Consider the following 107,528-nt stretch of genomic DNA (forward strand, 5'->3'; position numbering starts at 1 on the left):
TGAGGGAGGGAGGGAGGGAGGGAGGGAGGAGAGAGAGACAGAGAGAGAGAAAACAAAGAAAATATGGTATTCGGGGGCTATGTGTTTGCATGGAAAAGATTTTAGGCTTTTAATCAAGTGGAAAGGGGCTCTGTGGCTGGTATCTCAGCCTGTTGATGCTTTGTTGAGTTGCTTGGAACATGCAAGGAAGGAGACCTGAAGCACTCCCGACCAGGTTGCATGTCTCCAAGTTACTGAAATCCCACAGACCTCCTCCCTGTGCCACAAAGTTCTGGGCACTGAGCTCTGCAGTTGTTTCCCACAGGTCGCCAAGTGCCCCAGATTTACTTTCTCATAGTTGCTAGTTACTGCTACCCCACCTCGACCACTATATTTTCCCCAGATACTTGCTACTGTGGAGTAAGCAGGGCTAAGAGAGAGGGAGAGGGGGTGTGCCTATGCAAATCATCTGCCAGTATGCTTCCTGGGAGGTCATTCCATCTCACAAGCTGACACCTGGGCAGTGGCAGGTAATTTGGAGAACAGACATATTCGGACAGGCCACAGAGCAAAGGCTGGGCCGTTGATTGAGGATCCATTTAGCCATGTCTCCCTAAGTTACCGAGGTCCAGAAAAATTCCACCCTCAGCTCTTATAGAGAGGTCCTTGGCCGATCGTGGCCGATCAGGGCAGTGAAGGGTCAGGGGTGACTGCACACTGCCTCACTTTTTCACTGCTTTCTACAGCGGTAATGCCTTTGCAGAAGGGGCCTGTACAAGTGATGTTGTCCTGCGCTATGGGAAAGTGACATTTATCCACTGACATTAACCAAATTACTTGCGCTGTTCAACGCACATACATGCAGAGAAATAATTTTATATTTTTTGGGGAAGGTGTAGAGGGTTCTGCTGATGATTCTTTTAAGCTGTCTGCTACTCTTGTTTTTACATAGAGTCTTTCCTCCCCAGGAATGTTTTACGGCCTACTGTATGTCCCTCCCTTACAACGAAAAATCTGTTGAAAGCACAGAGGTACATAGGAATGGATCTGTTAAGAAATGAAACAAAAAGCCTGGAAAAATGTGGAAACGGGTAGGATTTGGACTTACAATTAACTAACAGTTAGATGTGCTATCCCTTGACCCACTGACCCCCTTTCCTTTTGTGTAATCCTTTTTTTCTCAGTAGGGTTTTCCAAAGTGGATTTCATATAAAAGATCCTAGACCTGCATTCTGTGGCACACATGCCTCATATCCCGTTGCCCTTGATAAACTCACTTCATCTCTCACCAATATAAGCTGTAAAAGATTTTCAGGGCTTAGCCAAGCAAACTAGACGCGGGTCGAAGGTTGAGCAATCCTTTAATCAGCAGCAAAGTTAACATTGAAATCAGCCTCAGAATCTCTTAAAGGATGGTCCAATATCTGTTGCTGGCAGCGCGCAATGGGGCAGCCTGGGTGCTGACACCTTAAGCCATCTCCTGTTCTTGCCTTGTCCTTGATCCAGCCATGGGCCCACATACACTCAGAGGTACAGAGTGTTTCTCATGTCTATGGGTCTTCTGTGATGCTCTTACGCTTGCATCACACAGCCATCGTGATGGGGAGGGGGTGTCGATTTGCAAGCACCCTTGAGCATGAATCTTTTTATCTTTAAATATAATTGGCATTAAACCAAACCCTTTAGGACCAGATCAATACAGCAGCAAAGAATGCTGATGAATTGCTGTTTGCCGCTTAATCCCATAACATCCGACTTCTAAATGGGGTTTGGTCAAATGTTTGCCATAACAAATGTCCTTATGTCAAAGAGCAGAAAGTCCAGAGGTCCTAATCAATGGTTTGGTTGGCTCTCCCTTTGCGCTTGCCTTAAGGCGTCAGCACCAGAGGCTGCCCGATTGCGCCCTGCAAGCAACCAGTGTTGGCCCATCCTTTAAGAGATTCTGAGGCTGATTTCAATGTTATTTTTGCTGCTGATTTAAGGATTGCTCAACCTTCAGCCCACGTTTAGTTTCCTTGGCTATGCCCTTGACATCTTTTACAGCTTGTATTGGTGGGAGATGATGTGAGTTTATCAAGAGCAACGGGATATGAGGCATGTGGGCCATAAAAAACAGGTCTAGGATCATTTTTATAAGAAAGTCTCTTTAAGTAGGGAACTTTGGACAACCCTGCTGAGAGCGAAAGGATTACACAAAAGGTAGGGGTGTCAGTGGGTCAAGGGATAGCACATCTGACTGTGAATCAGTTTATTGTAAGTCCAAATCCTACCTGTTTCAACATGTTTCCAGGCTTTTTGTTTCATTTCTTAACTGAACTTAACTTCCTATGTACCTCAGCAAAACATGTACTAATATTGGAATGAAAATGGGAAAATTGAATTGGCCCCTGCTTCAAAGGATGACACGCACATTCGTAAAGCATTCACTATTTTTGGCACACGACAGGACAGAAACTTTCTTAATCTGCAAGTCTTTATTTTTTAATACATCTTTTTTAATGAAGATTGAAATTGTATGTTCATACATATTACACGACAACACAATACATTTTGCGCCAAATTCAACACTAATGCCTCGGGAGCCGTTTACTTGTGAGTCCTATTGACTGAATGAACAGCCCCACCACCTTCAATTTCTTGACTTGTACTTTTAGAAGTGGCACGCTGCTTTTGTTTTTTTATCCCATTCTACCAAACTCGGTATTATCACTTTTCCCCCTTGTTGTGCACTCCAGCGTAAACTGCTTTAAGGTGCTATTTGCAAACATCGCTCTGAACTACAGCTTTACTTGCTTCTAGGCCTTAATCTTTAATTGTGGCTGAGCAGTGTACTCCGGATTTGGCTGCTTTTAGTTGGTTGATTCTTTTTTGATTTCTGTAACTTTCAAACAGTCCCATTGTGAATTACCATTGTCGCAATGTGCTGCAGTGCAGGGAAACTTAAAAGTAATGGTAGGGAGAGGACGAGGGAGAGGGAGGGGGGTTGTGGGTGGTGGAAAGGAGGGAGGGAGGGAGGGAGAGAGGGAGGGAGGGAGGGAGGGAGGGAGGGAGGAGAGAGAGACAGAGAGAGAGAAAACAAAGAAAATATGGTATTCGGGGGCTATGTGTTTGCATGGAAAAGATTTTAGGCTTTTAATCAAGTGGAAAGGGGCTCTGTGGCTGGTATCTCAGCCTGTTGATGCTTTGTTGAGTTGCTTGGAACATGCAAGGAAGGAGACCTGAAGCACTCCCGACCAGGTTGCATGTCTCCAAGTTACTGAAATCCCACAGACCTCCTCCCTGTGCCACAAAGTTCTGGGCACTGAGCTCTGCAGTTGTTTCCCACAGGTCGCCAAGTGCCCCAGATTTACTTTCTCATAGTTGCTAGTTACTGCTACCCCACCTCGACCACTATATTTTCCCCAGATACTTGCTACTGTGGAGTAAGCAGGGCTAAGAGAGAGGGAGAGGGGGTGTGCCTATGCAAATCATCTGCCAGTATGCTTCCTGGGAGGTCATTCCATCTCACAAGCTGACACCTGGGCAGTGGCAGGTAATTTGGAGAACAGACATATTCGGACAGGCCACAGAGCAAAGGCTGGGCCGTTGATTGAGGATCCATTTAGCCATGTCTCCCTAAGTTACCGAGGTCCAGAAAAATTCCACCCTCAGCTCTTATAGAGAGGTCCTTGGCCGATCGTGGCCGATCAGGGCAGTGAAGGGTCAGGGGTGACTGCACACTGCCTCACTTTTTCACTGCTTTCTACAGCGGTAATGCCTTTGCAGAAGGGGCCTGTACAAGTGATGTTGTCCTGCGCTATGGGAAAGTGACATTTATCCACTGACATTAACCAAATTACTTGCGCTGTTCAACGCACATACATGCAGAGAAATAATTTTATATTTTTTGGGGAAGGTGTAGAGGGTTCTGCTGATGATTCTTTTAAGCTGTCTGCTACTCTTGTTTTTACATAGAGTCTTTCCTCCCCAGGAATGTTTTACGGCCTACTGTATGTCCCTCCCTTACAACGAAAAATCTGTTGAAAGCACAGAGGTACATAGGAATGGATCTGTTAAGAAATGAAACAAAAAGCCTGGAAAAATGTGGAAACGGGTAGGATTTGGACTTACAATTAACTAACAGTTAGATGTGCTATCCCTTGACCCACTGACCCCCTTTCCTTTTGTGTAATCCTTTTTTTCTCAGTAGGGTTTTCCAAAGTGGATTTCATATAAAAGATCCTAGACCTGCATTCTGTGGCACACATGCCTCATATCCCGTTGCCCTTGATAAACTCACTTCATCTCTCACCAATATAAGCTGTAAAAGATTTTCAGGGCTTAGCCAAGCAAACTAGACGCGGGTCGAAGGTTGAGCAATCCTTTAATCAGCAGCAAAGTTAACATTGAAATCAGCCTCAGAATCTCTTAAAGGATGGTCCAATATCTGTTGCTGGCAGCGCGCAATGGGGCAGCCTGGGTGCTGACACCTTAAGCCATCTCCTGTTCTTGCCTTGTCCTTGATCCAGCCATGGGCCCACATACACTCAGAGGTACAGAGTGTTTCTCATGTCTATGGGTCTTCTGTGATGCTCTTACGCTTGCATCACACAGCCATCGTGATGGGGAGGGGGTGTCGATTTGCAAGCACCCTTGAGCATGAATCTTTTTATCTTTAAATATAATTGGCATTAAACCAAACCCTTTAGGACCAGATCAATACAGCAGCAAAGAATGCTGATGAATTGCTGTTTGCCGCTTAATCCCATAACATCCGACTTCTAAATGGGGTTTGGTCAAATGTTTGCCATAACAAATGTCCTTATGTCAAAGAGCAGAAAGTCCAGAGGTCCTAATCAATGGTTTGGTTGGCTCTCCCTTTGCGCTTGCCTTAAGGCGTCAGCACCAGAGGCTGCCCGATTGCGCCCTGCAAGCAACCAGTGTTGGCCCATCCTTTAAGAGATTCTGAGGCTGATTTCAATGTTATTTTTGCTGCTGATTTAAGGATTGCTCAACCTTCAGCCCACGTTTAGTTTCCTTGGCTATGCCCTTGACATCTTTTACAGCTTGTATTGGTGGGAGATGATGTGAGTTTATCAAGAGCAACGGGATATGAGGCATGTGGGCCATAAAAAACAGGTCTAGGATCATTTTTATAAGAAAGTCTCTTTAAGTAGGGAACTTTGGACAACCCTGCTGAGAGCGAAAGGATTACACAAAAGGTAGGGGTGTCAGTGGGTCAAGGGATAGCACATCTGACTGTGAATCAGTTTATTGTAAGTCCAAATCCTACCTGTTTCAACATGTTTCCAGGCTTTTTGTTTCATTTCTTAACTGAACTTAACTTCCTATGTACCTCAGCAAAACATGTACTAATATTGGAATGAAAATGGGAAAATTGAATTGGCCCCTGCTTCAAAGGATGACACGCACATTCGTAAAGCATTCACTATTTTTGGCACACGACAGGACAGAAACTTTCTTAATCTGCAAGTCTTTATTTTTTAATACATCTTTTTTAATGAAGATTGAAATTGTATGTTCATACATATTACACGACAACACAATACATTTTGCGCCAAATTCAACACTAATGCCTCGGGAGCCGTTTACTTGTGAGTCCTATTGACTGAATGAACAGCCCCACCACCTTCAATTTCTTGACTTGTACTTTTAGAAGTGGCACGCTGCTTTTGTTTTTTTATCCCATTCTACCAAACTCGGTATTATCACTTTTCCCCCTTGTTGTGCACTCCAGCGTAAACTGCTTTAAGGTGCTATTTGCAAACATCGCTCTGAACTACAGCTTTACTTGCTTCTAGGCCTTAATCTTTAATTGTGGCTGAGCAGTGTACTCCGGATTTGGCTGCTTTTAGTTGGTTGATTCTTTTTTGATTTCTGTAACTTTCAAACAGTCCCATTGTGAATTACCATTGTCGCAATGTGCTGCAGTGCAGGGAAACTTAAAAGTAATGGTAGGGAGAGGACGAGGGAGAGGGAGGGGGGTTGTGGGTGGTGGAAAGGAGGGAGGGAGGGAGGGAGAGAGGGAGGGAGGGAGGGAGGGAGGGAGGAGAGAGAGACAGAGAGAGAGAAAACAAAGAAAATATGGTATTCGGGGGCTATGTGTTTGCATGGAAAAGATTTTAGGCTTTTAATCAAGTGGAAAGGGGCTCTGTGGCTGGTATCTCAGCCTGTTGATGCTTTGTTGAGTTGCTTGGAACATGCAAGGAAGGAGACCTGAAGCACTCCCGACCAGGTTGCATGTCTCCAAGTTACTGAAATCCCACAGACCTCCTCCCTGTGCCACAAAGTTCTGGGCACTGAGCTCTGCAGTTGTTTCCCACAGGTCGCCAAGTGCCCCAGATTTACTTTCTCATAGTTGCTAGTTACTGCTACCCCACCTCGACCACTATATTTTCCCCAGATACTTGCTACTGTGGAGTAAGCAGGGCTAAGAGAGAGGGAGAGGGGGTGTGCCTATGCAAATCATCTGCCAGTATGCTTCCTGGGAGGTCATTCCATCTCACAAGCTGACACCTGGGCAGTGGCAGGTAATTTGGAGAACAGACATATTCGGACAGGCCACAGAGCAAAGGCTGGGCCGTTGATTGAGGATCCATTTAGCCATGTCTCCCTAAGTTACCGAGGTCCAGAAAAATTCCACCCTCAGCTCTTATAGAGAGGTCCTTGGCCGATCGTGGCCGATCAGGGCAGTGAAGGGTCAGGGGTGACTGCACACTGCCTCACTTTTTCACTGCTTTCTACAGCGGTAATGCCTTTGTAGAAGGGGCCTGTACAAGTGATGTTGTCCTGCGCTATGGGAAAGTGACATTTATCCACTGACATTAACCAAATTACTTGCGCTGTTCAACGCACATACATGCAGAGAAATAATTTTATATTTTTTGGGGAAGGTGTAGAGGGTTCTGCTGATGATTCTTTTAAGCTGTCTGCTACTCTTGCTTTTACATAGTCTTTCCTGCCCAGGAATGTTTTACGGCCTACTGTATGTCCCTCCCTTACAACGAAAAATCTGTTGAAAGCACAGAGGTACATAGGAATGGATCTGTTAAAAAATGAAACAGAAAGCCAGGAACATGTCGAAACTGGTAGTGTTTGGATTTAGCACATTTGACTGTGAGTCAGTTTATTGTATCAGTTGACCCACTGACCCCCTTACCTCCTGTGTAATACTTTTGCTCTCGGTAGGGTTGTCCAAAGTTCCCTTCTTAAGTGGCTTTCTTATAAAAAATACTAGACCTGCTTTTTGTGGCACACAAGCCTCATATCCCGTTGCAGTTGATAAACTCACATCATCTCCCACCAGTACAAGCTGTAAAGGAATTCCAGGGCTTATCCAAACAAACTAGACGTGGGTCAAGGTTGAGCAATCCTTAAATCAGCAGCAAAGTTAAAATTGAAATCAGCCTCAGAATCTTTTAAAGGACGGTCCAACATCTGTTGCTTACAGGGCTCAATCGGACACCCTCTGGTGCTGACGCCTTACCCACCTCCTGTTCTTGCCTTGTCCTTGATACAGCCATGGGCCCACATACACTCAGAGGTACAGAGTTTTTCTCATGTCTATGGGTCTATTGTGATGCTCTCAGGCTTGCATCACCCAGCCATTGTGATGGGGAGGGGGTGTCATTTTGCAAGCACCCTGGAGCATTAATCTTTCTATCTTTAAATATAATTGGCATTAAACTAAAACCCTTAAGGACCAGATCAATACAGCAGCAACGAATGCTTATTCATTGTTGTTTGCCTCTTCATTTCATACCACCCGATATCTAAATGGTGTTTGGACTTTCTGCCCTCTGACATAAGGACATTTGGAATGGCAAACCTTTGACCTGAGATCCTAATGAATGGTTTGATTGACTCTCCCTTTGCGCTTGCTTCTGCAACACATGTACTAATATTGGAATGATAATGGGAAAATTAAATTGGCCCCTGCTCTAAAGGATGACACGCACATTCGTAAAGCATTCACTATTTTTGGCACATGACAGGACAGAAACTTTCTTAATTTGCAAGTCTTTATTTTTTAATAGATCTTTTTTAATGAAGATTGAAATTGTATGTTCATTCATATTACACGACAACACAATACATTTTGCGCCAAATTCAACACTAATGCCTCAGGAGCCTTTTACTTGTGAATCCTCTTGACTGAATGAACAGCCACGTCCCCTTGAATTTCTTGACTTGTACTTTTAGAAGTGGCATGCTTCTTTTGTTTTTTTTATTCCATTCTACCAAACTCAGTATTATCACTTTCCCCCTTGTTCTGCACTCCAGCGTAAACTGCTTTGAGGTGATATTTGCAAAGATCGCTCTGAACTACAGCTTTACTTGCTTCTGGGCCTTAATCTTTAATTGGAGCTGAGCAGTGTACTCCGGACGTGGCTGCTTATAGTTGGTTGATTTCTTTTTTGATTTCTGTAACTTTCAAACAGTCCCATTGTGAAATACCATTGTCACAATGTGCTGCAGTGCATGAAAACTTAAAATTAATGGGAGGATTGAGGGAGAGGGAGAGGGGGGAAGAGAGAGGGCGGGAGGGTGGGAAGGAGTGAGGGAGGGAGGGAGGGAGGGAGGGAGGAGAGAGAGACAGAGAGAGAGAAAACAAAGAAAATATGGTATTCGGGGGCTATGTGTTTGCATGGAAAAGATTTTAGGCTTTTAATCAAGTGGAAAGGGGCTCTGTGGCTGGTATCTCAGCCTGTTGATGCTTTGTTGAGTTGCTTGGAACATGCAAGGAAGGAGACCTGAAGCACTCCCGACCAGGTTGCATGTCTCCAAGTTACTGAAATCCCACAGACCTCCTCCCTGTGCCACAAAGTTCTGGGCACTGAGCTCTGCAGTTGTTTCCCACAGGTCGCCAAGTGCCCCAGATTTACTTTCTCATAGTTGCTAGTTACTGCTACCCCACCTCGACCACTATATTTTCCCCAGATACTTGCTACTGTGGAGTAAGCAGGGCTAAGAGAGAGGGAGAGGGGGTGTGCCTATGCAAATCATCTGCCAGTATGCTTCCTGGGAGGTCATTCCATCTCACAAGCTGACACCTGGGCAGTGGCAGGTAATTTGGAGAACAGACATATTCGGACAGGCCACAGAGCAAAGGCTGGGCCGTTGATTGAGGATCCATTTAGCCATGTCTCCCTAAGTTACCGAGGTCCAGAAAAATTCCACCCTCAGCTCTTATAGAGAGGTCCTTGGCCGATCGTGGCCGATCAGGGCAGTGAAGGGTCAGGGGTGACTGCACACTGCCTCACTTTTTCACTGCTTTCTACAGCGGTAATGCCTTTGCAGAAGGGGCCTGTACAAGTGATGTTGTCCTGCGCTATGGGAAAGTGACATTTATCCACTGACATTAACCAAATTACTTGCGCTGTTCAACGCACATACATGCAGAGAAATAATTTTATATTTTTTGGGGAAGGTGTAGAGGGTTCTGCTGATGATTCTTTTAAGCTGTCTGCTACTCTTGTTTTTACATAGAGTCTTTCCTCCCCAGGAATGTTTTACGGCCTACTGTATGTCCCTCCCTTACAACGAAAAATCTGTTGAAAGCACAGAGGTACATAGGAATGGATCTGTTAAGAAATGAAACAAAAAGCCTGGAAAAATGTGGAAACGGGTAGGATTTGGACTTACAATTAACTAACAGTTAGATGTGCTATCCCTTGACCCACTGACCCCCTTTCCTTTTGTGTAATCCTTTTTTTCTCAGTAGGGTTTTCCAAAGTGGATTTCATATAAAAGATCCTAGACCTGCATTCTGTGGCACACATGCCTCATATCCCGTTGCCCTTGATAAACTCACTTCATCTCTCACCAATATAAGCTGTAAAAGATTTTCAGGGCTTAGCCAAGCAAACTAGACGCGGGTCGAAGGTTGAGCAATCCTTTAATCAGCAGCAAAGTTAACATTGAAATCAGCCTCAGAATCTCTTAAAGGATGGTCCAATATCTGTTGCTGGCAGCGCGCAATGGGGCAGCCTGGGTGCTGACACCTTAAGCCATCTCCTGTTCTTGCCTTGTCCTTGATCCAGCCATGGGCCCACATACACTCAGAGGTACAGAGTGTTTCTCATGTCTATGGGTCTTCTGTGATGCTCTTACGCTTGCATCACACAGCCATCGTGATGGGGAGGGGGTGTCGATTTGCAAGCACCCTTGAGCATGAATCTTTTTATCTTTAAATATAATTGGCATTAAACCAAACCCTTTAGGACCAGATCAATACAGCAGCAAAGAATGCTGATGAATTGCTGTTTGCCGCTTAATCCCATAACATCCGACTTCTAAATGGGGTTTGGTCAAATGTTTGCCATAACAAATGTCCTTATGTCAAAGAGCAGAAAGTCCAGAGGTCCTAATCAATGGTTTGGTTGGCTCTCCCTTTGCGCTTGCCTTAAGGCGTCAGCACCAGAGGCTGCCCGATTGCGCCCTGCAAGCAACCAGTGTTGGCCCATCCTTTAAGAGATTCTGAGGCTGATTTCAATGTTATTTTTGCTGCTGATTTAAGGATTGCTCAACCTTCAGCCCACGTTTAGTTTCCTTGGCTATGCCCTTGACATCTTTTACAGCTTGTATTGGTGGGAGATGATGTGAGTTTATCAAGAGCAACGGGATATGAGGCATGTGGGCCATAAAAAACAGGTCTAGGATCATTTTTATAAGAAAGTCTCTTTAAGTAGGGAACTTTGGACAACCCTGCTGAGAGCGAAAGGATTACACAAAAGGTAGGGGTGTCAGTGGGTCAAGGGATAGCACATCTGACTGTGAATCAGTTTATTGTAAGTCCAAATCCTACCTGTTTCAACATGTTTCCAGGCTTTTTGTTTCATTTCTTAACTGAACTTAACTTCCTATGTACCTCAGCAAAACATGTACTAATATTGGAATGAAAATGGCAAAATTGAATTGGCCCCTGCTTCAAAGGATGACACGCACATTCGTAAAGCATTCACTATTTTTGGCACACGACAGGACAGAAACTTTCTTAATCTGCAAGTCTTTATTTTTTAATACATCTTTTTTAATGAAGATTGAAATTGTATGTTCATACATATTACACGACAACACAATACATTTTGCGCCAAATTCAACACTAATGCCTCGGGAGCCGTTTACTTGTGAGTCCTATTGACTGAATGAACAGCCCCACCACCTTCAATTTCTTGACTTGTACTTTTAGAAGTGGCACGCTGCTTTTGTTTTTTTATCCCATTCTACCAAACTCGGTATTATCACTTTTCCCCCTTGTTGTGCACTCCAGCGTAAACTGCTTTAAGGTGCTATTTGCAAACATCGCTCTGAACTACAGCTTTACTTGCTTCTAGGCCTTAATCTTTAATTGTGGCTGAGCAGTGTACTCCGGATTTGGCTGCTTTTAGTTGGTTGATTCTTTTTTGATTTCTGTAACTTTCAAACAGTCCCATTGTGAATTACCATTGTCGCAATGTGCTGCAGTGCAGGGAAACTTAAAAGTAATGGTAGGGAGAGGACGAGGGAGAGGGAGGGGGGTTGTGGGTGGTGGAAAGGAGGGAGGGAGGGAGGGAGAGAGGGAGGGAGGGAGGGAGGGAGGGAGGAGAGAGAGACAGAGAGAGAGAAAACAAAGAAAATATGGTATTCGGGGGCTATGTGTTTGCATGGAAAAGATTTTAGGCTTTTAATCAAGTGGAAAGGGGCTCTGTGGCTGGTATCTCAGCCTGTTGATGCTTTGTTGAGTTGCTTGGAACATGCAAGGAAGGAGACCTGAAGCACTCCCGACCAGGTTGCATGTCTCCAAGTTACTGAAATCCCACAGACCTCCTCCCTGTGCCACAAAGTTCTGGGCACTGAGCTCTGCAGTTGTTTCCCACAGGTCGCCAAGTGCCCCAGATTTACTTTCTCATAGTTGCTAGTTACTGCTACCCCACCTCGACCACTATATTTTCCCCAGATACTTGCTACTGTGGAGTAAGCAGGGCTAAGAGAGAGGGAGAGGGGGTGTGCCTATGCAAATCATCTGCCAGTATGCTTCCTGGGAGGTCATTCCATCTCACAAGCTGACACCTGGGCAGTGGCAGGTAATTTGGAGAACAGACATATTCGGACAGGCCACAGAGCAAAGGCTGGGCCGTTGATTGAGGATCCATTTAGCCATGTCTCCCTAAGTTACCGAGGTCCAGAAAAATTCCACCCTCAGCTCTTATAGAGAGGTCCTTGGCCGATCGTGGCCGATCAGGGCAGTGAAGGGTCAGGGGTGACTGCACACTGCCTCACTTTTTCACTGCTTTCTACAGCGGTAATGCCTTTGCAGAAGGGGCCTGTACAAGTGATGTTGTCCTGCGCTATGGGAAAGTGACATTTATCCACTGACATTAACCAAATTACTTGCGCTGTTCAACGCACATACATGCAGAGAAATAATTTTATATTTTTTGGGGAAGGTGTAGAGGGTTCTGCTGATGATTCTTTTAAGCTGTCTGCTACTCTTGTTTTTACATAGAGTCTTTCCTCCCCAGGAATGTTTTACGGCCTACTGTATGTCCCTCCCTTACAACGAAAAATCTGTTGAAAGCACAGAGGTACATAGGAATGGATCTGTTAAGAAATGAAACAAAAAGCCTGGAAAAATGTGGAAACGGGTAGGATTTGGACTTACAATTAACTAACAGTTAGATGTGCTATCCCTTGACCCACTGACCCCCTTTCCTTTTGTGTAATCCTTTTTTTCTCAGTAGGGTTTTCCAAAGTGGATTTCATATAAAAGATCCTAGACCTGCATTCTGTGGCACACATGCCTCATATCCCGTTGCCCTTGATAAACTCACTTCATCTCTCACCAATATAAGCTGTAAAAGATTTTCAGGGCTTAGCCAAGCAAACTAGACGCGGGTCGAAGGTTGAGCAATCCTTTAATCAGCAGCAAAGTTAACATTGAAATCAGCCTCAGAATCTCTTAAAGGATGGTCCAATATCTGTTGCTGGCAGCGCGCAATGGGGCAGCCTGGGTGCTGACACCTTAAGCCATCTCCTGTTCTTGCCTTGTCCTTGATCCAGCCATGGGCCCACATACACTCAGAGGTACAGAGTGTTTCTCATGTCTATGGGTCTTCTGTGATGCTCTTACGCTTGCATCACACAGCCATCGTGATGGGGAGGGGGTGTCGATTTGCAAGCACCCTTGAGCATGAATCTTTTTATCTTTAAATATAATTGGCATTAAACCAAACCCTTTAGGACCAGATCAATACAGCAGCAAAGAATGCTGATGAATTGCTGTTTGCCGCTTAATCCCATAACATCCGACTTCTAAATGGGGTTTGGTCAAATGTTTGCCATAACAAATGTCCTTATGTCAAAGAGCAGAAAGTCCAGAGGTCCTAATCAATGGTTTGGTTGGCTCTCCCTTTGCGCTTGCCTTAAGGCGTCAGCACCAGAGGCTGCCCGATTGCGCCCTGCAAGCAACCAGTGTTGGCCCATCCTTTAAGAGATTCTGAGGCTGATTTCAATGTTATTTTTGCTGCTGATTTAAGGATTGCTCAACCTTCAGCCCACGTTTAGTTTCCTTGGCTATGCCCTTGACATCTTTTACAGCTTGTATTGGTGGGAGATGATGTGAGTTTATCAAGAGCAACGGGATATGAGGCATGTGGGCCATAAAAAACAGGTCTAGGATCATTTTTATAAGAAAGTCTCTTTAAGTAGGGAACTTTGGACAACCCTGCTGAGAGCGAAAGGATTACACAAAAGGTAGGGGTGTCAGTGGGTCAAGGGATAGCACATCTGACTGTGAATCAGTTTATTGTAAGTCCAAATCCTACCTGTTTCAACATGTTTCCAGGCTTTTTGTTTCATTTCTTAACTGAACTTAACTTCCTATGTACCTCAGCAAAACATGTACTAATATTGGAATGAAAATGGGAAAATTGAATTGGCCCCTGCTTCAAAGGATGACACGCACATTCGTAAAGCATTCACTATTTTTGGCACACGACAGGACAGAAACTTTCTTAATCTGCAAGTCTTTATTTTTTAATACATCTTTTTTAATGAAGATTGAAATTGTATGTTCATACATATTACACGACAACACAATACATTTTGCGCCAAATTCAACACTAATGCCTCGGGAGCCGTTTACTTGTGAGTCCTATTGACTGAATGAACAGCCCCACCACCTTCAATTTCTTGACTTGTACTTTTAGAAGTGGCACGCTGCTTTTGTTTTTTTATCCCATTCTACCAAACTCGGTATTATCACTTTTCCCCCTTGTTGTGCACTCCAGCGTAAACTGCTTTAAGGTGCTATTTGCAAACATCGCTCTGAACTACAGCTTTACTTGCTTCTAGGCCTTAATCTTTAATTGTGGCTGAGCAGTGTACTCCGGATTTGGCTGCTTTTAGTTGGTTGATTCTTTTTTGATTTCTGTAACTTTCAAACAGTCCCATTGTGAATTACCATTGTCGCAATGTGCTGCAGTGCAGGGAAACTTAAAAGTAATGGTAGGGAGAGGACGAGGGAGAGGGAGGGGGGTTGTGGGTGGTGGAAAGGAGGGAGGGAGGGAGGGAGAGAGGGAGGGAGGGAGGGAGGGAGGGAGGGAGGAGAGAGAGACAGAGAGAGAGAAAACAAAGAAAATATGGTATTCGGGGGCTATGTGTTTGCATGGAAAAGATTTTAGGCTTTTAATCAAGTGGAAAGGGGCTCTGTGGCTGGTATCTCAGCCTGTTGATGCTTTGTTGAGTTGCTTGGAACATGCAAGGAAGGAGACCTGAAGCACTCCCGACCAGGTTGCATGTCTCCAAGTTACTGAAATCCCACAGACCTCCTCCCTGTGCCACAAAGTTCTGGGCACTGAGCTCTGCAGTTGTTTCCCACAGGTCGCCAAGTGCCCCAGATTTACTTTCTCATAGTTGCTAGTTACTGCTACCCCACCTCGACCACTATATTTTCCCCAGATACTTGCTACTGTGGAGTAAGCAGGGCTAAGAGAGAGGGAGAGGGGGTGTGCCTATGCAAATCATCTGCCAGTATGCTTCCTGGGAGGTCATTCCATCTCACAAGCTGACACCTGGGCAGTGGCAGGTAATTTGGAGAACAGACATATTCGGACAGGCCACAGAGCAAAGGCTGGGCCGTTGATTGAGGATCCATTTAGCCATGTCTCCCTAAGTTACCGAGGTCCAGAAAAATTCCACCCTCAGCTCTTATAGAGAGGTCCTTGGCCGATCGTGGCCGATCAGGGCAGTGAAGGGTCAGGGGTGACTGCACACTGCCTCACTTTTTCACTGCTTTCTACAGCGGTAATGCCTTTGCAGAAGGGGCCTGTACAAGTGATGTTGTCCTGCGCTATGGGAAAGTGACATTTATCCACTGACATTAACCAAATTACTTGCGCTGTTCAACGCACATACATGCAGAGAAATAATTTTATATTTTTTGGGGAAGGTGTAGAGGGTTCTGCTGATGATTCTTTTAAGCTGTCTGCTACTCTTGTTTTTACATAGAGTCTTTCCTCCCCAGGAATGTTTTACGGCCTACTGTATGTCCCTCCCTTACAACGAAAAATCTGTTGAAAGCACAGAGGTACATAGGAATGGATCTGTTAAGAAATGAAACAAAAAGCCTGGAAAAATGTGGAAACGGGTAGGATTTGGACTTACAATTAACTAACAGTTAGATGTGCTATCCCTTGACCCACTGACCCCCTTTCCTTTTGTGTAATCCTTTTTTTCTCAGTAGGGTTTTCCAAAGTGGATTTCATATAAAAGATCCTAGACCTGCATTCTGTGGCACACATGCCTCATATCCCGTTGCCCTTGATAAACTCACTTCATCTCTCACCAATATAAGCTGTAAAAGATTTTCAGGGCTTAGCCAAGCAAACTAGACGCGGGTCGAAGGTTGAGCAATCCTTTAATCAGCAGCAAAGTTAACATTGAAATCAGCCTCAGAATCTCTTAAAGGATGGTCCAATATCTGTTGCTGGCAGCGCGCAATGGGGCAGCCTGGGTGCTGACACCTTAAGCCATCTCCTGTTCTTGCCTTGTCCTTGATCCAGCCATGGGCCCACATACACTCAGAGGTACAGAGTGTTTCTCATGTCTATGGGTCTTCTGTGATGCTCTTACGCTTGCATCACACAGCCATCGTGATGGGGAGGGGGTGTCGATTTGCAAGCACCCTTGAGCATGAATCTTTTTATCTTTAAATATAATTGGCATTAAACCAAACCCTTTAGGACCAGATCAATACAGCAGCAAAGAATGCTGATGAATTGCTGTTTGCCGCTTAATCCCATAACATCCGACTTCTAAATGGGGTTTGGTCAAATGTTTGCCATAACAAATGTCCTTATGTCAAAGAGCAGAAAGTCCAGAGGTCCTAATCAATGGTTTGGTTGGCTCTCCCTTTGCGCTTGCCTTAAGGCGTCAGCACCAGAGGCTGCCCGATTGCGCCCTGCAAGCAACCAGTGTTGGCCCATCCTTTAAGAGATTCTGAGGCTGATTTCAATGTTATTTTTGCTGCTGATTTAAGGATTGCTCAACCTTCAGCCCACGTTTAGTTTCCTTGGCTATGCCCTTGACATCTTTTACAGCTTGTATTGGTGGGAGATGATGTGAGTTTATCAAGAGCAACGGGATATGAGGCATGTGGGCCATAAAAAACAGGTCTAGGATCATTTTTATAAGAAAGTCTCTTTAAGTAGGGAACTTTGGACAACCCTGCTGAGAGCGAAAGGATTACACAAAAGGTAGGGGTGTCAGTGGGTCAAGGGATAGCACATCTGACTGTGAATCAGTTTATTGTAAGTCCAAATCCTACCTGTTTCAACATGTTTCCAGGCTTTTTGTTTCATTTCTTAACTGAACTTAACTTCCTATGTACCTCAGCAAAACATGTACTAATATTGGAATGAAAATGGGAAAATTGAATTGGCCCCTGCTTCAAAGGATGACACGCACATTCGTAAAGCATTCACTATTTTTGGCACACGACAGGACAGAAACTTTCTTAATCTGCAAGTCTTTATTTTTTAATACATCTTTTTTAATGAAGATTGAAATTGTATGTTCATACATATTACACGACAACACAATACATTTTGCGCCAAATTCAACACTAATGCCTCGGGAGCCGTTTACTTGTGAGTCCTATTGACTGAATGAACAGCCCCACCACCTTCAATTTCTTGACTTGTACTTTTAGAAGTGGCACGCTGCTTTTGTTTTTTTATCCCATTCTACCAAACTCGGTATTATCACTTTTCCCCCTTGTTGTGCACTCCAGCGTAAACTGCTTTAAGGTGCTATTTGCAAACATCGCTCTGAACTACAGCTTTACTTGCTTCTAGGCCTTAATCTTTAATTGTGGCTGAGCAGTGTACTCCGGATTTGGCTGCTTTTAGTTGGTTGATTCTTTTTTGATTTCTGTAACTTTCAAACAGTCCCATTGTGAATTACCATTGTCGCAATGTGCTGCAGTGCAGGGAAACTTAAAAGTAATGGTAGGGAGAGGACGAGGGAGAGGGAGGGGGGTTGTGGGTGGTGGAAAGGAGGGAGGGAGGGAGGGAGAGAGGGAGGGAGGGAGGGAGGGAGGGAGGGAGGAGAGAGAGACAGAGAGAGAGAAAACAAAGAAAATATGGTATTCGGGGGCTATGTGTTTGCATGGAAAAGATTTTAGGCTTTTAATCAAGTGGAAAGGGGCTCTGTGGCTGGTATCTCAGCCTGTTGATGCTTTGTTGAGTTGCTTGGAACATGCAAGGAAGGAGACCTGAAGCACTCCCGACCAGGTTGCATGTCTCCAAGTTACTGAAATCCCACAGACCTCCTCCCTGTGCCACAAAGTTCTGGGCACTGAGCTCTGCAGTTGTTTCCCACAGGTCGCCAAGTGCCCCAGATTTACTTTCTCATAGTTGCTAGTTACTGCTACCCCACCTCGACCACTATATTTTCCCCAGATACTTGCTACTGTGGAGTAAGCAGGGCTAAGAGAGAGGGAGAGGGGGTGTGCCTATGCAAATCATCTGCCAGTATGCTTCCTGGGAGGTCATTCCATCTCACAAGCTGACACCTGGGCAGTGGCAGGTAATTTGGAGAACAGACATATTCGGACAGGCCACAGAGCAAAGGCTGGGCCGTTGATTGAGGATCCATTTAGCCATGTCTCCCTAAGTTACCGAGGTCCAGAAAAATTCCACCCTCAGCTCTTATAGAGAGGTCCTTGGCCGATCGTGGCCGATCAGGGCAGTGAAGGGTCAGGGGTGACTGCACACTGCCTCACTTTTTCACTGCTTTCTACAGCGGTAATGCCTTTGCAGAAGGGGCCTGTACAAGTGATGTTGTCCTGCGCTATGGGAAAGTGACATTTATCCACTGACATTAACCAAATTACTTGCGCTGTTCAACGCACATACATGCAGAGAAATAATTTTATATTTTTTGGGGAAGGTGTAGAGGGTTCTGCTGATGATTCTTTTAAGCTGTCTGCTACTCTTGCTTTTACATAGTCTTTCCTGCCCAGGAATGTTTTACGGCCTACTGTATGTCCCTCCCTTACAACGAAAAATCTGTTGAAAGCACAGAGGTACATAGGAATGGATCTGTTAAAAAATGAAACAGAAAGCCAGGAACATGTCGAAACTGGTAGTGTTTGGATTTAGCACATTTGACTGTGAGTCAGTTTATTGTATCAGTTGACCCACTGACCCCCTTACCTCCTGTGTAATACTTTTGCTCTCGGTAGGGTTGTCCAAAGTTCCCTTCTTAAGTGGCTTTCTTATAAAAAATACTAGACCTGCTTTTTGTGGCACACAAGCCTCATATCCCGTTGCAGTTGATAAACTCACATCATCTCCCACCAGTACAAGCTGTAAAGGAATTCCAGGGCTTATCCAAACAAACTAGACGTGGGTCAAGGTTGAGCAATCCTTAAATCAGCAGCAAAGTTAAAATTGAAATCAGCCTCAGAATCTTTTAAAGGACGGTCCAACATCTGTTGCTTACAGGGCTCAATCGGACACCCTCTGGTGCTGACGCCTTACCCACCTCCTGTTCTTGCCTTGTCCTTGATACAGCCATGGGCCCACATACACTCAGAGGTACAGAGTTTTTCTCATGTCTATGGGTCTATTGTGATGCTCTCAGGCTTGCATCACCCAGCCATTGTGATGGGGAGGGGGTGTCATTTTGCAAGCACCCTGGAGCATTAATCTTTCTATCTTTAAATATAATTGGCATTAAACTAAAACCCTTAAGGACCAGATCAATACAGCAGCAACGAATGCTTATTCATTGTTGTTTGCCTCTTCATTTCATACCACCCGATATCTAAATGGTGTTTGGACTTTCTGCCCTCTGACATAAGGACATTTGGAATGGCAAACCTTTGACCTGAGATCCTAATGAATGGTTTGATTGACTCTCCCTTTGCGCTTGCTTCTGCAACACATGTACTAATATTGGAATGATAATGGGAAAATTAAATTGGCCCCTGCTCTAAAGGATGACACGCACATTCGTAAAGCATTCACTATTTTTGGCACATGACAGGACAGAAACTTTCTTAATTTGCAAGTCTTTATTTTTTAATAGATCTTTTTTAATGAAGATTGAAATTGTATGTTCATTCATATTACACGACAACACAATACATTTTGCGCCAAATTCAACACTAATGCCTCAGGAGCCTTTTACTTGTGAATCCTCTTGACTGAATGAACAGCCACGTCCCCTTGAATTTCTTGACTTGTACTTTTAGAAGTGGCATGCTTCTTTTGTTTTTTTTATTCCATTCTACCAAACTCAGTATTATCACTTTCCCCCTTGTTCTGCACTCCAGCGTAAACTGCTTTGAGGTGATATTTGCAAAGATCGCTCTGAACTACAGCTTTACTTGCTTCTGGGCCTTAATCTTTAATTGGAGCTGAGCAGTGTACTCCGGACGTGGCTGCTTATAGTTGGTTGATTTCTTTTTTGATTTCTGTAACTTTCAAACAGTCCCATTGTGAAATACCATTGTCACAATGTGCTGCAGTGCATGAAAACTTAAAATTAATGGGAGGATTGAGGGAGAGGGAGAGGGGGGAAGAGAGAGGGCGGGAGGGTGGGAAGGAGTGAGGGAGGGAGGGAGGGAGGGAGGGAGGAGAGAGAGACAGAGAGAGAGAAAACAAAGAAAATATGGTATTCGGGGGCTATGTGTTTGCATGGAAAAGATTTTAGGCTTTTAATCAAGTGGAAAGGGGCTCTGTGGCTGGTATCTCAGCCTGTTGATGCTTTGTTGAGTTGCTTGGAACATGCAAGGAAGGAGACCTGAAGCACTCCCGACCAGGTTGCATGTCTCCAAGTTACTGAAATCCCACAGACCTCCTCCCTGTGCCACAAAGTTCTGGGCACTGAGCTCTGCAGTTGTTTCCCACAGGTCGCCAAGTGCCCCAGATTTACTTTCTCATAGTTGCTAGTTACTGCTACCCCACCTCGACCACTATATTTTCCCCAGATACTTGCTACTGTGGAGTAAGCAGGGCTAAGAGAGAGGGAGAGGGGGTGTGCCTATGCAAATCATCTGCCAGTATGCTTCCTGGGAGGTCATTCCATCTCACAAGCTGACACCTGGGCAGTGGCAGGTAATTTGGAGAACAGACATATTCGGACAGGCCACAGAGCAAAGGCTGGGCCGTTGATTGAGGATCCATTTAGCCATGTCTCCCTAAGTTACCGAGGTCCAGAAAAATTCCACCCTCAGCTCTTATAGAGAGGTCCTTGGCCGATCGTGGCCGATCAGGGCAGTGAAGGGTCAGGGGTGACTGCACACTGCCTCACTTTTTCACTGCTTTCTACAGCGGTAATGCCTTTGCAGAAGGGGCCTGTACAAGTGATGTTGTCCTGCGCTATGGGAAAGTGACATTTATCCACTGACATTAACCAAATTACTTGCGCTGTTCAACGCACATACATGCAGAGAAATAATTTTATATTTTTTGGGGAAGGTGTAGAGGGTTCTGCTGATGATTCTTTTAAGCTGTCTGCTACTCTTGTTTTTACATAGAGTCTTTCCTCCCCAGGAATGTTTTACGGCCTACTGTATGTCCCTCCCTTACAACGAAAAATCTGTTGAAAGCACAGAGGTACATAGGAATGGATCTGTTAAGAAATGAAACAAAAAGCCTGGAAAAATGTGGAAACGGGTAGGATTTGGACTTACAATTAACTAACAGTTAGATGTGCTATCCCTTGACCCACTGACCCCCTTTCCTTTTGTGTAATCCTTTTTTTCTCAGTAGGGTTTTCCAAAGTGGATTTCATATAAAAGATCCTAGACCTGCATTCTGTGGCACACATGCCTCATATCCCGTTGCCCTTGATAAACTCACTTCATCTCTCACCAATATAAGCTGTAAAAGATTTTCAGGGCTTAGCCAAGCAAACTAGACGCGGGTCGAAGGTTGAGCAATCCTTTAATCAGCAGCAAAGTTAACATTGAAATCAGCCTCAGAATCTCTTAAAGGATGGTCCAATATCTGTTGCTGGCAGCGCGCAATGGGGCAGCCTGGGTGCTGACACCTTAAGCCATCTCCTGTTCTTGCCTTGTCCTTGATCCAGCCATGGGCCCACATACACTCAGAGGTACAGAGTGTTTCTCATGTCTATGGGTCTTCTGTGATGCTCTTACGCTTGCATCACACAGCCATCGTGATGGGGAGGGGGTGTCGATTTGCAAGCACCCTTGAGCATGAATCTTTTTATCTTTAAATATAATTGGCATTAAACCAAACCCTTTAGGACCAGATCAATACAGCAGCAAAGAATGCTGATGAATTGCTGTTTGCCGCTTAATCCCATAACATCCGACTTCTAAATGGGGTTTGGTCAAATGTTTGCCATAACAAATGTCCTTATGTCAAAGAGCAGAAAGTCCAGAGGTCCTAATCAATGGTTTGGTTGGCTCTCCCTTTGCGCTTGCCTTAAGGCGTCAGCACCAGAGGCTGCCCGATTGCGCCCTGCAAGCAACCAGTGTTGGCCCATCCTTTAAGAGATTCTGAGGCTGATTTCAATGTTATTTTTGCTGCTGATTTAAGGATTGCTCAACCTTCAGCCCACGTTTAGTTTCCTTGGCTATGCCCTTGACATCTTTTACAGCTTGTATTGGTGGGAGATGATGTGAGTTTATCAAGAGCAACGGGATATGAGGCATGTGGGCCATAAAAAACAGGTCTAGGATCATTTTTATAAGAAAGTCTCTTTAAGTAGGGAACTTTGGACAACCCTGCTGAGAGCGAAAGGATTACACAAAAGGTAGGGGTGTCAGTGGGTCAAGGGATAGCACATCTGACTGTGAATCAGTTTATTGTAAGTCCAAATCCTACCTGTTTCAACATGTTTCCAGGCTTTTTGTTTCATTTCTTAACTGAACTTAACTTCCTATGTACCTCAGCAAAACATGTACTAATATTGGAATGAAAATGGGAAAATTGAATTGGCCCCTGCTTCAAAGGATGACACGCACATTCGTAAAGCATTCACTATTTTTGGCACACGACAGGACAGAAACTTTCTTAATCTGCAAGTCTTTATTTTTTAATACATCTTTTTTAATGAAGATTGAAATTGTATGTTCATACATATTACACGACAACACAATACATTTTGCGCCAAATTCAACACTAATGCCTCGGGAGCCGTTTACTTGTGAGTCCTATTGACTGAATGAACAGCCCCACCACCTTCAATTTCTTGACTTGTACTTTTAGAAGTGGCACGCTGCTTTTGTTTTTTTATCCCATTCTACCAAACTCGGTATTATCACTTTTCCCCCTTGTTGTGCACTCCAGCGTAAACTGCTTTAAGGTGCTATTTGCAAACATCGCTCTGAACTACAGCTTTACTTGCTTCTAGGCCTTAATCTTTAATTGTGGCTGAGCAGTGTACTCCGGATTTGGCTGCTTTTAGTTGGTTGATTCTTTTTTGATTTCTGTAACTTTCAAACAGTCCCATTGTGAATTACCATTGTCGCAATGTGCTGCAGTGCAGGGAAACTTAAAAGTAATGGTAGGGAGAGGACGAGGGAGAGGGAGGGGGGTTGTGGGTGGTGGAAAGGAGGGAGGGAGGGAGGGAGAGAGGGAGGGAGGGAGGGAGGGAGGGAGGAGAGAGAGACAGAGAGAGAGAAAACAAAGAAAATATGGTATTCGGGGGCTATGTGTTTGCATGGAAAAGATTTTAGGCTTTTAATCAAGTGGAAAGGGGCTCTGTGGCTGGTATCTCAGCCTGTTGATGCTTTGTTGAGTTGCTTGGAACATGCAAGGAAGGAGACCTGAAGCACTCCCGACCAGGTTGCATGTCTCCAAGTTACTGAAATCCCACAGACCTCCTCCCTGTGCCACAAAGTTCTGGGCACTGAGCTCTGCAGTTGTTTCCCACAGGTCGCCAAGTGCCCCAGATTTACTTTCTCATAGTTGCTAGTTACTGCTACCCCACCTCGACCACTATATTTTCCCCAGATACTTGCTACTGTGGAGTAAGCAGGCCTAAGAGAGAGGGAGAGGGGGTGTGCCTATGCAAATCATCTGCCAGTATGCTTCCTGGGAGGTCATTCCATCTCACAAGCTGACACCTGGGCAGTGGCAGGTAATTTGGAGAACAGACATATTCGGACAGGCCACAGAGCAAAGGCTGGGCCGTTGATTGAGGATCCATTTAGCCATGTCTCCCTAAGTTACCGAGGTCCAGAAAAATTCCACCCTCAGCTCTTATAGAGAGGTCCTTGGCCGATCGTGGCCGATCAGGGCAGTGAAGGGTCAGGGGTGACTGCACACTGCCTCACTTTTTCACTGCTTTCTACAGCGGTAATGCCTTTGCAGAAGGGGCCTGTACAAGTGATGTTGTCCTGCGCTATGGGAAAGTGACATTTATCCACTGACATTAACCAAATTACTTGCGCTGTTCAACGCACATACATGCAGAGAAATAATTTTATATTTTTTGGGGAAGGTGTAGAGGGTTCTGCTGATGATTCTTTTAAGCTGTCTGCTACTCTTGCTTTTACATAGTCTTTCCTGCCCAGGAATGTTTTACGGCCTACTGTATGTCCCTCCCTTACAACGAAAAATCTGTTGAAAGCACAGAGGTACATAGGAATGGATCTGTTAAAAAATGAAACAGAAAGCCAGGAACATGTCGAAACTGGTAGTGTTTGGATTTAGCACATTTGACTGTGAGTCAGTTTATTGTATCAGTTGACCCACTGACCCCCTTACCTCCTGTGTAATACTTTTGCTCTCGGTAGGGTTGTCCAAAGTTCCCTTCTTAAGTGGCTTTCTTATAAAAAATACTAGACCTGCTTTTTGTGGCACACAAGCCTCATATCCCGTTGCAGTTGATAAACTCACATCATCTCCCACCAGTACAAGCTGTAAAGGAATTCCAGGGCTTATCCAAACAAACTAGACGTGGGTCAAGGTTGAGCAATCCTTAAATCAGCAGCAAAGTTAAAATTGAAATCAGCCTCAGAATCTTTTAAAGGACGGTCCAACATCTGTTGCTTACAGGGCTCAATCGGACACCCTCTGGTGCTGACGCCTTACCCACCTCCTGTTCTTGCCTTGTCCTTGATACAGCCATGGGCCCACATACACTCAGAGGTACAGAGTTTTTCTCATGTCTATGGGTCTATTGTGATGCTCTCAGGCTTGCATCACCCAGCCATTGTGATGGGGAGGGGGTGTCATTTTGCAAGCACCCTGGAGCATTAATCTTTCTATCTTTAAATATAATTGGCATTAAACTAAAACCCTTAAGGACCAGATCAATACAGCAGCAACGAATGCTTATTCATTGTTGTTTGCCTCTTCATTTCATACCACCCGATATCTAAATGGTGTTTGGACTTTCTGCCCTCTGACATAAGGACATTTGGAATGGCAAACCTTTGACCTGAGATCCTAATGAATGGTTTGATTGACTCTCCCTTTGCGCTTGCTTCTGCAACACATGTACTAATATTGGAATGATAATGGGAAAATTAAATTGGCCCCTGCTCTAAAGGATGACACGCACATTCGTAAAGCATTCACTATTTTTGGCACATGACAGGACAGAAACTTTCTTAATTTGCAAGTCTTTATTTTTTAATAGATCTTTTTTAATGAAGATTGAAATTGTATGTTCATTCATATTACACGACAACACAATACATTTTGCGCCAAATTCAACACTAATGCCTCAGGAGCCTTTTACTTGTGAATCCTCTTGACTGAATGAACAGCCACGTCCCCTTGAATTTCTTGACTTGTACTTTTAGAAGTGGCATGCTTCTTTTGTTTTTTTTATTCCATTCTACCAAACTCAGTATTATCACTTTCCCCCTTGTTCTGCACTCCAGCGTAAACTGCTTTGAGGTGATATTTGCAAAGATCGCTCTGAACTACAGCTTTACTTGCTTCTGGGCCTTAATCTTTAATTGGAGCTGAGCAGTGTACTCCGGACGTGGCTGCTTATAGTTGGTTGATTTCTTTTTTGATTTCTGTAACTTTCAAACAGTCCCATTGTGAAATACCATTGTCACAATGTGCTGCAGTGCATGAAAACTTAAAATTAATGGGAGGATTGAGGGAGAGGGAGAGGGGGGAAGAGAGAGGGCGGGAGGGTGGGAAGGAGTGAGGGAGGGAGGGAGGGAGGGAGGGAGGAGAGAGAGACAGAGAGAGAGAAAACAAAGAAAATATGGTATTCGGGGGCTATGTGTTTGCATGGAAAAGATTTTAGGCTTTTAATCAAGTGGAAAGGGGCTCTGTGGCTGGTATCTCAGCCTGTTGATGCTTTGTTGAGTTGCTTGGAACATGCAAGGAAGGAGACCTGAAGCACTCCCGACCAGGTTGCATGTCTCCAAGTTACTGAAATCCCACAGACCTCCTCCCTGTGCCACAAAGTTCTGGGCACTGAGCTCTGCAGTTGTTTCCCACAGGTCGCCAAGTGCCCCAGATTTACTTTCTCATAGTTGCTAGTTACTGCTACCCCACCTCGACCACTATATTTTCCCCAGATACTTGCTACTGTGGAGTAAGCAGGGCTAAGAGAGAGGGAGAGGGGGTGTGCCTATGCAAATCATCTGCCAGTATGCTTCCTGGGAGGTCATTCCATCTCACAAGCTGACACCTGGGCAGTGGCAGGTAATTTGGAGAACAGACATATTCGGACAGGCCACAGAGCAAAGGCTGGGCCGTTGATTGAGGATCCATTTAGCCATGTCTCCCTAAGTTACCGAGGTCCAGAAAAATTCCACCCTCAGCTCTTATAGAGAGGTCCTTGGCCGATCGTGGCCGATCAGGGCAGTGAAGGGTCAGGGGTGACTGCACACTGCCTCACTTTTTCACTGCTTTCTACAGCGGTAATGCCTTTGCAGAAGGGGCCTGTACAAGTGATGTTGTCCTGCGCTATGGGAAAGTGACATTTATCCACTGACATTAACCAAATTACTTGCGCTGTTCAACGCACATACATGCAGAGAAATAATTTTATATTTTTTGGGGAAGGTGTAGAGGGTTCTGCTGATGATTCTTTTAAGCTGTCTGCTACTCTTGCTTTTACATAGTCTTTCCTGCCCAGGAATGTTTTACGGCCTACTGTATGTCCCTCCCTTACAACGAAAAATCTGTTGAAAGCACAGAGGTACATAGGAATGGATCTGTTAAAAAATGAAACAGAAAGCCAGGAACATGTCGAAACTGGTAGTGTTTGGATTTAGCACATTTGACTGTGAGTCAGTTTATTGTATCAGTTGACCCACTGACCCCCTTACCTCCTGTGTAATACTTTTGCTCTCGGTAGGGTTGTCCAAAGTTCCCTTCTTAAGTGGCTTTCTTATAAAAAATACTAGACCTGCTTTTTGTGGCACACAAGCCTCATATCCCGTTGCAGTTGATAAACTCACATCATCTCCCACCAGTACAAGCTGTAAAGGAATTCCAGGGCTTATCCAAACAAACTAGACGTGGGTCAAGGTTGAGCAATCCTTAAATCAGCAGCAAAGTTAAAATTGAAATCAGCCTCAGAATCTTTTAAAGGACGGTCCAACATCTGTTGCTTACAGGGCTCAATCGGACACCCTCTGGTGCTGACGCCTTACCCACCTCCTGTTCTTGCCTTGTCCTTGATACAGCCATGGGCCCACATACACTCAGAGGTACAGAGTTTTTCTCATGTCTATGGGTCTATTGTGATGCTCTCAGGCTTGCATCACCCAGCCATTGTGATGGGGAGGGGGTGTCATTTTGCAAGCACCCTGGAGCATTAATCTTTCTATCTTTAAATATAATTGGCATTAAACTAAAACCCTTAAGGACCAGATCAATACAGCAGCAACGAATGCTTATTCATTGTTGTTTGCCTCTTCATTTCATACCACCCGATATCTAAATGGTGTTTGGACTTTCTGCCCTCTGACATAAGGACATTTGGAATGGCAAACCTTTGACCTGAGATCCTAATGAATGGTTTGATTGACTCTCCCTTTGCGCTTGCTTCTGCAACACATGTACTAATATTGGAATGATAATGGGAAAATTAAATTGGCCCCTGCTCTAAAGGATGACACGCACATTCGTAAAGCATTCACTATTTTTGGCACATGACAGGACAGAAACTTTCTTAATTTGCAAGTCTTTATTTTTTAATAGATCTTTTTTAATGAAGATTGAAATTGTATGTTCATTCATATTACACGACAACACAATACATTTTGCGCCAAATTCAACACTAATGCCTCAGGAGCCTTTTACTTGTGAATCCTCTTGACTGAATGAACAGCCACGTCCCCTTGAATTTCTTGACTTGTACTTTTAGAAGTGGCATGCTTCTTTTGTTTTTTTTATTCCATTCTACCAAACTCAGTATTATCACTTTCCCCCTTGTTCTGCACTCCAGCGTAAACTGCTTTGAGGTGATATTTGCAAAGATCGCTCTGAACTACAGCTTTACTTGCTTCTGGGCCTTAATCTTTAATTGGAGCTGAGCAGTGTACTCCGGACGTGGCTGCTTATAGTTGGTTGATTTCTTTTTTGATTTCTGTAACTTTCAAACAGTCCCATTGTGAAATACCATTGTCACAATGTGCTGCAGTGCATGAAAACTTAAAATTAATGGGAGGATTGAGGGAGAGGGAGAGGGGGGAAGAGAGAGGGCGGGAGGGTGGGAAGGAGTGAGGGAGGGAGGGAGGGAGGGAGGGAGGAGAGAGAGACAGAGAGAGAGAAAACAAAGAAAATATGGTATTCGGGGGCTATGTGTTTGCATGGAAAAGATTTTAGGCTTTTAATCAAGTGGAAAGGGGCTCTGTGGCTGGTATCTCAGCCTGTTGATGCTTTGTTGAGTTGCTTGGAACATGCAAGGAAGGAGACCTGAAGCACTCCCGACCAGGTTGCATGTCTCCAAGTTACTGAAATCCCACAGACCTCCTCCCTGTGCCACAAAGTTCTGGGCACTGAGCTCTGCAGTTGTTTCCCACAGGTCGCCAAGTGCCCCAGATTTACTTTCTCATAGTTGCTAGTTACTGCTACCCCACCTCGACCACTATATTTTCCCCAGATACTTGCTACTGTGGAGTAAGCAGGGCTAAGAGAGAGGGAGAGGGGGTGTGCCTATGCAAATCATCTGCCAGTATGCTTCCTGGGAGGTCATTCCATCTCACAAGCTGACACCTGGGCAGTGGCAGGTAATTTGGAGAACAGACATATTCGGACAGGCCACAGAGCAAAGGCTGGGCCGTTGATTGAGGATCCATTTAGCCATGTCTCCCTAAGTTACCGAGGTCCAGAAAAATTCCACCCTCAGCTCTTATAGAGAGGTCCTTGGCCGATCGTGGCCGATCAGGGCAGTGAAGGGTCAGGGGTGACTGCACACTGCCTCACTTTTTCACTGCTTTCTACAGCGGTAATGCCTTTGCAGAAGGGGCCTGTACAAGTGATGTTGTCCTGCGCTATGGGAAAGTGACATTTATCCACTGACATTAACCAAATTACTTGCGCTGTTCAACGCACATACATGCAGAGAAATAATTTTATATTTTTTGGGGAAGGTGTAGAGGGTTCTGCTGATGATTCTTTTAAGCTGTCTGCTACTCTTGTTTTTACATAGAGTCTTTCCTCCCCAGGAATGTTTTACGGCCTACTGTATGTCCCTCCCTTACAACGAAAAATCTGTTGAAAGCACAGAGGTACATAGGAATGGATCTGTTAAGAAATGAAACAAAAAGCCTGGAAAAATGTGGAAACGGGTAGGATTTGGACTTACAATTAACTAACAGTTAGATGTGCTATCCCTTGACCCACTGACCCCCTTTCCTTTTGTGTAATCCTTTTTTTCTCAGTAGGGTTTTCCAAAGTGGATTTCATATAAAAGATCCTAGACCTGCATTCTGTGGCACACATGCCTCATATCCCGTTGCCCTTGATAAACTCACTTCATCTCTCACCAATATAAGCTGTAAAAGATTTTCAGGGCTTAGCCAAGCAAACTAGACGCGGGTCGAAGGTTGAGCAATCCTTTAATCAGCAGCAAAGTTAACATTGAAATCAGCCTCAGAATCTCTTAAAGGATGGTCCAATATCTGTTGCTGGCAGCGCGCAATGGGGCAGCCTGGGTGCTGACACCTTAAGCCATCTCCTGTTCTTGCCTTGTCCTTGATCCAGCCATGGGCCCACATACACTCAGAGGTACAGAGTGTTTCTCATGTCTATGGGTCTTCTGTGATGCTCTTACGCTTGCATCACACAGCCATCGTGATGGGGAGGGGGTGTCGATTTGCAAGCACCCTTGAGCATGAATCTTTTTATCTTTAAATATAATTGGCATTAAACCAAACCCTTTAGGACCAGATCAATACAGCAGCAAAGAATGCTGATGAATTGCTGTTTGCCGCTTAATCCCATAACATCCGACTTCTAAATGGGGTTTGGTCAAATGTTTGCCATAACAAATGTCCTTATGTCAAAGAGCAGAAAGTCCAGAGGTCCTAATCAATGGTTTGGTTGGCTCTCCCTTTGCGCTTGCCTTAAGGCGTCAGCACCAGAGGCTGCCCGATTGCGCCCTGCAAGCAACCAGTGTTGGCCCATCCTTTAAGAGATTCTGAGGCTGATTTCAATGTTATTTTTGCTGCTGATTTAAGGATTGCTCAACCTTCAGCCCACGTTTAGTTTCCTTGGCTATGCCCTTGACATCTTTTACAGCTTGTATTGGTGGGAGATGATGTGAGTTTATCAAGAGCAACGGGATATGAGGCATGTGGGCCATAAAAAACAGGTCTAGGATCATTTTTATAAGAAAGTCTCTTTAAGTAGGGAACTTTGGACAACCCTGCTGAGAGCGAAAGGATTACACAAAAGGTAGGGGTGTCAGTGGGTCAAGGGATAGCACATCTGACTGTGAATCAGTTTATTGTAAGTCCAAATCCTACCTGTTTCAACATGTTTCCAGGCTTTTTGTTTCATTTCTTAACTGAACTTAACTTCCTATGTACCTCAGCAAAACATGTACTAATATTGGAATGAAAATGGGAAAATTGAATTGGCCCCTGCTTCAAAGGATGACACGCACATTCGTAAAGCATTCACTATTTTTGGCACACGACAGGACAGAAACTTTCTTAATCTGCAAGTCTTTATTTTTTAATACATCTTTTTTAATGAAGATTGAAATTGTATGTTCATACATATTACACGACAACACAATACATTTTGCGCCAAATTCAACACTAATGCCTCGGGAGCCGTTTACTTGTGAGTCCTATTGACTGAATGAACAGCCCCACCACCTTCAATTTCTTGACTTGTACTTTTAGAAGTGGCACGCTGCTTTTGTTTTTTTATCCCATTCTACCAAACTCGGTATTATCACTTTTCCCCCTTGTTGTGCACTCCAGCGTAAACTGCTTTAAGGTGCTATTTGCAAACATCGCTCTGAACTACAGCTTTACTTGCTTCTAGGCCTTAATCTTTAATTGTGGCTGAGCAGTGTACTCCGGATTTGGCTGCTTTTAGTTGGTTGATTCTTTTTTGATTTCTGTAACTTTCAAACAGTCCCATTGTGAATTACCATTGTCGCAATGTGCTGCAGTGCAGGGAAACTTAAAAGTAATGGTAGGGAGAGGACGAGGGAGAGGGAGGGGGGTTGTGGGTGGTGGAAAGGAGGGAGGGAGGGAGGGAGAGAGGGAGGGAGGGAGGGAGGGAGGGAGGAGAGAGAGACAGAGAGAGAGAAAACAAAGAAAATATGGTATTCGGGGGCTATGTGTTTGCATGGAAAAGATTTTAGGCTTTTAATCAAGTGGAAAGGGGCTCTGTGGCTGGTATCTCAGCCTGTTGATGCTTTGTTGAGTTGCTTGGAACATGCAAGGAAGGAGACCTGAAGCACTCCCGACCAGGTTGCATGTCTCCAAGTTACTGAAATCCCACAGACCTCCTCCCTGTGCCACAAAGTTCTGGGCACTGAGCTCTGCAGTTGTTTCCCACAGGTCGCCAAGTGCCCCAGATTTACTTTGTCATAGTTGCTAGTTACTGCTACCCCACCTCGACCACTATATTTTCCCCAGATACTTGCTACTGTGGAGTAAGCAGGCCTAAGAGAGAGGGAGAGGGGGTGTGCCTATGCAAATCATCTGCCAGTATGCTTCCTGGGAGGTCATTCCATCTCACAAGCTGACACCTGGGCAGTGGCAGGTAATTTGGAGAACAGACATATTCGGACAGGCCACAGAGCAAAGGCTGGGCCGTTGATTGAGGATCCATTTAGCCATGTCTCCCTAAGTTACCGAGGTCCAGAAAAATTCCACCCTCAGCTCTTATAGAGAGGTCCTTGGCCGATCGTGGCCGATCAGGGCAGTGAAGGGTCAGGGGTGACTGCACACTGCCTCACTTTTTCACTGCTTTCTACAGCGGTAATGCCTTTGCAGAAGGGGCCTGTACAAGTGATGTTGTCCTGCGCTATGGGAAAGTGACATTTATCCACTGACATTAACCAAATTACTTGCGCTGTTCAACGCACATACATGCAGAGAAATAATTTTATATTTTTTGGGGAAGGTGTAGAGGGTTCTGCTGATGATTCTTTTAAGCTGTCTGCTACTCTTGCTTTTACATAGTCTTTCCTGCCCAGGAATGTTTTACGGCCTACTGTATGTCCCTCCCTTACAACGAAAAATCTGTTGAAAGCACAGAGGTACATAGGAATGGATCTGTTAAAAAATGAAACAGAAAGCCAGGAACATGTCGAAACTGGTAGTGTTTGGATTTAGCACATTTGACTGTGAGTCAGTTTATTGTATCAGTTGACCCACTGACCCCCTTACCTCCTGTGTAATACTTTTGCTCTCGGTAGGGTTGTCCAAAGTTCCCTTCTTAAGTGGCTTTCTTATAAAAAATACTAGACCTGCTTTTTGTGGCACACAAGCCTCATATCCCGTTGCAGTTGATAAACTCACATCATCTCCCACCAGTACAAGCTGTAAAGGAATTCCAGGGCTTATCCAAACAAACTAGACGTGGGTCAAGGTTGAGCAATCCTTAAATCAGCAGCAAAGTTAAAATTGAAATCAGCCTCAGAATCTTTTAAAGGACGGTCCAACATCTGTTGCTTACAGGGCTCAATCGGACACCCTCTGGTGCTGACGCCTTACCCACCTCCTGTTCTTGCCTTGTCCTTGATACAGCCATGGGCCCACATACACTCAGAGGTACAGAGTTTTTCTCATGTCTATGGGTCTATTGTGATGCTCTCAGGCTTGCATCACCCAGCCATTGTGATGGGGAGGGGGTGTCATTTTGCAAGCACCCTGGAGCATTAATCTTTCTATCTTTAAATATAATTGGCATTAAACTAAAACCCTTAAGGACCAGATCAATACAGCAGCAACGAATGCTTATTCATTGTTGTTTGCCTCTTCATTTCATACCACCCGATATCTAAATGGTGTTTGGACTTTCTGCCCTCTGACATAAGGACATTTGGAATGGCAAACCTTTGACCTGAGATCCTAATGAATGGTTTGATTGACTCTCCCTTTGCGCTTGCTTCTGCAACACATGTACTAATATTGGAATGATAATGGGAAAATTAAATTGGCCCCTGCTCTAAAGGATGACACGCACATTCGTAAAGCATTCACTATTTTTGGCACATGACAGGACAGAAACTTTCTTAATTTGCAAGTCTTTATTTTTTAATAGATCTTTTTTAATGAAGATTGAAATTGTATGTTCATTCATATTACACGACAACACAATACATTTTGCGCCAAATTCAACACTAATGCCTCAGGAGCCTTTTACTTGTGAATCCTCTTGACTGAATGAACAGCCACGTCCCCTTGAATTTCTTGACTTGTACTTTTAGAAGTGGCATGCTTCTTTTGTTTTTTTTATTCCATTCTACCAAACTCAGTATTATCACTTTCCCCCTTGTTCTGCACTCCAGCGTAAACTGCTTTGAGGTGATATTTGCAAAGATCGCTCTGAACTACAGCTTTACTTGCTTCTGGGCCTTAATCTTTAATTGGAGCTGAGCAGTGTACTCCGGACGTGGCTGCTTATAGTTGGTTGATTTCTTTTTTGATTTCTGTAACTTTCAAACAGTCCCATTGTGAAATACCATTGTCACAATGTGCTGCAGTGCATGAAAACTTAAAATTAATGGGAGGATTGAGGGAGAGGGAGAGGGGGGAAGAGAGAGGGCGGGAGGGTGGGAAGGAGTGAGGGAGGGAGGGAGGGAGGGAGGGAGGAGAGAGAGACAGAGAGAGAGAAAACAAAGAAAATATGGTATTCGGGGGCTATGTGTTTGCATGGAAAAGATTTTAGGCTTTTAATCAAGTGGAAAGGGGCTCTGTGGCTGGTATCTCAGCCTGTTGATGCTTTGTTGAGTTGCTTGGAACATGCAAGGAAGGAGACCTGAAGCACTCCCGACCAGGTTGCATGTCTCCAAGTTACTGAAATCCCACAGACCTCCTCCCTGTGCCACAAAGTTCTGGGCACTGAGCTCTGCAGTTGTTTCCCACAGGTCGCCAAGTGCCCCAGATTTACTTTCTCATAGTTGCTAGTTACTGCTACCCCACCTCGACCACTATATTTTCCCCAGATACTTGCTACTGTGGAGTAAGCAGGGCTAAGAGAGAGGGAGAGGGGGTGTGCCTATGCAAATCATCTGCCAGTATGCTTCCTGGGAGGTCATTCCATCTCACAAGCTGACACCTGGGCAGTGGCAGGTAATTTGGAGAACAGACATATTCGGACAGGCCACAGAGCAAAGGCTGGGCCGTTGATTGAGGATCCATTTAGCCATGTCTCCCTAAGTTACCGAGGTCCAGAAAAATTCCACCCTCAGCTCTTATAGAGAGGTCCTTGGCCGATCGTGGCCGATCAGGGCAGTGAAGGGTCAGGGGTGACTGCACACTGCCTCACTTTTTCACTGCTTTCTACAGCGGTAATGCCTTTGCAGAAGGGGCCTGTACAAGTGATGTTGTCCTGCGCTATGGGAAAGTGACATTTATCCACTGACATTAACCAAATTACTTGCGCTGTTCAACGCACATACATGCAGAGAAATAATTTTATATTTTTTGGGGAAGGTGTAGAGGGTTCTGCTGATGATTCTTTTAAGCTGTCTGCTACTCTTGTTTTTACATAGAGTCTTTCCTCCCCAGGAATGTTTTACGGCCTACTGTATGTCCCTCCCTTACAACGAAAAATCTGTTGAAAGCACAGAGGTACATAGGAATGGATCTGTTAAGAAATGAAACAAAAAGCCTGGAAAAATGTGGAAACGGGTAGGATTTGGACTTACAATTAACTAACAGTTAGATGTGCTATCCCTTGACCCACTGACCCCCTTTCCTTTTGTGTAATCCTTTTTTTCTCAGTAGGGTTTTCCAAAGTGGATTTCATATAAAAGATCCTAGACCTGCATTCTGTGGCACACATGCCTCATATCCCGTTGCCCTTGATAAACTCACTTCATCTCTCACCAATATAAGCTGTAAAAGATTTTCAGGGCTTAGCCAAGCAAACTAGACGCGGGTCGAAGGTTGAGCAATCCTTTAATCAGCAGCAAAGTTAACATTGAAATCAGCCTCAGAATCTCTTAAAGGATGGTCCAATATCTGTTGCTGGCAGCGCGCAATGGGGCAGCCTGGGTGCTGACACCTTAAGCCATCTCCTGTTCTTGCCTTGTCCTTGATCCAGCCATGGGCCCACATACACTCAGAGGTACAGAGTGTTTCTCATGTCTATGGGTCTTCTGTGATGCTCTTACGCTTGCATCACACAGCCATCGTGATGGGGAGGGGGTGTCGATTTGCAAGCACCCTTGAGCATGAATCTTTTTATCTTTAAATATAATTGGCATTAAACCAAACCCTTTAGGACCAGATCAATACAGCAGCAAAGAATGCTGATGAATTGCTGTTTGCCGCTTAATCCCATAACATCCGACTTCTAAATGGGGTTTGGTCAAATGTTTGCCATAACAAATGTCCTTATGTCAAAGAGCAGAAAGTCCAGAGGTCCTAATCAATGGTTTGGTTGGCTCTCCCTTTGCGCTTGCCTTAAGGCGTCAGCACCAGAGGCTGCCCGATTGCGCCCTGCAAGCAACCAGTGTTGGCCCATCCTTTAAGAGATTCTGAGGCTGATTTCAATGTTATTTTTGCTGCTGATTTAAGGATTGCTCAACCTTCAGCCCACGTTTAGTTTCCTTGGCTATGCCCTTGACATCTTTTACAGCTTGTATTGGTGGGAGATGATGTGAGTTTATCAAGAGCAACGGGATATGAGGCATGTGGGCCATAAAAAACAGGTCTAGGATCATTTTTATAAGAAAGTCTCTTTAAGTAGGGAACTTTGGACAACCCTGCTGAGAGCGAAAGGATTACACAAAAGGTAGGGGTGTCAGTGGGTCAAGGGATAGCACATCTGACTGTGAATCAGTTTATTGTAAGTCCAAATCCTACCTGTTTCAACATGTTTCCAGGCTTTTTGTTTCATTTCTTAACTGAACTTAACTTCCTATGTACCTCAGCAAAACATGTACTAATATTGGAATGAAAATGGGAAAATTGAATTGGCCCCTGCTTCAAAGGATGACACGCACATTCGTAAAGCATTCACTATTTTTGGCACACGACAGGACAGAAACTTTCTTAATCTGCAAGTCTTTATTTTTTAATACATCTTTTTTAATGAAGATTGAAATTGTATGTTCATACATATTACACGACAACACAATACATTTTGCGCCAAATTCAACACTAATGCCTCGGGAGCCGTTTACTTGTGAGTCCTATTGACTGAATGAACAGCCCCACCACCTTCAATTTCTTGACTTGTACTTTTAGAAGTGGCACGCTGCTTTTGTTTTTTTATCCCATTCTACCAAACTCGGTATTATCACTTTTCCCCCTTGTTGTGCACTCCAGCGTAAACTGCTTTAAGGTGCTATTTGCAAACATCGCTCTGAACTACAGCTTTACTTGCTTCTAGGCCTTAATCTTTAATTGTGGCTGAGCAGTGTACTCCGGATTTGGCTGCTTTTAGTTGGTTGATTCTTTTTTGATTTCTGTAACTTTCAAACAGTCCCATTGTGAATTACCATTGTCGCAATGTGCTGCAGTGCAGGGAAACTTAAAAGTAATGGTAGGGAGAGGACGAGGGAGAGGGAGGGGGGTTGTGGGTGGTGGAAAGGAGGGAGGGAGGGAGGGAGAGAGGGAGGGAGGGAGGGAGGGAGGGAGGAGAGAGAGACAGAGAGAGAGAAAACAAAGAAAATATGGTATTCGGGGGCTATGTGTTTGCATGGAAAAGATTTTAGGCTTTTAATCAAGTGGAAAGGGGCTCTGTGGCTGGTATCTCAGCCTGTTGATGCTTTGTTGAGTTGCTTGGAACATGCAAGGAAGGAGACCTGAAGCACTCCCGACCAGGTTGCATGTCTCCAAGTTACTGAAATCCCACAGACCTCCTCCCTGTGCCACAAAGTTCTGGGCACTGAGCTCTGCAGTTGTTTCCCACAGGTCGCCAAGTGCCCCAGATTTACTTTCTCATAGTTGCTAGTTACTGCTACCCCACCTCGACCACTATATTTTCCCCAGATACTTGCTACTGTGGAGTAAGCAGGCCTAAGAGAGAGGGAGAGGGGGTGTGCCTATGCAAATCATCTGCCAGTATGCTTCCTGGGAGGTCATTCCATCTCACAAGCTGACACCTGGGCAGTGGCAGGTAATTTGGAGAACAGACATATTCGGACAGGCCACAGAGCAAAGGCTGGGCCGTTGATTGAGGATCCATTTAGCCATGTCTCCCTAAGTTACCGAGGTCCAGAAAAATTCCACCCTCAGCTCTTATAGAGAGGTCCTTGGCCGATCGTGGCCGATCAGGGCAGTGAAGGGTCAGGGGTGACTGCACACTGCCTCACTTTTTCACTGCTTTCTACAGCGGTAATGCCTTTGCAGAAGGGGCCTGTACAAGTGATGTTGTCCTGCGCTATGGGAAAGTGACATTTATCCACTGACATTAACCAAATTACTTGCGCTGTTCAACGCACATACATGCAGAGAAATAATTTTATATTTTTTGGGGAAGGTGTAGAGGGTTCTGCTGATGATTCTTTTAAGCTGTCTGCTACTCTTGCTTTTACATAGTCTTTCCTGCCCAGGAATGTTTTACGGCCTACTGTATGTCCCTCCCTTACAACGAAAAATCTGTTGAAAGCACAGAGGTACATAGGAATGGATCTGTTAAAAAATGAAACAGAAAGCCAGGAACATGTCGAAACTGGTAGTGTTTGGATTTAGCACATTTGACTGTGAGTCAGTTTATTGTATCAGTTGACCCACTGACCCCCTTACCTCCTGTGTAATACTTTTGCTCTCGGTAGGGTTGTCCAAAGTTCCCTTCTTAAGTGGCTTTCTTATAAAAAATACTAGACCTGCTTTTTGTGGCACACAAGCCTCATATCCCGTTGCAGTTGATAAACTCACATCATCTCCCACCAGTACAAGCTGTAAAGGAATTCCAGGGCTTATCCAAACAAACTAGACGTGGGTCAAGGTTGAGCAATCCTTAAATCAGCAGCAAAGTTAAAATTGAAATCAGCCTCAGAATCTTTTAAAGGACGGTCCAACATCTGTTGCTTACAGGGCTCAATCGGACACCCTCTGGTGCTGACGCCTTACCCACCTCCTGTTCTTGCCTTGTCCTTGATACAGCCATGGGCCCACATACACTCAGAGGTACAGAGTTTTTCTCATGTCTATGGGTCTATTGTGATGCTCTCAGGCTTGCATCACCCAGCCATTGTGATGGGGAGGGGGTGTCATTTTGCAAGCACCCTGGAGCATTAATCTTTCTATCTTTAAATATAATTGGCATTAAACTAAAACCCTTAAGGACCAGATCAATACAGCAGCAACGAATGCTTATTCATTGTTGTTTGCCTCTTCATTTCATACCACCCGATATCTAAATGGTGTTTGGACTTTCTGCCCTCTGACATAAGGACATTTGGAATGGCAAACCTTTGACCTGAGATCCTAATGAATGGTTTGATTGACTCTCCCTTTGCGCTTGCTTCTGCAACACATGTACTAATATTGGAATGATAATGGGAAAATTAAATTGGCCCCTGCTCTAAAGGATGACACGCACATTCGTAAAGCATTCACTATTTTTGGCACATGACAGGACAGAAACTTTCTTAATTTGCAAGTCTTTATTTTTTAATAGATCTTTTTTAATGAAGATTGAAATTGTATGTTCATTCATATTACACGACAACACAATACATTTTGCGCCAAATTCAACACTAATGCCTCAGGAGCCTTTTACTTGTGAATCCTCTTGACTGAATGAACAGCCACGTCCCCTTGAATTTCTTGACTTGTACTTTTAGAAGTGGCATGCTTCTTTTGTTTTTTTTATTCCATTCTACCAAACTCAGTATTATCACTTTCCCCCTTGTTCTGCACTCCAGCGTAAACTGCTTTGAGGTGATATTTGCAAAGATCGCTCTGAACTACAGCTTTACTTGCTTCTGGGCCTTAATCTTTAATTGGAGCTGAGCAGTGTACTCCGGACGTGGCTGCTTATAGTTGGTTGATTTCTTTTTTGATTTCTGTAACTTTCAAACAGTCCCATTGTGAAATACCATTGTCACAATGTGCTGCAGTGCATGAAAACTTAAAATTAATGGGAGGATTGAGGGAGAGGGAGAGGGGGGAAGAGAGAGGGCGGGAGGGTGGGAAGGAGTGAGGGAGGGAGGGAGGGAGGGAGGGAGGAGAGAGAGACAGAGAGAGAGAAAACAAAGAAAATATGGTATTCGGGGGCTATGTGTTTGCATGGAAAAGATTTTAGGCTTTTAATCAAGTGGAAAGGGGCTCTGTGGCTGGTATCTCAGCCTGTTGATGCTTTGTTGAGTTGCTTGGAACATGCAAGGAAGGAGACCTGAAGCACTCCCGACCAGGTTGCATGTCTCCAAGTTACTGAAATCCCACAGACCTCCTCCCTGTGCCACAAAGTTCTGGGCACTGAGCTCTGCAGTTGTTTCCCACAGGTCGCCAAGTGCCCCAGATTTACTTTCTCATAGTTGCTAGTTACTGCTACCCCACCTCGACCACTATATTTTCCCCAGATACTTGCTACTGTGGAGTAAGCAGGGCTAAGAGAGAGGGAGAGGGGGTGTGCCTATGCAAATCATCTGCCAGTATGCTTCCTGGGAGGTCATTCCATCTCACAAGCTGACACCTGGGCAGTGGCAGGTAATTTGGAGAACAGACATATTCGGACAGGCCACAGAGCAAAGGCTGGGCCGTTGATTGAGGATCCATTTAGCCATGTCTCCCTAAGTTACCGAGGTCCAGAAAAATTCCACCCTCAGCTCTTATAGAGAGGTCCTTGGCCGATCGTGGCCGATCAGGGCAGTGAAGGGTCAGGGGTGACTGCACACTGCCTCACTTTTTCACTGCTTTCTACAGCGGTAATGCCTTTGCAGAAGGGGCCTGTACAAGTGATGTTGTCCTGCGCTATGGGAAAGTGACATTTATCCACTGACATTAACCAAATTACTTGCGCTGTTCAACGCACATACATGCAGAGAAATAATTTTATATTTTTTGGGGAAGGTGTAGAGGGTTCTGCTGATGATTCTTTTAAGCTGTCTGCTACTCTTGCTTTTACATAGTCTTTCCTGCCCAGGAATGTTTTACGGCCTACTGTATGTCCCTCCCTTACAACGAAAAATCTGTTGAAAGCACAGAGGTACATAGGAATGGATCTGTTAAAAAATGAAACAGAAAGCCAGGAACATGTCGAAACTGGTAGTGTTTGGATTTAGCACATTTGACTGTGAGTCAGTTTATTGTATCAGTTGACCCACTGACCCCCTTACCTCCTGTGTAATACTTTTGCTCTCGGTAGGGTTGTCCAAAGTTCCCTTCTTAAGTGGCTTTCTTATAAAAAATACTAGACCTGCTTTTTGTGGCACACAAGCCTCATATCCCGTTGCAGTTGATAAACTCACATCATCTCCCACCAGTACAAGCTGTAAAGGAATTCCAGGGCTTATCCAAACAAACTAGACGTGGGTCAAGGTTGAGCAATCCTTAAATCAGCAGCAAAGTTAAAATTGAAATCAGCCTCAGAATCTTTTAAAGGACGGTCCAACATCTGTTGCTTACAGGGCTCAATCGGACACCCTCTGGTGCTGACGCCTTACCCACCTCCTGTTCTTGCCTTGTCCTTGATACAGCCATGGGCCCACATACACTCAGAGGTACAGAGTTTTTCTCATGTCTATGGGTCTATTGTGATGCTCTCAGGCTTGCATCACCCAGCCATTGTGATGGGGAGGGGGTGTCATTTTGCAAGCACCCTGGAGCATTAATCTTTCTATCTTTAAATATAATTGGCATTAAACTAAAACCCTTAAGGACCAGATCAATACAGCAGCAACGAATGCTTATTCATTGTTGTTTGCCTCTTCATTTCATACCACCCGATATCTAAATGGTGTTTGGACTTTCTGCCCTCTGACATAAGGACATTTGGAATGGCAAACCTTTGACCTGAGATCCTAATGAATGGTTTGATTGACTCTCCCTTTGCGCTTGCTTCTGCAACACATGTACTAATATTGGAATGATAATGGGAAAATTAAATTGGCCCCTGCTCTAAAGGATGACACGCACATTCGTAAAGCATTCACTATTTTTGGCACATGACAGGACAGAAACTTTCTTAATTTGCAAGTCTTTATTTTTTAATAGATCTTTTTTAATGAAGATTGAAATTGTATGTTCATTCATATTACACGACAACACAATACATTTTGCGCCAAATTCAACACTAATGCCTCAGGAGCCTTTTACTTGTGAATCCTCTTGACTGAATGAACAGCCACGTCCCCTTGAATTTCTTGACTTGTACTTTTAGAAGTGGCATGCTTCTTTTGTTTTTTTTATTCCATTCTACCAAACTCAGTATTATCACTTTCCCCCTTGTTCTGCACTCCAGCGTAAACTGCTTTGAGGTGATATTTGCAAAGATCGCTCTGAACTACAGCTTTACTTGCTTCTGGGCCTTAATCTTTAATTGGAGCTGAGCAGTGTACTCCGGACGTGGCTGCTTATAGTTGGTTGATTTCTTTTTTGATTTCTGTAACTTTCAAACAGTCCCATTGTGAAATACCATTGTCACAATGTGCTGCAGTGCATGAAAACTTAAAATTAATGGGAGGATTGAGGGAGAGGGAGAGGGGGGAAGAGAGAGGGCGGGAGGGTGGGAAGGAGTGAGGGAGGGAGGGAGGGAGGGAGGGAGGAGAGAGAGACAGAGAGAGAGAAAACAAAGAAAATATGGTATTCGGGGGCTATGTGTTTGCATGGAAAAGATTTTAGGCTTTTAATCAAGTGGAAAGGGGCTCTGTGGCTGGTATCTCAGCCTGTTGATGCTTTGTTGAGTTGCTTGGAACATGCAAGGAAGGAGACCTGAAGCACTCCCGACCAGGTTGCATGTCTCCAAGTTACTGAAATCCCACAGACCTCCTCCCTGTGCCACAAAGTTCTGGGCACTGAGCTCTGCAGTTGTTTCCCACAGGTCGCCAAGTGCCCCAGATTTACTTTCTCATAGTTGCTAGTTACTGCTACCCCACCTCGACCACTATATTTTCCCCAGATACTTGCTACTGTGGAGTAAGCAGGGCTAAGAGAGAGGGAGAGGGGGTGTGCCTATGCAAATCATCTGCCAGTATGCTTCCTGGGAGGTCATTCCATCTCACAAGCTGACACCTGGGCAGTGGCAGGTAATTTGGAGAACAGACATATTCGGACAGGCCACAGAGCAAAGGCTGGGCCGTTGATTGAGGATCCATTTAGCCATGTCTCCCTAAGTTACCGAGGTCCAGAAAAATTCCACCCTCAGCTCTTATAGAGAGGTCCTTGGCCGATCGTGGCCGATCAGGGCAGTGAAGGGTCAGGGGTGACTGCACACTGCCTCACTTTTTCACTGCTTTCTACAGCGGTAATGCCTTTGCAGAAGGGGCCTGTACAAGTGATGTTGTCCTGCGCTATGGGAAAGTGACATTTATCCACTGACATTAACCAAATTACTTGCGCTGTTCAACGCACATACATGCAGAGAAATAATTTTATATTTTTTGGGGAAGGTGTAGAGGGTTCTGCTGATGATTCTTTTAAGCTGTCTGCTACTCTTGTTTTTACATAGAGTCTTTCCTCCCCAGGAATGTTTTACGGCCTACTGTATGTCCCTCCCTTACAACGAAAAATCTGTTGAAAGCACAGAGGTACATAGGAATGGATCTGTTAAGAAATGAAACAAAAAGCCTGGAAAAATGTGGAAACGGGTAGGATTTGGACTTACAATTAACTAACAGTTAGATGTGCTATCCCTTGACCCACTGACCCCCTTTCCTTTTGTGTAATCCTTTTTTTCTCAGTAGGGTTTTCCAAAGTGGATTTCATATAAAAGATCCTAGACCTGCATTCTGTGGCACACATGCCTCATATCCCGTTGCCCTTGATAAACTCACTTCATCTCTCACCAATATAAGCTGTAAAAGATTTTCAGGGCTTAGCCAAGCAAACTAGACGCGGGTCGAAGGTTGAGCAATCCTTTAATCAGCAGCAAAGTTAACATTGAAATCAGCCTCAGAATCTCTTAAAGGATGGTCCAATATCTGTTGCTGGCAGCGCGCAATGGGGCAGCCTGGGTGCTGACACCTTAAGCCATCTCCTGTTCTTGCCTTGTCCTTGATCCAGCCATGGGCCCACATACACTCAGAGGTACAGAGTGTTTCTCATGTCTATGGGTCTTCTGTGATGCTCTTACGCTTGCATCACACAGCCATCGTGATGGGGAGGGGGTGTCGATTTGCAAGCACCCTTGAGCATGAATCTTTTTATCTTTAAATATAATTGGCATTAAACCAAACCCTTTAGGACCAGATCAATACAGCAGCAAAGAATGCTGATGAATTGCTGTTTGCCGCTTAATCCCATAACATCCGACTTCTAAATGGGGTTTGGTCAAATGTTTGCCATAACAAATGTCCTTATGTCAAAGAGCAGAAAGTCCAGAGGTCCTAATCAATGGTTTGGTTGGCTCTCCCTTTGCGCTTGCCTTAAGGCGTCAGCACCAGAGGCTGCCCGATTGCGCCCTGCAAGCAACCAGTGTTGGCCCATCCTTTAAGAGATTCTGAGGCTGATTTCAATGTTATTTTTGCTGCTGATTTAAGGATTGCTCAACCTTCAGCCCACGTTTAGTTTCCTTGGCTATGCCCTTGACATCTTTTACAGCTTGTATTGGTGGGAGATGATGTGAGTTTATCAAGAGCAACGGGATATGAGGCATGTGGGCCATAAAAAACAGGTCTAGGATCATTTTTATAAGAAAGTCTCTTTAAGTAGGGAACTTTGGACAACCCTGCTGAGAGCGAAAGGATTACACAAAAGGTAGGGGTGTCAGTGGGTCAAGGGATAGCACATCTGACTGTGAATCAGTTTATTGTAAGTCCAAATCCTACCTGTTTCAACATGTTTCCAGGCTTTTTGTTTCATTTCTTAACTGAACTTAACTTCCTATGTACCTCAGCAAAACATGTACTAATATTGGAATGAAAATGGGAAAATTGAATTGGCCCCTGCTTCAAAGGATGACACGCACATTCGTAAAGCATTCACTATTTTTGGCACACGACAGGACAGAAACTTTCTTAATCTGCAAGTCTTTATTTTTTAATACATCTTTTTTAATGAAGATTGAAATTGTATGTTCATACATATTACACGACAACACAATACATTTTGCGCCAAATTCAACACTAATGCCTCGGGAGCCGTTTACTTGTGAGTCCTATTGACTGAATGAACAGCCCCACCACCTTCAATTTCTTGACTTGTACTTTTAGAAGTGGCACGCTGCTTTTGTTTTTTTATCCCATTCTACCAAACTCGGTATTATCACTTTTCCCCCTTGTTGTGCACTCCAGCGTAAACTGCTTTAAGGTGCTATTTGCAAACATCGCTCTGAACTACAGCTTTACTTGCTTCTAGGCCTTAATCTTTAATTGTGGCTGAGCAGTGTACTCCGGATTTGGCTGCTTTTAGTTGGTTGATTCTTTTTTGATTTCTGTAACTTTCAAACAGTCCCATTGTGAATTACCATTGTCGCAATGTGCTGCAGTGCAGGGAAACTTAAAAGTAATGGTAGGGAGAGGACGAGGGAGAGGGAGGGGGGTTGTGGGTGGTGGAAAGGAGGGAGGGAGGGAGGGAGAGAGGGAGGGAGGGAGGGAGGGAGGGAGGAGAGAGAGACAGAGAGAGAGAAAACAAAGAAAATATGGTATTCGGGGGCTATGTGTTTGCATGGAAAAGATTTTAGGCTTTTAATCAAGTGGAAAGGGGCTCTGTGGCTGGTATCTCAGCCTGTTGATGCTTTGTTGAGTTGCTTGGAACATGCAAGGAAGGAGACCTGAAGCACTCCCGACCAGGTTGCATGTCTCCAAGTTACTGAAATCCCACAGACCTCCTCCCTGTGCCACAAAGTTCTGGGCACTGAGCTCTGCAGTTGTTTCCCACAGGTCGCCAAGTGCCCCAGATTTACTTTCTCATAGTTGCTAGTTACTGCTACCCCACCTCGACCACTATATTTTCCCCAGATACTTGCTACTGTGGAGTAAGCAGGCCTAAGAGAGAGGGAGAGGGGGTGTGCCTATGCAAATCATCTGCCAGTATGCTTCCTGGGAGGTCATTCCATCTCACAAGCTGACACCTGGGCAGTGGCAGGTAATTTGGAGAACAGACATATTCGGACAGGCCACAGAGCAAAGGCTGGGCCGTTGATTGAGGATCCATTTAGCCATGTCTCCCTAAGTTACCGAGGTCCAGAAAAATTCCACCCTCAGCTCTTATAGAGAGGTCCTTGGCCGATCGTGGCCGATCAGGGCAGTGAAGGGTCAGGGGTGACTGCACACTGCCTCACTTTTTCACTGCTTTCTACAGCGGTAATGCCTTTGCAGAAGGGGCCTGTACAAGTGATGTTGTCCTGCGCTATGGGAAAGTGACATTTATCCACTGACATTAACCAAATTACTTGCGCTGTTCAACGCACATACATGCAGAGAAATAATTTTATATTTTTTGGGGAAGGTGTAGAGGGTTCTGCTGATGATTCTTTTAAGCTGTCTGCTACTCTTGCTTTTACATAGTCTTTCCTGCCCAGGAATGTTTTACGGCCTACTGTATGTCCCTCCCTTACAACGAAAAATCTGTTGAAAGCACAGAGGTACATAGGAATGGATCTGTTAAAAAATGAAACAGAAAGCCAGGAACATGTCGAAACTGGTAGTGTTTGGATTTAGCACATTTGACTGTGAGTCAGTTTATTGTATCAGTTGACCCACTGACCCCCTTACCTCCTGTGTAATACTTTTGCTCTCGGTAGGGTTGTCCAAAGTTCCCTTCTTAAGTGGCTTTCTTATAAAAAATACTAGACCTGCTTTTTGTGGCACACAAGCCTCATATCCCGTTGCAGTTGATAAACTCACATCATCTCCCACCAGTACAAGCTGTAAAGGAATTCCAGGGCTTATCCAAACAAACTAGACGTGGGTCAAGGTTGAGCAATCCTTAAATCAGCAGCAAAGTTAAAATTGAAATCAGCCTCAGAATCTTTTAAAGGACGGTCCAACATCTGTTGCTTACAGGGCTCAATCGGACACCCTCTGGTGCTGACGCCTTACCCACCTCCTGTTCTTGCCTTGTCCTTGATACAGCCATGGGCCCACATACACTCAGAGGTACAGAGTTTTTCTCATGTCTATGGGTCTATTGTGATGCTCTCAGGCTTGCATCACCCAGCCATTGTGATGGGGAGGGGGTGTCATTTTGCAAGCACCCTGGAGCATTAATCTTTCTATCTTTAAATATAATTGGCATTAAACTAAAACCCTTAAGGACCAGATCAATACAGCAGCAACGAATGCTTATTCATTGTTGTTTGCCTCTTCATTTCATACCACCCGATATCTAAATGGTGTTTGGACTTTCTGCCCTCTGACATAAGGACATTTGGAATGGCAAACCTTTGACCTGAGATCCTAATGAATGGTTTGATTGACTCTCCCTTTGCGCTTGCTTCTGCAACACATGTACTAATATTGGAATGATAATGGGAAAATTAAATTGGCCCCTGCTCTAAAGGATGACACGCACATTCGTAAAGCATTCACTATTTTTGGCACATGACAGGACAGAAACTTTCTTAATTTGCAAGTCTTTATTTTTTAATAGATCTTTTTTAATGAAGATTGAAATTGTATGTTCATTCATATTACACGACAACACAATACATTTTGCGCCAAATTCAACACTAATGCCTCAGGAGCCTTTTACTTGTGAATCCTCTTGACTGAATGAACAGCCACGTCCCCTTGAATTTCTTGACTTGTACTTTTAGAAGTGGCATGCTTCTTTTGTTTTTTTTATTCCATTCTACCAAACTCAGTATTATCACTTTCCCCCTTGTTCTGCACTCCAGCGTAAACTGCTTTGAGGTGATATTTGCAAAGATCGCTCTGAACTACAGCTTTACTTGCTTCTGGGCCTTAATCTTTAATTGGAGCTGAGCAGTGTACTCCGGACGTGGCTGCTTATAGTTGGTTGATTTCTTTTTTGATTTCTGTAACTTTCAAACAGTCCCATTGTGAAATACCATTGTCACAATGTGCTGCAGTGCATGAAAACTTAAAATTAATGGGAGGATTGAGGGAGAGGGAGAGGGGGGAAGAGAGAGGGCGGGAGGGTGGGAAGGAGTGAGGGAGGGAGGGAGGGAGGGAGGGAGGAGAGAGAGACAGAGAGAGAGAAAACAAAGAAAATATGGTATTCGGGGGCTATGTGTTTGCATGGAAAAGATTTTAGGCTTTTAATCAAGTGGAAAGGGGCTCTGTGGCTGGTATCTCAGCCTGTTGATGCTTTGTTGAGTTGCTTGGAACATGCAAGGAAGGAGACCTGAAGCACTCCCGACCAGGTTGCATGTCTCCAAGTTACTGAAATCCCACAGACCTCCTCCCTGTGCCACAAAGTTCTGGGCACTGAGCTCTGCAGTTGTTTCCCACAGGTCGCCAAGTGCCCCAGATTTACTTTCTCATAGTTGCTAGTTACTGCTACCCCACCTCGACCACTATATTTTCCCCAGATACTTGCTACTGTGGAGTAAGCAGGGCTAAGAGAGAGGGAGAGGGGGTGTGCCTATGCAAATCATCTGCCAGTATGCTTCCTGGGAGGTCATTCCATCTCACAAGCTGACACCTGGGCAGTGGCAGGTAATTTGGAGAACAGACATATTCGGACAGGCCACAGAGCAAAGGCTGGGCCGTTGATTGAGGATCCATTTAGCCATGTCTCCCTAAGTTACCGAGGTCCAGAAAAATTCCACCCTCAGCTCTTATAGAGAGGTCCTTGGCCGATCGTGGCCGATCAGGGCAGTGAAGGGTCAGGGGTGACTGCACACTGCCTCACTTTTTCACTGCTTTCTACAGCGGTAATGCCTTTGCAGAAGGGGCCTGTACAAGTGATGTTGTCCTGCGCTATGGGAAAGTGACATTTATCCACTGACATTAACCAAATTACTTGCGCTGTTCAACGCACATACATGCAGAGAAATAATTTTATATTTTTTGGGGAAGGTGTAGAGGGTTCTGCTGATGATTCTTTTAAGCTGTCTGCTACTCTTGTTTTTACATAGAGTCTTTCCTCCCCAGGAATGTTTTACGGCCTACTGTATGTCCCTCCCTTACAACGAAAAATCTGTTGAAAGCACAGAGGTACATAGGAATGGATCTGTTAAGAAATGAAACAAAAAGCCTGGAAAAATGTGGAAACGGGTAGGATTTGGACTTACAATTAACTAACAGTTAGATGTGCTATCCCTTGACCCACTGACCCCCTTTCCTTTTGTGTAATCCTTTTTTTCTCAGTAGGGTTTTCCAAAGTGGATTTCATATAAAAGATCCTAGACCTGCATTCTGTGGCACACATGCCTCATATCCCGTTGCCCTTGATAAACTCACTTCATCTCTCACCAATATAAGCTGTAAAAGATTTTCAGGGCTTAGCCAAGCAAACTAGACGCGGGTCGAAGGTTGAGCAATCCTTTAATCAGCAGCAAAGTTAACATTGAAATCAGCCTCAGAATCTCTTAAAGGATGGTCCAATATCTGTTGCTGGCAGCGCGCAATGGGGCAGCCTGGGTGCTGACACCTTAAGCCATCTCCTGTTCTTGCCTTGTCCTTGATCCAGCCATGGGCCCACATACACTCAGAGGTACAGAGTGTTTCTCATGTCTATGGGTCTTCTGTGATGCTCTTACGCTTGCATCACACAGCCATCGTGATGGGGAGGGGGTGTCGATTTGCAAGCACCCTTGAGCATGAATCTTTTTATCTTTAAATATAATTGGCATTAAACCAAACCCTTTAGGACCAGATCAATACAGCAGCAAAGAATGCTGATGAATTGCTGTTTGCCGCTTAATCCCATAACATCCGACTTCTAAATGGGGTTTGGTCAAATGTTTGCCATAACAAATGTCCTTATGTCAAAGAGCAGAAAGTCCAGAGGTCCTAATCAATGGTTTGGTTGGCTCTCCCTTTGCGCTTGCCTTAAGGCGTCAGCACCAGAGGCTGCCCGATTGCGCCCTGCAAGCAACCAGTGTTGGCCCATCCTTTAAGAGATTCTGAGGCTGATTTCAATGTTATTTTTGCTGCTGATTTAAGGATTGCTCAACCTTCAGCCCACGTTTAGTTTCCTTGGCTATGCCCTTGACATCTTTTACAGCTTGTATTGGTGGGAGATGATGTGAGTTTATCAAGAGCAACGGGATATGAGGCATGTGGGCCATAAAAAACAGGTCTAGGATCATTTTTATAAGAAAGTCTCTTTAAGTAGGGAACTTTGGACAACCCTGCTGAGAGCGAAAGGATTACACAAAAGGTAGGGGTGTCAGTGGGTCAAGGGATAGCACATCTGACTGTGAATCAGTTTATTGTAAGTCCAAATCCTACCTGTTTCAACATGTTTCCAGGCTTTTTGTTTCATTTCTTAACTGAACTTAACTTCCTATGTACCTCAGCAAAACATGTACTAATATTGGAATGAAAATGGGAAAATTGAATTGGCCCCTGCTTCAAAGGATGACACGCACATTCGTAAAGCATTCACTATTTTTGGCACACGACAGGACAGAAACTTTCTTAATCTGCAAGTCTTTATTTTTTAATACATCTTTTTTAATGAAGATTGAAATTGTATGTTCATACATATTACACGACAACACAATACATTTTGCGCCAAATTCAACACTAATGCCTCGGGAGCCGTTTACTTGTGAGTCCTATTGACTGAATGAACAGCCCCACCACCTTCAATTTCTTGACTTGTACTTTTAGAAGTGGCACGCTGCTTTTGTTTTTTTATCCCATTCTACCAAACTCGGTATTATCACTTTTCCCCCTTGTTGTGCACTCCAGCGTAAACTGCTTTAAGGTGCTATTTGCAAACATCGCTCTGAACTACAGCTTTACTTGCTTCTAGGCCTTAATCTTTAATTGTGGCTGAGCAGTGTACTCCGGATTTGGCTGCTTTTAGTTGGTTGATTCTTTTTTGATTTCTGTAACTTTCAAACAGTCCCATTGTGAATTACCATTGTCGCAATGTGCTGCAGTGCAGGGAAACTTAAAAGTAATGGTAGGGAGAGGACGAGGGAGAGGGAGGGGGGTTGTGGGTGGTGGAAAGGAGGGAGGGAGGGAGGGAGAGAGGGAGGGAGGGAGGGAGGGAGGGAGGAGAGAGAGACAGAGAGAGAGAAAACAAAGAAAATATGGTATTCGGGGGCTATGTGTTTGCATGGAAAAGATTTTAGGCTTTTAATCAAGTGGAAAGGGGCTCTGTGGCTGGTATCTCAGCCTGTTGATGCTTTGTTGAGTTGCTTGGAACATGCAAGGAAGGAGACCTGAAGCACTCCCGACCAGGTTGCATGTCTCCAAGTTACTGAAATCCCACAGACCTCCTCCCTGTGCCACAAAGTTCTGGGCACTGAGCTCTGCAGTTGTTTCCCACAGGTCGCCAAGTGCCCCAGATTTACTTTCTCATAGTTGCTAGTTACTGCTACCCCACCTCGACCACTATATTTTCCCCAGATACTTGCTACTGTGGAGTAAGCAGGCCTAAGAGAGAGGGAGAGGGGGTGTGCCTATGCAAATCATCTGCCAGTATGCTTCCTGGGAGGTCATTCCATCTCACAAGCTGACACCTGGGCAGTGGCAGGTAATTTGGAGAACAGACATATTCGGACAGGCCACAGAGCAAAGGCTGGGCCGTTGATTGAGGATCCATTTAGCCATGTCTCCCTAAGTTACCGAGGTCCAGAAAAATTCCACCCTCAGCTCTTATAGAGAGGTCCTTGGCCGATCGTGGCCGATCAGGGCAGTGAAGGGTCAGGGGTGACTGCACACTGCCTCACTTTTTCACTGCTTTCTACAGCGGTAATGCCTTTGCAGAAGGGGCCTGTACAAGTGATGTTGTCCTGCGCTATGGGAAAGTGACATTTATCCACTGACATTAACCAAATTACTTGCGCTGTTCAACGCACATACATGCAGAGAAATAATTTTATATTTTTTGGGGAAGGTGTAGAGGGTTCTGCTGATGATTCTTTTAAGCTGTCTGCTACTCTTGCTTTTACATAGTCTTTCCTGCCCAGGAATGTTTTACGGCCTACTGTATGTCCCTCCCTTACAACGAAAAATCTGTTGAAAGCACAGAGGTACATAGGAATGGATCTGTTAAAAAATGAAACAGAAAGCCAGGAACATGTCGAAACTGGTAGTGTTTGGATTTAGCACATTTGACTGTGAGTCAGTTTATTGTATCAGTTGACCCACTGACCCCCTTACCTCCTGTGTAATACTTTTGCTCTCGGTAGGGTTGTCCAAAGTTCCCTTCTTAAGTGGCTTTCTTATAAAAAATACTAGACCTGCTTTTTGTGGCACACAAGCCTCATATCCCGTTGCAGTTGATAAACTCACATCATCTCCCACCAGTACAAGCTGTAAAGGAATTCCAGGGCTTATCCAAACAAACTAGACGTGGGTCAAGGTTGAGCAATCCTTAAATCAGCAGCAAAGTTAAAATTGAAATCAGCCTCAGAATCTTTTAAAGGACGGTCCAACATCTGTTGCTTACAGGGCTCAATCGGACACCCTCTGGTGCTGACGCCTTACCCACCTCCTGTTCTTGCCTTGTCCTTGATACAGCCATGGGCCCACATACACTCAGAGGTACAGAGTTTTTCTCATGTCTATGGGTCTATTGTGATGCTCTCAGGCTTGCATCACCCAGCCATTGTGATGGGGAGGGGGTGTCATTTTGCAAGCACCCTGGAGCATTAATCTTTCTATCTTTAAATATAATTGGCATTAAACTAAAACCCTTAAGGACCAGATCAATACAGCAGCAACGAATGCTTATTCATTGTTGTTTGCCTCTTCATTTCATACCACCCGATATCTAAATGGTGTTTGGACTTTCTGCCCTCTGACATAAGGACATTTGGAATGGCAAACCTTTGACCTGAGATCCTAATGAATGGTTTGATTGACTCTCCCTTTGCGCTTGCTTCTGCAACACATGTACTAATATTGGAATGATAATGGGAAAATTAAATTGGCCCCTGCTCTAAAGGATGACACGCACATTCGTAAAGCATTCACTATTTTTGGCACATGACAGGACAGAAACTTTCTTAATTTGCAAGTCTTTATTTTTTAATAGATCTTTTTTAATGAAGATTGAAATTGTATGTTCATTCATATTACACGACAACACAATACATTTTGCGCCAAATTCAACACTAATGCCTCAGGAGCCTTTTACTTGTGAATCCTCTTGACTGAATGAACAGCCACGTCCCCTTGAATTTCTTGACTTGTACTTTTAGAAGTGGCATGCTTCTTTTGTTTTTTTTATTCCATTCTACCAAACTCAGTATTATCACTTTCCCCCTTGTTCTGCACTCCAGCGTAAACTGCTTTGAGGTGATATTTGCAAAGATCGCTCTGAACTACAGCTTTACTTGCTTCTGGGCCTTAATCTTTAATTGGAGCTGAGCAGTGTACTCCGGACGTGGCTGCTTATAGTTGGTTGATTTCTTTTTTGATTTCTGTAACTTTCAAACAGTCCCATTGTGAAATACCATTGTCACAATGTGCTGCAGTGCATGAAAACTTAAAATTAATGGGAGGATTGAGGGAGAGGGAGAGGGGGGAAGAGAGAGGGCGGGAGGGTGGGAAGGAGTGAGGGAGGGAGGGAGGGAGGGAGGGAGGAGAGAGAGACAGAGAGAGAGAAAACAAAGAAAATATGGTATTCGGGGGCTATGTGTTTGCATGGAAAAGATTTTAGGCTTTTAATCAAGTGGAAAGGGGCTCTGTGGCTGGTATCTCAGCCTGTTGATGCTTTGTTGAGTTGCTTGGAACATGCAAGGAAGGAGACCTGAAGCACTCCCGACCAGGTTGCATGTCTCCAAGTTACTGAAATCCCACAGACCTCCTCCCTGTGCCACAAAGTTCTGGGCACTGAGCTCTGCAGTTGTTTCCCACAGGTCGCCAAGTGCCCCAGATTTACTTTCTCATAGTTGCTAGTTACTGCTACCCCACCTCGACCACTATATTTTCCCCAGATACTTGCTACTGTGGAGTAAGCAGGGCTAAGAGAGAGGGAGAGGGGGTGTGCCTATGCAAATCATCTGCCAGTATGCTTCCTGGGAGGTCATTCCATCTCACAAGCTGACACCTGGGCAGTGGCAGGTAATTTGGAGAACAGACATATTCGGACAGGCCACAGAGCAAAGGCTGGGCCGTTGATTGAGGATCCATTTAGCCATGTCTCCCTAAGTTACCGAGGTCCAGAAAAATTCCACCCTCAGCTCTTATAGAGAGGTCCTTGGCCGATCGTGGCCGATCAGGGCAGTGAAGGGTCAGGGGTGACTGCACACTGCCTCACTTTTTCACTGCTTTCTACAGCGGTAATGCCTTTGCAGAAGGGGCCTGTACAAGTGATGTTGTCCTGCGCTATGGGAAAGTGACATTTATCCACTGACATTAACCAAATTACTTGCGCTGTTCAACGCACATACATGCAGAGAAATAATTTTATATTTTTTGGGGAAGGTGTAGAGGGTTCTGCTGATGATTCTTTTAAGCTGTCTGCTACTCTTGCTTTTACATAGTCTTTCCTGCCCAGGAATGTTTTACGGCCTACTGTATGTCCCTCCCTTACAACGAAAAATCTGTTGAAAGCACAGAGGTACATAGGAATGGATCTGTTAAAAAATGAAACAGAAAGCCAGGAACATGTCGAAACTGGTAGTGTTTGGATTTAGCACATTTGACTGTGAGTCAGTTTATTGTATCAGTTGACCCACTGACCCCCTTACCTCCTGTGTAATACTTTTGCTCTCGGTAGGGTTGTCCAAAGTTCCCTTCTTAAGTGGCTTTCTTATAAAAAATACTAGACCTGCTTTTTGTGGCACACAAGCCTCATATCCCGTTGCAGTTGATAAACTCACATCATCTCCCACCAGTACAAGCTGTAAAGGAATTCCAGGGCTTATCCAAACAAACTAGACGTGGGTCAAGGTTGAGCAATCCTTAAATCAGCAGCAAAGTTAAAATTGAAATCAGCCTCAGAATCTTTTAAAGGACGGTCCAACATCTGTTGCTTACAGGGCTCAATCGGACACCCTCTGGTGCTGACGCCTTACCCACCTCCTGTTCTTGCCTTGTCCTTGATACAGCCATGGGCCCACATACACTCAGAGGTACAGAGTTTTTCTCATGTCTATGGGTCTATTGTGATGCTCTCAGGCTTGCATCACCCAGCCATTGTGATGGGGAGGGGGTGTCATTTTGCAAGCACCCTGGAGCATTAATCTTTCTATCTTTAAATATAATTGGCATTAAACTAAAACCCTTAAGGACCAGATCAATACAGCAGCAACGAATGCTTATTCATTGTTGTTTGCCTCTTCATTTCATACCACCCGATATCTAAATGGTGTTTGGACTTTCTGCCCTCTGACATAAGGACATTTGGAATGGCAAACCTTTGACCTGAGATCCTAATGAATGGTTTGATTGACTCTCCCTTTGCGCTTGCTTCTGCAACACATGTACTAATATTGGAATGATAATGGGAAAATTAAATTGGCCCCTGCTCTAAAGGATGACACGCACATTCGTAAAGCATTCACTATTTTTGGCACATGACAGGACAGAAACTTTCTTAATTTGCAAGTCTTTATTTTTTAATAGATCTTTTTTAATGAAGATTGAAATTGTATGTTCATTCATATTACACGACAACACAATACATTTTGCGCCAAATTCAACACTAATGCCTCAGGAGCCTTTTACTTGTGAATCCTCTTGACTGAATGAACAGCCACGTCCCCTTGAATTTCTTGACTTGTACTTTTAGAAGTGGCATGCTTCTTTTGTTTTTTTTATTCCATTCTACCAAACTCAGTATTATCACTTTCCCCCTTGTTCTGCACTCCAGCGTAAACTGCTTTGAGGTGATATTTGCAAAGATCGCTCTGAACTACAGCTTTACTTGCTTCTGGGCCTTAATCTTTAATTGGAGCTGAGCAGTGTACTCCGGACGTGGCTGCTTATAGTTGGTTGATTTCTTTTTTGATTTCTGTAACTTTCAAACAGTCCCATTGTGAAATACCATTGTCACAATGTGCTGCAGTGCATGAAAACTTAAAATTAATGGGAGGATTGAGGGAGAGGGAGAGGGGGGAAGAGAGAGGGCGGGAGGGTGGGAAGGAGTGAGGGAGGGAGGGAGGGAGGGAGGGAGGAGAGAGAGACAGAGAGAGAGAAAACAAAGAAAATATGGTATTCGGGGGCTATGTGTTTGCATGGAAAAGATTTTAGGCTTTTAATCAAGTGGAAAGGGGCTCTGTGGCTGGTATCTCAGCCTGTTGATGCTTTGTTGAGTTGCTTGGAACATGCAAGGAAGGAGACCTGAAGCACTCCCGACCAGGTTGCATGTCTCCAAGTTACTGAAATCCCACAGACCTCCTCCCTGTGCCACAAAGTTCTGGGCACTGAGCTCTGCAGTTGTTTCCCACAGGTCGCCAAGTGCCCCAGATTTACTTTCTCATAGTTGCTAGTTACTGCTACCCCACCTCGACCACTATATTTTCCCCAGATACTTGCTACTGTGGAGTAAGCAGGGCTAAGAGAGAGGGAGAGGGGGTGTGCCTATGCAAATCATCTGCCAGTATGCTTCCTGGGAGGTCATTCCATCTCACAAGCTGACACCTGGGCAGTGGCAGGTAATTTGGAGAACAGACATATTCGGACAGGCCACAGAGCAAAGGCTGGGCCGTTGATTGAGGATCCATTTAGCCATGTCTCCCTAAGTTACCGAGGTCCAGAAAAATTCCACCCTCAGCTCTTATAGAGAGGTCCTTGGCCGATCGTGGCCGATCAGGGCAGTGAAGGGTCAGGGGTGACTGCACACTGCCTCACTTTTTCACTGCTTTCTACAGCGGTAATGCCTTTGCAGAAGGGGCCTGTACAAGTGATGTTGTCCTGCGCTATGGGAAAGTGACATTTATCCACTGACATTAACCAAATTACTTGCGCTGTTCAACGCACATACATGCAGAGAAATAATTTTATATTTTTTGGGGAAGGTGTAGAGGGTTCTGCTGATGATTCTTTTAAGCTGTCTGCTACTCTTGTTTTTACATAGAGTCTTTCCTCCCCAGGAATGTTTTACGGCCTACTGTATGTCCCTCCCTTACAACGAAAAATCTGTTGAAAGCACAGAGGTACATAGGAATGGATCTGTTAAGAAATGAAACAAAAAGCCTGGAAAAATGTGGAAACGGGTAGGATTTGGACTTACAATTAACTAACAGTTAGATGTGCTATCCCTTGACCCACTGACCCCCTTTCCTTTTGTGTAATCCTTTTTTTCTCAGTAGGGTTTTCCAAAGTGGATTTCATATAAAAGATCCTAGACCTGCATTCTGTGGCACACATGCCTCATATCCCGTTGCCCTTGATAAACTCACTTCATCTCTCACCAATATAAGCTGTAAAAGATTTTCAGGGCTTAGCCAAGCAAACTAGACGCGGGTCGAAGGTTGAGCAATCCTTTAATCAGCAGCAAAGTTAACATTGAAATCAGCCTCAGAATCTCTTAAAGGATGGTCCAATATCTGTTGCTGGCAGCGCGCAATGGGGCAGCCTGGGTGCTGACACCTTAAGCCATCTCCTGTTCTTGCCTTGTCCTTGATCCAGCCATGGGCCCACATACACTCAGAGGTACAGAGTGTTTCTCATGTCTATGGGTCTTCTGTGATGCTCTTACGCTTGCATCACACAGCCATCGTGATGGGGAGGGGGTGTCGATTTGCAAGCACCCTTGAGCATGAATCTTTTTATCTTTAAATATAATTGGCATTAAACCAAACCCTTTAGGACCAGATCAATACAGCAGCAAAGAATGCTGATGAATTGCTGTTTGCCGCTTAATCCCATAACATCCGACTTCTAAATGGGGTTTGGTCAAATGTTTGCCATAACAAATGTCCTTATGTCAAAGAGCAGAAAGTCCAGAGGTCCTAATCAATGGTTTGGTTGGCTCTCCCTTTGCGCTTGCCTTAAGGCGTCAGCACCAGAGGCTGCCCGATTGCGCCCTGCAAGCAACCAGTGTTGGCCCATCCTTTAAGAGATTCTGAGGCTGATTTCAATGTTATTTTTGCTGCTGATTTAAGGATTGCTCAACCTTCAGCCCACGTTTAGTTTCCTTGGCTATGCCCTTGACATCTTTTACAGCTTGTATTGGTGGGAGATGATGTGAGTTTATCAAGAGCAACGGGATATGAGGCATGTGGGCCATAAAAAACAGGTCTAGGATCATTTTTATAAGAAAGTCTCTTTAAGTAGGGAACTTTGGACAACCCTGCTGAGAGCGAAAGGATTACACAAAAGGTAGGGGTGTCAGTGGGTCAAGGGATAGCACATCTGACTGTGAATCAGTTTATTGTAAGTCCAAATCCTACCTGTTTCAACATGTTTCCAGGCTTTTTGTTTCATTTCTTAACTGAACTTAACTTCCTATGTACCTCAGCAAAACATGTACTAATATTGGAATGAAAATGGGAAAATTGAATTGGCCCCTGCTTCAAAGGATGACACGCACATTCGTAAAGCATTCACTATTTTTGGCACACGACAGGACAGAAACTTTCTTAATCTGCAAGTCTTTATTTTTTAATACATCTTTTTTAATGAAGATTGAAATTGTATGTTCATACATATTACACGACAACACAATACATTTTGCGCCAAATTCAACACTAATGCCTCGGGAGCCGTTTACTTGTGAGTCCTATTGACTGAATGAACAGCCCCACCACCTTCAATTTCTTGACTTGTACTTTTAGAAGTGGCACGCTGCTTTTGTTTTTTTATCCCATTCTACCAAACTCGGTATTATCACTTTTCCCCCTTGTTGTGCACTCCAGCGTAAACTGCTTTAAGGTGCTATTTGCAAACATCGCTCTGAACTACAGCTTTACTTGCTTCTAGGCCTTAATCTTTAATTGTGGCTGAGCAGTGTACTCCGGATTTGGCTGCTTTTAGTTGGTTGATTCTTTTTTGATTTCTGTAACTTTCAAACAGTCCCATTGTGAATTACCATTGTCGCAATGTGCTGCAGTGCAGGGAAACTTAAAAGTAATGGTAGGGAGAGGACGAGGGAGAGGGAGGGGGGTTGTGGGTGGTGGAAAGGAGGGAGGGAGGGAGGGAGAGAGGGAGGGAGGGAGGGAGGGAGGGAGGAGAGAGAGACAGAGAGAGAGAAAACAAAGAAAATATGGTATTCGGGGGCTATGTGTTTGCATGGAAAAGATTTTAGGCTTTTAATCAAGTGGAAAGGGGCTCTGTGGCTGGTATCTCAGCCTGTTGATGCTTTGTTGAGTTGCTTGGAACATGCAAGGAAGGAGACCTGAAGCACTCCCGACCAGGTTGCATGTCTCCAAGTTACTGAAATCCCACAGACCTCCTCCCTGTGCCACAAAGTTCTGGGCACTGAGCTCTGCAGTTGTTTCCCACAGGTCGCCAAGTGCCCCAGATTTACTTTCTCATAGTTGCTAGTTACTGCTACCCCACCTCGACCACTATATTTTCCCCAGATACTTGCTACTGTGGAGTAAGCAGGCCTAAGAGAGAGGGAGAGGGGGTGTGCCTATGCAAATCATCTGCCAGTATGCTTCCTGGGAGGTCATTCCATCTCACAAGCTGACACCTGGGCAGTGGCAGGTAATTTGGAGAACAGACATATTCGGACAGGCCACAGAGCAAAGGCTGGGCCGTTGATTGAGGATCCATTTAGCCATGTCTCCCTAAGTTACCGAGGTCCAGAAAAATTCCACCCTCAGCTCTTATAGAGAGGTCCTTGGCCGATCGTGGCCGATCAGGGCAGTGAAGGGTCAGGGGTGACTGCACACTGCCTCACTTTTTCACTGCTTTCTACAGCGGTAATGCCTTTGCAGAAGGGGCCTGTACAAGTGATGTTGTCCTGCGCTATGGGAAAGTGACATTTATCCACTGACATTAACCAAATTACTTGCGCTGTTCAACGCACATACATGCAGAGAAATAATTTTATATTTTTTGGGGAAGGTGTAGAGGGTTCTGCTGATGATTCTTTTAAGCTGTCTGCTACTCTTGCTTTTACATAGTCTTTCCTGCCCAGGAATGTTTTACGGCCTACTGTATGTCCCTCCCTTACAACGAAAAATCTGTTGAAAGCACAGAGGTACATAGGAATGGATCTGTTAAAAAATGAAACAGAAAGCCAGGAACATGTCGAAACTGGTAGTGTTTGGATTTAGCACATTTGACTGTGAGTCAGTTTATTGTATCAGTTGACCCACTGACCCCCTTACCTCCTGTGTAATACTTTTGCTCTCGGTAGGGTTGTCCAAAGTTCCCTTCTTAAGTGGCTTTCTTATAAAAAATACTAGACCTGCTTTTTGTGGCACACAAGCCTCATATCCCGTTGCAGTTGATAAACTCACATCATCTCCCACCAGTACAAGCTGTAAAGGAATTCCAGGGCTTATCCAAACAAACTAGACGTGGGTCAAGGTTGAGCAATCCTTAAATCAGCAGCAAAGTTAAAATTGAAATCAGCCTCAGAATCTTTTAAAGGACGGTCCAACATCTGTTGCTTACAGGGCTCAATCGGACACCCTCTGGTGCTGACGCCTTACCCACCTCCTGTTCTTGCCTTGTCCTTGATACAGCCATGGGCCCACATACACTCAGAGGTACAGAGTTTTTCTCATGTCTATGGGTCTATTGTGATGCTCTCAGGCTTGCATCACCCAGCCATTGTGATGGGGAGGGGGTGTCATTTTGCAAGCACCCTGGAGCATTAATCTTTCTATCTTTAAATATAATTGGCATTAAACTAAAACCCTTAAGGACCAGATCAATACAGCAGCAACGAATGCTTATTCATTGTTGTTTGCCTCTTCATTTCATACCACCCGATATCTAAATGGTGTTTGGACTTTCTGCCCTCTGACATAAGGACATTTGGAATGGCAAACCTTTGACCTGAGATCCTAATGAATGGTTTGATTGACTCTCCCTTTGCGCTTGCTTCTGCAACACATGTACTAATATTGGAATGATAATGGGAAAATTAAATTGGCCCCTGCTCTAAAGGATGACACGCACATTCGTAAAGCATTCACTATTTTTGGCACATGACAGGACAGAAACTTTCTTAATTTGCAAGTCTTTATTTTTTAATAGATCTTTTTTAATGAAGATTGAAATTGTATGTTCATTCATATTACACGACAACACAATACATTTTGCGCCAAATTCAACACTAATGCCTCAGGAGCCTTTTACTTGTGAATCCTCTTGACTGAATGAACAGCCACGTCCCCTTGAATTTCTTGACTTGTACTTTTAGAAGTGGCATGCTTCTTTTGTTTTTTTTATTCCATTCTACCAAACTCAGTATTATCACTTTCCCCCTTGTTCTGCACTCCAGCGTAAACTGCTTTGAGGTGATATTTGCAAAGATCGCTCTGAACTACAGCTTTACTTGCTTCTGGGCCTTAATCTTTAATTGGAGCTGAGCAGTGTACTCCGGACGTGGCTGCTTATAGTTGGTTGATTTCTTTTTTGATTTCTGTAACTTTCAAACAGTCCCATTGTGAAATACCATTGTCACAATGTGCTGCAGTGCATGAAAACTTAAAATTAATGGGAGGATTGAGGGAGAGGGAGAGGGGGGAAGAGAGAGGGCAGGAGGGTGGGAAGGAGTGAGGGAGGGAGGGAGGGAGGGAGGGAGGAGAGAGAGACAGAGAGAGAGAAAACAAAGAAAATATGGTATTCGGGGGCTATGTGTTTGCATGGAAAAGATTTTAGGCTTTTAATCAAGTGGAAAGGGGCTCTGTGGCTGGTATCTCAGCCTGTTGATGCTTTGTTGAGTTGCTTGGAACATGCAAGGAAGGAGACCTGAAGCACTCCCGACCAGGTTGCATGTCTCCAAGTTACTGAAATCCCACAGACCTCCTCCCTGTGCCACAAAGTTCTGGGCACTGAGCTCTGCAGTTGTTTCCCACAGGTCGCCAAGTGCCCCAGATTTACTTTCTCATAGTTGCTAGTTACTGCTACCCCACCTCGACCACTATATTTTCCCCAGATACTTGCTACTGTGGAGTAAGCAGGGCTAAGAGAGAGGGAGAGGGGGTGTGCCTATGCAAATCATCTGCCAGTATGCTTCCTGGGAGGTCATTCCATCTCACAAGCTGACACCTGGGCAGTGGCAGGTAATTTGGAGAACAGACATATTCGGACAGGCCACAGAGCAAAGGCTGGGCCGTTGATTGAGGATCCATTTAGCCATGTCTCCCTAAGTTACCGAGGTCCAGAAAAATTCCACCCTCAGCTCTTATAGAGAGGTCCTTGGCCGATCGTGGCCGATCAGGGCAGTGAAGGGTCAGGGGTGACTGCACACTGCCTCACTTTTTCACTGCTTTCTACAGCGGTAATGCCTTTGCAGAAGGGGCCTGTACAAGTGATGTTGTCCTGCGCTATGGGAAAGTGACATTTATCCACTGACATTAACCAAATTACTTGCGCTGTTCAACGCACATACATGCAGAGAAATAATTTTATATTTTTTGGGGAAGGTGTAGAGGGTTCTGCTGATGATTCTTTTAAGCTGTCTGCTACTCTTGTTTTTACATAGAGTCTTTCCTCCCCAGGAATGTTTTACGGCCTACTGTATGTCCCTCCCTTACAACGAAAAATCTGTTGAAAGCACAGAGGTACATAGGAATGGATCTGTTAAGAAATGAAACAAAAAGCCTGGAAAAATGTGGAAACGGGTAGGATTTGGACTTACAATTAACTAACAGTTAGATGTGCTATCCCTTGACCCACTGACCCCCTTTCCTTTTGTGTAATCCTTTTTTTCTCAGTAGGGTTTTCCAAAGTGGATTTCATATAAAAGATCCTAGACCTGCATTCTGTGGCACACATGCCTCATATCCCGTTGCCCTTGATAAACTCACTTCATCTCTCACCAATATAAGCTGTAAAAGATTTTCAGGGCTTAGCCAAGCAAACTAGACGCGGGTCGAAGGTTGAGCAATCCTTTAATCAGCAGCAAAGTTAACATTGAAATCAGCCTCAGAATCTCTTAAAGGATGGTCCAATATCTGTTGCTGGCAGCGCGCAATGGGGCAGCCTGGGTGCTGACACCTTAAGCCATCTCCTGTTCTTGCCTTGTCCTTGATCCAGCCATGGGCCCACATACACTCAGAGGTACAGAGTGTTTCTCATGTCTATGGGTCTTCTGTGATGCTCTTACGCTTGCATCACACAGCCATCGTGATGGGGAGGGGGTGTCGATTTGCAAGCACCCTTGAGCATGAATCTTTTTATCTTTAAATATAATTGGCATTAAACCAAACCCTTTAGGACCAGATCAATACAGCAGCAAAGAATGCTGATGAATTGCTGTTTGCCGCTTAATCCCATAACATCCGACTTCTAAATGGGGTTTGGTCAAATGTTTGCCATAACAAATGTCCTTATGTCAAAGAGCAGAAAGTCCAGAGGTCCTAATCAATGGTTTGGTTGGCTCTCCCTTTGCGCTTGCCTTAAGGCGTCAGCACCAGAGGCTGCCCGATTGCGCCCTGCAAGCAACCAGTGTTGGCCCATCCTTTAAGAGATTCTGAGGCTGATTTCAATGTTATTTTTGCTGCTGATTTAAGGATTGCTCAACCTTCAGCCCACGTTTAGTTTCCTTGGCTATGCCCTTGACATCTTTTACAGCTTGTATTGGTGGGAGATGATGTGAGTTTATCAAGAGCAACGGGATATGAGGCATGTGGGCCATAAAAAACAGGTCTAGGATCATTTTTATAAGAAAGTCTCTTTAAGTAGGGAACTTTGGACAACCCTGCTGAGAGCGAAAGGATTACACAAAAGGTAGGGGTGTCAGTGGGTCAAGGGATAGCACATCTGACTGTGAATCAGTTTATTGTAAGTCCAAATCCTACCTGTTTCAACATGTTTCCAGGCTTTTTGTTTCATTTCTTAACTGAACTTAACTTCCTATGTACCTCAGCAAAACATGTACTAATATTGGAATGAAAATGGGAAAATTGAATTGGCCCCTGCTTCAAAGGATGACACGCACATTCGTAAAGCATTCACTATTTTTGGCACACGACAGGACAGAAACTTTCTTAATCTGCAAGTCTTTATTTTTTAATACATCTTTTTTAATGAAGATTGAAATTGTATGTTCATACATATTACACGACAACACAATACATTTTGCGCCAAATTCAACACTAATGCCTCGGGAGCCGTTTACTTGTGAGTCCTATTGACTGAATGAACAGCCCCACCACCTTCAATTTCTTGACTTGTACTTTTAGAAGTGGCACGCTGCTTTTGTTTTTTTATCCCATTCTACCAAACTCGGTATTATCACTTTTCCCCCTTGTTGTGCACTCCAGCGTAAACTGCTTTAAGGTGCTATTTGCAAACATCGCTCTGAACTACAGCTTTACTTGCTTCTAGGCCTTAATCTTTAATTGTGGCTGAGCAGTGTACTCCGGATTTGGCTGCTTTTAGTTGGTTGATTCTTTTTTGATTTCTGTAACTTTCAAACAGTCCCATTGTGAATTACCATTGTCGCAATGTGCTGCAGTGCAGGGAAACTTAAAAGTAATGGTAGGGAGAGGACGAGGGAGAGGGAGGGGGGTTGTGGGTGGTGGAAAGGAGGGAGGGAGGGAGGGAGAGAGGGAGGGAGGGAGGGAGGGAGGGAGGAGAGAGAGACAGAGAGAGAGAAAACAAAGAAAATATGGTATTCGGGGGCTATGTGTTTGCATGGAAAAGATTTTAGGCTTTTAATCAAGTGGAAAGGGGCTCTGTGGCTGGTATCTCAACCTGTTGATGCTTTGTTGAGTTGCTTGGAACATGCAAGGAAGGAGACCTGAAGCACTCCCGACCAGGTTGCATGTCTCCAAGTTACTGAAATCCCACAGACCTCCTCCCTGTGCCACAAAGTTCTGGGCACTGAGCTCTGCAGTTGTTTCCCACAGGTCGCCAAGTGCCCCAGATTTACTTTCTCATAGTTGCTAGTTACTGCTACCCCACCTCGACCACTATATTTTCCCCAGATACTTGCTACTGTGGAGTAAGCAGGCCTAAGAGAGAGGGAGAGGGGGTGTGCCTATGCAAATCATCTGCCAGTATGCTTCCTGGGAGGTCATTCCATCTCACAAGCTGACACCTGGGCAGTGGCAGGTAATTTGGAGAACAGACATATTCGGACAGGCCACAGAGCAAAGGCTGGGCCGTTGATTGAGGATCCATTTAGCCATGTCTCCCTAAGTTACCGAGGTCCAGAAAAATTCCACCCTCAGCTCTTATAGAGAGGTCCTTGGCCGATCGTGGCCGATCAGGGCAGTGAAGGGTCAGGGGTGACTGCACACTGCCTCACTTTTTCACTGCTTTCTACAGCGGTAATGCCTTTGCAGAAGGGGCCTGTACAAGTGATGTTGTCCTGCGCTATGGGAAAGTGACATTTATCCACTGACATTAACCAAATTACTTGCGCTGTTCAACGCACATACATGCAGAGAAATAATTTTATATTTTTTGGGGAAGGTGTAGAGGGTTCTGCTGATGATTCTTTTAAGCTGTCTGCTACTCTTGCTTTTACATAGTCTTTCCTGCCCAGGAATGTTTTACGGCCTACTGTATGTCCCTCCCTTACAACGAAAAATCTGTTGAAAGCACAGAGGTACATAGGAATGGATCTGTTAAAAAATGAAACAGAAAGCCAGGAACATGTCGAAACTGGTAGTGTTTGGATTTAGCACATTTGACTGTGAGTCAGTTTATTGTATCAGTTGACCCACTGACCCCCTTACCTCCTGTGTAATACTTTTGCTCTCGGTAGGGTTGTCCAAAGTTCCCTTCTTAAGTGGCTTTCTTATAAAAAATACTAGACCTGCTTTTTGTGGCACACAAGCCTCATATCCCGTTGCAGTTGATAAACTCACATCATCTCCCACCAGTACAAGCTGTAAAGGAATTCCAGGGCTTATCCAAACAAACTAGACGTGGGTCAAGGTTGAGCAATCCTTAAATCAGCAGCAAAGTTAAAATTGAAATCAGCCTCAGAATCTTTTAAAGGACGGTCCAACATCTGTTGCTTACAGGGCTCAATCGGACACCCTCTGGTGCTGACGCCTTACCCACCTCCTGTTCTTGCCTTGTCCTTGATACAGCCATGGGCCCACATACACTCAGAGGTACAGAGTTTTTCTCATGTCTATGGGTCTATTGTGATGCTCTCAGGCTTGCATCACCCAGCCATTGTGATGGGGAGGGGGTGTCATTTTGCAAGCACCCTGGAGCATTAATCTTTCTATCTTTAAATATAATTGGCATTAAACTAAAACCCTTAAGGACCAGATCAATACAGCAGCAACGAATGCTTATTCATTGTTGTTTGCCTCTTCATTTCATACCACCCGATATCTAAATGGTGTTTGGACTTTCTGCCCTCTGACATAAGGACATTTGGAATGGCAAACCTTTGACCTGAGATCCTAATGAATGGTTTGATTGACTCTCCCTTTGCGCTTGCTTCTGCAACACATGTACTAATATTGGAATGATAATGGGAAAATTAAATTGGCCCCTGCTCTAAAGGATGACACGCACATTCGTAAAGCATTCACTATTTTTGGCACATGACAGGACAGAAACTTTCTTAATTTGCAAGTCTTTATTTTTTAATAGATCTTTTTTAATGAAGATTGAAATTGTATGTTCATTCATATTACACGACAACACAATACATTTTGCGCCAAATTCAACACTAATGCCTCAGGAGCCTTTTACTTGTGAATCCTCTTGACTGAATGAACAGCCACGTCCCCTTGAATTTCTTGACTTGTACTTTTAGAAGTGGCATGCTTCTTTTGTTTTTTTTATTCCATTCTACCAAACTCAGTATTATCACTTTCCCCCTTGTTCTGCACTCCAGCGTAAACTGCTTTGAGGTGATATTTGCAAAGATCGCTCTGAACTACAGCTTTACTTGCTTCTGGGCCTTAATCTTTAATTGGAGCTGAGCAGTGTACTCCGGACGTGGCTGCTTATAGTTGGTTGATTTCTTTTTTGATTTCTGTAACTTTCAAACAGTCCCATTGTGAAATACCATTGTCACAATGTGCTGCAGTGCATGAAAACTTAAAATTAATGGGAGGATTGAGGGAGAGGGAGAGGGGGGAAGAGAGAGGGCGGGAGGGTGGGAAGGAGTGAGGGAGGGAGGGAGGGAGGGAGGGAGGAGAGAGAGACAGAGAGAGAGAAAACAAAGAAAATATGGTATTCGGGGGCTATGTGTTTGCATGGAAAAGATTTTAGGCTTTTAATCAAGTGGAAAGGGGCTCTGTGGCTGGTATCTCAGCCTGTTGATGCTTTGTTGAGTTGCTTGGAACATGCAAGGAAGGAGACCTGAAGCACTCCCGACCAGGTTGCATGTCTCCAAGTTACTGAAATCCCACAGACCTCCTCCCTGTGCCACAAAGTTCTGGGCACTGAGCTCTGCAGTTGTTTCCCACAGGTCGCCAAGTGCCCCAGATTTACTTTCTCATAGTTGCTAGTTACTGCTACCCCACCTCGACCACTATATTTTCCCCAGATACTTGCTACTGTGGAGTAAGCAGGGCTAAGAGAGAGGGAGAGGGGGTGTGCCTATGCAAATCATCTGCCAGTATGCTTCCTGGGAGGTCATTCCATCTCACAAGCTGACACCTGGGCAGTGGCAGGTAATTTGGAGAACAGACATATTCGGACAGGCCACAGAGCAAAGGCTGGGCCGTTGATTGAGGATCCATTTAGCCATGTCTCCCTAAGTTACCGAGGTCCAGAAAAATTCCACCCTCAGCTCTTATAGAGAGGTCCTTGGCCGATCGTGGCCGATCAGGGCAGTGAAGGGTCAGGGGTGACTGCACACTGCCTCACTTTTTCACTGCTTTCTACAGCGGTAATGCCTTTGCAGAAGGGGCCTGTACAAGTGATGTTGTCCTGCGCTATGGGAAAGTGACATTTATCCACTGACATTAACCAAATTACTTGCGCTGTTCAACGCACATACATGCAGAGAAATAATTTTATATTTTTTGGGGAAGGTGTAGAGGGTTCTGCTGATGATTCTTTTAAGCTGTCTGCTACTCTTGTTTTTACATAGAGTCTTTCCTCCCCAGGAATGTTTTACGGCCTACTGTATGTCCCTCCCTTACAACGAAAAATCTGTTGAAAGCACAGAGGTACATAGGAATGGATCTGTTAAGAAATGAAACAAAAAGCCTGGAAAAATGTGGAAACGGGTAGGATTTGGACTTACAATTAACTAACAGTTAGATGTGCTATCCCTTGACCCACTGACCCCCTTTCCTTTTGTGTAATCCTTTTTTTCTCAGTAGGGTTTTCCAAAGTGGATTTCATATAAAAGATCCTAGACCTGCATTCTGTGGCACACATGCCTCATATCCCGTTGCCCTTGATAAACTCACTTCATCTCTCACCAATATAAGCTGTAAAAGATTTTCAGGGCTTAGCCAAGCAAACTAGACGCGGGTCGAAGGTTGAGCAATCCTTTAATCAGCAGCAAAGTTAACATTGAAATCAGCCTCAGAATCTCTTAAAGGATGGTCCAATATCTGTTGCTGGCAGCGCGCAATGGGGCAGCCTGGGTGCTGACACCTTAAGCCATCTCCTGTTCTTGCCTTGTCCTTGATCCAGCCATGGGCCCACATACACTCAGAGGTACAGAGTGTTTCTCATGTCTATGGGTCTTCTGTGATGCTCTTACGCTTGCATCACACAGCCATCGTGATGGGGAGGGGGTGTCGATTTGCAAGCACCCTTGAGCATGAATCTTTTTATCTTTAAATATAATTGGCATTAAACCAAACCCTTTAGGACCAGATCAATACAGCAGCAAAGAATGCTGATGAATTGCTGTTTGCCGCTTAATCCCATAACATCCGACTTCTAAATGGGGTTTGGTCAAATGTTTGCCATAACAAATGTCCTTATGTCAAAGAGCAGAAAGTCCAGAGGTCCTAATCAATGGTTTGGTTGGCTCTCCCTTTGCGCTTGCCTTAAGGCGTCAGCACCAGAGGCTGCCCGATTGCGCCCTGCAAGCAACCAGTGTTGGCCCATCCTTTAAGAGATTCTGAGGCTGATTTCAATGTTATTTTTGCTGCTGATTTAAGGATTGCTCAACCTTCAGCCCACGTTTAGTTTCCTTGGCTATGCCCTTGACATCTTTTACAGCTTGTATTGGTGGGAGATGATGTGAGTTTATCAAGAGCAACGGGATATGAGGCATGTGGGCCATAAAAAACAGGTCTAGGATCATTTTTATAAGAAAGTCTCTTTAAGTAGGGAACTTTGGACAACCCTGCTGAGAGCGAAAGGATTACACAAAAGGTAGGGGTGTCAGTGGGTCAAGGGATAGCACATCTGACTGTGAATCAGTTTATTGTAAGTCCAAATCCTACCTGTTTCAACATGTTTCCAGGCTTTTTGTTTCATTTCTTAACTGAACTTAACTTCCTATGTACCTCAGCAAAACATGTACTAATATTGGAATGAAAATGGGAAAATTGAATTGGCCCCTGCTTCAAAGGATGACACGCACATTCGTAAAGCATTCACTATTTTTGGCACACGACAGGACAGAAACTTTCTTAATCTGCAAGTCTTTATTTTTTAATACATCTTTTTTAATGAAGATTGAAATTGTATGTTCATACATATTACACGACAACACAATACATTTTGCGCCAAATTCAACACTAATGCCTCGGGAGCCGTTTACTTGTGAGTCCTATTGACTGAATGAACAGCCCCACCACCTTCAATTTCTTGACTTGTACTTTTAGAAGTGGCACGCTGCTTTTGTTTTTTTATCCCATTCTACCAAACTCGGTATTATCACTTTTCCCCCTTGTTGTGCACTCCAGCGTAAACTGCTTTAAGGTGCTATTTGCAAACATCGCTCTGAACTACAGCTTTACTTGCTTCTAGGCCTTAATCTTTAATTGTGGCTGAGCAGTGTACTCCGGATTTGGCTGCTTTTAGTTGGTTGATTCTTTTTTGATTTCTGTAACTTTCAAACAGTCCCATTGTGAATTACCATTGTCGCAATGTGCTGCAGTGCAGGGAAACTTAAAAGTAATGGTAGGGAGAGGACGAGGGAGAGGGAGGGGGGTTGTGGGTGGTGGAAAGGAGGGAGGGAGGGAGGGAGAGAGGGAGGGAGGGAGGGAGGGAGGGAGGAGAGAGAGACAGAGAGAGAGAAAACAAAGAAAATATGGTATTCGGGGGCTATGTGTTTGCATGGAAAAGATTTTAGGCTTTTAATCAAGTGGAAAGGGGCTCTGTGGCTGGTATCTCAGCCTGTTGATGCTTTGTTGAGTTGCTTGGAACATGCAAGGAAGGAGACCTGAAGCACTCCCGACCAGGTTGCATGTCTCCAAGTTACTGAAATCCCACAGACCTCCTCCCTGTGCCACAAAGTTCTGGGCACTGAGCTCTGCAGTTGTTTCCCACAGGTCGCCAAGTGCCCCAGATTTACTTTCTCATAGTTGCTAGTTACTGCTACCCCACCTCGACCACTATATTTTCCCCAGATACTTGCTACTGTGGAGTAAGCAGGCCTAAGAGAGAGGGAGAGGGGGTGTGCCTATGCAAATCATCTGCCAGTATGCTTCCTGGGAGGTCATTCCATCTCACAAGCTGACACCTGGGCAGTGGCAGGTAATTTGGAGAACAGACATATTCGGACAGGCCACAGAGCAAAGGCTGGGCCGTTGATTGAGGATCCATTTAGCCATGTCTCCCTAAGTTACCGAGGTCCAGAAAAATTCCACCCTCAGCTCTTATAGAGAGGTCCTTGGCCGATCGTGGCCGATCAGGGCAGTGAAGGGTCAGGGGTGACTGCACACTGCCTCACTTTTTCACTGCTTTCTACAGCGGTAATGCCTTTGCAGAAGGGGCCTGTACAAGTGATGTTGTCCTGCGCTATGGGAAAGTGACATTTATCCACTGACATTAACCAAATTACTTGCGCTGTTCAACGCACATACATGCAGAGAAATAATTTTATATTTTTTGGGGAAGGTGTAGAGGGTTCTGCTGATGATTCTTTTAAGCTGTCTGCTACTCTTGCTTTTACATAGTCTTTCCTGCCCAGGAATGTTTTACGGCCTACTGTATGTCCCTCCCTTACAACGAAAAATCTGTTGAAAGCACAGAGGTACATAGGAATGGATCTGTTAAAAAATGAAACAGAAAGCCAGGAACATGTCGAAACTGGTAGTGTTTGGATTTAGCACATTTGACTGTGAGTCAGTTTATTGTATCAGTTGACCCACTGACCCCCTTACCTCCTGTGTAATACTTTTGCTCTCGGTAGGGTTGTCCAAAGTTCCCTTCTTAAGTGGCTTTCTTATAAAAAATACTAGACCTGCTTTTTGTGGCACACAAGCCTCATATCCCGTTGCAGTTGATAAACTCACATCATCTCCCACCAGTACAAGCTGTAAAGGAATTCCAGGGCTTATCCAAACAAACTAGACGTGGGTCAAGGTTGAGCAATCCTTAAATCAGCAGCAAAGTTAAAATTGAAATCAGCCTCAGAATCTTTTAAAGGACGGTCCAACATCTGTTGCTTACAGGGCTCAATCGGACACCCTCTGGTGCTGACGCCTTACCCACCTCCTGTTCTTGCCTTGTCCTTGATACAGCCATGGGCCCACATACACTCAGAGGTACAGAGTTTTTCTCATGTCTATGGGTCTATTGTGATGCTCTCAGGCTTGCATCACCCAGCCATTGTGATGGGGAGGGGGTGTCATTTTGCAAGCACCCTGGAGCATTAATCTTTCTATCTTTAAATATAATTGGCATTAAACTAAAACCCTTAAGGACCAGATCAATACAGCAGCAACGAATGCTTATTCATTGTTGTTTGCCTCTTCATTTCATACCACCCGATATCTAAATGGTGTTTGGACTTTCTGCCCTCTGACATAAGGACATTTGGAATGGCAAACCTTTGACCTGAGATCCTAATGAATGGTTTGATTGACTCTCCCTTTGCGCTTGCTTCTGCAACACATGTACTAATATTGGAATGATAATGGGAAAATTAAATTGGCCCCTGCTCTAAAGGATGACACGCACATTCGTAAAGCATTCACTATTTTTGGCACATGACAGGACAGAAACTTTCTTAATTTGCAAGTCTTTATTTTTTAATAGATCTTTTTTAATGAAGATTGAAATTGTATGTTCATTCATATTACACGACAACACAATACATTTTGCGCCAAATTCAACACTAATGCCTCAGGAGCCTTTTACTTGTGAATCCTCTTGACTGAATGAACAGCCACGTCCCCTTGAATTTCTTGACTTGTACTTTTAGAAGTGGCATGCTTCTTTTGTTTTTTTTATTCCATTCTACCAAACTCAGTATTATCACTTTCCCCCTTGTTCTGCACTCCAGCGTAAACTGCTTTGAGGTGATATTTGCAAAGATCGCTCTGAACTACAGCTTTACTTGCTTCTGGGCCTTAATCTTTAATTGGAGCTGAGCAGTGTACTCCGGACGTGGCTGCTTATAGTTGGTTGATTTCTTTTTTGATTTCTGTAACTTTCAAACAGTCCCATTGTGAAATACCATTGTCACAATGTGCTGCAGTGCATGAAAACTTAAAATTAATGGGAGGATTGAGGGAGAGGGAGAGGGGGGAAGAGAGAGGGCGGGAGGGTGGGAAGGAGTGAGGGAGGGAGGGAGGGAGGGAGGGAGGAGAGAGAGACAGAGAGAGAGAAAACAAAGAAAATATGGTATTCGGGGGCTATGTGTTTGCATGGAAAAGATTTTAGGCTTTTAATCAAGTGGAAAGGGGCTCTGTGGCTGGTATCTCAGCCTGTTGATGCTTTGTTGAGTTGCTTGGAACATGCAAGGAAGGAGACCTGAAGCACTCCCGACCAGGTTGCATGTCTCCAAGTTACTGAAATCCCACAGACCTCCTCCCTGTGCCACAAAGTTCTGGGCACTGAGCTCTGCAGTTGTTTCCCACAGGTCGCCAAGTGCCCCAGATTTACTTTCTCATAGTTGCTAGTTACTGCTACCCCACCTCGACCACTATATTTTCCCCAGATACTTGCTACTGTGGAGTAAGCAGGGCTAAGAGAGAGGGAGAGGGGGTGTGCCTATGCAAATCATCTGCCAGTATGCTTCCTGGGAGGTCATTCCATCTCACAAGCTGACACCTGGGCAGTGGCAGGTAATTTGGAGAACAGACATATTCGGACAGGCCACAGAGCAAAGGCTGGGCCGTTGATTGAGGATCCATTTAGCCATGTCTCCCTAAGTTACCGAGGTCCAGAAAAATTCCACCCTCAGCTCTTATAGAGAGGTCCTTGGCCGATCGTGGCCGATCAGGGCAGTGAAGGGTCAGGGGTGACTGCACACTGCCTCACTTTTTCACTGCTTTCTACAGCGGTAATGCCTTTGCAGAAGGGGCCTGTACAAGTGATGTTGTCCTGCGCTATGGGAAAGTGACATTTATCCACTGACATTAACCAAATTACTTGCGCTGTTCAACGCACATACATGCAGAGAAATAATTTTATATTTTTTGGGGAAGGTGTAGAGGGTTCTGCTGATGATTCTTTTAAGCTGTCTGCTACTCTTGCTTTTACATAGTCTTTCCTGCCCAGGAATGTTTTACGGCCTACTGTATGTCCCTCCCTTACAACGAAAAATCTGTTGAAAGCACAGAGGTACATAGGAATGGATCTGTTAAAAAATGAAACAGAAAGCCAGGAACATGTCGAAACTGGTAGTGTTTGGATTTAGCACATTTGACTGTGAGTCAGTTTATTGTATCAGTTGACCCACTGACCCCCTTACCTCCTGTGTAATACTTTTGCTCTCGGTAGGGTTGTCCAAAGTTCCCTTCTTAAGTGGCTTTCTTATAAAAAATACTAGACCTGCTTTTTGTGGCACACAAGCCTCATATCCCGTTGCAGTTGATAAACTCACATCATCTCCCACCAGTACAAGCTGTAAAGGAATTCCAGGGCTTATCCAAACAAACTAGACGTGGGTCAAGGTTGAGCAATCCTTAAATCAGCAGCAAAGTTAAAATTGAAATCAGCCTCAGAATCTTTTAAAGGACGGTCCAACATCTGTTGCTTACAGGGCTCAATCGGACACCCTCTGGTGCTGACGCCTTACCCACCTCCTGTTCTTGCCTTGTCCTTGATACAGCCATGGGCCCACATACACTCAGAGGTACAGAGTTTTTCTCATGTCTATGGGTCTATTGTGATGCTCTCAGGCTTGCATCACCCAGCCATTGTGATGGGGAGGGGGTGTCATTTTGCAAGCACCCTGGAGCATTAATCTTTCTATCTTTAAATATAATTGGCATTAAACTAAAACCCTTAAGGACCAGATCAATACAGCAGCAACGAATGCTTATTCATTGTTGTTTGCCTCTTCATTTCATACCACCCGATATCTAAATGGTGTTTGGACTTTCTGCCCTCTGACATAAGGACATTTGGAATGGCAAACCTTTGACCTGAGATCCTAATGAATGGTTTGATTGACTCTCCCTTTGCGCTTGCTTCTGCAACACATGTACTAATATTGGAATGATAATGGGAAAATTAAATTGGCCCCTGCTCTAAAGGATGACACGCACATTCGTAAAGCATTCACTATTTTTGGCACATGACAGGACAGAAACTTTCTTAATTTGCAAGTCTTTATTTTTTAATAGATCTTTTTTAATGAAGATTGAAATTGTATGTTCATTCATATTACACGACAACACAATACATTTTGCGCCAAATTCAACACTAATGCCTCAGGAGCCTTTTACTTGTGAATCCTCTTGACTGAATGAACAGCCACGTCCCCTTGAATTTCTTGACTTGTACTTTTAGAAGTGGCATGCTTCTTTTGTTTTTTTTATTCCATTCTACCAAACTCAGTATTATCACTTTCCCCCTTGTTCTGCACTCCAGCGTAAACTGCTTTGAGGTGATATTTGCAAAGATCGCTCTGAACTACAGCTTTACTTGCTTCTGGGCCTTAATCTTTAATTGGAGCTGAGCAGTGTACTCCGGACGTGGCTGCTTATAGTTGGTTGATTTCTTTTTTGATTTCTGTAACTTTCAAACAGTCCCATTGTGAAATACCATTGTCACAATGTGCTGCAGTGCATGAAAACTTAAAATTAATGGGAGGATTGAGGGAGAGGGAGAGGGGGGAAGAGAGAGGGCGGGAGGGTGGGAAGGAGTGAGGGAGGGAGGGAGGGAGGGAGGGAGGAGAGAGAGACAGAGAGAGAGAAAACAAAGAAAATATGGTATTCGGGGGCTATGTGTTTGCATGGAAAAGATTTTAGGCTTTTAATCAAGTGGAAAGGGGCTCTGTGGCTGGTATCTCAGCCTGTTGATGCTTTGTTGAGTTGCTTGGAACATGCAAGGAAGGAGACCTGAAGCACTCCCGACCAGGTTGCATGTCTCCAAGTTACTGAAATCCCACAGACCTCCTCCCTGTGCCACAAAGTTCTGGGCACTGAGCTCTGCAGTTGTTTCCCACAGGTCGCCAAGTGCCCCAGATTTACTTTCTCATAGTTGCTAGTTACTGCTACCCCACCTCGACCACTATATTTTCCCCAGATACTTGCTACTGTGGAGTAAGCAGGGCTAAGAGAGAGGGAGAGGGGGTGTGCCTATGCAAATCATCTGCCAGTATGCTTCCTGGGAGGTCATTCCATCTCACAAGCTGACACCTGGGCAGTGGCAGGTAATTTGGAGAACAGACATATTCGGACAGGCCACAGAGCAAAGGCTGGGCCGTTGATTGAGGATCCATTTAGCCATGTCTCCCTAAGTTACCGAGGTCCAGAAAAATTCCACCCTCAGCTCTTATAGAGAGGTCCTTGGCCGATCGTGGCCGATCAGGGCAGTGAAGGGTCAGGGGTGACTGCACACTGCCTCACTTTTTCACTGCTTTCTACAGCGGTAATGCCTTTGCAGAAGGGGCCTGTACAAGTGATGTTGTCCTGCGCTATGGGAAAGTGACATTTATCCACTGACATTAACCAAATTACTTGCGCTGTTCAACGCACATACATGCAGAGAAATAATTTTATATTTTTTGGGGAAGGTGTAGAGGGTTCTGCTGATGATTCTTTTAAGCTGTCTGCTACTCTTGTTTTTACATAGAGTCTTTCCTCCCCAGGAATGTTTTACGGCCTACTGTATGTCCCTCCCTTACAACGAAAAATCTGTTGAAAGCACAGAGGTACATAGGAATGGATCTGTTAAGAAATGAAACAAAAAGCCTGGAAAAATGTGGAAACGGGTAGGATTTGGACTTACAATTAACTAACAGTTAGATGTGCTATCCCTTGACCCACTGACCCCCTTTCCTTTTGTGTAATCCTTTTTTTCTCAGTAGGGTTTTCCAAAGTGGATTTCATATAAAAGATCCTAGACCTGCATTCTGTGGCACACATGCCTCATATCCCGTTGCCCTTGATAAACTCACTTCATCTCTCACCAATATAAGCTGTAAAAGATTTTCAGGGCTTAGCCAAGCAAACTAGACGCGGGTCGAAGGTTGAGCAATCCTTTAATCAGCAGCAAAGTTAACATTGAAATCAGCCTCAGAATCTCTTAAAGGATGGTCCAATATCTGTTGCTGGCAGCGCGCAATGGGGCAGCCTGGGTGCTGACACCTTAAGCCATCTCCTGTTCTTGCCTTGTCCTTGATCCAGCCATGGGCCCACATACACTCAGAGGTACAGAGTGTTTCTCATGTCTATGGGTCTTCTGTGATGCTCTTACGCTTGCATCACACAGCCATCGTGATGGGGAGGGGGTGTCGATTTGCAAGCACCCTTGAGCATGAATCTTTTTATCTTTAAATATAATTGGCATTAAACCAAACCCTTTAGGACCAGATCAATACAGCAGCAAAGAATGCTGATGAATTGCTGTTTGCCGCTTAATCCCATAACATCCGACTTCTAAATGGGGTTTGGTCAAATGTTTGCCATAACAAATGTCCTTATGTCAAAGAGCAGAAAGTCCAGAGGTCCTAATCAATGGTTTGGTTGGCTCTCCCTTTGCGCTTGCCTTAAGGCGTCAGCACCAGAGGCTGCCCGATTGCGCCCTGCAAGCAACCAGTGTTGGCCCATCCTTTAAGAGATTCTGAGGCTGATTTCAATGTTATTTTTGCTGCTGATTTAAGGATTGCTCAACCTTCAGCCCACGTTTAGTTTCCTTGGCTATGCCCTTGACATCTTTTACAGCTTGTATTGGTGGGAGATGATGTGAGTTTATCAAGAGCAACGGGATATGAGGCATGTGGGCCATAAAAAACAGGTCTAGGATCATTTTTATAAGAAAGTCTCTTTAAGTAGGGAACTTTGGACAACCCTGCTGAGAGCGAAAGGATTACACAAAAGGTAGGGGTGTCAGTGGGTCAAGGGATAGCACATCTGACTGTGAATCAGTTTATTGTAAGTCCAAATCCTACCTGTTTCAACATGTTTCCAGGCTTTTTGTTTCATTTCTTAACTGAACTTAACTTCCTATGTACCTCAGCAAAACATGTACTAATATTGGAATGAAAATGGGAAAATTGAATTGGCCCCTGCTTCAAAGGATGACACGCACATTCGTAAAGCATTCACTATTTTTGGCACACGACAGGACAGAAACTTTCTTAATCTGCAAGTCTTTATTTTTTAATACATCTTTTTTAATGAAGATTGAAATTGTATGTTCATACATATTACACGACAACACAATACATTTTGCGCCAAATTCAACACTAATGCCTCGGGAGCCGTTTACTTGTGAGTCCTATTGACTGAATGAACAGCCCCACCACCTTCAATTTCTTGACTTGTACTTTTAGAAGTGGCACGCTGCTTTTGTTTTTTTATCCCATTCTACCAAACTCGGTATTATCACTTTTCCCCCTTGTTGTGCACTCCAGCGTAAACTGCTTTAAGGTGCTATTTGCAAACATCGCTCTGAACTACAGCTTTACTTGCTTCTAGGCCTTAATCTTTAATTGTGGCTGAGCAGTGTACTCCGGATTTGGCTGCTTTTAGTTGGTTGATTCTTTTTTGATTTCTGTAACTTTCAAACAGTCCCATTGTGAATTACCATTGTCGCAATGTGCTGCAGTGCAGGGAAACTTAAAAGTAATGGTAGGGAGAGGACGAGGGAGAGGGAGGGGGGTTGTGGGTGGTGGAAAGGAGGGAGGGAGGGAGGGAGAGAGGGAGGGAGGGAGGGAGGGAGGGAGGAGAGAGAGACAGAGAGAGAGAAAACAAAGAAAATATGGTATTCGGGGGCTATGTGTTTGCATGGAAAAGATTTTAGGCTTTTAATCAAGTGGAAAGGGGCTCTGTGGCTGGTATCTCAGCCTGTTGATGCTTTGTTGAGTTGCTTGGAACATGCAAGGAAGGAGACCTGAAGCACTCCCGACCAGGTTGCATGTCTCCAAGTTACTGAAATCCCACAGACCTCCTCCCTGTGCCACAAAGTTCTGGGCACTGAGCTCTGCAGTTGTTTCCCACAGGTCGCCAAGTGCCCCAGATTTACTTTCTCATAGTTGCTAGTTACTGCTACCCCACCTCGACCACTATATTTTCCCCAGATACTTGCTACTGTGGAGTAAGCAGGCCTAAGAGAGAGGGAGAGGGGGTGTGCCTATGCAAATCATCTGCCAGTATGCTTCCTGGGAGGTCATTCCATCTCACAAGCTGACACCTGGGCAGTGGCAGGTAATTTGGAGAACAGACATATTCGGACAGGCCACAGAGCAAAGGCTGGGCCGTTGATTGAGGATCCATTTAGCCATGTCTCCCTAAGTTACCGAGGTCCAGAAAAATTCCACCCTCAGCTCTTATAGAGAGGTCCTTGGCCGATCGTGGCCGATCAGGGCAGTGAAGGGTCAGGGGTGACTGCACACTGCCTCACTTTTTCACTGCTTTCTACAGCGGTAATGCCTTTGCAGAAGGGGCCTGTACAAGTGATGTTGTCCTGCGCTATGGGAAAGTGACATTTATCCACTGACATTAACCAAATTACTTGCGCTGTTCAACGCACATACATGCAGAGAAATAATTTTATATTTTTTGGGGAAGGTGTAGAGGGTTCTGCTGATGATTCTTTTAAGCTGTCTGCTACTCTTGCTTTTACATAGTCTTTCCTGCCCAGGAATGTTTTACGGCCTACTGTATGTCCCTCCCTTACAACGAAAAATCTGTTGAAAGCACAGAGGTACATAGGAATGGATCTGTTAAAAAATGAAACAGAAAGCCAGGAACATGTCGAAACTGGTAGTGTTTGGATTTAGCACATTTGACTGTGAGTCAGTTTATTGTATCAGTTGACCCACTGACCCCCTTACCTCCTGTGTAATACTTTTGCTCTCGGTAGGGTTGTCCAAAGTTCCCTTCTTAAGTGGCTTTCTTATAAAAAATACTAGACCTGCTTTTTGTGGCACACAAGCCTCATATCCCGTTGCAGTTGATAAACTCACATCATCTCCCACCAGTACAAGCTGTAAAGGAATTCCAGGGCTTATCCAAACAAACTAGACGTGGGTCAAGGTTGAGCAATCCTTAAATCAGCAGCAAAGTTAAAATTGAAATCAGCCTCAGAATCTTTTAAAGGACGGTCCAACATCTGTTGCTTACAGGGCTCAATCGGACACCCTCTGGTGCTGACGCCTTACCCACCTCCTGTTCTTGCCTTGTCCTTGATACAGCCATGGGCCCACATACACTCAGAGGTACAGAGTTTTTCTCATGTCTATGGGTCTATTGTGATGCTCTCAGGCTTGCATCACCCAGCCATTGTGATGGGGAGGGGGTGTCATTTTGCAAGCACCCTGGAGCATTAATCTTTCTATCTTTAAATATAATTGGCATTAAACTAAAACCCTTAAGGACCAGATCAATACAGCAGCAACGAATGCTTATTCATTGTTGTTTGCCTCTTCATTTCATACCACCCGATATCTAAATGGTGTTTGGACTTTCTGCCCTCTGACATAAGGACATTTGGAATGGCAAACCTTTGACCTGAGATCCTAATGAATGGTTTGATTGACTCTCCCTTTGCGCTTGCTTCTGCAACACATGTACTAATATTGGAATGATAATGGGAAAATTAAATTGGCCCCTGCTCTAAAGGATGACACGCACATTCGTAAAGCATTCACTATTTTTGGCACATGACAGGACAGAAACTTTCTTAATTTGCAAGTCTTTATTTTTTAATAGATCTTTTTTAATGAAGATTGAAATTGTATGTTCATTCATATTACACGACAACACAATACATTTTGCGCCAAATTCAACACTAATGCCTCAGGAGCCTTTTACTTGTGAATCCTCTTGACTGAATGAACAGCCACGTCCCCTTGAATTTCTTGACTTGTACTTTTAGAAGTGGCATGCTTCTTTTGTTTTTTTTATTCCATTCTACCAAACTCAGTATTATCACTTTCCCCCTTGTTCTGCACTCCAGCGTAAACTGCTTTGAGGTGATATTTGCAAAGATCGCTCTGAACTACAGCTTTACTTGCTTCTGGGCCTTAATCTTTAATTGGAGCTGAGCAGTGTACTCCGGACGTGGCTGCTTATAGTTGGTTGATTTCTTTTTTGATTTCTGTAACTTTCAAACAGTCCCATTGTGAAATACCATTGTCACAATGTGCTGCAGTGCATGAAAACTTAAAATTAATGGGAGGATTGAGGGAGAGGGAGAGGGGGGAAGAGAGAGGGCGGGAGGGTGGGAAGGAGTGAGGGAGGGAGGGAGGGAGGGAGGGAGGAGAGAGAGACAGAGAGAGAGAAAACAAAGAAAATATGGTATTCGGGGGCTATGTGTTTGCATGGAAAAGATTTTAGGCTTTTAATCAAGTGGAAAGGGGCTCTGTGGCTGGTATCTCAGCCTGTTGATGCTTTGTTGAGTTGCTTGGAACATGCAAGGAAGGAGACCTGAAGCACTCCCGACCAGGTTGCATGTCTCCAAGTTACTGAAATCCCACAGACCTCCTCCCTGTGCCACAAAGTTCTGGGCACTGAGCTCTGCAGTTGTTTCCCACAGGTCGCCAAGTGCCCCAGATTTACTTTCTCATAGTTGCTAGTTACTGCTACCCCACCTCGACCACTATATTTTCCCCAGATACTTGCTACTGTGGAGTAAGCAGGGCTAAGAGAGAGGGAGAGGGGGTGTGCCTATGCAAATCATCTGCCAGTATGCTTCCTGGGAGGTCATTCCATCTCACAAGCTGACACCTGGGCAGTGGCAGGTAATTTGGAGAACAGACATATTCGGACAGGCCACAGAGCAAAGGCTGGGCCGTTGATTGAGGATCCATTTAGCCATGTCTCCCTAAGTTACCGAGGTCCAGAAAAATTCCACCCTCAGCTCTTATAGAGAGGTCCTTGGCCGATCGTGGCCGATCAGGGCAGTGAAGGGTCAGGGGTGACTGCACACTGCCTCACTTTTTCACTGCCTCACTTTTTCACTGCTTTCTACAGCGGTAATGCCTTTGCAGAAGGGGCCTGTACAAGTGATGTTGTCCTGCGCTATGGGAAAGTGACATTTATCCACTGACATTAACCAAATTACTTGCGCTGTTCAACGCACATACATGCAGAGAAATAATTTTATATTTTTTGGGGAAGGTGTAGAGGGTTCTGCTGATGATTCTTTTAAGCTGTCTGCTACTCTTGCTTTTACATAGTCTTTCCTGCCCAGGAATGTTTTACGGCCTACTGTATGTCCCTCCCTTACAACGAAAAATCTGTTGAAAGCACAGAGGTACATAGGAATGGATCTGTTAAAAAATGAAACAGAAAGCCAGGAACATGTCGAAACTGGTAGTGTTTGGATTTAGCACATTTGACTGTGAGTCAGTTTATTGTATCAGTTGACCCACTGACCCCCTTACCTCCTGTGTAATACTTTTGCTCTCGGTAGGGTTGTCCAAAGTTCCCTTCTTAAGTGGCTTTCTTATAAAAAATACTAGACCTGCTTTTTGTGGCACACAAGCCTCATATCCCGTTGCAGTTGATAAACTCACATCATCTCCCACCAGTACAAGCTGTAAAGGAATTCCAGGGCTTATCCAAACAAACTAGACGTGGGTCAAGGTTGAGCAATCCTTAAATCAGCAGCAAAGTTAAAATTGAAATCAGCCTCAGAATCTTTTAAAGGACGGTCCAACATCTGTTGCTTACAGGGCTCAATCGGACACCCTCTGGTGCTGACGCCTTACCCACCTCCTGTTCTTGCCTTGTCCTTGATACAGCCATGGGCCCACATACACTCAGAGGTACAGAGTTTTTCTCATGTCTATGGGTCTATTGTGATGCTCTCAGGCTTGCATCACCCAGCCATTGTGATGGGGAGGGGGTGTCATTTTGCAAGCACCCTGGAGCATTAATCTTTCTATCTTTAAATATAATTGGCATTAAACTAAAACCCTTAAGGACCAGATCAATACAGCAGCAACGAATGCTTATTCATTGTTGTTTGCCTCTTCATTTCATACCACCCGATATCTAAATGGTGTTTGGACTTTCTGCCCTCTGACATAAGGACATTTGGAATGGCAAACCTTTGACCTGAGATCCTAATGAATGGTTTGATTGACTCTCCCTTTGCGCTTGCTTCTGCAACACATGTACTAATATTGGAATGATAATGGGAAAATTAAATTGGCCCCTGCTCTAAAGGATGACACGCACATTCGTAAAGCATTCACTATTTTTGGCACATGACAGGACAGAAACTTTCTTAATTTGCAAGTCTTTATTTTTTAATAGATCTTTTTTAATGAAGATTGAAATTGTATGTTCATTCATATTACACGACAACACAATACATTTTGCGCCAAATTCAACACTAATGCCTCAGGAGCCTTTTACTTGTGAATCCTCTTGACTGAATGAACAGCCACGTCCCCTTGAATTTCTTGACTTGTACTTTTAGAAGTGGCATGCTTCTTTTGTTTTTTTTATTCCATTCTACCAAACTCAGTATTATCACTTTCCCCCTTGTTCTGCACTCCAGCGTAAACTGCTTTGAGGTGATATTTGCAAAGATCGCTCTGAACTACAGCTTTACTTGCTTCTGGGCCTTAATCTTTAATTGGAGCTGAGCAGTGTACTCCGGACGTGGCTGCTTATAGTTGGTTGATTTCTTTTTTGATTTCTGTAACTTTCAAACAGTCCCATTGTGAAATACCATTGTCACAATGTGCTGCAGTGCATGAAAACTTAAAATTAATGGGAGGATTGAGGGAGAGGGAGAGGGGGGAAGAGAGAGGGCGGGAGGGTGGGAAGGAGTGAGGGAGGGAGGGAGGGAGGGAGGAGAGAGAGACAGAGAGAGAGAAAACAAAGAAAATATGGTATTCGGGGGCTATGTGTTTGCATGGAAAAGATTTTAGGCTTTTAATCAAGTGGAAAGGGGCTCTGTGGCTGGTATCTCAGCCTGTTGATGCTTTGTTGAGTTGCTTGGAACATGCAAGGAAGGAGACCTGAAGCACTCCCGACCAGGTTGCATGTCTCCAAGTTACTGAAATCCCACAGACCTCCTCCCTGTGCCACAAAGTTCTGGGCACTGAGCTCTGCAGTTGTTTCCCACAGGTCGCCAAGTGCCCCAGATTTACTTTCTCATAGTTGCTAGTTACTGCTACCCCACCTCGACCACTATATTTTCCCCAGATACTTGCTACTGTGGAGTAAGCAGGGCTAAGAGAGAGGGAGAGGGGGTGTGCCTATGCAAATCATCTGCCAGTATGCTTCCTGGGAGGTCATTCCATCTCACAAGCTGACACCTGGGCAGTGGCAGGTAATTTGGAGAACAGACATATTCGGACAGGCCACAGAGCAAAGGCTGGGCCGTTGATTGAGGATCCATTTAGCCATGTCTCCCTAAGTTACCGAGGTCCAGAAAAATTCCACCCTCAGCTCTTATAGAGAGGTCCTTGGCCGATCGTGGCCGATCAGGGCAGTGAAGGGTCAGGGGTGACTGCACACTGCCTCACTTTTTCACTGCTTTCTACAGCGGTAATGCCTTTGCAGAAGGGGCCTGTACAAGTGATGTTGTCCTGCGCTATGGGAAAGTGACATTTATCCACTGACATTAACCAAATTACTTGCGCTGTTCAACGCACATACATGCAGAGAAATAATTTTATATTTTTTGGGGAAGGTGTAGAGGGTTCTGCTGATGATTCTTTTAAGCTGTCTGCTACTCTTGCTTTTACATAGTCTTTCCTGCCCAGGAATGTTTTACGGCCTACTGTATGTCCCTCCCTTACAACGAAAAATCTGTTGAAAGCACAGAGGTACATAGGAATGGATCTGTTAAAAAATGAAACAGAAAGCCAGGAACATGTCGAAACTGGTAGTGTTTGGATTTAGCACATTTGACTGTGAGTCAGTTTATTGTATCAGTTGACCCACTGACCCCCTTACCTCCTGTGTAATACTTTTGCTCTCGGTAGGGTTGTCCAAAGTTCCCTTCTTAAGTGGCTTTCTTATAAAAAATACTAGACCTGCTTTTTGTGGCACACAAGCCTCATATCCCGTTGCAGTTGATAAACTCACATCATCTCCCACCAGTACAAGCTGTAAAGGAATTCCAGGGCTTATCCAAACAAACTAGACGTGGGTCAAGGTTGAGCAATCCTTAAATCAGCAGCAAAGTTAAAATTGAAATCAGCCTCAGAATCTTTTAAAGGACGGTCCAACATCTGTTGCTTACAGGGCTCAATCGGACACCCTCTGGTGCTGACGCCTTACCCACCTCCTGTTCTTGCCTTGTCCTTGATACAGCCATGGGCCCACATACACTCAGAGGTACAGTGTTTTTCTCATGTCTATGGGTCTATTGTGATGCTCTCAGGCTTGCATCACCCAGCCATTGTGATGGGGAGGGGGTGTCATTTTGCAAGCACCCTGGAGCATTAATCTTTCTATCTTTAAATATAATTGGCATTAAACTAAAACCCTTAAGGACCAGATCAATACAGCAGCAACGAATGCTTATTCATTGTTGTTTGCCTCTTCATTTCATACCACCCGATATCTAAATGGTGTTTGGACTTTCTGCCCTCTGACATAAGGACATTTGGAATGGCAAACCTTTGACCTGAGATCCTAATGAATGGTTTGATTGACTCTCCCTTTGCGCTTGCTTCTGCAACACATGTACTAATATTGGAATGATAATGGGAAAATTAAATTGGCCCCTGCTCTAAAGGATGACACGCACATTCGTAAAGCATTCACTATTTTTGGCACATGACAGGACAGAAACTTTCTTAATTTGCAAGTCTTTATTTTTTAATAGATCTTTTTTAATGAAGATTGAAATTGTATGTTCATTCATATTACACGACAACACAATACATTTTGCGCCAAATTCAACACTAATGCCTCAGGAGCCTTTTACTTGTGAATCCTCTTGACTGAATGAACAGCCACGTCCCCTTGAATTTCTTGACTTGTACTTTTAGAAGTGGCATGCTTCTTTTGTTTTTTTTATTCCATTCTACCAAACTCAGTATTATCACTTTCCCCCTTGTTCTGCACTCCAGCGTAAACTGCTTTGAGGTGATATTTGCAAAGATCGCTCTGAACTACAGCTTTACTTGCTTCTGGGCCTTAATCTTTAATTGGAGCTGAGCAGTGTACTCCGGACGTGGCTGCTTATAGTTGGTTGATTTCTTTTTTGATTTCTGTAACTTTCAAACAGTCCCATTGTGAAATACCATTGTCACAATGTGCTGCAGTGCATGAAAACTTAAAATTAATGGGAGGATTGAGGGAGAGGGAGAGGGGGGAAGAGAGAGGGCGGGAGGGTGGGAAGGAGTGAGGGAGGGAGGGAGGGAGGGAGGGAGGGAGGGAGGGAGGAGAGAGAGACAGAGAGAGAGAAAACAAAGAAAATATGGTATTCGGGGGCTATGTGTTTGCATGGAAAAGATTTTAGGCTTTTAATCAAGTGGAAAGGGGCTCTGTGGCTGGTATCTCAGCCTGTTGATGCTTTGTTGAGTTGCTTGGAACATGCAAGGAAGGAGACCTGAAGCACTCCCGACCAGGTTGCATGTCTCCAAGTTACTGAAATCCCACAGACCTCCTCCCTGTGCCACAAAGTTCTGGGCACTGAGCTCTGCAGTTGTTTCCCACAGGTCGCCAAGTGCCCCAGATTTACTTTCTCATAGTTGCTAGTTACTGCTACCCCACCTCGACCACTATATTTTCCCCAGATACTTGCTACTGTGGAGTAAGCAGGGCTAAGAGAGAGGGAGAGGGGGTGTGCCTATGCAAATCATCTGCCAGTATGCTTCCTGGGAGGTCATTCCATCTCACAAGCTGACACCTGGGCAGTGGCAGGTAATTTGGAGAACAGACATATTCGGACAGGCCACAGAGCAAAGGCTGGGCCGTTGATTGAGGATCCATTTAGCCATGTCTCCCTAAGTTACCGAGGTCCAGAAAAATTCCACCCTCAGCTCTTATAGAGAGGTCCTTGGCCGATCGTGGCCGATCAGGGCAGTGAAGGGTCAGGGGTGACTGCACACTGCCTCACTTTTTCACTGCTTTCTACAGCGGTAATGCCTTTGCAGAAGGGGCCTGTACAAGTGATGTTGTCCTGCGCTATGGGAAAGTGACATTTATCCACTGACATTAACCAAATTACTTGCGCTGTTCAACGCACATACATGCAGAGAAATAATTTTATATTTTTTGGGGAAGGTGTAGAGGGTTCTGCTGATGATTCTTTTAAGCTGTCTGCTACTCTTGCTTTTACATAGTCTTTCCTGCCCAGGAATGTTTTACGGCCTACTGTATGTCCCTCCCTTACAACGAAAAATCTGTTGAAAGCACAGAGGTACATAGGAATGGATCTGTTAAAAAATGAAACAGAAAGCCAGGAACATGTCGAAACTGGTAGTGTTTGGATTTAGCACATTTGACTGTGAGTCAGTTTATTGTATCAGTTGACCCACTGACCCCCTTACCTCCTGTGTAATACTTTTGCTCTCGGTAGGGTTGTCCAAAGTTCCCTTCTTAAGTGGCTTTCTTATAAAAAATACTAGACCTGCTTTTTGTGGCACACAAGCCTCATATCCCGTTGCAGTTGATAAACTCACATCATCTCCCACCAGTACAAGCTGTAAAGGAATTCCAGGGCTTATCCAAACAAACTAGACGTGGGTCAAGGTTGAGCAATCCTTAAATCAGCAGCAAAGTTAAAATTGAAATCAGCCTCAGAATCTTTTAAAGGACGGTCCAACATCTGTTGCTTACAGGGCTCAATCGGACACCCTCTGGTGCTGACGCCTTACCCACCTCCTGTTCTTGCCTTGTCCTTGATACAGCCATGGGCCCACATACACTCAGAGGTACAGAGTTTTTCTCATGTCTATGGGTCTATTGTGATGCTCTCAGGCTTGCATCACCCAGCCATTGTGATGGGGAGGGGGTGTCATTTTGCAAGCACCCTGGAGCATTAATCTTTCTATCTTTAAATATAATTGGCATTAAACTAAAACCCTTAAGGACCAGATCAATACAGCAGCAACGAATGCTTATTCATTGTTGTTTGCCTCTTCATTTCATACCACCCGATATCTAAATGGTGTTTGGACTTTCTGCCCTCTGACATAAGGACATTTGGAATGGCAAACCTTTGACCTGAGATCCTAATGAATGGTTTGATTGACTCTCCCTTTGCGCTTGCTTCTGCAACACATGTACTAATATTGGAATGATAATGGGAAAATTAAATTGGCCCCTGCTCTAAAGGATGACACGCACATTCGTAAAGCATTCACTATTTTTGGCACATGACAGGACAGAAACTTTCTTAATTTGCAAGTCTTTATTTTTTAATAGATCTTTTTTAATGAAGATTGAAATTGTATGTTCATTCATATTACACGACAACACAATACATTTTGCGCCAAATTCAACACTAATGCCTCAGGAGCCTTTTACTTGTGAATCCTCTTGACTGAATGAACAGCCACGTCCCCTTGAATTTCTTGACTTGTACTTTTAGAAGTGGCATGCTTCTTTTGTTTTTTTTATTCCATTCTACCAAACTCAGTATTATCACTTTCCCCCTTGTTCTGCACTCCAGCGTAAACTGCTTTGAGGTGATATTTGCAAAGATCGCTCTGAACTACAGCTTTACTTGCTTCTGGGCCTTAATCTTTAATTGGAGCTGAGCAGTGTACTCCGGACGTGGCTGCTTATAGTTGGTTGATTTCTTTTTTGATTTCTGTAACTTTCAAACAGTCCCATTGTGAAATACCATTGTCACAATGTGCTGCAGTGCATGAAAACTTAAAATTAATGGGAGGATTGAGGGAGAGGGAGAGGGGGGAAGAGAGAGGGCGGGAGGGTGGGAAGGAGTGAGGGAGGGAGGGAGGGAGGGAGGGAGGGAGGAGAGAGAGACAGAGAGAGAGAAAACAAAGAAAATATGGTATTCGGGGGCTATGTGTTTGCATGGAAAAGATTTTAGGCTTTTAATCAAGTGGAAAGGGGCTCTGTGGCTGGTATCTCAGCCTGTTGATGCTTTGTTGAGTTGCTTGGAACATGCAAGGAAGGAGACCTGAAGCACTCCCGACCAGGTTGCATGTCTCCAAGTTACTGAAATCCCACAGACCTCCTCCCTGTGCCACAAAGTTCTGGGCACTGAGCTCTGCAGTTGTTTCCCACAGGTCGCCAAGTGCCCCAGATTTACTTTCTCATAGTTGCTAGTTACTGCTACCCCACCTCGACCACTATATTTTCCCCAGATACTTGCTACTGTGGAGTAAGCAGGGCTAAGAGAGAGGGAGAGGGGGTGTGCCTATGCAAATCATCTGCCAGTATGCTTCCTGGGAGGTCATTCCATCTCACAAGCTGACACCTGGGCAGTGGCAGGTAATTTGGAGAACAGACATATTCGGACAGGCCACAGAGCAAAGGCTGGGCCGTTGATTGAGGATCCATTTAGCCATGTCTCCCTAAGTTACCGAGGTCCAGAAAAATTCCACCCTCAGCTCTTATAGAGAGGTCCTTGGCCGATCGTGGCCGATCAGGGCAGTGAAGGGTCAGGGGTGACTGCACACTGCCTCACTTTTTCACTGCCTCACTTTTTCACTGCTTTCTACAGCGGTAATGCCTTTGCAGAAGGGGCCTGTACAAGTGATGTTGTCCTGCGCTATGGGAAAGTGACATTTATCCACTGACATTAACCAAATTACTTGCGCTGTTCAACGCACATACATGCAGAGAAATAATTTTATATTTTTTGGGGAAGGTGTAGAGGGTTCTGCTGATGATTCTTTTAAGCTGTCTGCTACTCTTGCTTTTACATAGTCTTTCCTGCCCAGGAATGTTTTACGGCCTACTGTATGTCCCTCCCTTACAACGAAAAATCTGTTGAAAGCACAGAGGTACATAGGAATGGATCTGTTAAAAAATGAAACAGAAAGCCAGGAACATGTCGAAACTGGTAGTGTTTGGATTTAGCACATTTGACTGTGAGTCAGTTTATTGTATCAGTTGACCCACTGACCCCCTTACCTCCTGTGTAATACTTTTGCTCTCGGTAGGGTTGTCCAAAGTTCCCTTCTTAAGTGGCTTTCTTATAAAAAATACTAGACCTGCTTTTTGTGGCACACAAGCCTCATATCCCGTTGCAGTTGATAAACTCACATCATCTCCCACCAGTACAAGCTGTAAAGGAATTCCAGGGCTTATCCAAACAAACTAGACGTGGGTCAAGGTTGAGCAATCCTTAAATCAGCAGCAAAGTTAAAATTGAAATCAGCCTCAGAATCTTTTAAAGGACGGTCCAACATCTGTTGCTTACAGGGCTCAATCGGACACCCTCTGGTGCTGACGCCTTACCCACCTCCTGTTCTTGCCTTGTCCTTGATACAGCCATGGGCCCACATACACTCAGAGGTACAGAGTTTTTCTCATGTCTATGGGTCTATTGTGATGCTCTCAGGCTTGCATCACCCAGCCATTGTGATGGGGAGGGGGTGTCATTTTGCAAGCACCCTGGAGCATTAATCTTTCTATCTTTAAATATAATTGGCATTAAACTAAAACCCTTAAGGACCAGATCAATACAGCAGCAACGAATGCTTATTCATTGTTGTTTGCCTCTTCATTTCATACCACCCGATATCTAAATGGTGTTTGGACTTTCTGCCCTCTGACATAAGGACATTTGGAATGGCAAACCTTTGACCTGAGATCCTAATGAATGGTTTGATTGACTCTCCCTTTGCGCTTGCTTCTGCAACACATGTACTAATATTGGAATGATAATGGGAAAATTAAATTGGCCCCTGCTCTAAAGGATGACACGCACATTCGTAAAGCATTCACTATTTTTGGCACATGACAGGACAGAAACTTTCTTAATTTGCAAGTCTTTATTTTTTAATAGATCTTTTTTAATGAAGATTGAAATTGTATGTTCATTCATATTACACGACAACACAATACATTTTGCGCCAAATTCAACACTAATGCCTCAGGAGCCTTTTACTTGTGAATCCTCTTGACTGAATGAACAGCCACGTCCCCTTGAATTTCTTGACTTGTACTTTTAGAAGTGGCATGCTTCTTTTGTTTTTTTTATTCCATTCTACCAAACTCAGTATTATCACTTTCCCCCTTGTTCTGCACTCCAGCGTAAACTGCTTTGAGGTGATATTTGCAAAGATCGCTCTGAACTACAGCTTTACTTGCTTCTGGGCCTTAATCTTTAATTGGAGCTGAGCAGTGTACTCCGGACGTGGCTGCTTATAGTTGGTTGATTTCTTTTTTGATTTCTGTAACTTTCAAACAGTCCCATTGTGAAATACCATTGTCACAATGTGCTGCAGTGCATGAAAACTTAAAATTAATGGGAGGATTGAGGGAGAGGGAGAGGGGGGAAGAGAGAGGGCGGGAGGGTGGGAAGGAGTGAGGGAGGGAGGGAGGGAGGGAGGGAGGGAGGAGAGAGAGACAGAGAGAGAGAAAACAAAGAAAATATGGTATTCGGGGGCTATGTGTTTGCATGGAAAAGATTTTAGGCTTTTAATCAAGTGGAAAGGGGCTCTGTGGCTGGTATCTCAGCCTGTTGATGCTTTGTTGAGTTGCTTGGAACATGCAAGGAAGGAGACCTGAAGCACTCCCGACCAGGTTGCATGTCTCCAAGTTACTGAAATCCCACAGACCTCCTCCCTGTGCCACAAAGTTCTGGGCACTGAGCTCTGCAGTTGTTTCCCACAGGTCGCCAAGTGCCCCAGATTTACTTTCTCATAGTTGCTAGTTACTGCTACCCCACCTCGACCACTATATTTTCCCCAGATACTTGCTACTGTGGAGTAAGCAGGGCTAAGAGAGAGGGAGAGGGGGTGTGCCTATGCAAATCATCTGCCAGTATGCTTCCTGGGAGGTCATTCCATCTCACAAGCTGACACCTGGGCAGTGGCAGGTAATTTGGAGAACAGACATATTCGGACAGGCCACAGAGCAAAGGCTGGGCCGTTGATTGAGGATCCATTTAGCCATGTCTCCCTAAGTTACCGAGGTCCAGAAAAATTCCACCCTCAGCTCTTATAGAGAGGTCCTTGGCCGATCGTGGCCGATCAGGGCAGTGAAGGGTCAGGGGTGACTGCACACTGCCTCACTTTTTCACTGCTTTCTACAGCGGTAATGCCTTTGCAGAAGGGGCCTGTACAAGTGATGTTGTCCTGCGCTATGGGAAAGTGACATTTATCCACTGACATTAACCAAATTACTTGCGCTGTTCAACGCACATACATGCAGAGAAATAATTTTATATTTTTTGGGGAAGGTGTAGAGGGTTCTGCTGATGATTCTTTTAAGCTGTCTGCTACTCTTGCTTTTACATAGTCTTTCCTGCCCAGGAATGTTTTACGGCCTACTGTATGTCCCTCCCTTACAACGAAAAATCTGTTGAAAGCACAGAGGTACATAGGAATGGATCTGTTAAAAAATGAAACAGAAAGCCAGGAACATGTCGAAACTGGTAGTGTTTGGATTTAGCACATTTGACTGTGAGTCAGTTTATTGTATCAGTTGACCCACTGACCCCCTTACCTCCTGTGTAATACTTTTGCTCTCGGTAGGGTTGTCCAAAGTTCCCTTCTTAAGTGGCTTTCTTATAAAAAATACTAGACCTGCTTTTTGTGGCACACAAGCCTCATATCCCGTTGCAGTTGATAAACTCACATCATCTCCCACCAGTACAAGCTGTAAAGGAATTCCAGGGCTTATCCAAACAAACTAGACGTGGGTCAAGGTTGAGCAATCCTTAAATCAGCAGCAAAGTTAAAATTGAAATCAGCCTCAGAATCTTTTAAAGGACGGTCCAACATCTGTTGCTTACAGGGCTCAATCGGACACCCTCTGGTGCTGACGCCTTACCCACCTCCTGTTCTTGCCTTGTCCTTGATACAGCCATGGGCCCACATACACTCAGAGGTACAGAGTTTTTCTCATGTCTATGGGTCTATTGTGATGCTCTCAGGCTTGCATCACCCAGCCATTGTGATGGGGAGGGGGTGTCATTTTGCAAGCACCCTGGAGCATTAATCTTTCTATCTTTAAATATAATTGGCATTAAACTAAAACCCTTAAGGACCAGATCAATACAGCAGCAACGAATGCTTATTCATTGTTGTTTGCCTCTTCATTTCATACCACCCGATATCTAAATGGTGTTTGGACTTTCTGCCCTCTGACATAAGGACATTTGGAATGGCAAACCTTTGACCTGAGATCCTAATGAATGGTTTGATTGACTCTCCCTTTGCGCTTGCTTCTGCAACACATGTACTAATATTGGAATGATAATGGGAAAATTAAATTGGCCCCTGCTCTAAAGGATGACACGCACATTCGTAAAGCATTCACTATTTTTGGCACATGACAGGACAGAAACTTTCTTAATTTGCAAGTCTTTATTTTTTAATAGATCTTTTTTAATGAAGATTGAAATTGTATGTTCATTCATATTACACGACAACACAATACATTTTGCGCCAAATTCAACACTAATGCCTCAGGAGCCTTTTACTTGTGAATCCTCTTGACTGAATGAACAGCCACGTCCCCTTGAATTTCTTGACTTGTACTTTTAGAAGTGGCATGCTTCTTTTGTTTTTTTTATTCCATTCTACCAAACTCAGTATTATCACTTTCCCCCTTGTTCTGCACTCCAGCGTAAACTGCTTTGAGGTGATATTTGCAAAGATCGCTCTGAACTACAGCTTTACTTGCTTCTGGGCCTTAATCTTTAATTGGAGCTGAGCAGTGTACTCCGGACGTGGCTGCTTATAGTTGGTTGATTTCTTTTTTGATTTCTGTAACTTTCAAACAGTCCCATTGTGAAATACCATTGTCACAATGTGCTGCAGTGCATGAAAACTTAAAATTAATGGGAGGATTGAGGGAGAGGGAGAGGGGGGAAGAGAGAGGGCGGGAGGGTGGGAAGGAGTGAGGGAGGGAGGGAGGGAGGGAGGGAGGGAGGGAGGAGAGAGAGACAGAGAGAGAGAAAACAAAGAAAATATGGTATTCGGGGGCTATGTGTTTGCATGGAAAAGATTTTAGGCTTTTAATCAAGTGGAAAGGGGCTCTGTGGCTGGTATCTCAGCCTGTTGATGCTTTGTTGAGTTGCTTGGAACATGCAAGGAAGGAGACCTGAAGCACTCCCGACCAGGTTGCATGTCTCCAAGTTACTGAAATCCCACAGACCTCCTCCCTGTGCCACAAAGTTCTGGGCACTGAGCTCTGCAGTTGTTTCCCACAGGTCGCCAAGTGCCCCAGATTTACTTTCTCATAGTTGCTAGTTACTGCTACCCCACCTCGACCACTATATTTTCCCCAGATACTTGCTACTGTGGAGTAAGCAGGGCTAAGAGAGAGGGAGAGGGGGTGTGCCTATGCAAATCATCTGCCAGTATGCTTCCTGGGAGGTCATTCCATCTCACAAGCTGACACCTGGGCAGTGGCAGGTAATTTGGAGAACAGACATATTCGGACAGGCCACAGAGCAAAGGCTGGGCCGTTGATTGAGGATCCATTTAGCCATGTCTCCCTAAGTTACCGAGGTCCAGAAAAATTCCACCCTCAGCTCTTATAGAGAGGTCCTTGGCCGATCGTGGCCGATCAGGGCAGTGAAGGGTCAGGGGTGACTGCACACTGCCTCACTTTTTCACTGCTTTCTACAGCGGTAATGCCTTTGCAGAAGGGGCCTGTACAAGTGATGTTGTCCTGCGCTATGGGAAAGTGACATTTATCCACTGACATTAACCAAATTACTTGCGCTGTTCAACGCACATACATGCAGAGAAATAATTTTATATTTTTTGGGGAAGGTGTAGAGGGTTCTGCTGATGATTCTTTTAAGCTGTCTGCTACTCTTGTTTTTACATAGAGTCTTTCCTCCCCAGGAATGTTTTACGGCCTACTGTATGTCCCTCCCTTACAACGAAAAATCTGTTGAAAGCACAGAGGTACATAGGAATGGATCTGTTAAGAAATGAAACAAAAAGCCTGGAAAAATGTGGAAACGGGTAGGATTTGGACTTACAATTAACTAACAGTTAGATGTGCTATCCCTTGACCCACTGACCCCCTTTCCTTTTGTGTAATCCTTTTTTTCTCAGTAGGGTTTTCCAAAGTGGATTTCATATAAAAGATCCTAGACCTGCATTCTGTGGCACACATGCCTCATATCCCGTTGCCCTTGATAAACTCACTTCATCTCTCACCAATATAAGCTGTAAAAGATTTTCAGGGCTTAGCCAAGCAAACTAGACGCGGGTCGAAGGTTGAGCAATCCTTTAATCAGCAGCAAAGTTAACATTGAAATCAGCCTCAGAATCTCTTAAAGGATGGTCCAATATCTGTTGCTGGCAGCGCGCAATGGGGCAGCCTGGGTGCTGACACCTTAAGCCATCTCCTGTTCTTGCCTTGTCCTTGATCCAGCCATGGGCCCACATACACTCAGAGGTACAGAGTGTTTCTCATGTCTATGGGTCTTCTGTGATGCTCTTACGCTTGCATCACACAGCCATCGTGATGGGGAGGGGGTGTCGATTTGCAAGCACCCTTGAGCATGAATCTTTTTATCTTTAAATATAATTGGCATTAAACCAAACCCTTTAGGACCAGATCAATACAGCAGCAAAGAATGCTGATGAATTGCTGTTTGCCGCTTAATCCCATAACATCCGACTTCTAAATGGGGTTTGGTCAAATGTTTGCCATAACAAATGTCCTTATGTCAAAGAGCAGAAAGTCCAGAGGTCCTAATCAATGGTTTGGTTGGCTCTCCCTTTGCGCTTGCCTTAAGGCGTCAGCACCAGAGGCTGCCCGATTGCGCCCTGCAAGCAACCAGTGTTGGCCCATCCTTTAAGAGATTCTGAGGCTGATTTCAATGTTATTTTTGCTGCTGATTTAAGGATTGCTCAACCTTCAGCCCACGTTTAGTTTCCTTGGCTATGCCCTTGACATCTTTTACAGCTTGTATTGGTGGGAGATGATGTGAGTTTATCAAGAGCAACGGGATATGAGGCATGTGGGCCATAAAAAACAGGTCTAGGATCATTTTTATAAGAAAGTCTCTTTAAGTAGGGAACTTTGGACAACCCTGCTGAGAGCGAAAGGATTACACAAAAGGTAGGGGTGTCAGTGGGTCAAGGGATAGCACATCTGACTGTGAATCAGTTTATTGTAAGTCCAAATCCTACCTGTTTCAACATGTTTCCAGGCTTTTTGTTTCATTTCTTAACTGAACTTAACTTCCTATGTACCTCAGCAAAACATGTACTAATATTGGAATGAAAATGGGAAAATTGAATTGGCCCCTGCTTCAAAGGATGACACGCACATTCGTAAAGCATTCACTATTTTTGGCACACGACAGGACAGAAACTTTCTTAATCTGCAAGTCTTTATTTTTTAATACATCTTTTTTAATGAAGATTGAAATTGTATGTTCATACATATTACACGACAACACAATACATTTTGCGCCAAATTCAACACTAATGCCTCGGGAGCCGTTTACTTGTGAGTCCTATTGACTGAATGAACAGCCCCACCACCTTCAATTTCTTGACTTGTACTTTTAGAAGTGGCACGCTGCTTTTGTTTTTTTATCCCATTCTACCAAACTCGGTATTATCACTTTTCCCCCTTGTTGTGCACTCCAGCGTAAACTGCTTTAAGGTGCTATTTGCAAACATCGCTCTGAACTACAGCTTTACTTGCTTCTAGGCCTTAATCTTTAATTGTGGCTGAGCAGTGTACTCCGGATTTGGCTGCTTTTAGTTGGTTGATTCTTTTTTGATTTCTGTAACTTTCAAACAGTCCCATTGTGAATTACCATTGTCGCAATGTGCTGCAGTGCAGGGAAACTTAAAAGTAATGGTAGGGAGAGGACGAGGGAGAGGGAGGGGGGTTGTGGGTGGTGGAAAGGAGGGAGGGAGGGAGGGAGAGAGGGAGGGAGGGAGGGAGGGAGGGAGGAGAGAGAGACAGAGAGAGAGAAAACAAAGAAAATATGGTATTCGGGGGCTATGTGTTTGCATGGAAAAGATTTTAGGCTTTTAATCAAGTGGAAAGGGGCTCTGTGGCTGGTATCTCAGCCTGTTGATGCTTTGTTGAGTTGCTTGGAACATGCAAGGAAGGAGACCTGAAGCACTCCCGACCAGGTTGCATGTCTCCAAGTTACTGAAATCCCACAGACCTCCTCCCTGTGCCACAAAGTTCTGGGCACTGAGCTCTGCAGTTGTTTCCCACAGGTCGCCAAGTGCCCCAGATTTACTTTCTCATAGTTGCTAGTTACTGCTACCCCACCTCGACCACTATATTTTCCCCAGATACTTGCTACTGTGGAGTAAGCAGGGCTAAGAGAGAGGGAGAGGGGGTGTGCCTATGCAAATCATCTGCCAGTATGCTTCCTGGGAGGTCATTCCATCTCACAAGCTGACACCTGGGCAGTGGCAGGTAATTTGGAGAACAGACATATTCGGACAGGCCACAGAGCAAAGGCTGGGCCGTTGATTGAGGATCCATTTAGCCATGTCTCCCTAAGTTACCGAGGTCCAGAAAAATTCCACCCTCAGCTCTTATAGAGAGGTCCTTGGCCGATCGTGGCCGATCAGGGCAGTGAAGGGTCAGGGGTGACTGCACACTGCCTCACTTTTTCACTGCTTTCTACAGCGGTAATGCCTTTGCAGAAGGGGCCTGTACAAGTGATGTTGTCCTGCGCTATGGGAAAGTGACATTTATCCACTGACATTAACCAAATTACTTGCGCTGTTCAACGCACATACATGCAGAGAAATAATTTTATATTTTTTGGGGAAGGTGTAGAGGGTTCTGCTGATGATTCTTTTAAGCTGTCTGCTACTCTTGCTTTTACATAGTCTTTCCTGCCCAGGAATGTTTTACGGCCTACTGTATGTCCCTCCCTTACAACGAAAAATCTGTTGAAAGCACAGAGGTACATAGGAATGGATCTGTTAAAAAATGAAACAGAAAGCCAGGAACATGTCGAAACTGGTAGTGTTTGGATTTAGCACATTTGACTGTGAGTCAGTTTATTGTATCAGTTGACCCACTGACCCCCTTACCTCCTGTGTAATACTTTTGCTCTCGGTAGGGTTGTCCAAAGTTCCCTTCTTAAGTGGCTTTCTTATAAAAAATACTAGACCTGCTTTTTGTGGCACACAAGCCTCATATCCCGTTGCAGTTGATAAACTCACATCATCTCCCACCAGTACAAGCTGTAAAGGAATTCCAGGGCTTATCCAAACAAACTAGACGTGGGTCAAGGTTGAGCAATCCTTAAATCAGCAGCAAAGTTAAAATTGAAATCAGCCTCAGAATCTTTTAAAGGACGGTCCAACATCTGTTGCTTACAGGGCTCAATCGGACACCCTCTGGTGCTGACGCCTTACCCACCTCCTGTTCTTGCCTTGTCCTTGATACAGCCATGGGCCCACATACACTCAGAGGTACAGAGTTTTTCTCATGTCTATGGGTCTATTGTGATGCTCTCAGGCTTGCATCACCCAGCCATTGTGATGGGGAGGGGGTGTCATTTTGCAAGCACCCTGGAGCATTAATCTTTCTATCTTTAAATATAATTGGCATTAAACTAAAACCCTTAAGGACCAGATCAATACAGCAGCAACGAATGCTTATTCATTGTTGTTTGCCTCTTCATTTCATACCACCCGATATCTAAATGGTGTTTGGACTTTCTGCCCTCTGACATAAGGACATTTGGAATGGCAAACCTTTGACCTGAGATCCTAATGAATGGTTTGATTGACTCTCCCTTTGCGCTTGCTTCTGCAACACATGTACTAATATTGGAATGATAATGGGAAAATTAAATTGGCCCCTGCTCTAAAGGATGACACGCACATTCGTAAAGCTTTCACTATTTTTGGCACATGACAGGACAGAAACTTTCTTAATTTGCAAGTCTTTATTTTTTAATAGATCTTTTTTAATGAAGATTGAAATTGTATGTTCATTCATATTACACGACAACACAATACATTTTGCGCCAAATTCAACACTAATGCCTCAGGAGCCTTTTACTTGTGAATCCTCTTGACTGAATGAACAGCCACGTCCCCTTGAATTTCTTGACTTGTACTTTTAGAAGTGGCATGCTTCTTTTGTTTTTTTTATTCCATTCTACCAAACTCAGTATTATCACTTTCCCCCTTGTTCTGCACTCCAGCGTAAACTGCTTTGAGGTGATATTTGCAAAGATCGCTCTGAACTACAGCTTTACTTGCTTCTGGGCCTTAATCTTTAATTGGAGCTGAGCAGTGTACTCCGGACGTGGCTGCTTATAGTTGGTTGATTTCTTTTTTGATTTCTGTAACTTTCAAACAGTCCCATTGTGAAATACCATTGTCACAATGTGCTGCAGTGCATGAAAACTTAAAATTAATGGGAGGATTGAGGGAGAGGGAGAGGGGGGAAGAGAGAGGGCGGGAGGGTGGGAAGGAGTGAGGGAGGGAGGGAGGGAGGGAGGGAGGAGAGAGAGACAGAGAGAGAGAAAACAAAGAAAATATGGTATTCGGGGGCTATGTGTTTGCATGGAAAAGATTTTAGGCTTTTAATCAAGTGGAAAGGGGCTCTGTGGCTGGTATCTCAGCCTGTTGATGCTTTGTTGAGTTGCTTGGAACATGCAAGGAAGGAGACCTGAAGCACTCCCGACCAGGTTGCATGTCTCCAAGTTACTGAAATCCCACAGACCTCCTCCCTGTGCCACAAAGTTCTGGGCACTGAGCTCTGCAGTTGTTTCCCACAGGTCGCCAAGTGCCCCAGATTTACTTTCTCATAGTTGCTAGTTACTGCTACCCCACCTCGACCACTATATTTTCCCCAGATACTTGCTACTGTGGAGTAAGCAGGGCTAAGAGAGAGGGAGAGGGGGTGTGCCTATGCAAATCATCTGCCAGTATGCTTCCTGGGAGGTCATTCCATCTCACAAGCTGACACCTGGGCAGTGGCAGGTAATTTGGAGAACAGACATATTCGGACAGGCCACAGAGCAAAGGCTGGGCCGTTGATTGAGGATCCATTTAGCCATGTCTCCCTAAGTTACCGAGGTCCAGAAAAATTCCACCCTCAGCTCTTATAGAGAGGTCCTTGGCCGATCGTGGCCGATCAGGGCAGTGAAGGGTCAGGGGTGACTGCACACTGCCTCACTTTTTCACTGCTTTCTACAGCGGTAATGCCTTTGCAGAAGGGGCCTGTACAAGTGATGTTGTCCTGCGCTATGGGAAAGTGACATTTATCCACTGACATTAACCAAATTACTTGCGCTGTTCAACGCACATACATGCAGAGAAATAATTTTATATTTTTTGGGGAAGGTGTAGAGGGTTCTGCTGATGATTCTTTTAAGCTGTCTGCTACTCTTGTTTTTACATAGAGTCTTTCCTCCCCAGGAATGTTTTACGGCCTACTGTATGTCCCTCCCTTACAACGAAAAATCTGTTGAAAGCACAGAGGTACATAGGAATGGATCTGTTAAGAAATGAAACAAAAAGCCTGGAAAAATGTGGAAACGGGTAGGATTTGGACTTACAATTAACTAACAGTTAGATGTGCTATCCCTTGACCCACTGACCCCCTTTCCTTTTGTGTAATCCTTTTTTTCTCAGTAGGGTTTTCCAAAGTGGATTTCATATAAAAGATCCTAGACCTGCATTCTGTGGCACACATGCCTCATATCCCGTTGCCCTTGATAAACTCACTTCATCTCTCACCAATATAAGCTGTAAAAGATTTTCAGGGCTTAGCCAAGCAAACTAGACGCGGGTCGAAGGTTGAGCAATCCTTTAATCAGCAGCAAAGTTAACATTGAAATCAGCCTCAGAATCTCTTAAAGGATGGTCCAATATCTGTTGCTGGCAGCGCGCAATGGGGCAGCCTGGGTGCTGACACCTTAAGCCATCTCCTGTTCTTGCCTTGTCCTTGATCCAGCCATGGGCCCACATACACTCAGAGGTACAGAGTGTTTCTCATGTCTATGGGTCTTCTGTGATGCTCTTACGCTTGCATCACACAGCCATCGTGATGGGGAGGGGGTGTCGATTTGCAAGCACCCTTGAGCATGAATCTTTTTATCTTTAAATATAATTGGCATTAAACCAAACCCTTTAGGACCAGATCAATACAGCAGCAAAGAATGCTGATGAATTGCTGTTTGCCGCTTAATCCCATAACATCCGACTTCTAAATGGGGTTTGGTCAAATGTTTGCCATAACAAATGTCCTTATGTCAAAGAGCAGAAAGTCCAGAGGTCCTAATCAATGGTTTGGTTGGCTCTCCCTTTGCGCTTGCCTTAAGGCGTCAGCACCAGAGGCTGCCCGATTGCGCCCTGCAAGCAACCAGTGTTGGCCCATCCTTTAAGAGATTCTGAGGCTGATTTCAATGTTATTTTTGCTGCTGATTTAAGGATTGCTCAACCTTCAGCCCACGTTTAGTTTCCTTGGCTATGCCCTTGACATCTTTTACAGCTTGTATTGGTGGGAGATGATGTGAGTTTATCAAGAGCAACGGGATATGAGGCATGTGGGCCATAAAAAACAGGTCTAGGATCATTTTTATAAGAAAGTCTCTTTAAGTAGGGAACTTTGGACAACCCTGCTGAGAGCGAAAGGATTACACAAAAGGTAGGGGTGTCAGTGGGTCAAGGGATAGCACATCTGACTGTGAATCAGTTTATTGTAAGTCCAAATCCTACCTGTTTCAACATGTTTCCAGGCTTTTTGTTTCATTTCTTAACTGAACTTAACTTCCTATGTACCTCAGCAAAACATGTACTAATATTGGAATGAAAATGGGAAAATTGAATTGGCCCCTGCTTCAAAGGATGACACGCACATTCGTAAAGCATTCACTATTTTTGGCACACGACAGGACAGAAACTTTCTTAATCTGCAAGTCTTTATTTTTTAATACATCTTTTTTAATGAAGATTGAAATTGTATGTTCATACATATTACACGACAACACAATACATTTTGCGCCAAATTCAACACTAATGCCTCGGGAGCCGTTTACTTGTGAGTCCTATTGACTGAATGAACAGCCCCACCACCTTCAATTTCTTGACTTGTACTTTTAGAAGTGGCACGCTGCTTTTGTTTTTTTATCCCATTCTACCAAACTCGGTATTATCACTTTTCCCCCTTGTTGTGCACTCCAGCGTAAACTGCTTTAAGGTGCTATTTGCAAACATCGCTCTGAACTACAGCTTTACTTGCTTCTAGGCCTTAATCTTTAATTGTGGCTGAGCAGTGTACTCCGGATTTGGCTGCTTTTAGTTGGTTGATTCTTTTTTGATTTCTGTAACTTTCAAACAGTCCCATTGTGAATTACCATTGTCGCAATGTGCTGCAGTGCAGGGAAACTTAAAAGTAATGGTAGGGAGAGGACGAGGGAGAGGGAGGGGGGTTGTGGGTGGTGGAAAGGAGGGAGGGAGGGAGGGAGAGAGGGAGGGAGGGAGGGAGGGAGGGAGGAGAGAGAGACAGAGAGAGAGAAAACAAAGAAAATATGGTATTCGGGGGCTATGTGTTTGCATGGAAAAGATTTTAGGCTTTTAATCAAGTGGAAAGGGGCTCTGTGGCTGGTATCTCAGCCTGTTGATGCTTTGTTGAGTTGCTTGGAACATGCAAGGAAGGAGACCTGAAGCACTCCCGACCAGGTTGCATGTCTCCAAGTTACTGAAATCCCACAGACCTCCTCCCTGTGCCACAAAGTTCTGGGCACTGAGCTCTGCAGTTGTTTCCCACAGGTCGCCAAGTGCCCCAGATTTACTTTCTCATAGTTGCTAGTTACTGCTACCCCACCTCGACCACTATATTTTCCCCAGATACTTGCTACTGTGGAGTAAGCAGGGCTAAGAGAGAGGGAGAGGGGGTGTGCCTATGCAAATCATCTGCCAGTATGCTTCCTGGGAGGTCATTCCATCTCACAAGCTGACACCTGGGCAGTGGCAGGTAATTTGGAGAACAGACATATTCGGACAGGCCACAGAGCAAAGGCTGGGCCGTTGATTGAGGATCCATTTAGCCATGTCTCCCTAAGTTACCGAGGTCCAGAAAAATTCCACCCTCAGCTCTTATAGAGAGGTCCTTGGCCGATCGTGGCCGATCAGGGCAGTGAAGGGTCAGGGGTGACTGCACACTGCCTCACTTTTTCACTGCTTTCTACAGCGGTAATGCCTTTGCAGAAGGGGCCTGTACAAGTGATGTTGTCCTGCGCTATGGGAAAGTGACATTTATCCACTGACATTAACCAAATTACTTGCGCTGTTCAACGCACATACATGCAGAGAAATAATTTTATATTTTTTGGGGAAGGTGTAGAGGGTTCTGCTGATGATTCTTTTAAGCTGTCTGCTACTCTTGTTTTTACATAGAGTCTTTCCTCCCCAGGAATGTTTTACGGCCTACTGTATGTCCCTCCCTTACAACGAAAAATCTGTTGAAAGCACAGAGGTACATAGGAATGGATCTGTTAAGAAATGAAACAAAAAGCCTGGAAAAATGTGGAAACGGGTAGGATTTGGACTTACAATTAACTAACAGTTAGATGTGCTATCCCTTGACCCACTGACCCCCTTTCCTTTTGTGTAATCCTTTTTTTCTCAGTAGGGTTTTCCAAAGTGGATTTCATATAAAAGATCCTAGACCTGCATTCTGTGGCACACATGCCTCATATCCCGTTGCCCTTGATAAACTCACTTCATCTCTCACCAATATAAGCTGTAAAAGATTTTCAGGGCTTAGCCAAGCAAACTAGACGCGGGTCGAAGGTTGAGCAATCCTTTAATCAGCAGCAAAGTTAACATTGAAATCAGCCTCAGAATCTCTTAAAGGATGGTCCAATATCTGTTGCTGGCAGCGCGCAATGGGGCAGCCTGGGTGCTGACACCTTAAGCCATCTCCTGTTCTTGCCTTGTCCTTGATCCAGCCATGGGCCCACATACACTCAGAGGTACAGAGTGTTTCTCATGTCTATGGGTCTTCTGTGATGCTCTTACGCTTGCATCACACAGCCATCGTGATGGGGAGGGGGTGTCGATTTGCAAGCACCCTTGAGCATGAATCTTTTTATCTTTAAATATAATTGGCATTAAACCAAACCCTTTAGGACCAGATCAATACAGCAGCAAAGAATGCTGATGAATTGCTGTTTGCCGCTTAATCCCATAACATCCGACTTCTAAATGGGGTTTGGTCAAATGTTTGCCATAACAAATGTCCTTATGTCAAAGAGCAGAAAGTCCAGAGGTCCTAATCAATGGTTTGGTTGGCTCTCCCTTTGCGCTTGCCTTAAGGCGTCAGCACCAGAGGCTGCCCGATTGCGCCCTGCAAGCAACCAGTGTTGGCCCATCCTTTAAGAGATTCTGAGGCTGATTTCAATGTTATTTTTGCTGCTGATTTAAGGATTGCTCAACCTTCAGCCCACGTTTAGTTTCCTTGGCTATGCCCTTGACATCTTTTACAGCTTGTATTGGTGGGAGATGATGTGAGTTTATCAAGAGCAACGGGATATGAGGCATGTGGGCCATAAAAAACAGGTCTAGGATCATTTTTATAAGAAAGTCTCTTTAAGTAGGGAACTTTGGACAACCCTGCTGAGAGCGAAAGGATTACACAAAAGGTAGGGGTGTCAGTGGGTCAAGGGATAGCACATCTGACTGTGAATCAGTTTATTGTAAGTCCAAATCCTACCTGTTTCAACATGTTTCCAGGCTTTTTGTTTCATTTCTTAACTGAACTTAACTTCCTATGTACCTCAGCAAAACATGTACTAATATTGGAATGAAAATGGGAAAATTGAATTGGCCCCTGCTTCAAAGGATGACACGCACATTCGTAAAGCATTCACTATTTTTGGCACACGACAGGACAGAAACTTTCTTAATCTGCAAGTCTTTATTTTTTAATACATCTTTTTTAATGAAGATTGAAATTGTATGTTCATACATATTACACGACAACACAATACATTTTGCGCCAAATTCAACACTAATGCCTCGGGAGCCGTTTACTTGTGAGTCCTATTGACTGAATGAACAGCCCCACCACCTTCAATTTCTTGACTTGTACTTTTAGAAGTGGCACGCTGCTTTTGTTTTTTTATCCCATTCTACCAAACTCGGTATTATCACTTTTCCCCCTTGTTGTGCACTCCAGCGTAAACTGCTTTAAGGTGCTATTTGCAAACATCGCTCTGAACTACAGCTTTACTTGCTTCTAGGCCTTAATCTTTAATTGTGGCTGAGCAGTGTACTCCGGATTTGGCTGCTTTTAGTTGGTTGATTCTTTTTTGATTTCTGTAACTTTCAAACAGTCCCATTGTGAATTACCATTGTCGCAATGTGCTGCAGTGCAGGGAAACTTAAAAGTAATGGTAGGGAGAGGACGAGGGAGAGGGAGGGGGGTTGTGGGTGGTGGAAAGGAGGGAGGGAGGGAGGGAGAGAGGGAGGGAGGGAGGGAGGGAGGGAGGAGAGAGAGACAGAGAGAGAGAAAACAAAGAAAATATGGTATTCGGGGGCTATGTGTTTGCATGGAAAAGATTTTAGGCTTTTAATCAAGTGGAAAGGGGCTCTGTGGCTGGTATCTCAGCCTGTTGATGCTTTGTTGAGTTGCTTGGAACATGCAAGGAAGGAGACCTGAAGCACTCCCGACCAGGTTGCATGTCTCCAAGTTACTGAAATCCCACAGACCTCCTCCCTGTGCCACAAAGTTCTGGGCACTGAGCTCTGCAGTTGTTTCCCACAGGTCGCCAAGTGCCCCAGATTTACTTTCTCATAGTTGCTAGTTACTGCTACCCCACCTCGACCACTATATTTTCCCCAGATACTTGCTACTGTGGAGTAAGCAGGGCTAAGAGAGAGGGAGAGGGGGTGTGCCTATGCAAATCATCTGCCAGTATGCTTCCTGGGAGGTCATTCCATCTCACAAGCTGACACCTGGGCAGTGGCAGGTAATTTGGAGAACAGACATATTCGGACAGGCCACAGAGCAAAGGCTGGGCCGTTGATTGAGGATCCATTTAGCCATGTCTCCCTAAGTTACCGAGGTCCAGAAAAATTCCACCCTCAGCTCTTATAGAGAGGTCCTTGGCCGATCGTGGCCGATCAGGGCAGTGAAGGGTCAGGGGTGACTGCACACTGCCTCACTTTTTCACTGCTTTCTACAGCGGTAATGCCTTTGCAGAAGGGGCCTGTACAAGTGATGTTGTCCTGCGCTATGGGAAAGTGACATTTATCCACTGACATTAACCAAATTACTTGCGCTGTTCAACGCACATACATGCAGAGAAATAATTTTATATTTTTTGGGGAAGGTGTAGAGGGTTCTGCTGATGATTCTTTTAAGCTGTCTGCTACTCTTGCTTTTACATAGTCTTTCCTGCCCAGGAATGTTTTACGGCCTACTGTATGTCCCTCCCTTACAACGAAAAATCTGTTGAAAGCACAGAGGTACATAGGAATGGATCTGTTAAAAAATGAAACAGAAAGCCAGGAACATGTCGAAACTGGTAGTGTTTGGATTTAGCACATTTGACTGTGAGTCAGTTTATTGTATCAGTTGACCCACTGACCCCCTTACCTCCTGTGTAATACTTTTGCTCTCGGTAGGGTTGTCCAAAGTTCCCTTCTTAAGTGGCTTTCTTATAAAAAATACTAGACCTGCTTTTTGTGGCACACAAGCCTCATATCCCGTTGCAGTTGATAAACTCACATCATCTCCCACCAGTACAAGCTGTAAAGGAATTCCAGGGCTTATCCAAACAAACTAGACGTGGGTCAAGGTTGAGCAATCCTTAAATCAGCAGCAAAGTTAAAATTGAAATCAGCCTCAGAATCTTTTAAAGGACGGTCCAACATCTGTTGCTTACAGGGCTCAATCGGACACCCTCTGGTGCTGACGCCTTACCCACCTCCTGTTCTTGCCTTGTCCTTGATACAGCCATGGGCCCACATACACTCAGAGGTACAGAGTTTTTCTCATGTCTATGGGTCTATTGTGATGCTCTCAGGCTTGCATCACCCAGCCATTGTGATGGGGAGGGGGTGTCATTTTGCAAGCACCCTGGAGCATTAATCTTTCTATCTTTAAATATAATTGGCATTAAACTAAAACCCTTAAGGACCAGATCAATACAGCAGCAACGAATGCTTATTCATTGTTGTTTGCCTCTTCATTTCATACCACCCGATATCTAAATGGTGTTTGGACTTTCTGCCCTCTGACATAAGGACATTTGGAATGGCAAACCTTTGACCTGAGATCCTAATGAATGGTTTGATTGACTCTCCCTTTGCGCTTGCTTCTGCAACACATGTACTAATATTGGAATGATAATGGGAAAATTAAATTGGCCCCTGCTCTAAAGGATGACACGCACATTCGTAAAGCTTTCACTATTTTTGGCACATGACAGGACAGAAACTTTCTTAATTTGCAAGTCTTTATTTTTTAATAGATCTTTTTTAATGAAGATTGAAATTGTATGTTCATTCATATTACACGACAACACAATACATTTTGCGCCAAATTCAACACTAATGCCTCAGGAGCCTTTTACTTGTGAATCCTCTTGACTGAATGAACAGCCACGTCCCCTTGAATTTCTTGACTTGTACTTTTAGAAGTGGCATGCTTCTTTTGTTTTTTTTATTCCATTCTACCAAACTCAGTATTATCACTTTCCCCCTTGTTCTGCACTCCAGCGTAAACTGCTTTGAGGTGATATTTGCAAAGATCGCTCTGAACTACAGCTTTACTTGCTTCTGGGCCTTAATCTTTAATTGGAGCTGAGCAGTGTACTCCGGACGTGGCTGCTTATAGTTGGTTGATTTCTTTTTTGATTTCTGTAACTTTCAAACAGTCCCATTGTGAAATACCATTGTCACAATGTGCTGCAGTGCATGAAAACTTAAAATTAATGGGAGGATTGAGGGAGAGGGAGAGGGGGGAAGAGAGAGGGCGGGAGGGTGGGAAGGAGTGAGGGAGGGAGGGAGGGAGGGAGGGAGGAGAGAGAGACAGAGAGAGAGAAAACAAAGAAAATATGGTATTCGGGGGCTATGTGTTTGCATGGAAAAGATTTTAGGCTTTTAATCAAGTGGAAAGGGGCTCTGTGGCTGGTATCTCAGCCTGTTGATGCTTTGTTGAGTTGCTTGGAACATGCAAGGAAGGAGACCTGAAGCACTCCCGACCAGGTTGCATGTCTCCAAGTTACTGAAATCCCACAGACCTCCTCCCTGTGCCACAAAGTTCTGGGCACTGAGCTCTGCAGTTGTTTCCCACAGGTCGCCAAGTGCCCCAGATTTACTTTCTCATAGTTGCTAGTTACTGCTACCCCACCTCGACCACTATATTTTCCCCAGATACTTGCTACTGTGGAGTAAGCAGGGCTAAGAGAGAGGGAGAGGGGGTGTGCCTATGCAAATCATCTGCCAGTATGCTTCCTGGGAGGTCATTCCATCTCACAAGCTGACACCTGGGCAGTGGCAGGTAATTTGGAGAACAGACATATTCGGACAGGCCACAGAGCAAAGGCTGGGCCGTTGATTGAGGATCCATTTAGCCATGTCTCCCTAAGTTACCGAGGTCCAGAAAAATTCCACCCTCAGCTCTTATAGAGAGGTCCTTGGCCGATCGTGGCCGATCAGGGCAGTGAAGGGT

At 44.5% G+C, this 107,528-nt stretch overlaps 22 non-coding genes across 22 annotated transcripts; all 22 read left to right on the forward strand.

Moving 5' to 3' along the window:
• Window positions 1–7,854: 7,854 nt before the first annotated feature.
• LOC138568648 (U6 spliceosomal RNA) lies at window positions 7,855–7,961 on the forward strand. Its single transcript, XR_011302966.1, has one exon. It is a non-coding gene; the product is annotated as a U6 spliceosomal RNA (small nuclear RNA).
• Window positions 7,962–19,393: 11,432 nt separating this feature from the next.
• LOC138568649 (U6 spliceosomal RNA) lies at window positions 19,394–19,500 on the forward strand. Its single transcript, XR_011302967.1, has one exon. It is a non-coding gene; the product is annotated as a U6 spliceosomal RNA (small nuclear RNA).
• Window positions 19,501–24,928: 5,428 nt separating this feature from the next.
• On the forward strand, window positions 24,929–25,035 carry LOC138568650 (U6 spliceosomal RNA). The gene has a single exon (XR_011302968.1). It is a non-coding gene; the product is annotated as a U6 spliceosomal RNA (small nuclear RNA).
• A 2,430-nt stretch (window positions 25,036–27,465) lies between these two features.
• LOC138568651 (U6 spliceosomal RNA) lies at window positions 27,466–27,572 on the forward strand. The gene has a single exon (XR_011302969.1). It is a non-coding gene; the product is annotated as a U6 spliceosomal RNA (small nuclear RNA).
• Window positions 27,573–33,000: 5,428 nt separating this feature from the next.
• On the forward strand, window positions 33,001–33,107 carry LOC138568652 (U6 spliceosomal RNA). Its single transcript, XR_011302970.1, has one exon. It is a non-coding gene; the product is annotated as a U6 spliceosomal RNA (small nuclear RNA).
• A 5,428-nt stretch (window positions 33,108–38,535) lies between these two features.
• Window positions 38,536–38,642, forward strand: LOC138568653 (U6 spliceosomal RNA). The gene has a single exon (XR_011302971.1). It is a non-coding gene; the product is annotated as a U6 spliceosomal RNA (small nuclear RNA).
• Window positions 38,643–41,072: 2,430 nt separating this feature from the next.
• LOC138568654 (U6 spliceosomal RNA) lies at window positions 41,073–41,179 on the forward strand. Its single transcript, XR_011302972.1, has one exon. It is a non-coding gene; the product is annotated as a U6 spliceosomal RNA (small nuclear RNA).
• Window positions 41,180–46,607: 5,428 nt separating this feature from the next.
• On the forward strand, window positions 46,608–46,714 carry LOC138567908 (U6 spliceosomal RNA). The gene has a single exon (XR_011302286.1). It is a non-coding gene; the product is annotated as a U6 spliceosomal RNA (small nuclear RNA).
• A 5,428-nt stretch (window positions 46,715–52,142) lies between these two features.
• Window positions 52,143–52,249, forward strand: LOC138567909 (U6 spliceosomal RNA). The gene has a single exon (XR_011302287.1). It is a non-coding gene; the product is annotated as a U6 spliceosomal RNA (small nuclear RNA).
• Window positions 52,250–54,679: 2,430 nt separating this feature from the next.
• LOC138567910 (U6 spliceosomal RNA) lies at window positions 54,680–54,786 on the forward strand. Its single transcript, XR_011302288.1, has one exon. It is a non-coding gene; the product is annotated as a U6 spliceosomal RNA (small nuclear RNA).
• A 5,428-nt stretch (window positions 54,787–60,214) lies between these two features.
• LOC138567911 (U6 spliceosomal RNA) lies at window positions 60,215–60,321 on the forward strand. The gene has a single exon (XR_011302289.1). It is a non-coding gene; the product is annotated as a U6 spliceosomal RNA (small nuclear RNA).
• Window positions 60,322–65,749: 5,428 nt separating this feature from the next.
• On the forward strand, window positions 65,750–65,856 carry LOC138567912 (U6 spliceosomal RNA). Its single transcript, XR_011302290.1, has one exon. It is a non-coding gene; the product is annotated as a U6 spliceosomal RNA (small nuclear RNA).
• Window positions 65,857–71,284: 5,428 nt separating this feature from the next.
• LOC138567913 (U6 spliceosomal RNA) lies at window positions 71,285–71,391 on the forward strand. The gene has a single exon (XR_011302291.1). It is a non-coding gene; the product is annotated as a U6 spliceosomal RNA (small nuclear RNA).
• Window positions 71,392–73,821: 2,430 nt separating this feature from the next.
• Window positions 73,822–73,928, forward strand: LOC138567914 (U6 spliceosomal RNA). The gene has a single exon (XR_011302292.1). It is a non-coding gene; the product is annotated as a U6 spliceosomal RNA (small nuclear RNA).
• A 5,428-nt stretch (window positions 73,929–79,356) lies between these two features.
• Window positions 79,357–79,463, forward strand: LOC138567915 (U6 spliceosomal RNA). Its single transcript, XR_011302293.1, has one exon. It is a non-coding gene; the product is annotated as a U6 spliceosomal RNA (small nuclear RNA).
• A 2,446-nt stretch (window positions 79,464–81,909) lies between these two features.
• Window positions 81,910–82,016, forward strand: LOC138567916 (U6 spliceosomal RNA). The gene has a single exon (XR_011302294.1). It is a non-coding gene; the product is annotated as a U6 spliceosomal RNA (small nuclear RNA).
• Window positions 82,017–84,442: 2,426 nt separating this feature from the next.
• On the forward strand, window positions 84,443–84,549 carry LOC138567917 (U6 spliceosomal RNA). The gene has a single exon (XR_011302295.1). It is a non-coding gene; the product is annotated as a U6 spliceosomal RNA (small nuclear RNA).
• Window positions 84,550–86,991: 2,442 nt separating this feature from the next.
• Window positions 86,992–87,098, forward strand: LOC138567918 (U6 spliceosomal RNA). The gene has a single exon (XR_011302296.1). It is a non-coding gene; the product is annotated as a U6 spliceosomal RNA (small nuclear RNA).
• A 2,450-nt stretch (window positions 87,099–89,548) lies between these two features.
• LOC138567919 (U6 spliceosomal RNA) lies at window positions 89,549–89,655 on the forward strand. The gene has a single exon (XR_011302297.1). It is a non-coding gene; the product is annotated as a U6 spliceosomal RNA (small nuclear RNA).
• A 2,434-nt stretch (window positions 89,656–92,089) lies between these two features.
• Window positions 92,090–92,196, forward strand: LOC138567920 (U6 spliceosomal RNA). Its single transcript, XR_011302298.1, has one exon. It is a non-coding gene; the product is annotated as a U6 spliceosomal RNA (small nuclear RNA).
• A 5,436-nt stretch (window positions 92,197–97,632) lies between these two features.
• On the forward strand, window positions 97,633–97,739 carry LOC138567948 (U6 spliceosomal RNA). The gene has a single exon (XR_011302326.1). It is a non-coding gene; the product is annotated as a U6 spliceosomal RNA (small nuclear RNA).
• An 8,426-nt stretch (window positions 97,740–106,165) lies between these two features.
• On the forward strand, window positions 106,166–106,272 carry LOC138567949 (U6 spliceosomal RNA). The gene has a single exon (XR_011302327.1). It is a non-coding gene; the product is annotated as a U6 spliceosomal RNA (small nuclear RNA).
• The last annotated feature ends 1,256 nt before the right edge of the window (window positions 106,273–107,528 follow it).

This window comes from Ambystoma mexicanum, chromosome 2p (assembly GCF_040938575.1).
Source record: "Ambystoma mexicanum isolate Mex_15411 chromosome 2p, UKY_AmexF1_1, whole genome shotgun sequence".
NCBI classification, from domain to species: Eukaryota; Metazoa; Chordata; class Amphibia; order Caudata; family Ambystomatidae; genus Ambystoma; species Ambystoma mexicanum.